Genomic DNA, 129,006 nt, shown 5'->3' with positions numbered 1-129,006 from the left:
GAAAGGAATGAGAGCCCGGTTAGGGGGAAGAAATGAAGAATATATACGGTCAACATCGAGGCGATGCTGCCGCTGTTGGAAGCTCTTCTGTTCCACTGGCACTGGCGAGTTTTGTCGAACAGACAGCATGTCTCTCTGTCCATGCCAGTATATACATCTGCACAACTGGACATCGCAGTGGCAGCACAGTCTCCAAGATGTGAGCCTAGTTCATCCAGCGCCGCGAATACAGGAGATCATCCTGTTCGCGCGCATTGAGCTCGAGTTCCTCTCTCAAAGTGCGAGTATTGTCGCTGTTCGGGAGATCACCATCGAGTTCATCATGATCGATGAACTCCCACTCTTCACCGGTCTCCGCATCTGTAATAGTTATGCTGGGGTTGCTGCATAGTTGGTACCTGGGCTTCTGCTCCTTGAGATGCTGCTTGGGAGTCTTGGAGAGGGTCGACAAGAGTGTACTTTTGAGGCTCGACATAACGCGCGAGACTTTCTTGCTGGCCTTGCGGCTGGCGCCGGAGGGAGATGTGAGATTGAACATGACTGCGATGATGTCTTGCTGTCGAAATACTGGAAGTTGGTGGTGTTGATGATGGTGCTGGGTTTGGCAATCGAGACACTTTTCGCAGGATGCTTGGGGAGCAAACAGAAGAGTAGGCAGCGGAAGAGGGCTGAAGAGAGAAAGAAGAGACTGCCTGAGAAGTGAATGAAAAGAGCTGTGCATTTATCCTAAGTTTTGAGAGTGAATCAGCGTCCAAGGCGATTGTTCTCGATCAAGTTCCCCGATTCAGGCTGCCCGTGCGTGGGCACTGGCAACCGTCACAGAGGTATCAACAAGCCAGAGAGCTCTATTATTAGATTTAAGAGAAACCATAAGCCAATTAGAATCTCCGAGACTATGATAGATGAGCTTTTGATCACAAAAGGCGGTTGAGGGCTGTTCAATTGAACACTGCTGCTGAGGGCGGCTGTTCCCTGAATATCAGTTTGTCGCAGCAGAACAGCTGAGATGAGCCGCGCGCTCGTGCACACACTCAAATGGACCCAGCGACACAGGTAATTGTAATTATCAGGTCAAAAGAGCTGTCGTTGGGCCTGCGCAATGGAGTGGCTCGATGGTGATGATTGACAATTGACCACCAGAACGAGAGCAGCGACATCACAACATGGCAATTTTTGGGACTAATTCACTTCAATAACACCCGGAAGTCATAGGGAGGCTCCGAGACTGTACAACAAACAGCCTATCTCCCTATCTTTGATGTTGAGTGGTAGTCTTGACCAGTTTCACGGCATCGGAGAACATCTTATGGCGGACCTCAGTTTGCTGCAACAGGACATCGGAGATGAGCAGTAGTCTGTTAGACAAGACCTAATGTACCGAGCGACAAAATTTTTGCTAAGTTCTGAGTCAAAAGAGCTTTCGTTCATCGTGAATGATAGAGTGTCTTGATGATGAAGGTGGACGATTGGCGATTGTGCAGCAGCATGGTGGGCGAGGACACCACAACAAGCGCTTCAATTGCACTGATTCATCTTCACAAACGGCGGGAGACATGAAAGAGAGTCCTCGAGTGAACATGGACAGGTGATCTCATTAGCTCTGTTGTTTGGGACAGCAGCGTTGACCAATCTCGCAGCATCAGTGAGAATGCTGTCGCGGGCCTCAGCCTGACACGACAGAACATTCAAGATGAGTTGAACATCCTCGAACATGCTCTAAAAACTTGAGCGACAAGTTTTAGATCAAAATTAAGTCAATCGAGCTTTGTTCGTACAAGCAATGTGTCTCGACGGTGATGGTTGACAAACCGAACGTTGCCTGTAGAAGGACCAGCGGCGACATCACAACAGACGTTCCAATTGACTAGTCTCCCGTAAGTGAGCAATAAAATGCATAAAAAGAGTCTATAAACTGGGGACATATGAATTCATCTCAATACATTTGATGTCGGGACCATGAGACGCGGTCATCCAGAGTCGTGATCAGTCTCGCGACCGCAGCGAGATGAGCACAGCAATCCCTGACAGAACGTTGAAGACGGGCTGGAGGACCCTTGTACACAATCCATTGGATCGAGCGATGACTTTTACGGTGGTAGTTAAGCAACAGAGCCTTTATTTGTTGTCGTTCGACATGGTGCTTTGACGATCACGATTGAGCATCATGTCGAGAACAACGAGCGAGGACATCACAACAAGGCGCACAATGAAATATACCCGTTTCAAAGAGTTACAAAAGACGTAAGCTAGTCTAGTCAATTAGATATTGAGCACTGTATCTCAATATATCTATTGTTGGGGTTCTCTGGCGCCGTAATGGCAATCTTGGGCCAAATGTCAACGAGAATGGCATCGCGGAACTCAGCGTGAAGATGGCAGAAGAACGATGTAGAAGGATAGAGGTCACTTGGACATACCCAAGAGGGTCTTGCGATACAGAATACTGTTAAATCTAGGTCAATGGAGCTATGGTTCGGTATGAAAAGACATGCTGCTTCAATGATCGATTGACGATTGTGTACACAACAGCGTCACCAGAAGACATGTGATTGACAAAACTCATCGCAATAGGCATGAATACAGATAAGACTTAATCTGTCAGTTAGAAGCTGAGTGTTATACACAGTTTTACTCATTTCTGAGCTTGTTCGACGCGACGACAGCCGTCTTGATCAGTCTTGCGGCGAACCTTGCGGACCTCGATTGGGAGACGGCCACAACACATGGCAACAGAACAATCTAGATGTTCAGACATGTGCTAACCTTCCTCTAGTAGGCCATGCGACAGAGGGTATCGCAGAAGCGAAGTCGATAGAGCGTTTGTTGGAGGCGGGCGATGCCTCGATGGTCAATTGACGAACGCGCAGCGAGAAGATGGGCCGCGACACCACAACAGGACATTCCAATCGTCAGACCTCTCTTTAGAGAGTATACAGTCTCTTTACATGGACTTATGGATTGGTGTACGTACAGTTTATCTCCCTATCTACCTTCCTATATGCATCAAGCAGTGAGTGACTCGTAATGAGAGAGCCACAGCAGAGACGCATCACATTGTATCACATCGCACGGCAGTAGACTTGCTTTTGCAGATCATGCGACACGTCCTCTATTGATCCAATCGAGATCTTAGCCTTGTCAAGCCGCATGCGGCTCTGCGACGGCGATGTGACGTTGTTCACGGCAGTGCTGTCGCAGTCGGCAACTCTTATTCGCCTCACGGCAAGGAACACTAACTCAGAATGAGTATCTCTATGGGCCTACATGAAGTTGTAATCAATTGAATATTCTCAAGATGCTTATTTTGGTCGCAAAGGCGACGTGCGGCTATGACGATGCCCTCGTCTACTCCGTGTCGCGATTGAACCAAACTCGTCAGTCCTTCCTCACGGGGCATCATGGACCAAAAATCGGTACAAACTCATATTGATAAACCTCAAGCGACTCTATCGAGGTTTTGAAATATTTAAATTGTAATCACGATGTCTATTTCTTCAAGAGTGCTCTTGTCCTGCGTGTCAGGTCACGAATAGCGCTGTGGTGGTGATAGAACCAACTCACCGACACTTTCATCTCACGATGTCGACTGCTGTGCTAGACAAAGCGTACTAAAAATCTTAGGTCAATTAGAATTAAATTAATGCTTCTAGAATTTCCACTTTGCAGGGTCATATCGGAGGTGTGCGGCTCTGCGATCATGTCCTCATGTTGAACGGCGATTCGCAATTGAACCAGGCCTCCGATGATCACCTCACTTCATCTCACTCCAACTCATTCGCCCCACGTCGAGTCCATATGATATGAGAATTTCTTGATTAAGGTTCAGCTTTTACTTTATTATCTCTCATTAAATATCAATTACCGACTCACGATCCGGCATCATTGCGTTTCGGCTCCTGTGTCGGCCGGGACGGAGCCGGACTTTAAGCTCAATCACCAACTGTCGACAGCCAACACGAGGGACGACAGTACTCCATAGTAGAACTCAATTCCTTCAACCTGAGACCGCTAAAAAAGAACCACCGCGTCTAAAACCCCTGCCTCTTCCGGCATCGCAGTATTCAGCCAGCAAGAGCACGAGTTTCGCGCATGCACGCAGCCAGAAGAGATAAGAATAGCCAGCCACCTCCACTCTGTCAGAATACTTAGCGCACAATGCCATGTGGAAAAAACGCCAAGATCTTCAACTCGAACCTTTAATGCCACCGGATCCGTTGATAGTGGATCAAAACTCATATCAATCTCACACAATCATTCAATGAGATTGTGCCTCGTGTGAATTAACTTCACCGGAGCGTCTCAGATCCCAGATCCCAGATCCCAGAGATGACAATCGCGGCTCCGACTTGTCCGGTTCACGGTGTCAAGACCGAAGAACAAAACAATCTTACACATGGCTTAGGCATCTTTGGACGTTTGCGTCTGGAACGGGCTACGACCGGGTTGAATCTTGGCTACGAATCAAGTGGATCTTAACTCATGGCTAGATTGGCGAGCTGAAGGCACCATGTAGCCCAAAGCAGAAGGGGAGAGTGTTGATCAGCGGGCGGTGCGGGATGCTACAGTGCAGTACAGTAGTTATCCGTACAGCGGGCGACTTGAGTGAGATTCGGCAAACAAAGCGAGAGGAGGGAGATCCTGCAGCGATGTCTTGGCTAAGATGAAGAGGGGGCAACTAAAGCAGTGAAGGATGCACTGGGCATATCATGTCGATGCACGTAAAGCAGGGAAACGACGAAAAGGATGTGATGAGAAAAGACCTTGTGTCGCAAACGCAAATGCAAGAAGGAATAGGGTGGCTGCTTGAATCACAGTCTTCGTTTGCATTTTATGAGACATCATGTTTTCTCGGTGTTGGTGTCACATTCTGAACCATCCGGGGTCGAACACGAATTGAGGGGGAAGCTAAAAAGAGGGCAGAGGCCTCAAGCAAACGGCCAACGCCAACACCAACATTTATGTCTCAGCGTCGCATTCACTCAATTAGAGACAGATAATAAAGAGAAAGGAATGTCTCGAGTTACAGCACATGAACGCCACAGCGGAACAACACAACACAACGTTTGACAAGGAAATGAACGAAAACGACACCCTCGTGAATTTGGGGATCAAAGCTTGGGTAGCTTAGCTCATGTGGAGACGACGAGACGAAACGAGACGAGAGAGAAGAGGACAGAGCTTCTCTCCCCGCCCGGCCGAGCGAGCACCAACTGAAGCATGAGCTTATGCAGGGGTCCATTCAGTACACAGCTTCAATTGAGAAGAGACGAAATAGCTTCAGGTCGTACAAGGAATAAAAAGAAGCTTGGGTGACATCACTCCCCCCCCGAACGATTGAGGGGAAACGACAAGGAGCAGATGAGGAAATGGAAAGAGTCGAGATGATCGTGTTGCGATTTACAGAGCACGGACACCGGACGCTGCCGCAATCGAACCAAGAAATGTGACAGACGAGATTAACTCAGATCGAGAGTCACTATACTACGTAGGTGAAAGGGACGGGTTGAGATGAGATGTCAGCGCTTGTGAAGCAATTGCCGTAAAAAGAAAATAAAAGAGAGCCTTTACCGGATACATCATGTATTTTGCGAAGAGAGTCAATTCGATTTGCGGAGAGACGAGAGCAGCATTCCATCATGGACACACACTGTTTTATGGAAATGGTTAGCCGACGCGGCCCGCTGCAGGGACGTTTGACGCCGCGCCATGAAAAACAAATCCCCCCAAAAAGGCAGAACCAACGACAGAATTCCTCCCTCTAAACTCAATGTAACTGTGACTGAACTGATTCAGCTGCAAGTCCCGTGAATTAAAATTTGTGGCTGATTTAGATAAAGCACGGGCAAAGGAAGAAGGAATGAGATTGAGTCAAGATGCTCTGCCTCGTGAAAGAAACCGAGTGCGGATCCGAACAAAGGCTGATTGATAGCTTGACACGCTAGGACAGGGCTGATTGGATTTCTGTGGGGATGATCAACGAGATTGACAGACGCTTCAAGGTCATCTCGAATCCTTCACCAAGATTCAGAAAACAAGAAAACTGGGGGAGGATACGATGGCGAAGAGAGAGAGGATCATATCAGAGTGAACATCAACATCTGCAATTGCCCATCACCATGGCGATGACCAAGTCCTTGTTGGTCAAACCCCTTCAACGTCACCGTGTCTCAGCCCTCTCCCTCTAAAGAATTAGATGCCACTAGCTTCGCCGCAAGATGCCGCAAAACTACGCCGCAAGCTGTCTCACCCCTCTCGGTGTTGCTCTCCCGCTCTCTGTAACTTTCTACGGTGAAGACCCGGTGAATCTCAGACCTCACTCATAAAACGCGCCGATAGACAGGCCCGCGTCTAAATGGCGATTCCCGAAACACCGTTGCTCGTGATACCGTAAAACACACCATCAAACGGACGACGACAGGCACGTTTCGACGAGTATTTCCCGCGATGCGAGCCAAGTCCCTTTTCGCGTTGGGGCTGGTGGGGGAGTACATCTAGTCTAACACGTGCCCTCCGTTCCGGCCCCCTCCGCTCACGCGGCCGATGGGCAGGTCAAGTCCAAAATGGGCTGTTGGCGAAATCAGGCCACTTCGAACCCCGGTTATTTTCACCACCACGGGTGAAGTATCAACGATGGGGGTTTCATTCAATGATGTGCAGCTCTTTCATTGCTTTTGTGTAGTCTTCCCGGGACAGCGGACGGGAGGCTGCTTTAGTGGTGAATCATCGACCCATTGCGACGTAATTGATCTGACGAGTGACGATTCTGTCTGTGTCTATTCAGAGATGATCATGGTAATTGAGGTAATTAAACGGACATGTCTCGGGAGAGAGGTGAGGATTGTTTGGTGGATGAATTTGAGCATCGCGGGTAGAGGCAGAAGAAGCGTTGGAGATGGGAGGTTTGAGTGAGAACAGACGTTGGCATGGGCTGCACCTCATGCACGGCATTCAAACAAGTGGAAACACGAAAACATGTACGGTAGGTATCTATCTGTATAGTGTAGTTTATACCGTCACATCGAACATCGCATTCTCGTTCCTGGATGCCATTTCCCTTTTAAATGTACCAGTATCCGCTTCATACTACGCGACGATAACACAATCCCTGACACCCGACCGGTCTCGACCATGCAGATTGATCATATCAGCATGTAAATCTGCACGTTTTTTTACAATACTGTATATTTCCCGATGAATTGTCTCAGTACGACTCCATCTTCGGTGTTCGCCAAAACATAGGACGTTTCTAGGCCTCGGGATGTTTTTTAATGTCCAACGGCGATTGACACATGCTGGGCTGGGCTGCGCCGCGCGCGGAACGGTGCCGGGGCCGGAAGAACGTGACGTGGGGTGGGGGTTCGATAGGCGAGGAGCGAGTTTTGTGTTTGTCTTCGGTGAATGCGGATTAACTTGTGAATGAATGAATGAATAAATGAATGAACGAGTGAAAGAGACGGGACGTGTTTAGTGCCGTTTTTTCTTTAATTTTTTTTTCTTTAATTCCATTCTAGCTCTGGTTTGACTGGGCTGAGGGAGGCTGATGGTGGATACGGTCTCACGAATTATTGAATCCTTTTGATGGATATGCTTAAGAAATGGCCGCGTAGCGCAGTGTCTGAGCACGGTACGCACGCATATTCAATGCGATGTGTTACATCCACCGTTGGAAAGCAATAAAGAGATGCATGTCTCGGAACAAATCTAAACGACAATGTCTTGAATTGATAACAACGTCGCTTATTGTTAGAGACAGCTGAATTCCTCGCCACGGGATAGCTCGTTTGACAAACGGCGAGCCAGAAATGATTGACTCGCGAGTCATGATTGGGCGGCACGGACGAGTCTGACAGCTCGTGAGACAGGGATCAGTGCTGTTCTGGACCTTCTGGAAATTCCGAGGTGCAGCGGGTAAGGAATTCTGACAGCTTCTCATCAACTGCATTAATCCAGAATTAATTCGATAGCACTACGTGTCAACATGACCTCCATTGAATTGGGTGTTGGTTGAAGAAATGCAGGTAATTGGCACTGCGGAAATCTTGAACAGCCTCGCTTGCTTGCTTGCTTGCTTGCATCCTCACGCACAGGACACTTGTTGGCTCTGCTGACAAGTCTAGAGCGACGTCGATCAACAAAACGGACGGACGGACGGGCGGCAGCATTTCAGCCGCTGGGAATAAACGGAATTTCGTTTGAGTGCATGCTGTCAGTAGCCGCCGTTTGAACTTGGCTCCTCAGAATTGAGAAAACAGGGTTAGTTATTTGAGATCTCGATGTGTAGCCAAGGTAGATACCTGCTATGGCAAACGTTGTGAAAATCGCATTCCCAGAATTACAGGGGGAGGTCACCGAGGTGAGGGAGACAGACAGTGAGCGGAAGACGGAGTGCGAGGGTCCCCGAGAAACGAGCGAGAAAACGACCCATGATGGTATCAAAAGTGGTCAATTGACTTGCCCATCCTCTGAATCCCATCCCACGGCCCCATGTGCTTGCAGTCTTTGTTTGACTCTGCCTGTTTGTCTCTGTCTCTGTCTATGTCTGTTCCCGGCTCAGTTATCCTTAGCTTAGCTTTAGTTTAGTGTCTACCCCCTGGACAGGGCCCTTGGTACTGTACTGCACACCCCCGCCAAGCTCGGCAGCCCCCGCCGCTCGACCAACGGGTCGTATGACGCGGAACAGACTCGTCGGGCGCTGTCGCTCTGGGTGCTTGGTTAGCAGCGATCGAGGGCAGCGGAGGGTTCTTTTTTATTTTTCATTTGTTCTTGGTTCCATGGTCTATATATCGCTTGCCCCGTCTGGCCATTCTCTGTTTCTGGAAGCCATCGATATCTGAATAACATCACAACATCACAGCCCATCCTCTCACACCACGACCTCTTCACCAACATCCATTACAGCAGTATCTCACACCCTAGTCCAAGAGACAATCCACACGCCCCGAGTCTTGCACAACTACAATATCACCACCTCAGCACCTTTCAAGCACCACCATCAGTCAACCATCGACTCTGCAAAACCTCACAATGGCCGACATATCATTCGACTACTTTGATCATCCCCAGAACAAACAGGTATGCTTTGTCGGTCCTTTTTACCCTACAGCACAATTGAACCTTACCTCACATTCAACCAACCCAACCCTGGCCCCAATTGAATCCTTGTCTGGGGCATTTTGCTTCGTTTATATGGCACATGTTTCCCCTCCCTCGTCTGCCCCCTCACCTCACCTCACCTCACCTCAGCCCACTCTGCCCAATTCGATCGAGCTACTCCACTCAACAACATCTACACTCTATCTTCAATCTCATCTTTATATCAAGACTCTCTCACCACAACTCACCCCATTTACTCTCTACTCTCAACCTCATCTCATCTCGTTGTCTTGACCACTCACTCTAACATCGCCTCAGCACCTTGTTCCTACATCCTTCTACGACCCTGCAGACTTCAGCGGTGATTCGGCCCATTCTCCAGACTCACCACTCTCGCCCGTCTTCAACAACTCTTATCAGCTCCCCATCTCCAACGACTGGGTCAACTGGGACGACAAGGCTACGCTATCACCTGACCTCGACGCCCTCCCCAAGCAAGAGCCCTTTGAAGGCATCAACCTCTCCACCATCCCATCACGGAACAGCATGGAGCTCAGCCCCGCCATCAACCCACACGACCTCTCAGGCACCATCCCCGATGCCGTCCCATTCGGCAGAGTTGGCCTCAATGACATCGACACTCAGCCTCTCTTCCAGACTCCCATCCCCTCCATCTCTTCTCAACCTCCTCATCTTCAGTCCAACATGATGCACTCTACCTCCAACCCTTCTCAGATGTCTTCTTCTCTTGACAGCATCAACTCCAAGGATGCCAACGGTCGATATCCCTCCCGCAAGCGCAAGTCCTCCGGCTCCGGAAGCTCTTCTTCCCGCTCATCCACCTCTCCTCCTCCCGCGACACGTCGCCACTGCTCTCCTCCCAAGAAGACAGCCCACAACATGATCGAGAAGCGATACCGCACCAACCTCAACGACAAGATCGCCGCCCTTCGCGACTCCGTCCCCGCTCTGCGCGTCATGGTCCACCGTCTCGAGCAGCCCTGCGCCGAGAACATGGAGGAGGACGCCGACGAGGATCTCGGCGGTCTCGCACCAGCGCACAAGCTCAACAAGGCCACCATCCTCAGCAAGGCGACCGAGTACATCGCTCATCTCGAGAAGAAGAACAAGAGCCTCGCCCGGGAGAACAGTCAGCTACGGAATCGCGTCGAGGGCTTCGAGATGATCGTCATGCGGGATCAGGGACCCCCAGCAGGAGTCTGGGCATAGAAAGCGAAGACATAGATTGTGTGCCTTGCTTTTTGCTTTGTTGCGATATTATTGCTTGGATCGGCACAACTGGAAACGCAACGCTTCAAGGTTGTGTTATGAATCATGTTATCAGGCGTTTACTTCTGGCGTTAAAGACATGGGTTGGGAAAGGCATTGTGTTATTTTCGGCGCATTGAGCGGACATTCTGCCATATGGGCTTCTACATAAAACGCAGGAATGGTTCCTGGATAGTATAAACAATCCCCAATACATCTAATGTCTCGTTTCAATCATCTTCTCTCAGTGACACTTTGGTGACTTAGGCCTCTGGTTGACTTTGACTCACGATTGTGCAATTCACATGCGCTTGAGCCTCACCTTGGCTTGCTGGCCTCGTGGGTCTGTCGATGCAGGGACTTTAACGAGGGACAGGGTGTATGTGAGATGAACACGTGCATATCAGGCGTGGCATCGGTAGATGGAGAGCGAGAAACTGACGTGGTGTGATGGGGGGTCAGACCACTATGGGTCGGTGGCTCAGACGGTTTGGTGGCTGATGAGGAATGGAAACAGGTGATGATGGTGAGAAGAGTAGCGGTGGATTATTGTTGAGAGTAGGTAGTGAGATAGAATGAGGTGGTACCCTCGACAAATGATCATCATGCGAGGTTTGGACCGTACTGCGTGCGGCCTTTGCGGCGGCTCCATGAAGGTGTCTGAACAATGTGAATTGCGCAAGTCACCCCAAGTCTTGGAACAATATCCTAACCCTCTTCTATGATATGGGCAACGCCAACTCGACCGCCTTTTCCCATCGACCCAGCCCATACAGTTACAGTTGCCCTGACTATGACCATGGAGTTCGAGATAACAACGGCGTGCTCCTGTGCTGCTTCGAAGCCAAGTTGGGATGCAAGTGATTATCTGGACTACCTTGTGCATAGTTGCTGCATGGCGAGCTCTGTGGCATCAAGCACCTTTCTTTCATCCAAGAGATACAGTCAAAAACGGGCGAATCAGTCTTCGAAACCTTGAACATCTCCAGCATGAGAAGACTCCCTGAAGAAATACTAAGCATAATTCGCGGCTATTCGGACGCAAGTATGATCTCGCAGTTTCGAACGGTGTCTGGGCTGGTCCAAAGATTCCTCATCACTTCAACCGACCACCTTTTGTCACTTCCACTACAGACAGTCTCAGCCTGGAAACGTGGTGGCCTAGTCATGACTGTAGAAACGGCAGATATGCTATCCTAATGCGCCTGACTATACCTTGGGCTCGTGTGGTATCTAAGAGAATTCGTCGTACTAAGCAACAGTCAGTGACTTGGATCTACGTCCCGCTGGAACGCGTCGATCGCGTAATAATATTCAAGGATGAAATTGGTGGCTTTTGTGGTGGTATCTTGTTCGAATACTAGAACGACGCTCAACAATCACTTGGGCAATGCCGAATAGGCGTTTACCTTTTCAAGCATTGTACGAAACCGACTCACATCTGTTTGCGTCGACGCACATATACATACTGCCGATCGCTTGCGAGCAACCATGTTAAAAACACCAGTGGAAATAAGCGTGATAACGATGAGCAACAGGATTGGATTCCGGTTCAGCTGTGAAGAGACTAACTTGGCAGTGATTCTAGATTGTTTAGACAGGATAGAGGTCGAAGCATAATAGTTTCGGAGATGTCAAGCGGTACATTCTGTCACGTGTCAATGCCTCTTCTTATTGGCCTTCTGCCCACGAGATCGACGCGTCGAAGATCATTTTCATCATCTATTGGTAGTTGCTGCGAGGGGATAGCCCTATTTTAAGATTCTGCGAAAAGAAACATGCAAATCCCCGAGATGAGCAGGGATCAATGCCGTAGGACTGATGTAGTTGCGAAAGGATGACGGCATCTTCTGTGTTGAGGCCTACCATGAATATTGCAAGATCCTTGACTTGTCCATCCTGAGCGGATAGAAGTACGTAGTGAGCTGTCTGACTTCAGGCATGCCGATTGGTGATATCATATCGGTAATGTATACAAGAGGGGCAGCTTATGCTCTGCCCCTCATTTAGCACAACAAGTTACGTGCATGCGGGGGGATCGAGTATATAACAGCAGCGCCCAACCTCTTGACTCTGTCTGGTATATTTAATCTCCTCACCCCCTTCGACGGCCTCAATAGCTCAAATCCTCTTCTCCTACCTTGTCCACATCTTCATCTTCATCCAAAGGGCTCCATAAGAAAGACTGCTGTAGAGAATGGAGGTAAGATACAGTGCCACCATCCCAAGTGTTGGAACGAATACTAATTTATTCTTCGGGGACACAGAACATCCCCTACGTCGAAATAGTCCTCATACGACACGCTGAGGCAGTATCGAACCTATGGACTGACAACAACGGAATTGGTGGCTGCGAACTCACTATTTCCCAGCTCCAAGCAGTATCCAAGCGTTTAAGCCAGAACATAGAACCAGACATAAAGTTTAAGTCTGGCAAATTCCTTCCGGATGGCCTCACACAATTCGGAATTTGCCAAGTCAGGGACTTTGTCCAACTCGCCATCGAAACTAACAATGGACGGATTCCTAATGTGTACTATGTCGCGTCCTCCCCGCTATCAAGAGCAATCCAGACGGCACAGCTCTTGATGGACGCCTTTGATATGGTGGATGAAGGGGGCATACTCTGCCACCCAGGTCTGGGCGAAGTTACCGGATGGCTTCAGGACCACGAAGCTTGCACTGACGACAAAGGGTACCGAAGGTATATCTTGATTTCTGGCGGCAACACGGATCCCGGAAAGATTATCAAAGAGGAGCTTATCAATACCGCTGGGTGTGCATTGTTCGACGGGTCCTCTTGGAGCCGGCCTCCAACTCCTCCCCTCGAAGCCCCTCCAAAGGAGTCTATCAAGAGACGCGTACAGGATGGCCGCCAGTGGCTGCAAGAGCTAGCGGCACAGGCCTTAAAGGAGCATCAAGAGGCCCAGCGACCAGGCCCAGCAAGAATCGTGGTCATCACGCATGGTGGCAATCAGCAGTTCTTGACTGAGAATAGGTACTGCGACTATACAATGAGTCCTGGCCACAGTGGACTAAAATGGGCCGGGGCAACTGCACAGCGGAACCTGGACGTCAATCTCTGTAGGTTTGACGAGCACCGACTCGTGGAGCTTCCTTACAATCTGGAGTTTGGCCGACTCTTTGGGAAACACTACCGCTGCATGGAGAGGGAGAAGATGACGCGCGAATGGCCCAAGTATGATGACCAAGAGGCCGACCATTTTGAATTCATCCGCAACTCCTTTGAGGAAACTTCGAAACTGGATAAAGAAGTGGCTGAGAGTGTTCTCTCCTGGGTTGGGGTTGATAATTTCCTAACTTCTATCGCGGGTACGCAGGATGAGTGATGAGTCCATAGGCCGGCGTCAGTATGAAGTCGGGAAGAAGCCCAAGGGGGTATGAATGAGGTGGTTAGGACTAGGAAATCTACAAATTGGAAAGATTATATTAGGAAAAACAACATCGTGCTCTCCTCAACCTTATAGCCTAGGCGGCAGTTAACCCCATAGTTGCGTACCAAAATCTGAGGTTTGATCCTCCGCAAACCACGGATCACGTAGAATATCCTTGATTGTAGGTCTTTTAGAAGGATCATATTGGAGAATTCGACGAATAAGCCTCTTGACCTTCTCTGCCTCGTCATAAGTCAAGTCCGGGGCTGTCAAGTCGAAGGCTTCCTCCATAGAAGTCTGTTCTAGCATAAGCGGCTCTTCTCCCTCACCGATGCCACCAAGCTGGCAATTATAAAGCTTTCTGTCCTTTGTATAGTACTGTGAAGAGGTTTCCCAGCGGCTGTAAAGCTCATCAGGGAGTGGACCAAGTTTCGCCTGGAGCTCAAGAATGTGGTTATCATCTTCTTCGGTCCTGTCGTTGTATGCAGGAATACAGAACAGAGGTTGTCCGGCGACGAGCTCAAAGACAAGACAACCAAAACTCCATATGTCGAGAGACTTGTCCACCTCTCCCATGAGAACAAGCTCCGGCGCTCGTAGGCCAAGCGGCGTGATGGGTTTCTTGGGGGGATTGCTCAGAAAGTAGGCTACTCGTCATAAGTCACAAGTAGAAACGAATCTGGAGGCGAAAAGAAGGGACTTACCAGCACCCATATCAGATAGCTTGACCTGGAGGTTCTCGGAAACGCTCGCGTAGGGTGCTAATGGTTGAGCAAGGCAGAGATAGTGCGGCGCCCATTTGTCTTGCTTGCCATCAAGTCTCTCTACAGGAGGCGAGATTGACTTTGCCTGGACGTTTTCTTCCTGGCGGAGGGACGTTTCATCTAGGAAATCGATAGACTGGACTGAGAATAGAATATTGCCGGGCTGGAAATCTCCATGTGCAACACCATTCTCATGAAGGAATGACAACCCCTGCAATCTTTGCAGGAGGATGCGTTTCGCTATCTGAGGGGGGTAGCGAATCTTCATTCCATACTTGCGTGGTTTGAACTGGGGCAATTCGTATACCATAGAGTTGACAGATGGGCCCATGGGTTCAAAGATAAGGCATTTGTGGATGCCGTTTGGACCTTTGTGCTCAAAGTCTGTAAGAAGTTGAGTAATATACCTAATCCCATCTTGCGGGGCAACCTTTGCAAGATGGTGCAGTACATGTAACTCGTGGCTGGTCTCCTCTGTATTCTCTGAGATAAGAATCTTGAGGGCAACATAGCGAGAGTTTCTAAGAATATTATAATCCAGTGACTAGAACGCGGGCCAGTTAGCTAACCTCAGGTCGTGTGCAAGCCAGACAGTTGAGTAAGCACCCTCTCCAAGCTTCCGGATCACCTTGAACTGGCCATCATTGAATAAATCACCGAGGTGTACGGGATGGAAGCCGCCTGGGCGGTAGTCCTCTATCCATTCGCAAGGCGACGTAATATCTCTGAAACGCCGCTCTTGGTCGCCTGCTGCCCTTGAAGGCGGGGTTGGTGGAGGTGAAGTGCTCATCGCTGCAACAAAGATGTGTTCTTTGTAGCGGTTAGGTTTCTGTGCAAGAGCAATAGAGAGTTGTGCAGAAAAGAAGAAGAGGTAGAATTCAAGGACCGTGGGAAGTTGGAAGTTGATAAACAAAGCGTAAGAACCTAGCACTGGGTGACGCAAGTAAAGCATTTTGATTTGATATTTGCATGACTAAGTAAGGTGCTGTTACGTTATTGGTCCTACCTTGTTTTGTCATTACGAGTCCTGTGTAGCGTATACTGAATGCGCCATACTATATCTGACTATATATGGGACCAATAGCTAGAGTTCTCTCCCTTGTGACATTGTAAGTGGACTGTATGCCATTGGCCTCATAATAGGAAGCCTGTTAGGTATTGCCTTTATTAAGAGCTCTGCTATAACCTGGCGCTGGGCTCTCTTTATTAATCTACTATTCCTAAGCCTTACTATTATCTATCTTCTAATCCTTATGCTAGGTAGACCCGAAAACAATACTTTCCCTCTATGAGATTATCTTAATAATCTTAATCTTTAAAGTATTATCTTTTCAGTAGCTATACCCTTACTCTTTGCTATTATAGCCACTCTTTCCAGATCTGTATTATGATAGAGTTCAGTATTATATATTGCTTTATAAACTATACTTACTATTAGTCTTTCTGTATTAATTTTCTAACAGGTTTGCAGTTACTAGAAGTAACCTGACTATTATTAGGTAGCTCTAGGTCGGCATTATGTAATACTCCTACAGGTAGTATCAGGTTGTGCTAGTGCTATGTACGCCACCATGCTCTACTATATCACACTCTGCTATGCTGTCTTCAAGGGTCTGGGTGCGCTGCAACTAACCGTACGCCTCTTACCTTGTCGCTGGCCGCAGCGATGGGTTTCGTCGCATCAACTGTCTCAATATCTTGGCATTCAGATGAGCCCATAGTCGGGTGTCCAGGACATCTGTAAGAAGTCACGGAGATAAAATTATAAGAGATGAGTTTCCAACAACACATCTTAGTCTATAGCGCTGGTCCAGGCCAGGTACCTACCTACCTTAGTAATCAATCAATCAACCAACAACTCGCTTCCTCCTGCAACGCTTTGTTTGCTCAACGGTGGCCCCCATTGAACCATCCGTCATATTCTGGCTTTCATTTTATCGCTCTCTATATACACAGAATGATCAGGGCCTGGCCTTTAATGGCGCTCTATCGACGACCACTGCCCATGTCCTCGGCCGTTGCGCCGCGACTCGATCCTTCAATCTTAGTGGAAGAAGAGAAGATACCAAACTATCATGCTGATCGATCCTATCCTGTTCAACTCGGTCAAGCCCTCAACGGACGATATCAGATTGCTACAAAGCTTGGTTACGGTGCCAACTCCACTGTGTGGTTGGCTAGAGATCTTAACAGTTTGGTTTGGCCGCGTCTTCATCAGCTCCAGAATGACATAATCTAACATGCTGCAGCTGGCGCTGGTCACCTGAGAAATATGTCGCCGTTAAGGTCAATGCAACTAACCAACGCTCACGGCGACCCAAGGGAAACGAACTTGACATTATGAGGCATATTTCTCAAGTGAACCCCAAACATAAAGGTTGGCATTTCATCAGGAAGCTCTCTGACTCCTTTGAAGTACAAGGTGCATTGGGGACCCACAGCTGTCTTGTCTTGGAGGCTTTGCGTGAACCTTTGTGGCTCTATCAGACAAGGTATATAGGCAGTGTGATACCTCCAGATGTTTTAAAGATCTTGATGCAAATGATCTTGCATGCACTCGACTATCTCCATTCCGAGTGTCAAATCGTTCATACAGGTAGATTATAGGCTACGTCGGCCCCTTGATCTGTTTCTGACCTCACATAGACCTCAAGCCTGACAACATAATGGTGAAAATTGAGGACCCTTCGATTTTTGAACGAGACGCTCAGGACGAGTTCGACGATTCCTTGCCACAAAAATACATTGATGAACATACAATCATCTACCTCTCTCGAAATAACTACGGGCCACTTTCTGTTTCGACAGGGATCATTCATATTGTAGACTTCGATCTGTCTGTTCGGGCAAAGCCAGGCCAAATGCATACCGGTGCCATTCAGGGAGAAATATACTGGGCACCAGAGGTTATACTTAATGCAGGCTACACATACTCTGCCGACATTTGGAGCCTAGGAGTCATGGTAACGCCAACCATTCCCATACATTCAATGCTAACTCTTCAGCAGTTATGGGACTTGCTCGAGGGAAGGAGCCTTTTCAATCCTACAGCCCCCGGCAACGCCGATAAATATGACAACCAATCGCACCTGGGTCAGATTTCTGCCTTGATCGGACCTCCACCGCAGAGTCTACTGTCTAGCGGCCAAAGAACTTCCATGTTCTACAAACCCGACGGTATGTGAGGCGGACCCTGAGCAACCAGATGCCACTAACCCGTGTGTGTGTGCCCAGGCGAGCTCAAGAATCCTGGACTTGTCCCGGCCCCTGGCGATTTCAGCTTGGAGAAAACCATTAGTTGCATGAGCGGCGAGGAGAAGCTGAGGTTTATTCGATTCATCAAGAGAATGGTGAAGTGGAGTCCAGAGGAGAGAAGTACTGCAAGAGAACTGCTTGATGACCCATGGTTATATGAAGACTTTGCCCAAGATTAGAACAGCAGCCCGGAAGGGTCGTCGTCTTTGGTGGGCGCAATATAACTGTTGGTGTCGGGACGTGAGAGCATTGCGTATAGCAGGAACAGCCTGGCCAAGTCGGCAGTATAGGAGAAGAATCTAAATATTGATAGGTATGGACTCTTACTAGTAATGATCGGTGTCGAATTGAAGCTGTCCTGTTTTGTCAATCGCGTCTGCCCAGCAACAGTCCGCAGAGCTGCATGCCTAGACATGAAGGTACCATCCCAAACCCGCACATCGGGAGCTATATAGGTGCTAATACCTTTATATCAATCTTAAATATCTTTTTTCGTAGCGACCGTATTTTGAAAGCCTCAGCTTGCTTGTTGCTCTGGTTATCGCCGAGTTACAGTCCAGTCTGCGACACTACATCGGTCCAAGACGCAAATGCCCAAAATCACAAAATCGCAAACCTCAGAAATACCATGCTAAGATAACATTTACTGGGTCGCTCAAGCCTCAAATTTCATAAAAGACTGTTATCAGATCGATAGAAGCATTATTGGCGTCAATATCGTCGAAAAGCAAACCGACTTTCTACGATTGCCTACCCTGTTGTTCGCTCTGTTGTTGATTGACCTGGCCAACAGAAGGATGCGTCGCAGCGCTCTAACTGAAGGGAATAGTGAGAAATAAGATTACTGCAAGGTTAGCAAACGCTTTCTACACCGGTAGTCCACCCTATTTCGATTGTATTTGCGTTGAAACTGTGATTATCGACGTATTTCGATTTGAGAGTTTGGTGTCCGATTCTCAAGACTCAAGGACGTGTCCCAAAGTCACAAATGACATAAACAATACAATATTAAAATACTGACGCAATCATGAGCACCCATAAAGATAGGAAATACATTAATCAGAGCCATACACGTGCTTTTGTAGTCGCAATTGCAGAGTTGCGATTGAGCAACTGACAACTAGTGTTCAGTCGCAAGACTAGGCGCGCATGTTGCAAAGCCACAAATGGCAGAATCTGCAATAGCTGATAGTCCCATCTCAATAAAAGGGTTTGATTATTGCCTATATCATCCTTGTTTTAGTTGGAAAAGCGTTAGCGCCGCCATTATCGCCGAGTTTCGTCCCGGCAGTCGGTGATCGCTGACCAGGACACGTCGTCGCAGAGCCTCAGAACTTGAGAATACATTGCTTGATAGCAATGGACCTAATAAGAAAGGCTCTGTCTCGCGCCGAGTGAGTTAATGCAAGGTATAAGTGCGTTGTTGCTGGCAGAAACACTGGGTTAGAACCCCAGAGTCTGCAACAGCTCATTCAAGAAAGCATGGTCACAGAGCAGCATATCACAGAAACAACGAGCCTTGCTGCGAGAAGTCAAGATTATAAGACAATATTTCATGTTTAATTTACTTGTCGAGGCCGAGAAGCATTATGGGAGCCATTAACGTGGAAATGCAAGCAAATAGTCTGCAACTGTGTACCTAAAAGGGCGGTACTGCACGACGTCATATTGCAGAAACTGTATCTGTTGTTGCCGATAGATTAATTTAGGAATATTAATTTATCGGGATTTATCCGAGAATGCTCTATAAAAGCCATGTTGCTGTCAGTATCGCGGACTTACAGTTGAGAATCTGCATGGATCTACCATGCTCGCGACGAAGCAGTCAACGCGAAAAGCCCTAAACAGAAAACGGCAGAAATTGTAATTCTTAGCAGCCAGATATCGGTCTTCTGAGTCTGAAATTTAATTATATGTCGTTGTCTGAACGAAAACAGCATTATTGCTGCTAATACGGCTGAGTGACAGCCCTGCGTTCCAAGCCCGTCTATGTATCGATGAAGAGTCGTCCAGCTTCCACAATAATGAATACGATGTGATTAAATGAGGGATAAATGGTTAAGGGATACTGGTCGAGTAGATCTATGCTCAGAAAAGCTCAGTTTCTCGTGGGGATGCCCTGTTGTGATGTCCTCGCTCCCGCTCTGTTCGCTTCACGCTACAGGCATGATAACAGCGCACGTCGAGCTGAAGGCCTAGTTCCTTGACTTTCTCATTTAAACAAGTCGGGTGGCCTGTCAGAGAATGTATCCGCAGTATTACCCCCAATCCAGAGCTGCGTTATCATTCCGTGTGTCAAATGCGCAGCGCCGAGTCATTGGTGATATCCTCAACGCTGATGGCTGCGAGGATGTCGATAATGAGATGCACTACAGAAGACTCAACGGACTTCTTAAAATAGAGGGCACTAGACCTCTGCGTAGTGATGCTTGACAACTGGATCGTCCTGCCGTGCTCTCGTCGCGCAACCAGCTGCTCAACCATCAATTGGCAATAAGGCACACTAACATCTGCAAACGACGAGCATAAGACCAATTCTCTTTGCGTGACATGGTACGGTACTTCGGATACCTTGTGTCTTCGCATCTGTATCATCAGTTCCGATTCATGAAGCCGTGTTGTTACTCGACAGCTCAATTGTACTCTCGATACGGAATTCCAATGAAGAGATTCACATCAAGGATACAAACAACGGCTGAGAGACTTAAATATAGGTTCTGAATCACTATCGTAGTTAGATCATGGGCGTCGGGCTACGGTGTTAGCAAACAGCCTCGATTGAACAGGCCATGCTTCAGCTGCACAAGATCAGCGAATGCCGACACTTCAACGGGTCAAATGTGCTATCAATCTCTGAATCCGCTCTCTTTTCACGATGAGGCGTTACCAGAACCAAGACCTGGCTCTTCCAAAACCAGCAATGATTTGTACGCTTTCCACCAACTCTTCAGAGTCAGGGACTACTCATCTGATGTCTCAACACCCGAAAGAGCTGAGGTATTTGCCTCTTTTACAAGACCTGAAAGAGCTTGTGAATACTTGTCTAGTTTTTTCAAGACTAAAGTATAGTATTGACAATGCATAGGCCTCAATACCATGCGATCTCCCGTACAGACAAATGGATGATGGAGATGCTGTATGTAGATGCGAATGAGATTCTGCATAGATCCTCCGCACTCTGTATATTGAATACAATTCTCTGTATATGAGACGTCCTCCCTTGTCTTGACCCAAATTCTCTATTACAAACAATCTGTTTCAGGGCCATGTGAACGCACCGTTGAAAGAGGTCGGTACAAAAGTCGCCATAGGATCCAGCCCACAAAGTTAGAATGAAGGAGCCAGAAGGGATACACAAGTCTCGCATTGAAAGAGCGTCAATGAGCCATGATTGTAGAGACAAGAGGAATTCGGGCCCGTACAGATATCTAGGCTTGTCCCGAGTCATCCATTCCTTCTCCAGTCCCGCCGAGCTATGTATGCAGCCAAAAACACTGACACGGCGCTCCACCTGTAGTCGTGGGTTTTCCTTGTATAAAGGGACCAAGCCCGGGGCGTGGAGTGACATGTTGACTGATGGTGCGTCTTCATGCAATGTGATCCTGCGGATCTGTGTTCGCTGCTCGGCAGGCAGCGTGTTGAAAAAACGTATTGCTGTAGCGGTAGCAGAGAATCTTATTTTATCACGATAGCGGTAATCAAAATGATCGATCATTCTCATGGGATTATCATATTCGGCACCGTATTGACACCTTTCGGCGTTTTCTGGACGTGGCTTGTAGGGAATATCGCCAAGCTCCTGGTAGAACTCGTCGGGGTATGTCCAAAGTTCGGGGAGCTTCCACACAAAGTCATGAATATTCAATAGATCCAATGCATGAGCGACATCCTCCCTCGAAGGGATGTCCCAAAGATTGAATTTGAGACCAAGAAACTCTTTCGGATGGTACTTGCCAGTCCAGTGGGGCAAGGTCTTATGTACCTGATCCTCGAATTCCATTGGGGCCTCTTCAGCGATGAGCCGCAGACAATACGAGAGTGCATCTCGGACATCCCCTGACTGCTGTTGCCATCTATCATGAGAGTCACCTGGCAATTTACCGTATGGGTCCATGAAGTCTTCTTCATGAATATCAGCCAAGCCGAGATAGGCAGAGGGTCCATAGACATCGACCCTGTCGACCTTCAGCCCGAAAAAGAATCCTACCCAGTGGCAGAGGGGAGGTCGCACCCTATCGACAAGGTCTTTCCTCGAGCGGGGCCTGCCATCTGCGGGGTTCCTGGTATTATGGTTTGTCAACTCTGATTCAAACATAGACCTGAATCTCGGAAATTTGGCGTCAATCTTGGCGAATATTGTTGAAGTAATGAACTCGGCGAGATGAAAGGCCAAGTCTTGCTCTATGATGTAGTACGCAGTGGCAACTAGGTTGAAGCAAGCGGTCAAGCTGCTCCAGTTATCGCTGGTTGAGAAGTGGATAGTGTTGACCTCCAGGGGAATCGCGGCCGTGTCTCTTGCGATGGAGCGACATGTGTATCGAAGGGAGAGGTCGTAAAGTTAGCTGCCTCAATCACAGCCTGAACCTAACTGCACTCAAGCCAGCTGGAGAGCCCTGGCATCAAGAGTCAGTTACCTGTATAATAGAATGATAAGGAAGCGAAGGACATACTTACTTGCTCTTCAGCTCGTCCAAATCTTCCTCTTGCAACCCACTTCAAACACTAAGACACTTCAAGTCAGCTATCAGTACAGGGGAACAAGGCCGTGATCGCATGCCTACTCTGTCGATCCCTGCAGCCTAACAGATCAGCATCGATGAAGACCATCAGGGACTACAGGCAAAGGCAGTAAAGAAGATACGACTTGGGAAAGGGTACACTTACGCTTCAATCACCCAGGGCACTTCGACTTCTAGGTCAGCCAAAGCCTGAGCACTAAATGCTGCATCGCAAACTCCCAGTAAGTCATCCAACCCGCCTTTCCTTATCATATTAGCCTAGCTTCATCATAAGAAAGCTTACATACATACATACCTTCTGATCGCAGCCGCTAACAACATTACAGCTGGGCCGTCACGATGCCTATTGCTGGGAGACCAAAGGTTAGAACTGATAGGATATGGGAACCAACCAAGGAACAGAGGAATACTTACTCAGACGAAGCTTGCAGAGACCCAGCCACGGCGAGCCTCATCTGACAGAAGACCTTAAAGTGATCCCCGCGATCAAGCAAGCTCCTGCAAACGCTAACCAGGGCGATTGCGATAGGCTTCGCGCTATGGCTGCTGAAATCGGACCACGTTGGGGGATCGAAGACGACGACGACCGCGTTACTATAGAATATTCAGTCTAACATTATAAAGTGAGGTATGCATAGATAAACTTACAGCTGGCCCTCTTTGGCTGTAAGATCCTCCAGCTTGTACGGCCATACCTTCACAAGCCTCAGATCAGCAGAGGCTTCCTTGAGGATGAGATACAGAGCCTTCGGACTTTCAGATGGGCTCTCAACAGAGGGCAGCTATGGTGGAGGCAGAAGATGTTCCTTGAAGCCCTTGATGTTTTAGATAAGGTAAGTAAGTGATATTATGATGGTAGCTGTTGCACTTACACCGACTTGCATAAGGCATGGCTCCAGGATATCAGGGAGCAGTCGATGGAGGTACTGCTGGCATTGAAGAAAATGGGCGACCCGTGACTATAGAGGAAGGCCAGGTTAGCCTAAGTACAAGAGAGGTAGGGACCTTGCTCTTTGACTGAGTACCACGTAGACCAGGTCGGTCATGGTCTTGGATAACGAGACCGCGACTGCTGAAGACAGCAAGGCCAGTGGAAACTCGGAAGAGCTTTGAAAAGAAGGGCAGTTGTGGGCTTACAGACGAGGGGACGGCGTACCGCGAAATCTGCTATCTGAGGTTGGTCAATGGAGGAGGAGACGAAGGACGAGGGCGAACTTACGGATGAAAGAGGGGTAATCGTGGTGTTCTGCTGAGATGTGTCAGAGTCGTGGCAAATGAGCTTACCGGAGTGAGGCAGAGGCAGAGGCAGAGGCAGGGGAGGAGGAGGAGGCGATGGCGGAGCGGCGGACGTACCCGGAGGAAAAATATATTAAGTCTAATATCAGTAAGCGATATGAATATATAGGTAGAGGAGGTAGGACTTACTTGGTGTAGGTTTTAGGAGCCTAAAGTCAAAGACCTGAAGTCGTAACGAATAAGTAAGTTAACTGGGAGGAGAGAGTAAAAGTAAAGGAGGACTTACCGTCAGCGTATGCGGCGACCGACGGCAGAATTGATCACGCTACACAGCACATGACCAATTCACAATCGTACAGATCCTGATACACAGCGTGAGCAACATTCCGTCGGAATGGAAGCGAGGGAAACGGTGAAGATACTTGCAGCTAAACATCAGTGCACCATCAGTATAAACAGGGGCCTTATAGTCAGATAAATGACCTAAGTGAGAAACCCTGAAGACTTAAAATAGAATACAGGATAGAGGTATAAACCAAAAAGGGCCATAAGGAATGCAAGGATTGAGTTATGGGTAAACCTGGTCAGGCAACCTCATCGTCTTCCAAGTCTCGTGTGTGGGGGGTTAAGAGCCCCCCGAGTCGACATAGAACATAGAGTCTAGTCGAGATAATGCAAACTGTTCAAGCACAAAATACATCATGGCCCAGTGAACAGCAACCTTCAGGTTAGTTGTTAGAAGTGTCTCCCATCTGAAATGCTTGACCTTCCGAATCAACAGTACCCTGGCATCATGGAGATCAGGACACTCCATGAACATGTGATAAACCGTCTGGTTACGGTGCCCACATGGACAAGTAGCTTCAACTCGTACCCTGACGACCGTGTCGGAGTCAGGAAGTTTGACATCCCTCAACACGTGGCACTTGTTCAAGTACCAATTGAGTCCAACACACTCAGTCCGCAATTGCATATCAAGTGTAGACTCGGGGCGCGTCATACCTCGGTAGTAAGCTAAACTCTTTCCGCCCCATTCCTCTTCGTATGCGGGAGGCTGATAAGTACTGGCCGCGCTGTCTTTTCGTTCCTTGCGTTTTTGGCATTCCAGATTCCATTACTTGAATCAGTCGCCTGCCGAATCGCCTGTCGTCGGATGGCTCTGTTGCGGTTGACCGGGTTCCTCCAAGCTTCAAGAACTGTTGTTTTCGGTGGACACTTCCAAGTATCTTGAAACCGTTTTCCGGCTTGTTGGGCAAGCACCCGCGCCCCGCGATTGAGGACATCGAAGGTGCTTTCGTTGTAGTCGTGAAACTTCTCATGAAATCGTCCATCTCGTCGTGTTCGGGTAGCTTGTTGAACCAGAAGTCGTGAGGGCGCACCTTCAAAGACTTGGCGCGACAAGCCATCGACATGCGGTAAAGGAAAACTTCGATGCTGTCAATAAAACATTCCTTCTGCAGGCCACAACGTGGGGTAGCACGCATTGCACCGGACAACAGCATGATGCGCTTGTACTGGAGCTTTTGCAGTCGCGCTATCTGGCCAGGAGGTAATGAGCGGTGCAGACCCGGCACACCCGGATTGTGTGGACGCCAGACAAACCATGCTGCGCAAGCATAGGAAATGACAGGCCGAATCTTGCAGATGTAACACTGCCTAGTCTTCTCGAGCGTCATCCCCCAGTTGGCCCCAGATATCCGTCTTTGATACCTCACTGCTGCCTCAACCTTTTCCTCGACATGGGTCAAGTGGTGTTCAAATGACAGCTTGGAATCCAGCATAAGCCCAAGAACCAGAAGCTTCTCCTGCTGAAGATATTCTGGGTTGTTCCTGAGCTCATCGATGTCGGGCAGTAGCGCGCACGGGGGTTCAACCTCTGGCGTGTCAGTCAACCCGAGGTCCTTGCGTTTCGGTTCGTCACTCTTCTGCTTGGCGTCACTCACTCCGCGTTGGAAGGGGACTTCTCCAGATTGAAGGACAGATGAGCGTCTTTGGCACACTCCATGATGAGATCGTGGAATACCTGTAAGATGGAACAGTTCCCCTCATAGGAGGGGGAGACAGCCATGATGTAAGTGTCATCTATATAGGCAAAGACGTGAACCATAACATTTGGCCAATCCAGCTTCTTGATTTCTTTAGCTAGCATTATAAGCAATGGCGCCGTGTAGAACAAGAAGAGTAGGGGGGATAGCGGGGATCCTTGGGGGATGCTAATGTTGATGAAGAAAGGGTCTGAGACGCTCTGGGGTAGTTTGGAAACGATGGAGCGGTTGGGCAAGAAACCGCTTAAATATCTTGCTGAGACATGATAAGAATGCTATAGGTCGCTAGCTATTTGGATGACTGTAGGCAGGCTTAGCAGCCTTAGGCATCATCACCGTAATGGCCTTCCTAAAGGCTGCCGCGTGGTAGCCAAGCCTGATGCATGCGTTGAAAGGCTTAGCGATGTGAAGTGATACCAACGTGCGACATAGCTTGAGGGCTTCGTTGGGGACCTTGTCCTCCCCGCAGGCCTTCTTTGACGGGAGCTTCTGGATCTTGGCAATGGTCAAAAGCTCCGTCAAGACCAAATCCATTGCGAGCTCCTCCCGATCAGGGCTGAGGTCTGGGAAGGGAACTTCCGAAGGGGCACAGTCGCTCGTCGCTGTCCAGGTGAAATGGCGGAGACACTTCTGCTTTTCTTCCTCTGAGCAAATGTATCTCGGTTATGGACAAGTGCAGGCATATTGATGACATTTCGAGGCTGGCATTGCGCCTTGCCTATCGAAGCCGCCACCCAGAGTGCCTTAGTGCCAATGCTTTTGCGATAAGACTTTTGGTCGTGGCGTTGCATATGTTTGGCGTGGTCATCCAGTCGAATATCGGGGCCCGCGGGAGTTGAGAGGCACTCAGTTGAAAGGATGTTCCGCAGGCGAGGATCTAGCAGGTGTTGTTGCGGAGGGGGACTTGCAAGACAGCTGTCGACATGCTTCTGTACAGCCTCATAAATAATCTGGATGAGTGTTGATACAAAGGCATCCACGTCTTGACAATAGACCAGTGGCATGTCATCGAGTTGACAAAGACCCATCGCGACAGCTTCGAGGAAAGCTCTGCTGTTGACACGGTTCCAGAGCTGGATCCTACTGTCATCTCGACTACACCTCAGGTCCAGGATTGTACTTATAGGGCGGCGACCGCTCGGCTTCCAAGGGTTGTCTTGAAAGACTCCCCAATGCTTGACTTGAGGAAGCAAGGCAGGGCTGATGAAGGTGAGGTCGATGCATGAGGCTGTGGAATGGTCATTGCCACTACCTCTAGTGCAAGTAACAGTGCCCGGCTTGGTCAAGAGCGCCATATTCGCCTTGATGATCATCTCATCCTTGAGGGCTTTGGCAGCTGGAGTATAATTGGTCGATTTGTATAAAGCCCCCCCCCCCCCCCATAAAGAGAGATGAAGATTGAAGTCGCCGACCACGATGTTGAGTGTATCACGCGTGGTGTCCTTGATGAGTTCCTTGACATTTATATGTCTCTTGGGTCGACCGTCCTTCGCGGGCCGATTCACATTGTAGACATTATGGATGGCAATCTGCCCCTGTTGAGTCTGGAGAAAAAGCGTCGCAGCCGTCTCTTCATTGACACCACTTGATACTCTAAATGCCAAAGGTCTCTGGGAATGGAGCGATGAATAAAAAGAAGATTCGGCCGTATTCGACGGTTGTGAATGCTCCAGGGTTCGCGACGACTTGTTCTTGTTGACTTTGCCGCTCCGTCGATTGTGATCATCAGGGTTGTCGGTTCGGTTGGGACAAGAGGCCTGGCAGGGTTCATTTCGAGGTAATAGTTCAGACTGGGTCGCCAAATGGTTCGAGCTGACGAATCACGGCCGCAATTGATGTCGGCAGAGCCAGCATTTGGGCCTGCCGACGTCCCATGTGGAGTGACCGAAAGCGTTACGAGACAGACAGTGATGCGGATGTAAGCAACAGTGCTGGTCTACAGTGTTTACCGGAGCAAGTTTAGAGGCTGTTGAAGACAAGAGTGAATGGACAAATGTATCAATTGACGACTTACTTAATTACCAATTTAATCTTTATCACTTCCATCAACAACTGGCCAGTATCCAACGGGAGCTTATGGGCACTCCATCTGAGCCGGGGCAAAATTCAGCATGCCAGGACACTGGACACTTCGTTCTTGTGTCGGAGACCTCGTCACCCAGATGAGGACAAATTGCTGAAACTCGAAGCCTAATTGTTCACCCCGAAAATGGCTACGTGATGGTCAAAATTCACAATGAATTGGATTCCCGTCAAAAGCTGAAGACGTATACCTCGATTGAGCTCGCGCAGGTCGTCCAACCCTAACACGGATTCTGGACAAAAGTCGACGCCACAAGAAGGTCAACCGAAACGAAAGTTACAGAATCACATCGTTTGCTGACTGGGACAATGAAGATCACATTCCCTAAGAAGCTGGAAAATATGATTCAACTTGCGAAGGGCTGTTCCACGCTCCCTTTCATCACATAGCCGACCTCGCCGCTCACTGAAATATGGGCTACGTCTATGACATGAAGAAATTTCTCCAAGATGAACCCCGTTGACCTGGCTTCAAGGGAAAGATTGCACACCCCAGCCACTTTGCCAACGACTGCAACGCGCTAAGACGCCGCGTTGCGGCATTTGCAGAACATCATCAGCCATTCAATTGCGACGTCCAAAAAAACTTCAAGAGCAGTAAATGTGGAGGAGCCACCAGGCGTGGGATCCATGTTTAACTCTGAGCCAGCTACTAAGTATGTCTATAATTATATAAGTGACTTACTGTGGCTACTTTCCTTGTCTAGAAGGGCTACCCGTTGGTGCGAGCCGGGGGGGAGACCAACGGGTAGTTATCCTCACAATCCCTTAAGTGCTTGGGTGATATACATGCTAAAGCCAGACTGTCCTCCTTATACCGAAAAGAGGCTTGGTGATATTGCGATAGCCGGGAAACTATGAAGGGGTCTTTCTTAATACAGTATGGTCGATAATGGCCTTAGACACGAGACACATAAAGAAGAGGTTTGTTGCGGAATGGAGGCGCTGATAGGGAACTGTTGGGTGTATATATGTTACATTAAGTTGTCTATAACCTACCTGTGATGTACTGTACTGCAGAAAGCCTCGCGCGGCAATATACAAAAGTTGTTATGAAAAACCTACCTATATTCCTCCGTCAAGTGTCTTGGTTACAGGATTGCAGATTGATTACAGCATTCCCCTTATCAGTCTGAAACTCGAAAATATCATCCAACCTGTCATAATTCTGCTCTGGGGGCATTTCTTCGGCGAGTGAGAGTGAGCCATCTCGTAGTCGTAGACGCCATCGCGAGATCCAGTTGGAGCCGTGGATGTGCTTGGTCTGTCTTGCCAAGGCCTGCGCATCTAACGCGACGCCAGTATTGAAGTCGGCAGACAAGACGCCAGAGGTCTGGTTCACTAGCTCATCAATAGCTTCCAGGTCTTCGCCATGCATTATCATCATGAGAATGTCGCTACTGCTCCTTTCGTCATGAATGAATGTCCCGCGCGCAAGCCTCAGGTTGTATGATCGACACCATGCGACATCTCGATGGACGATTCGCTGGAGGAGGTCTGTACAGAAGTCCTGGTGTGAGCCTGCCTCGAGATGAAGCGTGAGAGAGTTGACGGGGAATCCTACATCTTCCACGACGAGCGCGTCCTTAATCCAGTAGCTAATATCGCGAGAAAGGGAAAATAACGGTGCCACTGTTATTCTCTCACCACGTTGCAAAAGCTCTACCAGAAAGTTAGGCGAATGCGAGACTCCTATGATGCAATCCAGCATGCTGACACGACGGAGAATCTTTAGCGACGGGTTTTCTTTGACGAAAGCAGCGAGGCCGCGGGCGTGGGTGTGCGGATCGTTCACTGAATTAAAGTCTTTGTGCAATACGAGATGCTTTAACCTAATGCGCTGACCGGGAATGCGTTTTAGGAAACGGATGGCACTAGCGGCGGCTGAGAATCGAATCTTTTCTCGGCAATGAAGACCAGAGGGAACCTGCATGTCGCCTTTATCGCCTTCATCGCCTTCATCGTCTTTATCGTCTTCATCGTCTTCATCGTCTTCATCGTCCTGGTCATCCTGCTGGTCATCGTCACTGACATAATCGCTATCGAACTCGTCGCCAGGGTATTCCCCCAAGCCGTCTACAGCCGGGGGAGGGCGGGGGTAATGCCACTTGTCTGGAAACTCCCAAATCCCAGCAATATCCAAGAGTCTAATAGCATTCTTCACCTCCCTCTCGGATGGAATAGCCCAGTTATCGAACCGAAGATTTAAGAAGTCTTGGACTATGTCTGGTCCAGTCCAGCGCGGAAAGATGGCGCGAAGGTGAGTCGCGAACTGGGCCGGCCTTTTGTCTGCAATCAGCCGTAAGCAATAAGACAGAGCATCTTGAACCTCCGATTCTACGCCGAACCAGGTGTTCGATGGATGGCCCCTGTTATTCCGGTCACGATGAATGCTTGCGAAGCTACTATAACCGATATCTGACCACTTTAGAGCCGCATTGACGTGAGCAAGGATGTCTTGAACCACGACACAGCAGTGACGGCCCCTCCAGTGTTCGATGCGTGCTCGCTTAGCACCAGATGCAGATTCGATAGCCATCACTTGGCTGAGATTGGTACTATTCTCATCAAAATAACGAAGCCGATGATCTCTCGACAGGGCCTCGAGTTGGCTCGCAACTTCGGGATACTTCAGAGCGAACTGTCCATACATCTCGGTAGTCATGACCTCCGCTAAATGAAGGACCAAGTCAGCCTGCAAGTGGCGATAGTACGTGGTAACAACATTGAAGCAGCCAGCTAGACTTCGCCAATCCTCGCGATATATTGTCGAGAAGGTAACCGCGTTGAGGGATAACGGGAGATCCCTGGTCTCGTCGGCGATGGTACGGCAGGTGAGCATGAGGGCGAGGTCAATCGGCTCATCGTCATTTGCTACTTCTCACGTCTGATTGCTCACTGCAATGTTGTCATTTAAAAGGATTTTATTTTACCTGATTACTGACTTCTTTACCATCACTTATCTCCCTACCTATCTGTATATTGGCCGGCCAGACGACTTGACCTCAGCCGCCAGATGCCGTTTCCACCAACACATCTATGCCGGCTAATTGGCCCATCATCACCTATTCTAGCTTATTCCATTCCGAGGCATGATCAAGACTACACAAGCGATTTCGCCATGCCAAATTGATGCGATACTTTACCAGTCATCATTTCTTCGGCATAGATTAAGGGTACTATGGCGCGTGGCGTACTCCATGATCCATCCTACCTCTCAAAGGCAAGGCGAGGCAATATGTAGCACTGAACAGCTGGTAGGGTTGAGAGGTAGACTGCGCAAACCAGCACAAGTAGAGGATATGCAAACAAGTTCAATTCCAAGGTCAAGTTCAATAGGTCTAAGTATTGCAGTGATGTTTAACACTAGTCCTCGTTATTCTCTTCTGCCATGTCCAAGCTTGACCACCCTAAGAGGCTTCCTTCAACTCTAGATTCAGAATAAGACGGAGGAGTTCTCATTGCTCACTCCGAGGTCCAATGGGAGTGATGCGTACGGCGGCGTATCTGCGAAGGGTTTCAAGGAGATGCATCATGGCCATATTGCTGTCGCTGAAGACTGCGCCGTCATCCACCGGAGCATGGCTGATCTTTTCACTGTCCTCTATGCATGTGCGTGATCGCTTGGTTGGACGGGCATGGTCGGGGTTGGATTGGGCAGAGATGGCGGATGATGAGGGCACGGCAGACGAAGTTTTAAGAGCTGCGGACTCCACTGATGAAGACCCGGCCGTGGAAGACTCTGTAGGTGGAGACCCCGTAGGCGTGTACTCTGTCGACGAAGAGTCTCTAGGAGGGGGTGCATAAGCCCAACACCGAGCCCAGGGATCTGTACACTCCTTGCTGAGGAGCCATTCAGCCTCTTCCCTAGAATTGCAACCCTTATCTGGGTAGATATGTCAGACCTTCTAGTACGCGGAATGTGCTATCAATTTCTCACTGTTTGAGCCCTTCACCCCATGACAGAGTGCACTGACTTCCTTCCAAGATGTAACGATGGTGGTCCAATTGTAGATCCGGACGGCGTAGAATGGAGACTCTTTACTGCGAGCCATGTTGAGATTCCAAAAGAAGGATGTTAAAAGGACTGATTGCAGTCGGAGTTGGATGAAATAGATTCCCGAACCTGAGCTGTTGATTTATACATACTTTTGCATGCGAGCAAGGTATATGAGTCTACGGGCCTAGAAGCAATTGACGTGAAGACACCAAGTCTGCACAGCTGAAGCGTTCGCATCGGCATTTGCAATCTCCTGCACAGCCCCACCTTAGTCGAAGAAAGGATTCAGGGACATTTGCCTCGAGGGTCCACTACAGCCCAGTTTGCGAAGTCAATCTCTGACAGAAAAGGTATTCCGATATCTTGGGCAGTTCGGCTCTAAGCTCCTTCTGCTGCAGAGATCCGACTGTGATCAGCATCGGGTCCATACTTCAAATTGTAATTATGTAAGGTATAATACACCAAGGGCAATCAATCTGTGTCTGGTTGTTAGACGTATCCTGCAGACTCAAAATGCTACTGGGCTGGTTCCCAGGACGTTATGTGATGAGTCTTTGCCGGACAGACATCAGGTGAACGTCATCGTCAGTCAATCAACACAGTCCTATTAGTCCTCCATGACGTTCTAGAACTAAGATTACGTTAAATATGCATGGTATGTTTTATATCCGCTTGGAAGATCAAGTGTTGCTAAGTCCGGGCCCTTAACCCCGAAGTCGTCTCCATACAACCTCCGATTTCTCCTTTCGGCAACTCCCTATACTCCATTCGCATATGTTTTACTTATTGCAAATGCTTTAAGTCAAAATATAAAATAGCCATTATCTCGAATGGTGATGGATGTTCATTGACGATACTCACAATTTCAACCTCCCTACACTCAGCCTACCTACCACGAACCTAATGGAAACTCAGAGGATTCTCATCACAGGTGCAACCGGTTACGTGTAACTGTCCCCTCTTATCCTTTGAAGCGTTTTACTTACAAGTTCAGTGGTGGCAGCGTGTTAACAACGATACTCTCAAATCCATCCCTCGCGGAACTCCCCATAACAGCCCTGGTCCGCACTGAATCTCAAGCCTCGACTCTATCCTCCCTAGCCGTAACACCTCTTCTCTTCTCAAACCTCGACGATACAGCGTTTCTCACGGAAGTCGCTTCGACACACGATATCGTCATCCACGCAGCAAACGGTTATCATGTGCCTTCCGCCCAAGCCTTCATCCGCGGTCTCGCACAGCGGAAGCGCCAAACAGGGTGTGACGTTCACTACATTCACAACTCGGGAACCTCCAACTTTGGTGACAGACCTGTGTCCAAAGCTTACATTGAGAGGAAAGTATTTTCGGACAAAGATGGTGTTTATTATTATGAAAAGATGAGGGAAAGCATTGAGCCGTATCATCAACGGACTGCTGATGTTACGGTCTTTGAACTTGGTGAAGAGTTGGGTGTCAAGACGTATATCATCTGCTCCCCTTTGATCTATGGTAAAGGAACAGGTTTGTTTAATAAGTCGTCGATTCAGATCCCGACAATGGTTCGGGCTGCTCTTGAGAGGGGAAGGGCAATGTATGCTGGTGACGGGCTGGGAGTTTGGGATCACACGCATGTTGAAGACATTGCAGCGCTTTACACGCTCATATTAACAAAGATCGTTGAAGACGAAGATGTAGCATTTGGGAAAGAAGGTTTCTTCTTTGCAAACCATGGTAAACAGTCCTGGCTTGACATAGCGAAGGAGATTGCAAGAGTTGGCCATCAACGGGGCAGACTCGCCGCTGAACCAGAGAGCGGCGAGTTGAAGGAGGTTAGCAAAGCATGGTTCGACGGTGATGAGCATCTCACTGAGCTTGGACTGTGTTCAAGGTAAGTTGGATACTTATCGTTTATGACCGTTGCTGATAGGTTGTAGATCAGAGACCATAAGCGATCGCAGTCGCGAGTTGGGATGGGAGCCTGTGAAGGATGATTCGAAGTGGATTGAGACTGTGACTGAGGAATTTGACGTTGCTCTTGGAGCTATGGCCTGAATTCTGGACTTGGTGTAGACTACTTAACTTCAACTCAGTATAGGTGACTTTGACTTATTAGTGAAATTTTCACATTTTCTGATATTCCGGCTTAGTCGCGTTGCGAATAGTAAAAAAAAAAACAATAGACATGGTAGAAGAATTGGAGGATAGGAGGATAGGAAATTGCAAAAGCCAGAGCTAAAGGAAGTTTGGACAGTATTTTTCAGTAGTCTGTGCTAACAAGAAAGGAATAACTTTAAAGCTGTCGCATTGGATTAAGAGGCCTCAATTTAATAAAACGTTATTAAGATATCAAGCGCAAAATTTCGCTTCTATTACTATTATTTGATTTGATGCCTTCATTTTCTGATTACTCGTGATCGTCTGAGAGGATGTCGCTGAAGATCTTGTTGTCAAAAGGTAGGGTCTCCGCTAGTCAATGCACTGGAATAAAAAAAAACTATCTGTAGTCGCTGTTGATTTTCAAAGGTCGCGCGTGGATAGCGATCGTAAGTTCCTATCCTCCTATCCTCCTATCCCCCAACCGTCCTTTCGGCCAATTTCTGTTTTCCGACAAGCATTGCAGATTAAGTTTTTTTACGATGCTTCCACCCAACGCCTGCAATTAGACTCCTGTTCTGCAGAGCTTCTGCTAAAGCTAGCCAAAGCGATACCAGAAAATGGAGATAGACCGCGACAAATTAAAGCCTTGACTGTTGTTTCACCTAGATAAGCAGCGGCCCAGTAAGCAACCGGGTAGACATCATCCTCCAGACTGAAGTCCCGGGAAAGCGGTCTGTGATAATGACGCAGTGGTCGAGGATCATTCAACCTGTTGTTGAGTGTGGCAGGGAGTATCTATAACCCTTTCACTAGATGATGAGAAATCTAGCAATTGATTGCATGAGGATAAAAATAGATAAACAATAGATACCAGCGCAGATGTTGAGAGTTCACAGGGCTCAACCAAATCGATGGCTATTGGGCGCATGACGATCAGTCCTGGTTGGAACGGTTTGGCATGGAGGACGGGGACTATCGGGGAAGTGTTAATGGAGAACTTGGATGTCACTAGCTATTTGAAAGACGGCCAAGGTATCGATACTGTTCAAACAGATTTCGATAATGGAAGCACTTGACAGGGCGCAAAAGGGATCTACCTGGGCTTTCCTGGACTATGGCCAGCTAACTCAGCTTGAGTGCACTGGCACTGAGTTTTTGGCCTGCTAAAACTAGTTAGGCTAATCAACGTCGTTCACGCCGCCGTATAGGCACTTATCAGTTTGAGGCTTGCAAGCGAGTGTCTCCGGGGAGGGAATAGCTCCATCTCAACAAGTATCTTAGCATTGTAAGGCAGGCACTCCAGCTTTTAAGTGATAGACTGAGATTCCGAGGTAAGATGGGTAATCATGGCTCTAGCAGACATAAAAGACAGTACCTCTGCCATATGTTCATGGTTTACCAACCTGATGGTATGGAGCGATCCGGCAACGATGTTTCCGGGCTTAAGAAACAGCAAAGGTCTTGAAAAAATCTAGAATCAAGACAAAAACATAGCCGTGCAGTAACTTAGCGCGGCTTGTTCTTTAGTTCTCTAAATCTACAAGTAAATGCTATAAGACCAGCTTTGCCTTCACAATGAATTCGGGATGGTCAAAGATAGAGCGTATAGTAAGTTTACACTAAACCAACCTTCAGCCTGAAACTGAATTTCTGCCATTAAGCGTCCAGCTCTCCTTGATATGAAATATGGGTGTTTAGACATGGGCCCGGTGCTATGAGTTCTGAATTCTCGCTGCATGGGACTAACACTATAGTGCAGGGTACGAAGTCTGACTTGGACAACACACTGTTCACGCCGCAAAATAAGTATAAATAGAATTTTTATGAGGTTTTATAAGTAAGTGATACCTTATAAGTCATGTGGAAGCTTTAAATCAACCAGAATACTCGTGGTTGGGCTTTGAGAGCGATCCAGGTCTTCTACTGAAAGTTGCCTAACCTGAAGACTCCACTTGTTCCACGTTCGCTCCGAAGTTCATCGCAGCTCCACTAACACCTGGCACTTATGATATGGTCAATACCTGTTTAAACATCTTCAGAATGCTATACAAACTGTCGTCTACGTGTGCATGACGGGATTTTGCCTTGCCGATTGGTATTGGGAGTTTATGGGAGCTTCGAATATCAGTGGAAGGTGAACCTGGAAATGAGGAACGAAATACAAAGTTATGACGATCTGGAGCTGCTCGGGTCAGGTACAAGGTTGGCATGCTTCACTAAATGAGGCTAGTTTAATGTTAGTCAGTGACTTTAGAGCAATGTCTGTGCAGTATAGGCAAATATGGAGCTGGAAGGAAACATGTATGCTTGTATAACTAAATTGTGATTTCACTAACTAACTACATGAACATCTCTCCCAAGATATGCCCATGATGAAGCTATCTAGAACAACTTCTCGAGGGTACTGAATAGCTCAGAAACTCCGTCCTCGCCAACGTTGTCCTCCAACCATCCCTCTGCCTTCTCAACCAACATTTCCCAAGTATCCATCTCCTCCTGCAGCTTCTTCTTGAAGAACAAAACGGCACACACTGTAGCCAGAACATCATCCTTTTCGGGATGATCCTTGACTGAAGCCGGCAATGTCAACTTGGAAGCCTCGACAGACGTCACGCCGAGAACACGCTCCAGATCGGAACTCCAGGACCAGCTACCTGCAAAGGTCTGAAGAGTAGTCAAAGCTTGCAATGGCTCCATGTCGCTAATGGTCTTTGTCTTCGGAGCTGTAGCAAAAGTGGAGGCAGGCAAGGAAAAGAGAGTAGAGGAGGCAGCTGGCGCAGGAGCAGGAGATGCGCCGTCGAAAAGCCCGAATCCCATGTCTTCACCAGACTCTTCGGCTTCCAGTTCTTCCTCAAGTGGCATAGCAGCAGCCTCAGCCATCTCTTCTTGATACTGTGAAAGAAGGCCCTCATCAACTGCAGCCGCAGGAGGCGCGAGTGCTGCGGCTTGAACAGTTGGTGCTACAGGTGCAGCAGGAGGAGGTGGCGGAGGGATAGAAGCACTGCCAAACAGGCCTTCGGCGGTGCCAAACGACCTTGGCGGCGCGTTTCCGAAAAGACTACCAGATGATGCACCAGAGCCTGGGGCGAAACTGCGGGCTTGGGCGCTTGAGTTGCCGAACAGTCCTCCACGACTGTTGGAAGACCCAGAACTGCCGAAGAGGCCACCACCTCGACCCGCTGAAGAAAGGTCTCGGCTGAGAGTTCCAGATGAACTCAGGAATGCTCCACTAGAGCCCCCGAAGCTTGAGGAACTCCTGGTATCCGGCTGCTTTGATGAGCGAGCACGGCTGAGAAACGAGAGAAAAGGTTTGCCGCTGCTTGGTGCTGGTGCACCGAAGCGAGCAGTCATCATTTGTGGCATATTATGTTGTCGAGCCTCATCAGGTGCAGCCTCATGGACTTCTCCTCGCTCAACTTCATTTCCATTATCCTCAACAGCGACGAACGAGCACCACTTGCCTCCAACCTGATACTGGACACCAAGACGAATGGCCTCACGCTCGACCATGTCCGAGAAGTGGCCATCGTACTTGTCCGTGAGGAGTTTGCCGTCGGCGTCCTTGGCATGCTTGAGCCATCCCCGGCCTTCTTCAAGTTCCTTGACTTCCTTCCGCGCTGCAAGTTGATGAATCACAGAGTCCTTCTCGGCGACTACTGTGATTGGAATTTCAAGTTCGAGAGGGCCATGGCTTGAGGTGCCTCGGAGGATGACAGATTTGGGTTGCTGTGAAGGAGTGTCTTCGGAGAGGAGGACGTAGACGGTTGTACGGTTGAAGGGGAAGAGAGGAGGAATGGTGCCAGGCGTCTGAAGATAGCGAGGGGAAGAAACAACAGGAAGATGATCAAACTTGTTGTCAACGTCCGGGGCATCGGTCATCTCAGTATCGTCATCATCGTTTGCAGATGCGTCAAACAATGAGATAGGCTTCTTTGGTGCCTCTAGTTCCTTGGTCTTTTCCTCATCCTGGACAGTATCGATCTTCAACGCGTCAACGACCTTCTCAATGAACTCAAAGTCATCTTCGGTCGAAGTATTTTCTTTGTCATACTTGATCTCCAGAGAATAATCGGAAATATGAGGAAACAAAGCTCCTCGAAGCATACGAACCACCTTCTTGTCCATCTTCTCATCATCTGCAACCGTCTGAGCAAAGCCGTTACCAGCTCTGGCAATACCCTCGATCAAAGATGTACTGGCACCTGCTCCAATACCAAGTGAGAAGACTCGCACAGCGCCCTTATTATCAGCCACTTCCTTGTTGATAAGCTGGAAAAGACGATCTTGGTCCCAGATCTCGCCGTCTGTGAGCAGAAAGACTTCGAGGTTCATGTCCTTGTAGCGCTTCTGAAAAGTAGCCTCGAATGGCTGGTACATCTCAGTGCCGCCATAGTCGCTGGCAAAAGTCTCGACGTGTTGAACAGCCTTGTCGAGTGTCTCCTGGCTGTAGGATTGAGACCGATCCCAGAGGAAGCTGAAGTGGGAACCGAAACTGCAGATATTGAACTTAACGCCAACGGGAAGCGACTTGAGAAAGATCTGAAGAGCAGTTTTGAGGCCAGGGATCTGACCACCCATACTGCCACTTCTGTCGCAGATGAACACAATCTCGGGCTTTTCGGCAGGCAGTTTGAACTTGGGGACGAGCGTGGTCATGATGGCGCGCTGGTTCGGGATGGTGGGGTGAGTCTCCAAGATAGCTGATGGTTCTCCAAGCTTTGTGGCGACTACTTGAACAACAAAGTCTTGTTCCAGATGAGTAGTGCCCTGTTGGAGGGCAGCTGAAGCTCTCTGGAGGGAGGGGTCCTGAGACTTCGTGGTAGAAGTAGTCCCAATCTCAACTGAAAGAGGATGAGACGGAGACTGAATAGATTTGATTGCTGAGCCGTCAGGCATCTCTGCATCGATGGTGAAAGAGATTCCTTCTTTCTGTATGACATTAGACGAGGGTAGGGATTGTGAGTCTCCATATCGTGGAACAATCTGTGTTGGGATTGTGAAGCGGAGACCATCGACTTGAGCATCATGCTTGAGCTCTCCAAGGTACGTGATGTCGACCTGCACCTTCTCACCAGCGGGGACATTTCCAATGGTGGTAGTGAAAGTATCAGCTGCTTCAAGCGACTGCTTGAACAGACCAGCGGTTTGTCCTCTGGCTTTGGCTTCATTGTAGACTTGCTGAGCCTTCTGCCGCTCCTTGACTACGCCTTTGATGACGCGAGAGCCGACAGTGCAGGTGAAAGCGACAACGGAGACACCGTCGTAGAGAGGGAAGACATAGCGCAGTTCATCGATAGCTTCGCCGGTGGGGTTGACAAAGGTCTGAGTAAGGTTGGTGCGAGATGTTGTGGCGAGTATAGTGGTGTGAGCCTTGATCTGGACCTGAGGGAGGTACCTAGGCGTGTCTTGGATGAAGATGTAGCAGCCGCATGGGGTCGTGGTGACACGTCTGCCGATTCGAGAACCGCCAAAGAGTGACATGTTATTCTCGATGATAATGATGAAGCGGGGTAAAGGCGCTGTTAACTGGTGCCGTCAAAGGCAAGTCCACGGCGATATCAGCTGAGAGAGTGAAGTGTTGTAAATAAAGCAGGCGTTGGAGTTGGAGAACTGCAGGTCGGAGCGATAGCACAGTGAGGGTTAAGCAAGCTTGAGGCGCAGCAGTTTAGCCTGATCCTAAGATGATACGTGATGACAGCGATGATTGAAGAAGTGTTTTGAGGAGAATAGTGAGAAGTGCACGATGTTACAGTGCATCTTATATGCAGTAGAGATACTGAAGTGAGTCAGCCCGGGTTGTTTGTGCCTCAATTGACGTCGATGGCTGCCTTGCCTGCCTGTGATTCTGCCTAGCCGATTGATTGGCTGAAATCATTCGAGACTACCATCTGATTGGACCAACGAGCTACAATTCCGTTGCCTGCTACGCCGAGCTTCTTTTCCCCATGCGATTGTTAATATTCTGTGCCTAAAAGATGATTCTTCAACCATTATCATTAATGAGGGTATGCTTTATTTGCCAAATGGTGTCTGTCTTGCTTTTCGATTGGCAGCTCACGGATAATTTCCCGGCGGGAGGGAACCTGCGCTAAGGCAGTGCCACCGCTGCTAGCTCGACCTGTTAGGGTTTGGTGACAAAGCTGGGATTCTGCCTTGGCTGAAATCTTTGAGCATTTCGTGTTGAAGAAATGGACTGTGCGAAGTTGGTCGTGCGAATACAGCTACCAGCTTTTGATTAAGGTGCACTCAATGACTTTATGCCGAATTCGTTTTCGGTTTTTTCCTAAACTTGGGGCATCTAAGGACTAAGCGCTTAGCAACTCTACGCAGTCCCTTGACTTTCTAACCAGACCAACAAAACATCAAATCCAGTCCAGTCTTACGGAAACTGTCCGAGGGAATAGGACCCATCATTGCCGTCATACCATCTATGGAACCTCTACGAAGACTCTATCAAGATGCTTCACGGGACATCGAGCATCGGTCCCCAGATTACGGCAGGTTTGGCGCAACACGCATTCCCCAAAGACTCGTACTTGGTCTTGCGTGGGATGCCTCTCAAACAGTCCTTCAGACGAGTAGGTGCGCTAGTGATGAGACTTGACGCCAGCCATTTGACTGTATCCGCTATGCTTTGGATAGAGGCTAGACGACCATCTGGAAGTGCGTGGGAGGCAGAGAACCAAGGCCTTGACGCAGGTGGAAGGTCCACTAGAACTAATAATCTTGAGCCTGTATAGATCATGACTACCGTTGGTGTTCCGCTCCGCATCCGGAGTGCCTACGGATCGAATATGCAATCGGTTGTACTATTGCCGCTGGTCCGGCTGTTGAAGCCCTGTCTCAGTACGTCAACATGGACTCCTACGAGGCTGAGATACTTTCAAGATCAGCATAGTCTGAGTTTAAGTTCTTGCTTCTACATTGGTGAATTGTCCTGTTGTTGATGTGTAACACAGGATAGAATGCCGGAGTGAGGACCATCAGTTCAGTTTACCATGCCGAGAAACCCGTATCCAAGACGAGATACAACTTGCATCAGGTGAAGACATAGTGATCTCCGCAACGTAGAGATAGGATCTTATGGTCCTGAGGCTGCCGATATACAGGTCTGCGTCGTGATCCAGACGCAACTTCTCAAGTGTCCTATCAAATCGGAATTGACCCAAACACTCCCGGTGACCGCCATCGTACTCTATCAAAATCCCAATGATGGGCCGATGAGCAAGTGTCGTATCTCTGTAGAGAGTGATATTCATAAGCCCTGCCATACTGCAGGATGAGACAAACCATGACTCAGTACTCGTAGTCCAAAAGTACGGAGCGCTTGGCACCAAGGAGGCTGGGAAAGGGCGTTGAGAAGGCGGTTCAATCACGTCGCATGCAAGATATCTGACTGACTTTGATTTCACCGATGACGAGTCGTTGAACCAAACCTTTGTCCCACTTTGTGCAGGTGTAAGGATCCTTTCAAGCTCTAAGCAAGACTCTGGAGGACCACTCGTTCCGAAAAGGGTATTTCGCCCTTTATTGGTCGTGAACTTGGAGAGCGTCAGTTCCGCATGTCATCACTTGTTAGAAGGCAGCAGCTATCATCTTACCACGAAACAAGCCGAGGGCCGGTTCCCTGCGCCCAGTCCATGCCTTCAGCATATTTCAGTTACATATTCCCCATCATCTAGAGGCATATGGATAAAGAAGTCGCGGGGGAAAGCAGCATCCATGTCTGCATAGAAGCTAGTATCACCGTGCCCGTGAGCATGGATCATTGCAACAGATGTTCCACCTGTCACTGCCGTGTATCCTGTTGTACTACTGGCATTGCAGTCGAAGGACATCATCTTAAGTCCCTCGGGGAAGATATCAATTGGCTCAAGTGTCATGATATCAATGATGTTGTCTGGGTGCGAAGGATCTGCCCAACTAACATAGTTGCCGCTGGCATCCGGTCTAGTCTCATCAGAGATAGCGATGTTTCTCAACTTGATACCCTAACACAAGTTAAGATGAAGATGTTAATGGGCAGATCTTACTTACATCAGACTTTATTGCAATCTGTTTCGTATCGTTCGAGGTATTAAGAACCCTCCACCATGACTTCGTGATTGGTGTAGGCCCTTCTAGCAGGGAATCCACACCACAGAATATGACAGACCGAATCCCACGATAATCTTTAGCAATCCATATTTTATCAATTGACTTACCCTTTTTGCTCAATAGCGTGGGATGATCTTGATTGCCGGAATCCGACGCTGTATTGTAAAAGCTCTTGACATATCGCACTCCGTCGACAGCAGTATACTTGGCGTATACATCTTGCGTAATATCAACGGCGGTATCTGAGACCGCAGTGCCTAAGGACTGCTCCTCAGCTGTGATGGCGGCACATTCACGCACAAAATGCCCGGTAATCGTCATTAGAGTCTCGGGAGGAAGTCTGATCTTAAGTTGGTCTCTAAGCTTCGGGGCCAGCATGTTCTTGATACGATGAGAGCGTCGACTGTTCTCACTCGCGGGCGGTTCAAAACTCCATTCTCCAGCAGCGACCAGGGCGTCCGATACGTCATAAAGTCGAAAGCAGAAGCATTCATGATGAAAGAATGGCACACGGCGACCTTGCATCATGCATCGGCGTCTTGCACAAGTATGCAGATTGATCCATTCGTAACTATCGTGTACAGTTTCAGTCATACGGAGCTTCAAATCCATAGAAAACCGTTGACTTCCGATATCTGCTTCTGTGTAAGCTAGAGGTCAAATGATATGGATCGATGAACACACGCGAGATCACCAAGTCGCCTTCCTGTAACTCGAACCGACAGAGACGGCATCTTGCATCTGCCATACAATAGTATGGCGCATCGTGCGGTGAGTCCATGACTATCGTTTCGCAAGGCCGAGATGATGGAGCTTGAGCTAAGCGCCGAACAATTGTGGCTGCCCGCATCACTGAACGGTTGTGGGTTCATTTGAGCCGGGGACGCCGAAAGGTTGATCCGTGGCTTGACAGTAGCCCCAGGCTCTCAATCACCACCGAGTAGTCACGGGGAGATAATAAAACTTACGACCTCCATGTTGACTAATAAAAAATGTAAACTTAGTACGCGGAATAATGTTTAAATTTCCGTACTATTTGTCTTATTGTGGAAAGAAACTTTTACCTCTTTTTGGCAGGACATCCACCTTGGCGAGATAGTTCGTTTCGGGTCCTGAGCACGGCCTCATAGTCAATATACTTTTTGGTCCCCTCCAATCCAAAACTCAATAGGACTGGACCCGATATAATATTTGACTCATTGGCTAACATATAAGCCTTCGGTGGCTCAAGTCTTCGAACCTTCTATCTTACATCGTGCAAAAGAGGAGAACTCTACTCACCCACATATAAAAGACATCCATCAGCCATGGGACGTGGAGTGAAGTCTTTCCGTTCAATCTATTTCTATTTTCATTTTCTATTCAACAAATTTTCCGCAGGGATTTCAAAGACGAGGCCCAATCCATCATGAATATAGTACTCACAATACGAAGCTGGCTCCAAGCATTGTTTGGTCTCTGTCTTGCGGAGCCGAGGCCGTCAGGTGAGTACAAGATATTCCGCACTCTTATATCGTTAACCAATATCGCCCGTAGAAATTGATCTGACCGGCCTTACCACTACTCTAGCCCGAAGCCCTAGACCCGATCCAATTGAGCTGAACGGACTACCGGACGAGGTCATGATTCTTATTGTTCATCATATCTACCAAGGAACTGACCGAGCCTCCATATTCGCCTTCTTTGTCCTTCGTCAAGTCTCCAGACGTTTCAGACGACTCACGCAAGATCGTGAATTTCTTTCACACGTTTTCTCAAATAAGGACTGCTGCAGAAGATGTTCGCGACCCACTGCTCTGTGGCGAGTATGTGATGACAATCCACCCCCGCTCAATACATTCTGGTGGTCGAGCAATTACACCTACTACGACGAAAGGCATTGTTTTGACCACAAAATCAGCAGAGAAGACTCAAAAGGGCTCGGCGACCTTATTCGAAACGAGAATCTGTGTACCGCTTGCAAAGAAGGTCTCTACGCTCGCAAGAGACAGGGCATGTCACTAAGCTGTAAATTTGCAGCCCGAAATGGAGGAGACTGGGAATTCTGTGAGGCCTGTAAAGTCAAGCATCCGTCTTCATGTTTTTCAGCTGGTCAGAAAGTATGTATTGCAAGGACAGGTTATATCCGTCTCTGTGAGCACAAGGTAATCTACTGGAATGACTTTGAGAGCCTCCTTAGAGATCCCGTTCCGCATGGGGGAGCAACACACAGACACGTACTTACGGTCTGCCGTCATCCAAGTCACCGCACGCCTTGTTCCGTTGGACATTACGCCGCCCCTATAGCGACACTAGTCCGAAGTAAAGATCGGTACTACCTGAGTCTTAACTACGACACGTTTACAAATCCCAATCTAGCTCCAAAGCAGAGTCCCCATGGTTATAACAAAAAGACAGGGACGCTATACCTTCCGTTCTCCACCATCAAACAAGCCATTCAGCCTGTTCGACAAAAGTGCGCACAATACTTTGCGCCAGATCGTCTATCCGGGTTGCTACCTGAGATGGACTGCATCTACATGGATCAAAGTTCCTCTAGTTCTGGTCTAGTCAGGTTGTTAGACCCCTATCCGCCCTCGAATGAAGCAAAATACCATTGCACTCCTGGGTCGGTTTCTTCGTCAATTAAAAGTCGACCTTGCCCGCAGCGCAACCACAAAAGAAACAATTCGTGTATCAGTCTTCACTACAGTCGATTTATAATGCTCAACATGCATCCATCCCGGAAACTGCCTCGTCTAAATCTTCCAAGCCATGAGTGGTTTCATGAAATCAGACGGGTGTCATACTTATACAAAGGGTCGCCTTGTGTTGCTGAAACATGCCTTGACGCAAGCTGTCGAAACTATTACTCAATGACAAAAACCTCATCACATCCTGCAATTACCCTATCGAGACCACCAGAATGGTCGATTTCGGATTGGTTTTGATACCCAAGACCGAGCTCTCTGTTAGGCATGGACATTAGGTACTTGCTTCTTCTAGTGAAACATTACAGCGCTGTTGTAAGCTAACACGTTCGTTTGTTATGTCTTGTCTTTTACCTCCTACGTTTTATATCTGATCCTTATAAGATTCAAGACCTTCGACGGCGTAATTGACAAAGCTTAAGTCTAATTAGGTACCTTGAATCTCTTATTCTTCTCTGGTAAAGCGCAGCAAAACATATAGGGTAAAAGGCAAGACATTGTAGATGATTACCCCAGTAGCTTCAGCGCCCACATTCCGTCCTCCCTCATCCCCAAGCATTTCTTTCCGCAGCAACTAGCTAGAATCCCCTCATCAGACCGGCACACCACTGCAGTGAACCCGGCCCGACGGTACACCACTCAGCGTCGCGCCTGGCTCCCCCGCAAACTGCATCCTGACTTCAACGAAGTTATCGAACGTGGCGTTTATTACCTGTCTGATTGTGGTTTGCACTATTGGCTTCCTTATTTCGTCGGTCCGAGTAAAATCATCATGTGCATTGACGATGTTTCCTGTTTCGTGAAAGACTTGCCGTGTTATCCGGGACGGGATGTCGGCACTAGCACGGAACGAACGAAGTCTGGAACTAGCTGGGATGAGAGCTCCAAAATGGTAGAACGTCGAATGGAGATGATGTAGGAGATATTTCCCCGCGTTCATCATTGGGATCTGCGGAGAGATTTTAACTGTAGGTACGTCTTGGCTCGCGTGTCTCCATTGATTGTTTAAGATATGTTGATGTTAGTCGGAGTCGGAAGGTCTAAACCTTGCAAGAATGTAGAAGCCTACACCGCGAATGAACATCAAGGCCATAATAACTCGCCTTGGCCTCGTTCACATGCTGCATTCATTGAGAGAATATTAAATAAAGTTTTTACACTTTGATCTTACCCCGACTGAAGCAACATCGAATGTTCAATCGCGTGTTTCTGGCCACTGTCATAGCGCCACCTCCAACAAAGATCTTGCATTTTAACGCGTTCCCTGCTCTCCCTATTCCCTTACATACCTACGCCATTGTCCAGACTGGGTATGGCCTGTTTAAGAGGCGCTTTCTCAGCGGCAGGTGAAGCACGATCAATTAAACCGCCAGCCGATATGTCGGACCGACGAGTTTTCCCAGCTTTAGAGTTTGTAGCCGCGTAGCCAAGCAATTTGACGTTTGGGGTCCCCGCGACTCCACAGACAGAACTTGGGGTAGTCTAGACACTCCAGACTGCGAACCGATTGGCCAATGCTTCTAGTCCGCTTGCTCGTATCGAGTTAATCCTCTCCCTGAACTTCTCAACTTGGCCTGAGCTGGAATCTCGTGTGCGCACGGGATTGCATCTATAAAGCCATGCCTCCTCCTCCTCCCCCAAACCATGAACAGATCATCATCAAGACTACAATTGTCTATCATCCCATCTCACCCTTACCACCCTGATACTCTCACAATCACCCACTGCCATACATCATGGCGTTGAACAACGGGCCTGATGAGAAGGGCGTCGCTCACATGGACGATCGCCGTGAGAGCATCGCGGCTCAGCACATCCACGAGGTCAACGACAGCGCAGAGCTCCGTGGCATCCTCACCGCAGCCGAAAATGCCGCCGCCGCAGAACACAACATGACTTTCATGGAGGGTCTCCGTGCCTATCCCAAAGCCATGGGCTGGTCAATTGCCCTCTCCACCTGCATCATCATGGAGGGCTACGACACCATCCTCATCGGCAACCTCTACGCCATGAAGCCCTTCAACGAGTACTACGGCCACCCAGACGGGAAGGGGGGATACTCCATCTCCGCCGCTTGGCAGTCCGGCCTTACCAACGGTGCCAGTGTCGGCGAGATTCTAGGCCTGTACGCTAGCGGCTGGCTTGCCGACCGTTATGGATACAAGAAGGTTCTCGCGGCGGCGCTTGTCATGATGACTGCCTTTATCTTCATCCAGTTCTTCTCTGTCAGCCTGTCGATGCTGCTTGCCGGCGAGATCCTCTGCGGTCTTCCATGGGGCGTCTTTCAGACCCTTACTACGACCTACGCCGCTGAAGTTTGCCCTATTCACCTTCGTTGCTACCTCACAACCTACGTCAACCTCTGCTGGGTCATTGGACAACTCATCGCCTCGGGCGTGCTGCGTGGATGCATCAGTCTGGAGAGCAAATGGTCGTACAAGATCCCCTTTGCTGTCCAGTGGGTATGGCCCATCCCCATTCTCATCGCTGTGCTGCTTGCCCCAGAGTCTCCTTGGTGGTACATCCGCAAGGGCCGTGTCGAGGACGCTAAGCGATCACTGGAGCGTCTGCAGAGCAAGGGCACAAGTGTCAATGCTGACGATACCGTCGCCATGATGGTCCACACCGACAAGGTTGAGAGGAAGATCAGCGAGGGAACTGGATACTTGGACTGCTTCCGAGGAAAGGTCAACCTCCGCCGAACTGAGATTGCTTGCCTCACCTGGATCTGCCAGACCATCTGCGGTTCCTCCTTCATGGGCAACTCAACATACTTCTACGAACAAGCTGGTCTCGCCGAATCATCTGCCTTCACCATGACAATCGGTCAATTCGCCCTAGGATTCATCGGCACCGTGCTTTCCTGGCCGTTGATGGCCCGCGTCGGCCGTCGCAAGATCTACGTCTGGGGTCTCTTCTTCCTCACCGTCATCCTCTTCGTCACCGGCTGCCTAGGCATTCCTGCAAAGGCACCTGGTTACTCCTGGGCAATCGGATCGCTTCTCCTCGTCTACACCTTCACCTACGACATCACCGTCGGTCCGGTCTGTTACTCCCTCGTCGCCGAGCTGCCATCCTCTCGACTTCGCCAGAGAACCATCGTGTTGGCCCGAAACGCCTACAACATCGTCGGTGTCGCATACACCAACATCATCGGCTTGTATTCGCTCAACCCGACGGCTTGGAACTGGGGAGCCAAGTCGGCGTTCTTCTGGGCTGGTAACTGCGCTTTGTGTTTCCTGTGGGCTTACTTCCGACTTCCTGAGCCCAAGGACCGCTCTTATGCTGAGCTTGACATGCTGTTCGACCAGGGTGTCTCGGCGAGGAAGTTTGCTACGACCTATGTCAACCCTTATGAGGTGACCGAGCGACGAGGTGACCATGATTCCGACATCAAGGAGAAGAGTATGAGCCATGTCGAGTGATCGGTTGGTGTTTGTACATGACAGACACATGGCTTTTGTATGGAGATTCGGGCTGGAAGGAGAAGATTGCTTGGACCTTCTGGATAGTTTGGGGTTTGAAGCATTCGGATATTTACAATAGCTTTATTCATGAGTTTCGAGTCAATTTACTTTGTTGAAAACTACAATGTTCGCCTGACTCGCCCATATCGTGCCTACCATTGCCGCCCTTCTCGAAGAGATATTTGCTACTATATATCTGGACTCGTGTATCGTTCGCTCCCTAGAATGTCCATTCCGGTCTCCAAGTTCCATCCGGAGTCGACACCATTTCGACGAGTTACCATTTGTCGCCAACGTCCATATCCAGCGATATCTAGAAGCGAAGCCAGCCTGGAGCTGCTGCGTATCTTGTGTTTGGCATCGTCCATTGGTCAAGGGCAATGGGTGGGACGAATCTTGCGCTCCCATGAGCATGTCGCAGTGACTCGGGCGTTATTAGGATGCTAGAAAGTATGGAGATAATAGAAAAGATGGCTGCGATGTTTAAATTAGCTTAGTTGGACATGCTCGTGGCTGAGTATTGTCGTTTCAATGGACGATGCGTCATGCAATTCTCTGCGCGATATGGCGTTTTCCCTCATCGCACTACCCAACTGTTGATGTCGCTAAAATGTTCGCATGCTTATTCATTTGTACTTTTTGTCTAGACCTTTGCCTCAACATGCAATCCATACGGATTCATCCATTTCTGATTGTATCACGAGCCCATAATTTCTCTAGCATTCGTATCATTTTAATTTATAAATAGGGTCAGAACAAAAGCGTCCATAGAATGCGCGATATTAAATTACATTCATCAATCGAGAAGAATTGAAGGAAGTTCCGGGGGGATGAAGATACCGCTCGGTGTCTAAGAATGATGAACCTGGGAATAGCTTCAATTTGTCCAAACTGGGAATTCGTCCTGGTCAAAATGACGAATCATCACCCGGATTGGCCATTCGCAGAAATTCCACTTAGCTCATATTTTTATCTTGGCTCCGACCCAGCTGACAACCCCTGCTGATGAATTACCGCGATGCCTAGAGATAAAACACGAGCCACTAACAATTACAGAGTGCGCATCGTGGAGATCCGGCGGGGAGAACGTCTTGAGGAGCAAAAAAGCGCAAGACCTTGGGAGAGGATGTTAAAATAAATTACTCAAGGTGCTGCTAAGCTTAGGCTAGACTTGCCTAAATATTTTTGCTGCTTACGGACCCAGTCTTGAGCTTTCTTACCTCCCCTCGAATGGGCCTTTAGCGCATTGCGACATTCAACTCCCCGCATCTGCTTGTGACACCCTTCATCACGAGTTGACCCAGCCTCAATAGCACCCACCAACAGAGTCGGAAGGGTCTAGACGCGAAGCGGTGAGACACCAAAAAAGGCGCGTGAGCAACAGGGGACCCAATTGGGATGAAAGAGCAGAGCATCACATGCAAGCAGACTGCGACAAAGAAAATGGAATGAACTAAACAATTTGAGATGAGACATTTTGCGAGATCTACAGTGTCAATTCAATCAAGCTTATTTCTCCACTGTAACATCACATTGACCACCGTCTTTGATCTCGTGCACCAGACTCGAAATGCATCCAAAGTCTCCGTTGTACTCCGTAACACCCGTATCAATTGAAAGAGTGTTTGCGAAACTGAATGCGCCCGCAATTGACGTGCTTATCGTGACACAGTCACAGTCACAGTCACAGTCACAAGCCTTGTAGTTGTAGCTGTCGCTGTTGCACCCGCCAAGACCGTTCTGGAGGGTTCCCCAACTTCTCCACCGAATAACCTCTAGCTAGCTCTGTAGTTTATCGGGCCACGAAGCAAAAGAACAGAACAGAATAGAACGTCTGACACAACAAAATAGTGGTGTTGGACCAAAATGTAACTATATAACAGGAAATAAACCTTGTATGAAGTACGAGTACGCGCTACGAAGGTTGGAGAGCGTAACGTGAGAAGGGCAATCCAGGTTTAGCGTCGGCACCCTCCATTACGACAGCCTAGACCCTTGGGCCTTGGCTTCAGATTTGCCCCGCCCAGACCGCCCGCCCTTTGGGAACAGTCACTAACCTCCAGCTCCGCCTCCATTTCATTTCGCTTCATTCTCGTCGTCTCCCCAGACACAAGATAAGGGCTGACAGTCCCCTCTTCTGTCCTCCTCTGTCAACATCTTCGCCGTCTGCGACTCGACCATCGCTTACCCTCCGACACGAGCGTACCCTCCGAATCGCCATGTCCTCTACCGCAACAGCTGCAGTGGCCACTGCCACGGGCGCCCATCCCCAGGGCGGCATCATCGAAGGCCTCAACCCGATCCACTACAATCCCAAAGACCCCATCGCGCTCTTCATCGTACAAGCCTTCATTATCATAATCTTCTGCCGCCTGCTCCAATGGCCGCTCTCCAAGTTCGGCCAGCCGCGAGTCATCGCAGAAGTCATCGGCGGCATCGTCCTCGGCCCCTCCGTAATGATGCGCATCCCCGGCTTCAAGGAGAACATCTTCCCCACCGAGTCCATGCCCGTCCTCAGCAACGTCGCCACCATCGGTCTCCTGCTCTTCCTCTTCCTCGTCGGTCTCGAAGTCGATACGCGCATGTTCAAGTCCAATTGGCGCGTCGCTGTCAGCGTTGGCCTGGCTAGTATGATGCTGCCCTTTGGTCTTGGTGTTGCTGTTGCTTGGGGCTTGTATGAGGAATATGGCGATGAGGGGACCATGAAGGATATGGAGTTTGGCACTTTTGCTCTTTTCATTGGAACTGCGCTTGCCATTACCGCTTTTCCAGTTCTTTGCCGTATTCTTTCTGAGCTTCAACTTCTTTCGACTTCGGTCGGTGTCACTGTTCTTGCTGCGGGCATTGGCAACGACGTTGTTGGCTGGGTTCTTCTCGCCCTGAGTGTCGCTCTCGTCAACAACGCCAATGGCCTCACAGCGCTCTATGTCTTCTTGACCGCAGCAGCTTGGGTTCTCTTTCTGGTTTATGCTGTTCGGCCAGTCTTTCTCTGGGTTTTGCGACGCACCGACAGCATCCAGAATGGCCCATCCCAGGGCATCACTACCTTGACTCTTCTCCTCGTCTTGGCCTCATCCTGGTTCACCGGTAAGATCACTGTTCCCATTCGCTGTCATATCTAACGTTATATAGCTGCCATTGGTGTACACGCCATTTTCGGTGCGTTTCTTATAGGTCTCATCTGTCCGCACGACGGTGGTTTTGCCATCAAGTTGACCGAAAAGATTGAAGATCTCGTCGGCTCTATACTTCTGCCACTTTATTTTGCCCTCTCTGGTCTCAATACTGATCTTGGTCTGCTCAACGATGGCACTACATGGGGCTATGTCATTGCCATCATTGCATGCGCCTTCTTTGGCAAGATCATCGCCGGTACATTGGCCGCCCGTCTCACCAAATGTCTCTGGCGAGAAAGCTTGACAATCGGTGCCTTGATGAGTTGCAAGGGTCTTGTAGAGCTCATTGTGCTGGTAAGTTACTCGTCCCTGGTGGATTATACCGCGCTAACAGTTCTAGAACATTGGTCTTCAAGCCGGCATTCTCTCCAGTCGAACCTTCACCATGTTTGTTGTCATGGCAGTCGTAAGTATTCTCCTTTTTATTCGCCCAATTCTCCGCTGATTGAGTTAGGTTACCACCGTGACAACATCCCCGCTCACTAAATGGCTTTACCCTGTCTGGTATCGCCAGAAGGTCGACAAGTGGCGACGAGGAGAGATTGACTGGGATGGAAACCCTCTCCAGACTGAAGCTCAAACTTCTGAGCACAAGATGGAAGAGGCTCTCGACAAGTCTCAAACTCATCGCCTCATTCTTCATCTCCGCCTCGACGCTCTTCCCGGACTTTTCAACCTCGTGTCGCTTCTCGGAGGATCTCGAAAGCCCACTCATGCTCTTCCAGACTCAACCGTTGAGGCCGCCGACTCCACTTCTGAGGAAAAGACCCAGCCGATTCCCAATCGCCCCCTTGAAGTTCGTGGCGTACGTCTCATGGAGTTGACAGACCGTACATCCTCAGTCATGCAGTCTGCCGAGCTTGATGAGTTCGCTTCCCGTGATGCTGTCTTCTCCGCGTTCCAGACCTTCTCTCGCCTCAACGGTGTAGCTGTTGCTGGTCAGGTCTCCATCATTCCTACCAATGCTTACGCAGAGACCATTGTCAAGTATGCCGAGGAAGCCAGATCCGACTTTATGCTCATTCCATGGAGTACCTACGGAGGTTTGGCCGAGGAGACTTCTGCTGCTGTTGCATTGACCGAGACCGGTAACCCTAACGATCGCTTCTTCAGCAGAACGTACATCGACTACGTTGCCGCCGCTGTTCAGCGCTCGACTTGCACGACGGGTATCTTCATCAACCGCAATCCTAACAGCGATGCTTTGTCCAGAAAGCCAACTCTCACCCGAACCCGCACCGGTCTATCAGTTCACAGCGCCCACGATGGCGCCATCATCCATAGACCCGTAGACCAGCGCCAAAGCATATTTGTGCCCTTCATCGGCGGTAAAGACGACCGCGCCGCTCTCCTCTTCGCCCTTCAGCTCGCTCACAACCCTCACGTCTCAATCCATGTCATTCATCTTCACTTCAACGAAGACGATCACATCGCTCCCGACGACAAGAACATCGAGAGTGTCCCATCGGCCAGCGACTTGGACCTCCTCAACACCGCCAAGAGCAACGCCTCTGGCAAGCTCGAGGGCCGGGTGAACTTTGTCGAGATCTCTGTTGATTCAGTCCGCAACCTTCCTGACCTCGCTGTCGCTCACGCTCGCGAGACCGTTGGCAAGTCTCGTCTGAGCGTTGGTGATTTGATCGTCGTTGGTCGTGAGCACGCGCTCTTTGACAATGCTCTCGCTGAGGACTTTGGTGTTGAGAGGGACTTTCAGCGGACTGTTGGTGTGTTGGGTGATAGGTTTGCTAGAGCTGGGATTGATGCTGGGTTGTTGGTCATTGATGATAAGCAGGGTAAGGTCTAGGCTTTGGATAGACTTGGATTGGGTTTCAGTTGGCATTTGAGATTGGATCTTGGATTTGTTATTGAGATATACCATATATGACGGTGTTGAATACGATTTATGAATACATATTTGATCTTCTTGAGCTGTTGTTTGAGTATATGCCGTAGAGTTTTGTATGGTCTCTTGATCCTTATGGACAGAACTTAGGGCCTTTAAGCTAAGTACCAGAAAGACTTAGGTAAATTTAGTATAACTTGGTATATATTTACTATAACCCAGGTAAATCTAGTATACCTTAGTCTAGGTTTAGTGAACTACGGACTAGGCGTTTTCTTCAAGAAATCTCATCCATCTTTCGCTTCTGACCTCCAGGAGTTGACAGGACGCTCAGAACCAAAGCCCCTGTCTCCACTGCCTTTTCCGCTTTCTCAGCTGATTGAGCTACTTTTCTGCGTAGGGCGTTCATCTCTTGCTCGACTTTCTTCTCCCCAAAGAGTACCCTGGCGTCCAAACCAGCGACTGTCTCCCGGAGTGCTTCGACAACCCTCTTGAAGCTGTTGGTCGAATTTTGTGCGGCTTTGAGCTGCTTGATCTCTTTTCGGAGGGTTTCCATGTCGCTCTTATTCTTCTGTAGTTCGCTGTTGGTCGTCTCTTGTGCGCGGGCTTGCGATGCTTTAGACTCAGCGAGTTGTTTCTCAAGATTGGTGACTTGTTTTCTTGCGTCTTCGAGTTCGCGGTTTGTCGAGGCGAGGCTCTTTTCCGATGCGTACACGCTGTCTGCGTCGCCGAAATGCTTGAGGGCATCAGGGAGATGGTCTTTGATAGCAGCGCTGAGACCATTGACTGTTGAGTCGTTGATCTTTTTCTTGATTGTCTTTGCTCGCTCCTCGATGGAGTCTTCATTAGGTGTAGGGGCAATTTCTCCGTTGAAAAGCCTCACTTCGGTTTCGCGGTTCATAATCATGGGATAAATGATCTCGTCGGTCGGAAACTCTACGCCCCAGACATCTGACATGTCTTTGCGAATGTCTTCGAGAAATGGATGCCCTGGGCCCAGCCAGGCAGCCATGAAAAACCAGTCTGGATAGCCAACTTGCTTTTCGATGCCATGCTCTCCGGCCAATCTCTGGTATGGCATCATGCTGCTAACTTTGGTTTTGCTGATACTTCCCATATTCGGTGTGGTTTTCATTGTCTGCATGACAGCCTGCTTGAGCCTTAGTGCAAGGTCAAGCGGCATTGTCTGCTGCACCTCCTTGAAGGCAGCAATGATGCTCTTGGACAAACACACGGTCGTGGGTTCATATGGAAGGTCACTCAGATGCATTGGAACCTTCGTCGGCGCATTCAAGAGCTTTACGAAGTCTCTGTCCTGTAACATATCTGTCAGAATCGCGGGCGCGAAGCGTGGGATGATGTACATACTTGGGCTCTTGTAGAGCCATCGTGAGGACGAAATCGAACCCCGAGTCGAAACGGAGAGTTGACTTGCCCATTGGTGGGTGTTGCAGAGACCGGCGCATTCTGTTCCTTAGTTGAGGAAGCGTTCCTGAGGCGAAGTTTAACCATTGAAGTGATACGCAAGCAGGAGGGTGGCTGATGCTAATGGTGTGTTTGTTGTATGTCGTTGGGTGGTTGTTGTTTGTGGAGGAAGAATGCAAGGCACGTTGAATGAAATAAGTTTGTGTGAGGATGGAGATAGATCAGCAGGCAGAAGTACCTAGTCTAGACGAAAATATTGACACCGCATCATCCCCTTCAACGCACCCAAATTGCCTACTTCTCCCATGTTGGAACGTCAGCTGCGCTTCTGATTCAGCGACATGAAACCCAATCTCTGGACCTTCGAGATCCTCCTATTTATATCCCACTTCCTTCTCCGTTCCTCTTCTTTCAACCTCATCATCTTCAAACACTTTACTTCTAAGCTTCCATTCACCTTACTCTACTTCACTTCTTCAGCAACTACACTAAACACAATGTCATCCCAAAGTCCCAGCAGCTCCTCAAACAATCCTCCCGACAATAGACCCTCCGAACTGAGGAAGCTCAGCTTCGTCGCTTCATTCGAGCACCAGAAGTTTCTCGAAGATGTCAGCAGCCAGGCCTACGATCTCGGCCTCAAAGCCGGTCAAAAGCAAACCAACCTCCATCCAGATGACGAAACCCAGGCTCTCATCCTCAGCCTGACCGACCGCAATGACGAGCTGCAGAAGCAGATCAATGACCGCCCAGCTGATTCTCTACTCGATCTCGCCAGGGAGATTCGTAAGTACAGTTGTCCTACTACATATTGTAATGGCCTAATCATGACCTCAGGCAACAATGTCAGCGCGGCCCATCGCGCCGTGAGTGCTGCGAGTCTTGCTGGTTCTCTCAAGCGGAACGACGTTCGAATTCTTAGAGAGACGTGCAGTGTGCTCTCGGAGCTGGAGTATAAGTGCAAGGAGCGCGTTGAGGAGATGTCACGCGGTGCGCTGAAGAGAGATGGAGACGGATTGGAGCGTGAGCTCAGCAACAAGCGTCCGTTTCTGGGATAGGTACAGAAGGGTTGATGCGATGGGGGCCTTGGGGAGTGGGTAAACATCAGGCCTTGATACAAGGCGTTAGCATAAACTCAGAAAAAGGGACCCTAAACTTAGGCTAGCTTTAATGAGGATTGAGGTCCCAAGTTTTGGCTCCTCCTTTAGGGGTTGTAATGGGCTATGGCATGGCTATGGGCAGGCAGATACTCTTGGGCAGGGTATGGGAACTAGACAAATACGTTCAAAAGACATTTAGCCTCTAAGACATTTGCGTTCGCTTTGAAGTTCTCTGTTTCTTGCAATCTCATGGTGGAGGAGTGCAAGACTCCTGTGGCACTTAGTGGTTTACTTCGTCTGATCTTGATGCTGCAGCTGAGTCTACTTCGTCTTATTTCCGTAGCATTATACCCTTATTCGAGCCATTTTGACCCAGCACTTGTCAACAGTGGCACGGTCACTTTTTCATATCATCCATAAATATTACTTGAGCATCATTCTTGTCGGCCCGCTTCGAATTCTTCCTTTTCCTTTTTCCCTTTTCCGTAAACCTCCTCAGAACTCTTTATACTTTCCCCCAACATCTCTGAACTCGCCTGAACTCTTCATCTTCACGTTCACAAAGGCTCATCATAATGACTCTCAACACCAGACTCAAGCGCAAATCTCTCCCCTCCTCCCCTCCCAAGCCCTCATCTCCGGTCTCCAAGTCCCTCGCCTCCTCCTCACCTCCCAAAGCCCGATCTGCCAACTCATTCCGCGGCTCCTCCAAGATCTGCCCCGTCTGCAAAGCCGTGCTCGTCAACCGCAACGGCAGCCTCGCGCGTCACATTGAACGCCATGCAAAACTCGCCAAGATCGAGGTCTGAACCCTTCTCCTCTTCTCCTCTCCCAAGTCTGACTTTCGTCCAGGCTATGAACTTTGAGATCAATCTTCCCCGACTGGACACTCCTGACTTCGACGTCAAGCTCGCTCAGAAAATGTGGCAGTCCGTCCCTGCACGACGTCGCGCAACCGGTGGAGTCTTTCTCGATGGACCGCTCGCTGGAGAGGGTTTCTTTGAGGGAATGCCAAATTGTTTTCTCCCCAATGGACGAGTCAAGCCGAAGTGGGCGTGGATCAAGAAGGATCTTGATGCGAGGGTTGGACGCGGTCCTTTGAGGGCTCTCAAGAACGCGAATGCCAACGCTGGATCTGCCCTTGACAGCAACGATTTCATGGAGATCTAGGGGCACATTCAATGGTTTTTTTTTGTATGGAATTAGCAGTCAAGAGAGGCAGAATGGTGTTGGCTACGAGGGCAAACAAGGACAATCGCGTTTCCGTGTTATTTCCGGATTTCAAGCTGCGTTTCATATTCACATTTCGGCTGCCCCCATCTTCAGCAAACCTCATATTTTGGAACAATCACTCAACACACAGCGATTCAACAGCTTAGTAAGGTCCAATAACCTAAATTGTATCATAAATTGCAGACCATGCCTTTTTATAGCATTATGATACTTGAGAAGAGACAAACATGAAACGTTTGAGACAAAACAGCTGGTGAGATCTGTGTGTATAAATTGTGACCCCCTCACACTCAGTGATACGCTTCATGCTATCAAGGCCACGATGTTTCTTGTGTTAAAATGAATGTTACGCTGAGATTGAGCTCTGTCTCTATTTCGAAGTGATGGTGTCGTTGGCGAACCCCGCTATGTACATATCTGCGCGTATCTGTTATCGCAATCTACTGAGCTTATCGGCTCCGTTTAGTAACTGTCCTCGGGGAGCGAAAACATCAGCCCTTGGGACTAAGTACGAAAATAAACTTGATAGAGTGTATCCTAAGTTTAGCCTCAGACTAGTTAAGTCTTCTCAGTATTTAAGATCATGATCCTGGATTCTCTTTCCTCCACTAGCTGTCCACGGCATCCAAAGCACCAACTCTGCTCAGTACATGACAACATGAAGAGATCTTCAGCCTATGTATTACTGCTGAAGTCTCGGACAGTTTGTCTAGTCACCTGTCTCATCCATGAGTTGACTAATCGACCCAAAGTCAATTGACCTTTGACAGCGTTTGCTTAACATATGAAGGTAGAACTAGGTTCTCTCTGCTGGAATAAGCTCACAGCCACAAATCTCAACTGCAAATAACACTTCTAGCCCACAACTTGTGAAGGTAGAACAAAGGATCAATTCCTGCTACCTGTACAAGTCATCTCAAATGCAAACAGAATCAACCAAGACAATTCAAAAGCCAAATAGCTTATTCACGTCAAGACACTCAAACGGTAAATTCATGTAATATGTATTTACATTGCTCAAAAAGGCAATCTATTCATAGAATATGGTGGTATCTCAACAACTAAATTTATAGCAACTCTTGCAAGTGGGAGGTAGTCACATCTTCTCAATGTCCCTAGGAGCAGCGGGCTCCTCATGCTCCTCAGAGATCTTGTTCTCCAGAGCGTTGGGCTGGTAAGTGCCCTTGTACTCAGACGCCTTGAGCATGTTCCACTTGTCCTCCTCAGCGTCGAGATGCTTGAAGTTGAACCAGAAGGCAACACCACCGACGAAAGCGATGACGGCAACAACGACGTAGTTCCAGACGAGGAGAGGGTCGCCGGAGAGAGGGGTGAAAGCCTGGCCGATGGCGGAGGCAAAAGCGGACATGAAGAGATTAACAGACATGACGAGAGACTTCATGTTGTCGGGAGCCTTGGAGTAGGCATACTCGTAGGATGTGACATTGGCGAAGATCTCACCGAGACCGATCAGGATGTAAGGTAGGCACTGAGCCCAAACGTTGATGTCGGCGGGTTTACAACCTTCTGTATTGGCATACTTGCCGCAGGGGCTCTTTTCATAAATGAAATGTTGCATGACAGCCGATGCAACCATGGCGAGGGCCGAGATGATGAAACCGGTTGTCATACGCTTGATGGGGGTGAAAGCGATGCCCATCTTGCGGAGGCCAGGGTAAAGAAGGTGATCAATGAGAGGGACCATGATGACAATAGAAATGGGGTTCAGGTTCTGAATGACATCATTGGGAACACCATTGAGAACCATGGTAGAGGCCTGAGTGGTGAGGTTACCAGTCATCTGGTTGTAAGCCAGATGGAAGACGGGCAAGTAAAGGAAGACCTTGCAGGCCATCAAACCACGGCGGACCTCGTCGACCCAGGCATCATCGTAGGTCATCCAAGCAGGGCGCTGATCAACAGGAATCTGAGAGGGTTTGGCGTGCTCCCAGTTGAAGCTGAAGAAAGAGCTGCGCTTGCGGACGTAGAAGAACATGCGCAAGAACTTGGATAGGACGGAACCAGTGGCGGGCTTGAGCTTGTACTTCTTCTTGTTGAGAGCGAGGACAATTGGGGCGACGAGGAAGAAGATGGTAGGGATGAAGAAGGCGAGCCAGAAAGAGTGATACTTCTCAACGTAGACCATTGCGATCTGGCCGCAGACGGAGCCGATGTTGATAGCCAGGTAGAAGTAGAGGAAGACACGGGTGTTGGTCACAGCGGGATCGACAATGACACGCTCACCATTGCGTACCTCGACGCGCATCTTTGTGTCCTCATTCTGGTCAGCGAGGAGGGGCGAGACGTTGGCCTTGAAGAAACCGGTTCCGACGCAGAGAACGAGGAGACCGACGATGAAGGCGCCGAAAGCGGGATCCTTGCGGACAATGACAGTGGGAGAAGAAGCAGCGACGAGGATGACGTGAGCGCATGTAGAGATGGCAATGGCGATGTGAAGAGTGAGGAAACGACCGAGCTTGGCATCTGCAATCCAGGCACTTTTGAGGGTATTAGCACAAGACGCACAACGACATGTTAAAAGAGTAAGGCGACTCACCCAACAAGGGGCATGAGATAGGCAAAGAACTGGTTGAACAGGGAAATACCCTGCGCGGCCTTGGGTCCCATACCAAGCGCACCAGCCTGAGCCTGGGGATCGTTGGGGTCAAGCGGCGCACCCGTGGTCGAACCATTAGGCAGCGGCTTCGCGACGAAGTTGGTGTACAGGACCGCGGAGCCGTAGTAGGAGAAGCGCTCGCAGGCCTCTACGAAGGCGATGGTGTACATAGCCCACTTGATCTTTCCGGAGACGCGGCGCAGCGTCTGCAGCTCCTCCTCGGTGGGGAGCTCATCGTCCGAGTCGGAGACGGAGCGCTGGCGTGTCACGTCGATGGAGCCCTTGCCGGCGATCTGGGGGATGCCGTGCGTCTCTGGATCGGCGAGGCCAGAGCGGGCGATGGCGTCTGTGTCGAGGTGACCTGCGGTGGTCATTTTGACGAGATCAAACTGTCAAAAGAGAGAGAGAGGAGAGGGTTGAGAGGGATGAGAGAAGCCTGGGTCTGGCTGGGGATGTGAAGGATAATTATACATGAGACGATTTTATCTACGGGGTTCAAGCAATCACTCCATTATGGATCCCCTTGATTGCCACCTTCTCAAAAAGCGAACAAGGTGACGGACGATCCCAGCTTGATACAGACGCAGCGAAGAAACCCCAGAGTCGCAGGTCAAAGTAACCTTAGACAACAGAGTTGTTTAGTGGAGAACGACCTTATCTGCCAAGGGAGCCAATAGGAACGAGATGTTTTTGACGACAAAAGTTCCTGGATGGAGGTTAGGCCACATGCGGGGATTGGCCCGAGCACTAGTTTGTACGGGATCGGTCCTTTTGCCATGATACCCAACGGGGAAGGTCGACATTCTCGTAACGTCGGCCGAAGGAGTGGATTCTGTTTTTTGTTCGAGAACATTTTAATCGGTAGGACCATATCTGTTTGACCCAGTGAAGTGGTTTAGTATCAGGGGAGAACCTGGTAAGAGATGTCTAGAATTGCAACAGTGACATTAAATAATGCAAATGATCCATTCAATATATCTTCTAGACTTGAAGTGCCTCGGCTTGGACGTCGGATCTGGGCGCCCTCCGGCTCCGAATATTATTATATCACGTCTTGGCTGCCATTGGGGCCAAGCCACCAGCTCGTGGCGTGGCGTCTTCAGCTGCCAATGCGCCAAGAGTGGTGAAGCCAATTCGCCTGGCTTGGCCTTACAATTGGATGTTGGTAGCAAGATCAACGTCGCCTCTCCGTTTTGCAAAGGGATGGAGCATTGAGTGGCTTGAACGTGTCATTGGGGTCTTGGCGGTGACATTTGAGGGGCGAGGGTAGTGTGCTTGGTTATGAGTTTCATTCCCATCATCAAGTTGAGTTGTGATATGAGCGTAATTCGCATGTCTCATAAGCCATATCTAGATCAGTAATCTCATATCATCAATATCCTTCGCGAGTACTTCAAAATTGCCTGATCTCAGCACGTCATCCCAACATCTTCTTCTTCAACCTCGTTTTTACCCTAAAGCTCATGTAACGGTAACCTTCCTAAAGCGGTTAAACTGGTTACAGCTTCGGGAATATCTCTGTCCACTATTCCCGGCCAAGCTAAACGAATTTTCACTGCCGTCGGTTGAGATCAATGGAAGAAAGATAGTGGCAATCTGTTAATTAAATGTTGAACATGCAGTGCACGATGCTACCTTGCTCAAGAAACTGCATATTGCCTGTCATGTCCCCAGTCCCCACTGAATTAACATTAACATTTTAACATCAGACGCACGCGTCAACCTCGTAAAACGGATCTCGTTACCTCACAGATTCACCACCCAGCTTCCCCTTTTGGCACTTCTCCAGATAAGCTTGCAAACAAGGTTCTTTTTCTTTTCGCGGGGGAACTCTATTTATTATGTAAGAGTTGATCCGTCAAATCTGACAATTACCCAACTGTTTCTTTACTAACCTTTCTCTCGTCTGCTTCGCGCGTTTAACAACTGCCAAGAAAAGACCTACACGCGCGTGGCGTCGGAACTTTTGACGCGCCCCACGGCCTTTTGGAACCTGCCAAGATAACCTCCCCCCTGTAGTTTACGGACCCAGGCAGAAATTCCCAGTGCAGAGGACCCTTTGCTTAGCGCCTCGGACTCCCTTGAGTTTCTCCACTTGCGTTTTCCCCAATCGAGTTTTCTCCAAATTTCTCAAGTAATGAAAACGTTTTCCCCCAGATTCTTTTTTGGGGTTTGGGTACGGAGTCGTGGTCCAAGATACAGTTGAGATATCGTGCCTGACACCTTGTTATTATCTCGTAATTGAGATGAGAAATGCGGGTTAACTTCTGCAGAGGTCAGGTCAATGCAGAGCCGCATGTTGACAGGCTGGGCCAAGACGGGTACGATAGGCCATTTTCTCGGCGCCGAGTGGTAAATTCTCCGCTGAATCGCACGCAATGCCACTTGGCGTTCGGATTTCGGATTTAAATATCATGATGCACTTCTTGGCTGTCATCTTGGCGCTATTAATTGCGAGTGCTACTGAATAGGCAGGTCTATCGCAACTCTTAGGCATGCTTATGATCGAGAATGGAATCCTCATTACACATGTCAGCATCGTGTCCCCATCCAGGAACTGCTCAACCCCTGGTCCACCTTTATCCCAAACGGTGGAATGACCCGCTCAAGGCCCTGCCAACGAACTTGCAACGGTCGGCCGCGATTTGCTCGGACTGAGCGCGTGATAAGCGGGCTCTAGAATGGGAGATCGACGAGGTATGCCTTATCGCGGATGTCAGGTTGCATTTCCTAGCCCTACCGCATGGTCTGATTCTGGCCATCACTGAGCTTTGCTTTTCTCGATCTGGCTCTGGAGATCTGGATTAGCCTATTGCAGATTGCCACTTATCTGTTACATGCGATCGGTGCATGGTGATGGATTTTATGGGTGCGTCTGGACTCGCATGGAGGAGGATCCTGCGAGCACGGAATTCCGATGCTTTATCACGGACTATACGGCGTCTGACCGTAGGGGGTTGAGTGCTGGTGAGCGGGTCTCTGTTGGTAAAAAAACGAACCAGAGTGCTTGTCATGTTTGTGTATTTACCCATAGATCGAAACACCGTAGATACTTTCCTAGTCTTGCCGTTGCTGATAGGTAGCCGTTGGTCAAACCTTAGCAAGCCCATCGACTTCCGTGTCGTTAAACACTGTCGATACAACGGCGGAAGCAAGGTTGCTGACGGATGAAGGCGCTCTGACTGGTGCGTCTAAGCCCTGGAGCTTATAGATACAGACAGTCGTTATCCCCACGTGATGGCAGGCGAATTGCCAACTCTGGACGATTTCCCCAGAAAGACTAAGTGTTCTAAAATTAGGACATGCATTTCATGGTCTTCCGGCCGAGGTAGTGAAATGGCTTACCGAATGAATCCCAATGACGGGCCCGGGAATAACTTCAGCGTTCATGGCCGATAAATGCCGAGATGCAGGATATGAACCATCCAGGGATTTAAATGCCAATAAACGGAGTCGGGGCCGAGGAAGGGACATTAAAAGACTCGAGTTCCTGATGTACTTGCTACTGAAGATCGAATCATATCATCAAGTTATAGAGGACTTCATGCAGGGCTGATTCGACCCAACGAGCACATACTTCCAACCTGCGACAATGGAGACATGCTGATTTCAAGAGGCTAGATCCAGCGTTGCGGTGTATACAGCGAGATCAAAAAAAGGCTACAGCATAAAAAAGACGTTCTTTATCAATGACTATATGCGCGGAAATTCTCTCTGTATCCGAAGGCAATATCTGTCTACGGGCGAAACGATCTTAACAGAATCTCTTATGCCAGGATAGTGAAAAGCACCTGACCTCAGAGCATGATGCATCTAGAGGAGATCAATGTCAAAGAGAGAGAGAGACTTTGTTTGAGCTTTCGGATAGCCGCCTCGTCACCAGGCTCATGAACAATCAAGTTATCCGAATCAATGCCTGTAGTCATTTGTCCGATAAGTTCTGCATGAGAGGTATCATGCTGAGATTAAGCGTCGACACCTTGTTTCTAGCAGAGCCAGGTTCGCGAAGGAGGGAACAAGACGCAAGGGTCTTCCTTTAAATCAAAACCGGGTGACCATATGGAGCATGTCGAGATATTGGCGGCGATTGGGAGATATACCAGCAATAGTGCCAGCCTCATGCCATCTTCGCGCACCTCGATGGGATAGTAGGTACCTATTCCCAAAGCTGGACCAGAAGTGACTTCGCAAAGTCCGCGGTAGAGGAACTGGACAGCGAGTGGCGAGAACAGCCCGACTTCACCATCCTCGCTCCATCGTCATCGTCCTACACAACATCATTTATATAGATCCTTCAAGAATGCACATCTCAAATCAATTAAACTCAAGATCAAATCCCGCTGTCCATACCCCACTTGTACAGCTCTAGCGTGGATCATCAGCCGGCGTAGCGCGGAGCATCTCATCCAAGGTTTCTATTGTCGCCAACGCCACATTCGTCTCGGCCCAGACAATAAAGGAATGTACACCGTTTTCGTCACACCCGAAAACAAAGATCAATCAAATCGACATCATAGGGATGGAAATTTCACTGGGTAATGGAGTTGCAGATTGCAACGTCGTCTCGACGTCGTCGCGATGGCTTATCACTTGGAGCTAAGTCCCTTCTAGCTTCGTTGAAGATGTACAGATCTCAGATCAGATCAGATCATCTCAACAAGCGCCCGCACTGAAACCCCCATAAGGCTATTGTCAAATGCTTATTCCAATTCCTCCACGAAATAGCGCGATATGAACAAACTGGCTGAGGTCTACCCAATCGCATCCACCATGCACCAAACCACGCCCACGAAAAGTCGGTTAACGCCGTACGAGGTTTTTACCCATAAGCATCGCCTGTGCCGAATCCGAATATCAGGATTGCTACCCGATCTCCTGGGACTGCCTGGAATGCTAGATATCTGTATCAATAGCATTGGCATTTCGCCATCTCGAGTCCAGAATAGCCGCTTTGGGAATGAACCCGTACGCTGTGTTTGTATTTATTCTGCGTGGCTTGGAAGGAAATCTGTTGGTTCTACCTGTTTCTGTTCATCGCGAAAATCATCTCACTGGTTACCTTTTTCCCTCTGTCTCCTTCGCTGACTGGGACTGAACTGTCAGGTTTATAAGTTGCAGTGCAGAGATACTCATCATGGCGATCGAAGGGGAAGGGCCTTGGGTCATTGGGGCGATGTGGTCTTTGACGGCTGTTGCGCTTGTCTTTGTTGTGCTGAGGGCGTATACGAGGATCTTTGTCGTCAAGTCTTTCGGCATCGATGACCATGTGTACAATCTAGCCTGGGTACGCCGCGACACAAACCGACCTGGACTTCACTGATTTGTGTAGATATTCCTCCTCCTCGATACCGTCTTTACAACCGTCGCAGTTAACTACGGTGTAGGCCAAGATATGGACGATGTGATGCATAACAACCCTTCCGGCCTAGCCCCCGCGCTCATCTTCGAAGCCGTCAGCACAAGCTTCGCGATAGTAGGAATGAGTCTAGCGAAGTGGTCACTGGGCTTGTTTCTGCTTCGTCTTGTGAAACAGCAATGGCACAAGGTGGCTATTTGGATATCCATGGCTAGTCTGATGTGCGCTTCCATCACTGTCTGCTTTGTGTACTGGCTTCAGTGTATGCCGCCGAATTATCTTTGGGATAGAACTATTCCTGGTGGGCGATGTACGGTGGACACGGCGCCTGCGTCTATGTTGCTCTGCAGTGAGTACTCAGTGTGAGCGTAGTGGGTAGAGCTAACGAGAGTAGTTCTTTGTGTTGTGGTGGACTTTTTTCTTGCTGGATTCCCTTGGTTGTTTATCTGGGGGTTGCAGATGAAGATGAAGGAGAAGATTGTCATTCTCAGCAGCCTCAGTCTCGGGGTCATGTAAGAATAGGTCTTATCGTGGTCTTCAAACCCAGCTAACAATACTTTAGTGCCGGAGCATTTGGCATCAAGAGAACCCTCGAAGTACCAAAGCTTAAGAGCCCCAATCACACCAGTGCGTCTTCCTTGAAGTTTACAGTCCATGACTAACGTCAATCAGAGGACCCAGTCGGCCTAATAGTCTGGTCCGCCGCCGAAATGACCGTGACAATGATCTGCATTGGCATCCCCGTCTGCAGACCTCTTTACAAGAAGTATCTCAGCAAATGGAGTTCTCGCAACAGCAGCAAGTATCAGCAAAACTCTGGCGCCTCATTTCCTCTGCAGACCATCGGTGGAAGTGCAAAGTATCCAGCTCAGGTGCACAAGAAGGACAGCACGTCTGAAACTTCCGTGCAAGAGTATGAGCGGAGGGGTATCGGGAGTCCGTATGGCAAGAACAAAGTGTTCGCAAAAGGCGCCGAGAGATATAGTGAGAATCAGAGTGAGGAGGAGATTCTGGGGCCTGACTTCCGGAGGAGTCAACAGCAGGACATGGAAGCGCGATATTATTGAGATTACAATAATAGTAGTACATAATTGATACACGAATTGATCACAAAAATGTCAAAAAGAAACTCCGGTACAGGGAATCGAACCCTGGGCTCCGCGGTACCGATCCCTCAGAATATGAGAGCGCGAAATGTTAGCCACTACACCATACCGGATGTTGTTAAAGTTTCAGGTTCTTATTTGTAGATATGAACCATTCACTAAGTACAGCATACTGGTTATCGCTAAACCCAAGGCCATCGCTCTACGGGTCTTAACGACGTAGACGCTGCGTTACGATTCCCGACAATGATGGTGGATTTTGGCCGGATTTGGCAAATGAAAGTGTCTTGCATTGCCGTTTCTTTATTTGAACCAGTTGGTAGTCAGCTTTAACTGCGCGTGGCTTGAAGTTGTGGGAACAGAGGACGTTGCCGGCCAGATGACTTTTGGTTGTCATACCCGAATGAGCCTAACCCCGATTTTGTCTCTGTTCACATGCCAATCAGGCTATATCGCAACATGAATGTTTGACATGGTGTCCCTCTGTCTTGTTTAAATCATTTCAGAACAGGCAGAGGTTAATTACTTCTAGTATTGCATGTCTGGATAAGTGCAGTGCTGGCTCAATTGATGGATCCTCAAAAGCTTACCTCCAGGGTACGCGACGTCATTCATTAGCATCTACGCAAGCATCTTCAATCGGGCAAGGTGCACGTCGCCGAGTGGAGAGTCAATGGAAATAAATCCGCTACGGCCCGTGATCCTGGGGAAATCTTCAAGTCCGTCAACTATCTCGTATGACTCGAATTGTTTTGAAGGGAGGACTCATTCCAGCGACATTAAAACAATGTCAGCCTGAAACTGCGCAGCCTGTTTCACTACGCCGCTGATCACGATCCTCGGGCCTCTCAATTAAAATGCCCGGATCAAAACACATTGAATCAACCCGGAAACAATTAATACCAAACTCCCCGCAAAAGTCATGCGATAAAAGTTTTCGCACGAGAATCAGCGTCGTGATTGCCCGAGAAATATTCGAGATATTGAGTAAAAAGGAATAGAATCAGGGACTGAAAAAAGAAAACCCTGGCTTCGAGGCTCGTGTCAGCAGCACTGCCCTCAGCTCAGGTCAATGCAGTATAAAATTTAATTTCGCGGCACACTCATTCCAACAATCGAGATCCTTTCATTCCCCCAAGAGCCTGGCTCTCTCAAGTCAACAAAACAGATCGTCAAGGCTATCGCTGTCAATTCAACTTGCCCGAGAACCTTTCATTCCAGGCAAGACACAAAATCCCCCTTGGGCATTGAAACCCAACGCGCGGAAGCCATGGCAATTCACTGGGATACCCTGAGATTTTAAGATTGGCAGGCCAGGTACACAGACCATCCCATTGGCAGAATCCTTGGAACCCCCTGTAGAAATGGCCAAGTTGGGCACTGTTTGGGTTGTGCCGTAGACGCAGGGACCAAAAGGGCGGGAGAAGAAAAAAAAAACACACACAGCAGCCAATTCATATTATATCTAGGGGACGGACTGCGCAATTGAAAGGGTTGTTCTTGTTGCATCTCATTCCTTTTGAATACGCAGCGGGCGAAGTCTCTAGTCGCTTTTCGTGTGAGAAAGCAAGACTGTGCAGACCATGGCGCAACGACTAAGCTTCGCCCAGCTTGAACAAGCTGCACTTCACATCATCCGCCTCATCGCCGACATTCCTGGCCTGGACAACACCAAACTCGCCATCATTGGCGATTTGGCTGTCGCAAAGTATCTCTCGCGCCAGAACCGCATAGCAGTACGTCTCCCTCAGTTACGGCCCCTCTTGCGCATCACCAGCTAACACTGACGTTCTAGAGCATCGACCTTGTCATCAGCAAATCCTCCTCGCCCGGCCGCGTCAAGAAAGAAATCGTCGGCCACCCGATCAGCCCCCTCGTCGAAAAGTCCGGCACCGTTCTGTACCGCCACACAAGCGGCTGGGAGATCGAAGTCAAGCTCATCCCCGACTGGCTGAGCCCATACCTCCCCGACTCAGCGAAGCGCGTCCGCGACGTCACCAACGAAGCGACGCTGCCCTACACCTCCCTCGAGGACCTCATCATCTTCAAGATGGACGCCTGCGGTCTGCACGAGAACGACAATAGCAAGCGACGCGATGCGTGCGACGCAGCAGCCCTGCTGGAGCTGGCCTCTGAGCACGGCGCCCTGCGCCTCGACGAGGATAAGACGGAGCGTGCGGAGGAGGCGCTGGGTGATATGGTTGAGTTCTCTGATGAGAAGGACAAGGGCTGGTGGCAGCGCTGTCTGGGGATGGTGAACGATAAGCCGCGCACGCCGCAGGAGATCCTCTCCGATATTGCAGAGCGTCCCCAGACTGCGTCGTCACGCTCGTCAATCCACTCTTCCATCTCGCGCGCCTCATCCTACGCTAGCACGACATCCACGCACTCTTCTACATCCTCCATCTCCTCGACCGCTACGTGCGACGACAAGTGTCCCAAGTCACCGGCCGAGAAGAACGGACGCCCTCGCAAGATGAGCGTCACCAAGAAGACGTCGCGTCACAAGCGACACACATCCATCGGCGCGTCTACATCCGTCAGCGCTCTCGACGCGCACATGCACCGTCTTGAGCTGGACCGTCCTGCATCGCCTGGCATCGCTCTCACAAACCGTCTCTAATTTCCCTTTTTGTTTGTCACTGTGTTTGGAGTTATTGACCTGTAAACTTGGCTACTTGTACATCATAGGATACCCTCGATTCATTGTGGTTTAGCGTGTATTTTATTATGTACGAAATGGCGGGACATGTAAATGTAAAAGTTTGGCCTTGGGTTTAAAAAGTTTTGGAGTTGTGATGGCAAAAATGATGGGGGATTCAATTCGTGTATACGTTTGGTGGGTTAATTGGATGTTTTAGACCTTCTTTACTCTAGATTTTCTTTATCAATTAATTGCAAGCGATTTGTATTAGTTTTGATGTCTTCTATGCTTTGTGAGGGTGATGCGACCGTGGTGAATTTAATGTCTTGTTCTGGTGATTGATGATTTTGGAGATTGACCACGTGCTTGCATCGATGTTGCTGCGACGTCGCACAGCAACCACTTTCGCTGGATATTTGTTGATCAAATGAATGCTATTATTTATTTATTTTCATTGACTCTAATGCATTTCCCTCTCAACTGTCTTTGTCATTGCTATCTGTTGTGCAAAGTTGACTCATCGTCGAGTCATAGGGCAGCGACCATTCTAAGACAAAACATCACCAGCCAACAACCATGGGGCTGCAAGAGGCAGCATAACACGTGTCTTTTCTAAATAATGCAGCGGAAACAACATAATCACCTCTATCCATAGATCAATGCTCAATGAACTCCCATAGGTTCCCAATATCTCACTCAATGCCATTGCCTCGTCCTCGTGCTTTTCTCGTTGCCGCGAGGCGTTACCAGCCACCGCGGCACGACACGACACGCCTATGCCTTCAAGGAGGCAGCCGTAGCCAAAACCTTGACACACGCACGGGCTTTACCCGCTGTCGCATCCTATCGCTAGAAACTTGGATCTTGTTTTAATTAAAAACATGCCGAAATCCACTCCCGAAAAGCTTGTGACTTGGGGATCCTTGCCTGGGAATAACAGGGCGTCCTCAAGCGAAGCCGAGGTCGCGTCGATGACCTTTGGGCTGGTCGGGCCGTAGGTAAATGTCGCCTGAAATATGGAGGTCCGGCTCTAATGCTTCTTTCGTGGGTTATTCCCGACTTAGATGACGAGGCGATTCTGAACTTATCCTGATAAAATCGTAAAAAGCCAAGATAGCGCTAGAAAGCATTACTAGAAGTTCAATCAAGCGGCCAATTCCACCATATCACACGGGCATAATATGCAGACTCACTTCAATTAGTGCAAGGCGACATGTAACTCATCATCAGTCTGTTCCGTCGACGAATTCGGGAATAAGCCGGAGACATTCTGTCCGGCGGCGGATTAACCTAAACCGCTTCGCTTCTCAAAAATTTCGACAAAGTCCACAAGTCGAAAAATTTCGATCCAGTTGAGTATCCCGGGTAAGCAGAAAATAGCACTACGCTCAATTGGGAACACTCACAGAACGCCAAATCGACGCGATCGGTGAGAATAAAGAGAAGACATATATGCGTAACTTGCCTGGCTTTACAACGCGAGCATGTTAACAAGATAAGAGATATCTGATAGAAGGGGTTGTATTGGTGTCTTCAATTGAGTACGCTAAGAAGCCCTCCCATTCATTCCCAGCAACCTCTATGATCTTTGAAGATAACGACGATGAGACAGTCATTGATCACCCTTTCCCTCCCCCCATTCCACGACCATTGACCCGATCTCCCAGACCAGCGGCCCTTCAACAGCGTGAAGAGTACAATGTATGTGCCGTGTCTGCTCATCGTCGCCGCTAATCTGTTCGTCGACGCTTGTGGCCGTCTGCAGCTCCATACGGCCGGCTGATAGGTCCATAATCTCTCGTCATATCGATTTCATCGACTAGTAGGTGTTGGAGGACGGGGCCTTCGGGTAGTGGACCGATTTCTTCGTCTGGAGATATGCTGGCCATGTCGTTCACACCGCTTCCATCGCTTGGTTGATCCCGGTCGATGAAAAGGGGGCTTTCCTCTCTTTTGATACTTGCGCTGTCGCTGGTGTCTGAGTTGCTGGGAGAGAACGGTTCCTCGAGTTGAGCACTCGGCTCTCTGGTATTCACAGACGAGTTGACGTCGGCCGCGGATCCAGCACTCTCATTTACGGCATGGGCGTTAGTTGAGGCGCGATCTTTGCCTAACCTTTCAAAAAACTGGGCGAGTGAGAACAACCGACTAGCGCCAGATCGGATATGTAGCTTGAGGTGAGCGATCTGAAAATCGACCGCGCGTTCGGCTCGAGCAGCCCGAGCCTCAGCTTTAGCAGCGCGATGCTCCGAGGCCTTGAGGCTTTCCTTGAGATCAGCCACGTGCTTGTTCGCAGCTTGGAGACGGGCTTCGACATCAGCCAAATGCGCCCTGGCTCCCTCTTCTCGACCTTGCTCACGCTCCTTGATTAGTCTTTCGATGACATCGGTGATATCCTTCGCATCCTGCCTGTACGGAGACACGGGATCTCCAATAAAGGGGTCCATGTTGGAAGCCATGGTGATGATGGGCTGTTGAGGAACGGGATGTGACTCTGCGCGGTCGCACGATGTGGCTACAACAATCGTCAGTGAGCCAACAATGGAGAAGGAATGACGAGGGCTTGCGGAATTAACGAACCTGGTTATCTTCCTCGATCGCTTGTGAAGCGCGATGCGAGAGGTGACAGGATGAGGTCCTGTGATGTGAGGTGAAGATGGAGGTGGAGGTGGTGAGTTGAAAATCCAAAGGCGGGAGGAGTAGGAATTTGCTGCACCGAGATAGCTATGCGGTGTAATATGAGGGGCGTCTGCTCAGATGAAAATCCTCATACATTTGGCTATAGATATTTCTTGAATCAAGACACCAGCCTCACCGGTCTGCCTCACACCCACTTGACCTACAAGCGACAAAAGGTGGAACCCCAAAGCACAGACATATTCAAAGCCAGCGCTCTTCATCGCAATTGAGCCTCGAAGCTGGACTCAATCCCTTGACTCGGAATTAACGGAAGATTTCTCAAGCCGGTGCCGACCTCGAGATACGTTGATGGTTTGCCAACATCTTTACAACAACATTCTCGACAGGTCTCCTCCGATATTGGACGAGCCCAGTCCTAGTCGTTCCAGAACAGAGCTCCAGGTCAAGTGGCTGCGGATGACACTCAGAGCCAACCCCAAATTGACTCAGTGAGATAGTCGCGCGACAGAGGCGACTCAGTTCATGGCGAGTCACTTGCAATGCCGCTAATGATGCTGCTATCAATGGTCACCTTGGGACATTGCAGATGTCAGGCTGTAGATTGACTTCTGAGAGAAGAAGGCACTGTCAACAAACAAAAGAAGAACCCTGACTTTCGCTGAAAAGAAGACAGAGTCTTACATGACAGACCGCCACCACCTCCAATGCTAATCTCACAATTGTCACAGTCAAAGGATTCAGATGCCGGCGAATGCAGCATCCAATAAGGCGAGTCTCAATGCGACTTGTCCCATCTTCAATTGCCCAATCAAACACACGCCGAAGCGGATGGTCCCGCTCGTAGCCCCAAAATCTGACTGCGACCAAGCATGGGGGAGGCACGGGGATAATCTCGTAGGCGCTGATGCTAAGATCAATACTAGTGATCCATGTCAGAAGGGTGTCTCTAGTCGGAACAGTAGCGCAAAGGTAGGCTAGCTCATTAAACTTAAAAGGCTATTCTATACCTGGGGGCAATAAGTACCATCTGATTCCTTCTACGAAATCACTCTATCATACGATTTCTTACTCCTTCCTTCAACATGTCTACCTCCATTGTCATAGTCACAGCCATTTTGGCATCACTATCCTTTCTTCTCGTCAAGCACACACTACGACCTAAGAAACCTCCCTTGCCGCCTGGACCCAAAGGCCTACCGCTCTTGAGAAACATCCGCGATCTTCCACCACCAGGAACACTAGAATGGCCTCATTGGCAAAGTCACAAAGAGAAGTACGGTCCAATCACATCAGTTTCTGTGCTCGGACAGAACTTTGTCATTCTGCACGACAGACAGGTCATCATGGATCTTCTCGAAACGCGAGCGATGAAGAGTGCTTCACGTCCTAAACTGGTCTTTGCTGGGGATATGTAAGCTCCAGATATCAGGTTGATTGTGATGTATGCTAACGAGCTATTGTAGCGTTGGGTACGACGGTGTTATGGGCTTGATGCCGTACAATCGGACCTTTCGAATGCATCGCAAACTCACAGCCACGCAAGTCAGCCCCAAATCTATCACCCGATTCGAACCTATTCAAGAACTAGAGATCCTCCGACTGTTGAAGAGACTCCACCAAGATCCCAACAGTCAAAAACTTCCAGATCATCTGAACCAGTATGTGTTCCTCACAACTCCTGAAGTAGATACTCACTAGGTTACAGGGTATCGGGCTCAATCATGCTCCGAATTCTGTACAATTACGAGACAGACTCTGACAAAAACGATCATATCGTCACCATGGCTAATCTCGTGATGGGGGAGTTCTCTGAGGCTACCACTCCAGGTGCTTGGATGGTAGACTTCATCCCGTGGCTTCGACATATTCCAGAATGGATGCCCGGCGCTGGGTTCAAGAAGACTGCTAAACTCTTCAGACATCATCTCCTGAAAAACGTCCAAGATCCTTACCAATATGTCAGAGATCAAATGACCAACGGTAAGGGTGATGTTTCCTATGTTGCTGGTCTCATCAAATATATTCACCGCAAGATTGATCCTGAGGAAGAGAGTATTATTGCATGGACTGCAGCTTCGATGATGAACGCAGGTACCGACACCACCGGCGCAACCCTCCTCGCCTTCTTTGCAGCCATGGTTATCTACCCCAAAGTCCAAAAGAAAGCCCAAGAAGAAATCTCTCGTGCCACCGGAGACTCTCGCCTCCCTTCATTCACCGACAAGCCAAACCTTCCATACACCACCGCCATAGCCCAAGAAGTACTCCGGTGGCATACTCTTGCCCCAATGGGTTTTCCTCACATGACGACTGAAGACGATACATACCGCGGCTACTTCATCCCCAAGAACACTCTCCTCTTCCCAGCTGTAGCATCTCTCACGCACGATCCTGAGGTCTACCATGATCCGATGGAGTTTAAGCCAGAGCGGTATTTTGAACCTTATAATGAACCTTCACCGTCGGATCTTGTGTTTGGGTTTGGGAGAAGATCATGTCCGGGTCGATGGATCGCTGAGCAGACTTTGTTTTTGAGTATTGCACAGACGTTGGCGGTTTTTAGGATTGAGCGGGAGGTGGATGCGGAGGGGAGGGAGATTGAGGTAGGGTATGAGCAGTTGCCGGGTGTTATTTCTCGTGTGAAACCGTTTCCGTGTAGGATTGTACTGAGGGATGAGACTTATAGGATGTATGTAGAGTAGATTGACTAAGACTCCTTGAGATCTATGGTCAAGATATCTTTGAGGTGCTCATGGTAGTCTAATCCTCATGTGCCAACCTTGGCTTCAGCACCTGCATATGCTGACATTTGAAGAGCATGAAATCCGATTGACATGAAGAACGCAGAAAGTCTAACTGATTCGATCTTGATCTTCATGTATATTTTCTATGTTATTGCTACGAGATGGGCTAGCCCTGTACATGGTGCAGTCCAACTCTCATATGCCCACTCCCCCCTCTATTGGCCCTAATGTAATATGGCACAAAAACGCCCTCCTTCTCATCATCGAACCCAGAACCATTTCCCTCAACAACAAAACCAGGCGTAGACACCGCGTCATCCAACTTCCCACTGCGTCTCCAACATGAAGTCTTCAATGCAATATACTCTTCATCCGTCCCACTAAAACACAACCTCTCCTCCTTAACCGCGCTGCTAGCCTTGAGCCCAACGTCCTTGAAGTGATTATCTTCCCATGTATTATCTGCATCCTCGATGCAGTACACCAGTGGCCCTCGAGCAAGTGTAAGAGTATGCTGGTTCGTGTAAGGATGCGGAGCGATGTATCGAGGTGTAAAGTTGCCGATGGCCAGCGAGAAGGCGGGATTCGCTGCCGTGTAAGCTGGGTCGAGCGTGAGATAGCCTTTGTGCAAGTGCGCACTGCCTTCGCTGGGCTTTGGGTCAAGGGAATACTGATTTTGAGACCAGCCTGGGATCCTGAGTCGTATCGTGGTCTTCACCGCCCCAGGACTCGTAAGTCGAAACTTGACGAGTCCATCCCAAGGCCAATCCGTCTCTTGCCGAAGAATAACCTCTCCCTCCCCAACCATAAACTTCAACTCAGCATTCGTATACAAATGCACGTTCACAAACGCCTCTTTCTCCTTCTCCTCCCCAAAGTCCCATAGATACCCCCCCAACGACCCGTACAAACGCGTCACATTGGGCGGACAGCACGCGCACCAAAACCACTCCTCCCTCACACTCTTATCACTCTCCGAGCTCCCCAGCTGGTTAACATACGTAAACGCCTTTCCATCAAGACTCATAGCCGTCATGACATTGTTATATAGGCAAAGTTCCATGACATCACCAAACTTGGCGTCTAGCTCGATATGCAGCAGTCGCTCGGCGAGCATCATGACTGCAATGGACGCACAGGTTTCAGCGTAGCATCCACCTTCGTCAGTGGATTGGGGGAGGAAATAGTCGCGTCCGAAACCTTCCCATTGCTTGATGGCGCCGATGCCCCCGGTGAGGTACATTTTCTTGGTGACCATGTTGTCCCAGAGGCGGTAGACGGCGTCTTTCCAACTTGGTGCGGAGGAGAGCTGTTGAGAGCTGGATTTTTCGATGCAGAGCATGTCGGCTACGGCGGTGAGGAGATACATGGCACGTACGGAATGACCCTCCACGGTTGGTTGTTCCAGAATGGGTTGGTGAGCCTGGCAGTACCAGTGAGATGCATGCTCAGGATACGAATCAGGTCGATGATAGAGGCTCTGGCCACGTTGCTTGGACTCCCATTCAAAGTAATGCTGTCCATGCTGACCTTTGTGGTTCCCTCGTTCTTCGATGAAGTAGCGGGATAGGTCGTAAGCGTTCTTGTTGCCGGTGACTTCGTATAAGCGGAACAGGGCCAACTCGATCTCTGGATGCCCAGGGTATCCGTGCAGTTGGCCCTCGCCCGGTCCAAAAGTGCTGTGAATCAAGGCGACGTATTTCTCGATAGGCTCCAACAGAAGGTTGTTCTTGTAGTACTGGTGGTGAGCCAGGGCTGCTTCGATAAGATGACCAGCATTGTATCTAAAAAAAAATAAGTATAAAAACACAAGAATGCGCTTGTTTGACTTACAATTCATGCATGTCCTGCAAATTCGTCCACCGCTTCCCCGGCTCAACGACAGTATAATGAACATTCAAGTATCCATCCTCCTGCTGCGCCCCTCGAATCATCTCAACCAACTCTCTCACCGCAGCGTCAATCTCAGCATCAACCTCATCATGGAGAAAGTAACAAGCGCCCTCGATCCACTTCGCTATATCACTGTCCCAGAAGAGATGGAAGGGAACAGGCCACATGGATTTATCCGCGTAAATCTCGTGCCATTGCAGCTTGAAGCAATCGTAGCGGCCTGTCTCGCGAAGGCGCTTGAGCTGTGTATGCAGTGTTGTCTTTGAGACTGTGGCTCTTCGACGGTGGAGGAGGGAGCCTGGTGTTATTGTGGTATGGGGGAAGATGGACTGGGGATGAGACATGTTGGCGATATAGTAAGGTGAAGATTGCAGGTTTGACTCTGAGAAGCAACTCTCTCTGGTTTGAGGTAATATACTACCATGAAAAATGATATGCGACTCATCGTGACGATTGTTGATCAATTGGTGCATGTCATTGGTTCGTGGTGGGAGGTCCGGACATCCCACCGGAGCTCCCACCGGGGATCACCTCAAAGAGGGGAAACGGTCAACTGCTCATAAGAGTGGATTGAACAGTCGCTGAATGTCCAAAATAGGTCTGGTTAGATAAATTTAAAGCGGCGAAAAGCCATTTTTTACTCCGTACTTCTCTCGTGATGATTCTTCATCTCTCGGGGGGATGTTATCCGAAGTGTTGCGATTCATGCCGAAAATGAACCACTTGATGGGATCAATTTGAACTACAGACAGGATACATGGGCTCCCAAATAGTAAACAGAATAATACTGCTGCCACTGCGTTTCAAACTTCTTTAGCCCAATGTGTTGACAAACCTGACGTCAATTCAATTCAATTCAATGAAGCGGATGAGTCCTTGGTTTCATAGGATTGATGCGCCTAGTTCGATCGTCCAATGTGACTTTTACCCCAGACTCTAGACCAACTCTAGCCCGATATGTCCATTCGCGAGTGGGGAAGTCCCCGACCTCGCTCTGCATCAAATCATCTTCACAAAACAACAACAATCACGCTTCAACAAGCTTAAAAACGCCCGAAACCTCCTTCGTAATGGAGAAGTACCAATGCTCGCAATGCCCCAGAAGCTTCAAGCGACCAGAGCATCTGAAGCGACACCAAAAAGGGCACGATAGCTTGAGGGGCTTTGAATGTGATGTTTGTCACAAGAGCTTTACGCGCAGGTAAGCAGCGCCGATTCCCAATGGTGGGAAAGGTACTGATTTGATGGAAGCGATATCTTGACCAAGCATGTAGCTATCCACGATCATCCGTCTGCCATGTCGAGACGCGATGTTGGGCGGCGCAGAGCGTGTTTGGAGTGCGCTAGGGCACGCGAGAAATGTTCGCGAAACCTCCCGTGCCTGCGGTGCTCAACCAAGGCATTGGACTGCGCTTATCCCCAGAACAGACATAAAACAGTCGAAGCATCCCCGGCTTCACAAACTGGTGCCACCGCGCAAACTCCGAACCAAACGCTCATCAGCCCAGTCGAGACAGTAGATCACGCGTCGCAGCCTCAGAACGTGCAATCAGATTTGCAGCTCGCGCTACCTTCACATCAAACACCGCATTCGCAAGACAGTCCTTTCATCGACAGCGCTGGTAACGCACAGCAACCCGGCTTTGAATATGATTTGTCCACCTATGACATCGACTGGGACTTCCCCATCAATTGGTTACCGTACGACAATGAGGTTGAGACGAACTACTACTCGATTCTCGGCCTTGACATGAATCAGTCGCTTGATGCCGGCAATGCAACCATGATAGATCAACCAGTTCCCAATTTTCCCATGATCGACGCTCCACCACGCCGTTTATCAGCCGTAACATCACTGTCTCCCGGCAGCGGCCTAGGTGTTTCTCCCCAGTTGAGTATGAGCTCAGGACGCACCATACCCGGGGATCTATACGCCACGAGCTCGAACGGTGCTCGACGTCCTTGTACTGCCAAGTCAAAGCAGCTGTTCCCTCCGCCAGGCCTTCAAGGATACACGCAGCTACCCACCATATCCCAAGACCCGGGCCTCGGAGCCAACACGCTTGCGTTCCCTGATTTGAGCCATATTATCCTGGAAGACGAAGCGTATAGAGAGTCCTTCATGACAGAGTTGACATACAGCAAGATCTGCGACGCTTTTAGACAGACGTGTCTCGAATCATTCATGTTTCAGCCGCACTACACCTCTGCCGACTTTCCGTCATTGAAGCTACTCGAATACTTCGTCAAGCTCTTTTTTGAGCACTTTGACCCAATCGTTCCTCTTGTCCACCCTCATACAACAGATTTAAACGGAAGTTGGGTTCTTGCTCTGGCGATCTGTGCCATTGGAAGTCAGTATACAGCTACAGCAGATATCCACGCCTGCGTTATGCCATTCCACGAGTTCCTCAGAAGGACTTTGGTTACTCAACTCGAAGGATCGGAGCTTAACCTGCCGCTGGCTCAGGCTCTTGTGCTGAGTCAGGTTGGTCTGCTATACTCTAATGGTGGTGAACTTCAAAAGGCTGCTTACGAGCGGATGGGAAGTCTGCAGAGGGTCATCACGTTCTATCGATGTCAAGCTGGACGGAGAGCGGATTTGTCGGGTCATGGTGAGGGAGATGAAGATAGATGGCAAGGCTGGGTTGAGGATGAGACTTGGCGTCGACTGTGCTATTTCATTTGGGTGAGTTTATGCTGGTGCGTCTTTTCAGTATTGAAACTGACACACAGAAGCTGTTAGATCGCATGGGACGCTACTTCTTTGATGACCACCAGACAGGTACCTTCAACATCACGGACTTGACGTTGCCTCACGATGGCCTCTGGTCACAAGCAACCTCATCAGATTGGATACAACTCCATCGCCGTGTCGACAGTAATCTCCATGCCCCCCTGTCCAAAGAGTCATGCTAACGTGCTACAAGCAAACCCGACAATCGAAGTCGCCATCAGCTCACTCTTCCGCGAACGAACCGCCAAACCCGACCTCGGAGAATTCTCCCGCATCCTCCTCCTGCACGCAGTATACCAAGAATACACCACCGTCAGCACATACTGCAAGCGACCTCTCTCATCCTGGATCCCCCAAAACAACCCTGAGCCTCGCAGCGACGAAACTCAGCACCTTCAGCTCTCGGACTCGAACTGGCGAAACGCTGCTCTCGATTGCGTTGATACCCTTCACTGGGCTGCTAATGCCACCATCGCGTCGTTACTTGGCGCTGAGCATCCTACTGTTCTGCATCTGCACTTTTCGCGGGTTGTGTTGCTCGTTCCGAAGAGGGCGATAATTACGCTGGCGAAGTATCTCAGGGCGCCGGAGGAGTTGAGGAAAGAGGCTGCGAGTCAGAAGGAGGCGCTGCAGGCGGAGCGGGAGATATCTGAATGGGCTCAACAAGATGGCGTAAGTCGTCCATACTCACAATTAACAGGATACTAACAAAACTTCAGTCCAAAGCCCGTCTCGCAGCGCTCCACTGCGGCTGTTTCCTCTGGCACGTCCGGCGCTACGCAAAAATGACCTTCTACGAACCCCCCTGCGTATTCTGGGCGACCCTGACACTCTGGGCCTACAGTGTGTTCTGCAGTAAATCCCGTCGACCCGAACCACGCAGCGTATCGCCTGACCGCTCAGACGACGAGAACCCCACGTTCATAAGGCTGGATCGACCTAATGATGATGAGATGGTGCAGCTGTTTGTCAGGACGGGCGTGTTGAAGGCGTATATTAGTGGTGTGGGGGATATTTACTCGGGGAATGCGCCGAGGAGGATATTGAAGGAGGGGAGGAGGGTTTTGGAGGGTGTGGCGGGGGCGTGGGGGAGGAATGGGGAGTATTTGGAGTTGTTGCAGGCTTTGGCATGAGTTGGAGCCTGTTTTGTAACATGACGTATGGCAATAGTTTGTCTGGAAGGGAAGAAAAAGCTTGTTTGACCGAATTATTGCTTGTCCATTATGTGTCCCATGTTTGTTGTACTTGCCAGACGCAATCGTATATTAGACAATTTCAGAAGTCTTTCAACATTCAGGTTTCTGAAACAGCCCCAATCAGTTGTTCATGTAAAGGGAGGCGGGTATTTGAACAACACCGTCATGCTGCTAGGGTAGGCAAATCATAACCATTCTTAGCTTGATCTTGGGGTCTTGCACTCTTGCCTCTGCATGCTGTGTCTCTGATCGCAAGTGTATACGGATTTGATCCTTATGCTCCCTCAGATCAGGCCCGGAGTCACTTTGCCCCAAAGGTCGCATGGGTGCCTTTGAGAGCTCCCTTAGCAGAAGTCAACTCAACCCATCGACTATGATTCAAGGAGGACTTCCCTCAAGGTCATGGGTGTACTCTTATTCCAAGACAATAGTAGATAAGCATGACGTTCAGTCCTCGGAACAGTTGTGAAGATGAAACCCGTTAGAGCCATTCATATCTATCATACAGGGACGTTGCTGTCCAGAGTGGACAATAGATCATATCAAGGAGAACATTGACCGTTTGGCGCTGCAGAGGTATGGCCATGTTTCGCAACAACCAGAAAAAAGGTGATATTGGAGATATTTGTGCTCGATGATACGGTAGCTGGATATGGCCTGACACGTATGGCTTTTGACTAATCTTACAATGATTCCGTACCCCATCCTACTCATTAAATAGCTCAAACTCTATAGGGGGTACCACTTTCGCCCCCATGCTATTCAGAGCGCAGAGAGAATCGTGGCTGAGATTGTATTCCAAAGGAAGAACTTAGTTCATAAAAGCCCATCCATCAACATCTCGAGCCCCATGAAGCGAACATTTTCCCAGCTCTGGCCACAATTATCCGCAGTCGAGGCGCCATTTGACACGATTCCGGACAAGCCATTGTCAAAAGGCTCCAGAGCCATGCCCAGCTTCTCGTGATCAGGATACAGACTTGATGAGAAAGCCACGTTCGAGGGTGCAGATACGCCGTAGTTAGATTTGACTTGCATTCTTGTAGATGACCTGAACTGGCCGCGCCCATTTCTCTTTGCTCAGAGTTTGCTGTGTCTATGTCGAAGCGGTGTTTTATTTTATCCACGAAGCGTTTTATTTCTTAAAAAGGTCGAGCACCTCTTGTTTTAGCGAATCGAGTACTCTCCGGGCTAGATGTGTTGTTTGCAGTTGAGACTTGTGGCTGAGAGCTTATTCCGGCAGAGAGAACTTCGTACTCATCTTGAGACAATCTGTCCCTGATAAGTGGTGAGATAGTCCCAATTCGTTGGGTACGCATGACCTCTTCACAGGTTTCATCGTACCAAGTCTTGCAGGTATTGAATTGCTGACCTCTCTGCGCGTTGGCATTGATACATTTTCCGATGATATGTTCGCTATTGATTGCATTGTACAGCCAAGTTAACCTCGCCTTGCGAGTTCCGAAGTCCTTGATTCTTATCCCATGAAGCCACGAGCTGAGCAGTGGAAGAATGGTAGGTATATGTTTCCGCTTTGTCATGTTGAAATTGACCATCACGACTGCCACATTTGGCATGACGTGGTATCCGATTTGCCCGGTTGTAGATGCGAAGAGACAGATTGCCTCCATGGATGCGTTTCGGTGGCCAGCTGTCCATGAGAGTTCATAACCGGTACAATCGCAAAGGTACTTCCTGGAACCGCTTTTATCTGGTATGAACCATCGGTTAAGGGCCATATTGAGAGAAATTATGTTCCCGATAGACAGTCCTTGTCTGGTGATGGGAGCCGTCGGTCAATTGTTCTGTATTGGAAGCGCACTGTCGGCTTCACCCATGTCCTGGTCATTTCGTTGGGGAGAGACCGTATATCGATTTCATGCGACTTTGCAAGTTGGATACCAACTCAAAACCCACCGTTCTCGTCAAATGTTGATGATCCTGTTGAAATAAGTGTAGTTGCATCATCATCGTCGAACGCCACATATTGAGCCTCGTCATGACTCTGAATGGGATGAGACTCCTCCTCCTGTTTCTGTATCAAGTATTCAAAATAAAACCCATCTGCTGTGGGGATGTCGAATTTAGATGTGTCGATTTCTGCAATCTGTTCTGTATACAGTAGCACTGTCTGGCGTTCTATATTGCTCTCATCCCCATGTGAGGTCGGGGGCAGATGGTGAAGCGGCAGATCTAGAAGTCGACGGAACAAAGGACGAAGTCACAGATGATGAAGTCGATGGGGGCGTGATGCGACTTAAGCTGCCATGCCTGCGTTGCTTTCGGCGTCGGGATTCAGAGCTACCACCCGAAACAACAATGGAGGTGTCGGACGAAGCTATAGGAAGTAAAAAGTCAGCTGCGCTCGAAGAAAGATGAATGACAAAACATACAGCTCACCGAGGAGGCGCCAGACTGAATTTCAGAAGCAGGGGTCAACTCATCGTCACAGATACGAGGGGTCTCGCGCTCCCATGGGCCTTTGACGGCCCGAAACGAGTCGGCATTGGGCAAGGCACGTAAGGCTCTCTTGGCCCACGCCTGGTCCGTCCCTTTGTGTTGCTGCAAGGTAATAGCATTGACAGAATCCGGATTCGTCATCACGACCAATCAATCTCTCGCTGCTTTTTACACAGCCAGTGGCTGTTGATTGTGTTGGTTGATTTTGTTATAGTGAGTCTGCTGGTGTCCTCGACCCATAAAGCTCTCTGACTCCGATTCCTGTGCCGCCTCCAAGTCTTCCACGCTCGGGTGTAGGCATTGCATTGTACCAGGAAACTGAAACAGCTCTGCCGACACGAGCTGCATGTTGGAAATCCGGGAGGCGGTATCTTGTTGGATTTATCTGGTGAAACATGCTGATCGTGGAAAATCCAGTATGCGGAGGGTGAAGCGGGAGATAAAAAATAAAAAGAGTAAAGAAATACAAGGGGCATGATAGAATGATAACAAATGCGTCACATGCCTCACCTCGCAAGAGGTTGAGGCTGCGCGCTCCAATTTGAGCGGAAATGGAGTTTCCGAGGAAAAGGAAAAAACAGAAAAAAGAGAGGCGGCCAGCAGGGAAACTAGCCAAAAGGAATTGGGGCGCTCCAGCTCCAATTTCCTCCATTCACCTTTCTCCACTTCTGCTGAGCTCCCATCCTCACATTCACCCCTGCCTTTTAAAGTCTTCATAAAGTCTATCCTAAACTTTTCCTAAACTTTTCCTAAACTTTTCCTAAACTTTTCCTAAACTTTTCCTAAACTTACTAACGTTTTTAAAATTTAGACTACATTCATTTGTCGCTCGTCTTATCATCGTAGGTCTAAGATGTTTCTCAAGTTTTTATCAGGCCCAAAGAGGCATAAGTGAAGGGGCTACCGGCTCGGCTTCTTATTATTGGCAAGGCGATAAAGAGATGCGAGTTCTTGATAAGAAGAAAGAAAGACTATACGAGGCTATGATGATGTTAAACGTGAAATTGGAAAGATGATGAAGGATGAAATGGCCAAGTATCAGTTAAAGCGGGCCTGAAAGAATATGCGAAGCTAGTGCAATGATGTCCTGGGTTAAGTTTCGAGGAGGGAAATGCAGTTTTGGCAACATTGTCGGACGCGATGGCGCCAAGAGTTCTCTTCGGTGCTGGTGGCCAACCCCGGCACACGACTCCTGTGACTATGTGCATATTGCCTCCCAAAAGCTAAAGTTAAATGGGATTTTCCAGTGTGGTGGCTTGATATGTCTCGCTGAGGCGTCATAAGCCTTAAGTATCAATCAACGACTCCTGTGCTACGCTATCATGAGTCAAATTATTCGAGCGCTCGACGCATATCTATTTGGTAGATGTGCCTTTGCTGAATCAACACCGCATCTGCAAGCTGCGCGTGATTCTTAGATTCACGCTCAGGAGGCGTCGCAGCCATCATCAGTAGCAGACCCAAGAGGGCCTGGTGGTTCCGACTAGTTTTCATGGCGGCACGAGTGGCAAGTGTGATTAAGAACATGCTCAGGGCGCTGGATCATAGATGAGAGATGATACCGTTGAAGGCAGGAAGTGCACTGAGAGGTGTCTCCGCGGTGGTTCTTAATCCCCAAAGATCTCGTTCACATTCTGGGTATCTTTTCTCAGTACTCCCCTGAACCACTATAGGCCTTCACCTGTACTCCATGTGGATCCGTTGGTAGCGTGGATGTCTGTGTATTAAACGAAGAGTGTCCCTAAGGACGTCCTGTGGTTGAGACTTGTGTTGCCCGTGGTCAAGTCCTGTGGCTGCTTGCGAGTTCTATGGCCTTTGCCTGCTACAGCTACTCTTTGCGACCGCTATAACCTAGGCTATGATGTATTGGTAGGCCCTACAGACGCCAGTGTCCAATGTGTCTCCGATAGGCATCACAGGAAGATGGATGCAACCGTCTCATAGGTGATGGTTCCACTCCCGGCACTGGCAGACAGTGCTACGTATCGCGATAGAAGAGATTGTTTCGCGCCCGTGTTCGTCCGTGTACTCAAACGCCCAAGTCTTCTCGAGCCCAGGCAGTTCTCAAAGCTGATGAGGTAATGAGTTCCAGTCAGAATACTTACGCACCCCGCCTACCTGTTCAAATTTTCAACTCTTCACTCTGCGCCTCTTCTCACCCACCACAATCAACATCACAAACAGGAAGCATTGATTTCAACAACAATCATGAAGGCAGGCGGATCATCATCCCCTGGCTGTCAACAAGGCAAGCCTCGAAGTTCAATATGAAAACTATTTACCACCTCATACTGACAGGCCTTTTAGTACGATTTGAACCAAAGCAGATCCTTAAACCATGAACGCCTTTGGTGAGAGGACCAGTGAAGAAGCCCCGCGTAATTCCACTGCATTTCAAGGCGTTTCTGGGCCGCTTAATGAAGCAACTCTTGATTAGCGACAAGGGCAAGGCTCTGTGCAACCTCATCAAAGCAGAATATGCAAGGATTGGCCAACAGATGCCTACAGATTTGGCTTCCAATCTGGCCTACGATCTCAGCAAGTTCACCCGAGAATCTGTGATGACCGACTACGATGCTCCCGACCATGATACAGTTTTCCAAGAGGTCACTGCGGATACCAACAAACGCAGGAACTCCAAAACGCTCCTCGCGGTCACCTTCCCTCAGTGGTTCTTCCTGGCAGTTACACTAGGAGCCAACAACCCTTCGCTTGCGCCAGTCAAGGAGATTATGGAAACTCACTGCGGATGTGAGTTTTCGTCCAAGGACATCGATTTCAACTCCCTCCCGGTGGAAAAATATGACGAGCTTTTCACGGATATCAACATCGGAGTTGAGAACACTGAGGGGCCTTTGGAGAAGGTTCTCTCCGCGGACAGCCTTGCGGGAGCAATCGACGAGGAGGGAGTTGACCAAGTGAGCCTTTGCGAAGTTCTGGGTGACATTCGACATGACATCGCCAATCTAGAAGAGAAGGTGAATGACGTTGTGGACATTGCCGACTCTTTGGCCACAGACATCCCCGAGATCAAGAAGAACACTGATTGAGTCCCCGTTCTTGAGAAGTCTATTGCAGAGCTGGCCACATTTCTGCACACTGTCCATGGCACTGGCAACCGTGCCAAAAACGATGATGGCAACACAAGCGCCGGTCGACCTGCTGATGCAAGTAATGGGAAGCGTCAATGAACCGACCAAGACTATCTGTTGCTGTCGATAGGTAGTACAATAAAGAGCTTATGTGCATTCTACTCTTTCCAGCTGAAACGTATGATGCTGTTGCGAGGCTCAAACTGCTTGGCTGAATCTAGAGTTGCGCTTCACATGACTGCAGCTGAAACGATTGCGTGGGGGAGGAATGGGGAGTATCTGGAGTTGTTGCGAGCTTTGGCCTGATGCTGGGAGTACATTTTTGTCTCGTGGCGGAGGGCAATCGATGGTATTTGTGAGCAGGCTCGACATGCAGGGGCACGGTTTACAGGCCACAATAGAACATCCTGAACGGGCGTATCCTCAGGTCTGAGTAAGCACATGGGATCGGACTGGGTTTGGTAGGTAACTTGTGATGAATCATTGGCGGGCTCCGTCTCATGGCATTGCCTGCCCCGGTCTTGATGTTTGTCGTAATGACGCGATCGCATAGCCTATTTTGTAGGTACAGTCTTACTGTATTGAGCAAGGGACAACATTGAGTGATCAGAACGTCTTTATGCCAGCTTTTATTTTGCTTCTTTGTATTTGTATATTTGCTGAGAAATATTTAATCAGGTACCAGGCAAATTGAGTAAATTCCTCGAGCTTCATTCTGACCAACATGTGTCTACCATCCTTCTAAGAGGCAACAGAGTTAGCGATATCAATACGTGAAACCACATGCAAAGGGTCCAGTCCCCCCTAAATGTCAGTCGCAATGCCTTTGCGGATTGGAACAAGACAGCCTTCAGATGGTCAGCAAGTTCCACCTGGTCGATCAAAGAAGAGAACGACATTTCTCCGACAGCTTTTCTATTGACCCTTCGGTAACTACGGTAAATCGACCCTCCTACCGTTCCCGAAATGTTTTATGGCAGCTTCGTTCGGCGCATCTCACTCATTGCTTGTGCTCTTGCAATGATCCATCACCTTTCAATGGAATTAGAAGATCTCGGCAAAAGAGGTTCCGTATCATGTCGGTGTTCAAAGCTCTTCATCCTTCCGAGGTCACAAGATGTTGAGAATGTCTCAGGGATAAACTGCCGTGACAAGCGCAGTACCGGCTAGACTAGATTACGTTGAACCAGGCGACGGAGATACATCAGACAGCAAGATAAACTCAAAAATAAGCGACGCATTTCTCGATCAGGGCACTAGAAATGAAACGAATAGATCTTCGTATGATCAATAACCCCGCAAAGGTTCAGTACTTCATTGCTGGCGCTTCCGGCCACGCCGTCTCAACTCCTTTTGATGCGGCTTCACCCCCAATTCCCTGTCGTGCGTAAGAAAAACGACACCGCCCTCTGTCAACACTCCTGCTGAGCGCGGCAGCGATAACTATTTATCTTTCGCTTCTATGTAATTGGAATCGTGGACCGCGCATGAACCACTCGAATCACATCATCGCTTCCGCAATTGCCGTTGTTGTATCCCTTCATGAAGTGCACCATACGGCTATCATTGCGTTTGATACTCACGCCGAAGTAAGATCGACGGAGCTTGAAGGTACAATTTACGGCTGCCTCCTTCTGCATAACGAGCGAACAAATAAGGGCACGGCTCTTCGTGAATACGTGAGTTCCCAGTTGGAACGCGATCACGCAACTTCCGAAAAGAGGCGTCAACGCTCAGGCTCAGGCTCAGGGCTCAGATGTACTGAAGCACACAGATTCAATCCGCAATCAATCGGAACAGAGGACAATATCAATTGTCGTCGGAGAGTAGCTCCAATCTGTATTGGGAACAGTTGGTGGTTTTGGCAGATGTTTCGGAGGCCAAGGAGCTCTTGTGTTGAGCCTCACGAAGATGTTATTAAACATCGCAACACTTGTTCAAGTTTGATGAGCCAGTCATAACCAGCCGTAGGCCTGTACAGCTGAGATCCCATTAAACAAGGCCATGATAATTACCTGACAGCTGCTGCCACTGCAGGTGCGTATCTACGATACGCCGAGGTTCATTATGTGCAAAAAGATGGGATGAATTGGGCGGCTAAGGAGAGGGCAAGTTAACACAAAGGGAGCTGCTTTTTTCTTACCCCCTCTTCCTTTTTTTTTTCTTTTGCATCATCAACACCACCATCGCCTGCTGCGTACGTATGATTTGTGGCTCAGATATGATCAATACTAATATTCCTTCTTCGCACAGACTATCAAGATGAATACGTACGAGATCCCCTATTCTGAGACACTCCTTTCGGCATGCGCTCACTATTCGATAGCAGCTACAACAACATCCTCGAGAAGCACCTGAACCAGGCGGTATGTGTTACACCTGCCCGTCCACAGAACACGAAGCTGACTTCTCAACAGCCTGGACCTCTTCTAGTACTCCCTCAAGGTTCCGGCCTTTCCAGGGTTGTTGTTTCACAACAAGAGCTTGCTCGGTACGCCCCAAATTCACTTCAGCGTGCTGTCCTTGCCTTGCCTAGCAACCCTGTGACCGTTATGGACGGCCAGGTACGCTGGAAGCAAATCTTGGGCATGCGGAACTCGTACATAAATGCCTTTCTCATCCAGAGTCGAGGCACTCGGGAGTTGGTTCCTTGCACTTTGTGCGCCAAGAAAATGGAAAAGGACCGCTCCCAGTACGCACGTCCCTTCCCCTACTGCATTCGTCTCCCGGGTCACTTTGGTGGCTGCTGCGGCAATTGCAAGTGGCCGGATCACGCTGCTAAGTGCCACGGACAAGAAGAGGCCGGTGCTGGAGATGGTTCCCGAGGGGAGCCCAACGACCTTGCTGATGGGGAGGATGATCCAGTCGTCGTCTCAGGCGATGATAACCTTGACGTTAATGCGCTCGAGGACGCTGGTGATTTCCTTCCCGGAGAGGAAGATGAGATGGACATGTCTGTGAGCTTAGTCCCACTCCCTGATGACGGATCCGCTGGTGCTGCTACCGAAGACGATCCTATTCGGATCGACTAGGTGAGTCATACTTTCCATTATTTTCTTGAACGATCCTTAGATAGCTTTTCGCCGAAGAAGCCCTGGTCTATAACCTTGTGTGGAGGCACCAGGACAATGGCTGGCACCTTCGCGTGGTGTTCTGGGTCAGTAATTAAGGGTTGATTGGCATATATGTATATGTGCAATGTCCTTGAGTGAAGCAAAGACCAGCCGAGTGAGTCATCTTGCATGAGTTATTATTTTCTTTGCATCTTGGTTATCGAGGCACCTTACCGATCTGGGGTCCGTTGTGGGTTCTGGAATGAAGACTTGGTCAATTATCGGCTTGTGCTATAGCATATGAGGTTTTGCTTAGCATACCATCTTATGGGGCCTTGATTTTCTTCAATGGGAGTATGTCTTATTCTCTGTATTTGATCTCCAATTTGTGAATCTCGATCCTGCGTTGCGTGGCCGCCCCTGGGATTATTTACGGGGTTCACTGCTGCCTACAAGGGCGAGATACCTTGTGTATACCTGCAAACAGAAATAGCGTTCCTAGACACCACTTAAAAACTAAAGCACTGGCACGGCCGTCCCCAACATCCCGCCACCATGAGCTCAGCAACACCAGGCATCAGACATCCGTCTCCTTGATGATTCGACCCTCGGAGTCATCGGCATAAGCATCAACCTTGGTGTCAGCGAACTTTCGAGCTGCGGTCTTGTTGGCGAAAAGGATGTCGATTTCCTCAAAGGTTCGGTCCTTATACATGTCAGCAATAAGCCACCATCGACCGAACGAAGTGCATACCTTTGTTTCGGGGAGACGGAAGTAGGCCCAAGTGAAGGTTAACAGAGAAAGTCCAGCCTGGGCAATGTCAGAAAAGAAACGAACATGAGCATTCTGGCACTCACCCAGAAATAGCCGACTTTACCCTTCCAGTTACCCTCAGTAGGATTGATCATGTAAGGTCCATACGTGCCATTGAGGATCTGAGAGATGTAGTACGCAATTCGAGCAAGACAGATACTCTTACTGCGAACACTAACGGCAGGAATCTCGCCGATGATGGCGTAGCAAACAGGTCCGATAGTAGCGTAGAATACGATTTCCCAGATCAGTACAACGCCAGCTTGGCCGAAGCTAACAGCTTGTGTTTGGGGAACGCTGGCGAGGATGCCGATGATGAGCATAAGGACTGTACAGATTCCACAGGCCCAGACGTATAACGCTCTTCTGCCGATGCGGTAGATGAGAAACCAGGATATGATGACGCCGACGGAAGCGAGGCCGAGTGCCCCGGTTGCGAATTTGAAGGAGTTGCTTGGATCGACACCGGCTTGGACGAAGAAGTAGGTAGGTGTACCGCCGATACCAACACCAGTTGTGTTCTGCGCGACAAAGACAAGACAAACGATTTCGGTGCGTCGAAGGTTGATGCCCTTGAAACAGTCGAGGTAGCTGGAGCCCTTGGTATGTTCGCTTTCGATCTTGTTGGTGTGCACAATCATAGCAAGCTGCTTGTCAAGATCCTCATCGGTTTTGCTGCTCTTCGCCGAGATACGTCTCAGAACACCCTTCGCTTCGTCAAGACGATTCTTCTTGGCAAGCCAATACGGAGACTCAGGCGTGAACCAGAGAATGATGATGAGGGGAATAGGCCAGATCCACTGTATCGCGAAAGGTAAACGGTATGCCCATTGGGTTGCGTTGTCGGAAAAGCTGAACAAGACGCCAGCGGCGAGGAGTTGGCCAAGAGCCCAGCAGAGACAAACGTAGTTGGCGAGATAGCCTCTAAGAGCCATAGGGCAGATCTCTGAGGCATAAGCTGGAGCCATAGTTGCGAAAACGCCCCAAGGCAAACCGCAGAGAATAGATCCAGCAAGAAGCATCGGAAGATTGTGCGCAAAGAAGGTAATAAAGATGAATCCCGTAACAGCGACAAGAGACGCAACAAGCGTACGACGATATCCAAACCGCTCTGTGAGCCAACCATTAGCAAAAGCACCAATGATAGTCCCAACAGCAGTTCCATTCCCAAGACCAGCTTGCCATGGACCTGAAATCTGGTATCCGAGTTTGTCGCCGTACCAATCACCATAAGCCTTCTGAAAAGCCGGCTGAGCCATGAGATTGCCGATAAGGACAATGTCATAGCCTTCCATGATGATAGACGACGAGAGGAGGAACGACCATGCTATGGCACCCGGGTAGGCTTTTATGGCCTCCCAGAGAGACATGTTGCGGTCGATGGAGGCGCCTTGCTCGCCTTGGACGTGGCTCCATTCTTTCTGGGAGGTAACATCTTGTTCAACGTGGTCGGTGTTTTGTTTCTCGTTGAGAGACATTGTGAAGAAAGGTGATGAGGATGATGTGATGCAAAGAATGTAAGGATCGTCGCGTGTTTAAGTAACATCGTGCCGGGATTTCACCCCCATGGGGATAGAGTAAGAAGATTAGGTTTGATGATCTTTGCGGGGGATGGATGCTACTTTCTTGTCCAATTGGAGATGGTCTCCCACCGGAGAATGAGTGGAGGGTTGTTCACTAATCGCGGCATCACGAGTCAGGACGCTCCGGTGGAAGGGATACGACACTTGGATGTGAACTAGCATTCCGATTCTGGACTCATCGATCAGAATAATCGGGTTCATCTCTCAAAATCGTCTAAATATAACTCTATTTTTGCCCTTTCATCGCATCGTGACAATTTTCGTATCCCACCGGAGTTCCCATTAAAACGGCTTGGTCTCCACCGCTTTATGAGTATATACCTCAGCACCCAATACTTCAACTCACACGACCAAGCAAATAAGCAGAAAACATCGCCAAAATGCCCGAAGAGTACATGTCCATGCTGAAAAGCCTACCATCAGAGGTAGACAAGGTCAAAGAAGCGGTCGTCGGAGTAGCAACTGTCGACGTGTCCATTCAAATAGGACCGCCTCGTCATCTCGCCTCTGGTATTCTGTATGGAATACCAGATAGACCTAATCAGATACCAGATCACTTCTACAAAGACATTGGCTTCAACTATGGTCGCGGTGGTGGATCTCAGTTGCCTGGGACCAAAGGCTACGCCGTCTGCCTTGAAGACTACGAGGTAAACAACGTCCAAGAATCCTTTGTATATGTATTAACATTATTAGGCTCGCTTTGCATCGGCCCTAAGTAACTACAGAACTACTCGTAAACACGGCGGCGAGTTCATCTACTTACTCCCTGCTGCCTGGGGTGCTGATGGTGGACAATCGGACGGCTTTGTGTACCCTGGAGATGACAATGATTGGACAAGCTGGGATGCGTTTCTTGAACGGACGCTTGATGATGTTAAGAAGTCTGATATGATTGATGGCCTTGTGGTGGATATTTGGAATGAACCGGACTTGACCTTCTTTTGGAACCGCTCGATGGAGCAGTGGCTGGAGCTCTGGACTCGTTCGTTCAAGAAGATTCGGTATGTTAATCCTTAGCTAGTTGAGCCCCTTCTAATAAATTCGCAGAGAAGTACTTCCATCTGTCCGGATCACTGGTCCAAGCATATCGGCCATTCCTTCAGCATCCCATGAATGGTGGTCAGCTTTCCTGTCTCGCTGTAAAGATACCCTACCCGATCAATGGTCCTGGCACATGGAGGGCGGCGAAGAAACAGTCACCATGGCGAGCTCAATGGCTTCATTTCACGATCTGTTATCCAAGCACGGTATACCTCTCGAAAAAGCCAAGGATGTCAACATCAACGAATATGCTGTCTATGGAGAACAAGTTCCTTCCGCGGGCGCGTGGTGGATCGCTGGTCTTGAGCGAGAAAATGCACATGGTCTTCGAGGGAATTGGGCTATCGCTGGAGCGTTGCATGACTTTATGGCTGGTAAGTCCATCGAACATCGTCGCGGTTCAGATACTAATGATACCAGGTCTTTTGAGTAAGCCGAACAGCAGTGACGGGAGCTACGCCATCGAGGGCGAGGGATACTGGCCAACAGCCGAGTTTCAGGTGTACAAGTACTACGCCTCTAGCATGAACGGTCAACGACTAAAGACCAGTGCTAGTTCGGATGGACTACTGGATGTATATGCCACCGTTGAGGCAGATGTTGTGCGGATATTGGCTGGTACTCGTTCAAGACCTGGCAATTGGTCTGTTGATGTAATTGGCTTGACCGATGATACACGAGTCACAGTCAAGACTTTGGCGTTTCGTGTTGTTGACGGGGATAAGTTCAGGCGCGTTGATGGCCCGCATGATCTTGGGGAGAGGGAAGAGGTCGTGAAGGAAGGGAGGGTAAGGTTGAGGATGAAGCATCAGGATCCTACGACGGCCTTTGCTTTTGAGGTGTTGATTGCAGAGGGAAGGTAGGGAGAGCCAGGCCAGGGACTATACGTATGAGTCTAGACTCAAGCTCTTCCTTAACTGGGATCTTTCTGGCCCGTAAGTAGAATTGAGATATGTGTATTAAACACACTATCGAAGCATACTCCTTTAGAACGCCTCACCTACTCTCACCTACCTGTCCTTTGATACTCCCTTTTTATAACGGCCGTCAAGTGTCTTCTGGGCCTTATGCCGGCGCTGGTCGCATAAAGCTGTGTGATCAAGTAATTTTGCGGGCTTGGGTCTGATGAGCAACAAGGATGGGAAAACACATAATGGCCTGATAAAACTGGTAGGGAACACTTCAGTTGCAGTTGAAAGTCAAGTCCAGGATCGAGAGAATGGTTTTCACCTCGCTGAAGCAGGACCGGGACCATCTTAGTGACGATAGAATGCCGGCCATCTTGTTGTATGAAGACACAACGAACGAGCCTCGATGATGATGTCACGACTCACGAACAGTATAGTTACCCATCGGCTCTGATGACGTAGTTTGAAGCGTCAGGGTAGGAACAGGGTAAGGTTCTACGAGTTCAGCATGCTGAAACAACTTGTCAAGTCGAAGCTCAACCTTATGTGTGGTCTTTCGCATCTATACACTCGACGGGTCTCACGGCTGTGACCTGCGTGTCGATTTTGGAGAGCCGTCGCGGAGTTATCATACTTCCCATCAGCAACTATGTAAAAGCGCTTCCATTTCATCCTGCTTCAATATTACTGACAAGCACGCCCAGTCTGTCAAGTAGAGGGAGTGTCTTTGATCAACACATCTTGATGCAAATCACGATTCCTTCCAATTACTAAGTGCCCAGATATACTACAAATATGCCATTATCCACGGATCTTCAGCAAGCTCTTTCGCCGATGCTCTGTTAGCAGGATCCCACTGAAGCATCCTGTTCATCATGGCTAGAAACATCTCCTTTCGCTCCCCTTCAAGACTGACTTCTTGCTCTGCAAGTGAAGTTCTGTCAGGAAGCTCTATATCCTTACGGAAGTCACCTAGAGTAGTCGCTGATTAGCAAAGGGAAGTGTTTATGATGGTCGGCAAGAGCATTTTACCGGTGTCTGTGAAGAACTTGTGGCTAGCTTTGCCGGCTTGAAGGACTTTGGTTGGAGGCTGACCGAGGAGCGCGATGATTTCGGCGAGATGTGCTCTGCTGCGGTATTTCTGGAACTCGGGGTCATGTCCTGTAAACATATGCCGGCCCTCAAAGATATCCCAAATCTGGTGCCGAAAGGAATCAGTTTCAGTGCACCAAACGATGTTCCGAGAGGCTTACCATGCATCCTGCGTTCCATATGTCCACCTTGTATGACCACGGGGCTTCAAGGATGACCTCCGGAGCTCTGTAAATGTCTGGTTGGATATCTTCGCAATGCTCTACATTACCTGTAACAGCTGAACCAAAGTCGCATAGAACTGGCGCGCCATAGTCCTTGGGCTTTCGAAGTTCTCGTGATATGTATATGGTTCTGCCGTCTACCTCCTTTCGTGGAGTTGGATCACTGATCTCCTCCTCCTCGAAAGTTGTGAATACTGAGTCGTCATAAATACCGAACATGATATTGTCTCCTTTGATATCTGTGCGTCAATGGGTAAGCAAGTATTCTAGGCCTGCTGATGACTATGTAACATACCTGTATGTATTACGTTGCACTCTGTATGGAGATAATCGAGTGCCAAAAAAAGCCGACGCAGGGTGACAGCGAGGACCACAGGAGGAAGCCTTCTTACTGGATTGCGGTTCAGGAATGTCCACATGCTCTCCCAAAGGGGAGGATGAACAAGGCATCGGTGAGATCCATCAGGCCCAACAACGTCGAACGAGTCAAGCAGTTCTCTGACCGCGCTGCGACCAGGGTGCTTTGATGAAGAGGCAGAGATGCGCTTGTACATTTCGAGCTCATTATCCAGCTGTTGTCTCATAGACTGATTATTGATGAAGAGCTTTAGCGCGACATGTCGACGTCCACTACTTGACATTAGCAGGGAACCATTTTGACCGAGTGACTCAGATCTATCCAGCGGGATATTGAACTCGACCAAATGAAATGAACTCCATACCCCGTTGTTCATCAAAGGCTCGGGTAGACTTACTCCAGGTCACGCCCCAGCCAAACGGTCGAGCTAGCTCCGAAGCCTAACTTCCCGACCACCTGGTAGCGGTCGTACAGGACTTCCCCAATCTTGACGGGATAGTAGCGAGACGCGACGTAGTCATGGAAACGCTCTTCTTCTATCCTTTCCTCGAGAGAAATTCTTTGGAAACTGGGATTCGAGAAGACGAGGGGTCTCCATGCCCGGCCAGTCCAAGATATTTTCCGTAGAAACGAAGACATTCCTACGCGTTGCAGGAGTAAGTAAAGAGAAACAGTTACGGAGATGTATCAGTTACATGGATTGACAAACTTTTCCTTTGGCTACCTATATGGTGAATAAAAGTGTCGCGCAATTTGATGGGCGATGCGCGGTTTTGCTGATGAGTCAGACGCGAATTCGACGAATCAAAGCAAAGATCACCATCCGTACGCGTACACTTGAGAGTCTACAGAGGGTGCATCAGAGCAGACAATGTAACTTGAGTATTATCTCGGTATCGCGTAGCCTCTAAGCGAACTGATTATGCTTGTGCTGGCTACCATTACGCGGCGGGAACTTGGCATGCCCCGAGTTCGAAGAATCGCGGTACGTCGTTTCACTTCATGATCCTGGTCCGTATGCGAATTGCACAAGAAAGAGCCTGCAGAAGCTTGTAGCTATTGTGAGAAGTGTAGCGGTGAAGAGGGGACAGCCAGGATGGAATTGTGTTGAACGGGTCAAGGAGGCACTTGCAGCCCTGCAGAATGACAATGAGGTGCTGGGAGCTGCGGTACTGCATTGGACAATTGCCCGCATCATGGATGTGTGTTATGTTGAGCAGAAAAGTCTTGCAGCATCCAGTTGATGACCAGACTGCCCCAGGACAGTTCGACACTAGCAGGGTATCGACATATAGTCTGCTTGAAGGAAAGGAGCTGGTACCATGAGGGTTCGGCATGATAAACGATTCCGTGTAGGAGGCTTGTATATTGAGACCCAGCTAGAATTCGCCAAGGGATTGCCGACGTATTCTTTCCATCTCCAATTCATGGGGCAAAGGCATGAGGAACCCGTTAACCGTATTGTGCCAGAATGTATTTCGTGGATTGACATGCCGTACCGATGCATACTCCCAGTATAGAGGCATCCATCCAGCAGACTCCCGGTCAACAATGCCCGTCACCGTATCATTATCAGCCATCATATATACGCTGCTTAGGTTACTCTGGGTAAAAATCAGCCCCTCCCATGGGCCGTTATGAAACTCGACAAGTTCCCTCAGACCCAGAGACGCCTCTCCCCCATCCCGAAGCCCAAGACAACGACGCAACTCTCGATGAAACTCCCGTATTGTTCTAAAAGGACCCGAGAAGGATTTGTCAGGAAGAAGCTAGTCAAATATGGGTCCCCCATTGACATTGACGACACCAACACCATCCAGCGGATGAATGCTGCGTAGCTCTGTCATAAAAGTCTTGAATGGCGCGAGAATATGCACCTTGGAGTCTTTTGATCGTTGCCTTCAACCCTGGGAGAGATCCCGATCTCGGGACCTTTCCACAAGTATATAGACGCGAACCTTATGCTTGAAGCTGCAGTAAGCTTTGGGGACAGATTTTCATTTGTTCTTAGCAGCGAATTACATGGTATTTGCCTTAGTCAATGTTGTGAAGACGGTTGCTTTGATGCAGAGCTCTAATGAGACTAAAAGGATGCGCCCTGGAGGTCTTCGCAGGCGGCGGACATATGATTAGGCAAAGCCGGCCAAGGTTAATCTGAGAACGAAGTGTTAAGAGGATCTTCTAGGTTTGCATCTTTAAAATATAGCTGGTTATAAATATACTAGTAGAAATACTCTTTAGCTATTAATTAGAGGGTAAATACCTTTTAGTTATTAAATAATCTTACGTTTTCTAGATCTATAGGGTCCTTCCTTTTTGAAAGTAAAGCTATTACAAATTAGCCTAAGTCACTGATTAACTATAACTGACTGCGCTCTAGACCTTAGGCGATTGTGAGGGTGATGAGTATATTGCCCGTATGTGTTTATTGGTGTCCTTTACCTTTGTGGCCTGGGGGCTGAAGCCTCTTCTAAAACCCGAACCTTAACGCAGACTGCGCTCTAGTGAGGTTAATAGTAGCTAATTAGACTGACTGGAAGAAGGTCTTTCTAGAGCTATAGGCGACGGATTGGGTTGCTCTCTGCTTAAGAGGCCCTGCAGCAGGGTCCCTAAAGGGTCACTGAAGTTAAGCCAGCTGCAGGCCTCCCCGGAGGGTAGTTATAGAATCCCCTCTATAAAGATCAAAGAAAACCTTCTCTTTTAGCAGAAAATTCCCTCTTTTAGTACTAAATAGCTTTAAAAAGAGGCTAAGTAAGAAGATACTAAGCAAGAGGTATAGCAAGAAGAGTGTGAGGTCAAGCTAGGCAGAGGCATTTGCCTCGCCTAGGATGACAGCAGGCTGTCAGCATCAGGGTCTTGAATTTTATCAAGGTTGTAGAGAAATAGAGTGAGAAGCCGCCTGAGGAGACCAGAATAAATTTCCCTTGGTTACATGATTGCAAGGACCGCATCTCTGATCATGTTGATGCTCGTCACGTTGCGGCTTCAGAGACAGTGGGATTCAGTTAGACCGATGCTGTAAGACCGGAGTAAAGTACAACCGACGCAGTTTGGATCACAAGCCTGATGAGGAAACTATAAGTTCCTGTTAAATATCGCAACCGAATTTTGTTGAGACTTCTCAATGAGTCAATTAGGAGTTATACTGGATTGAAGTTCAATTGCCATTTGCGAATTTACTTACATCAAGCTGTGCAAGAATGGCTTATGAACATGAAGACGGTCTCATAGCCGAGGATATCAGATGGCGCTAAACTCGAAATATCCTCTGCAGAGGTCAAAGCTGGGGAGATCTCCAATCACTTCATGCGTCACGCCCTTCTATATACATTCTCCTCTCATTAATAATAAGTAAAACATAAACAGCCTATCGGTTATAACGGGCTCCTGATCCGATCCAGCCGGTCCCGGATACAAAAGGACGTTTGAACGGACTACTCTTCCTCATTGCTTCATCACTTACAACAACGCTCTCGTCCAAACAAACATGCCTGATACCGAGCCTCAAGCGGTTCAAGTCTCCCAGACCTCTGATGGAATCACAACCATCACTCTTTCACGGCCTCATCGCAAAAATGCCATAGACGGACCTACAGCCAGAAAGCTCACCGACGCTGTTCTGGCATTTGAGAACGACGCCACGCAAAAGGTCTGCATCATCTACGGTGCACACGGTACTTTCTGCGCAGGCTTCGATCTCCATGAAGTCGCCAAATGGAATCCCGCGCAGGGAACAGATAACTATCTCGGACCAATCATCGACCCAAATCACAGGGTTGAAGACCGCAATATCGGCCCCATCGGACCATCGAGAATGCAGGTAAATAAGCCTGTGATCAGCGCCGTGGCTGGCTACGCTGTCGCCGGAGGCTTGGAGCTCTCGCTCATAGGCGACATGCGGATTGCCGAGGAAGACGCCGTCTTTGGTGTGTTTTGCCGAAGATTTGGCGTTCCCCTCATCGATGGCGGTACAGTTCGGCTACAGGCCATCATCGGCCTTGGCCGAGCGATGGATATGATTCTCACTGGAAGGCCAGTCTCGGCACAGGAGGCGTTGCAGTTTGGACTCGCGAACCGCGTTGTGCCCAAGGGACAGGCGTTGGTGGAGGCGACCAAGATTGCGAAGCAGCTTCTCACGTTTCCGCAGGAATGCATGAATGTGGACAGGGCTAGTTGTTACTACTCCGTTTATAGCGCATCGTCGTTTCAGGATGCGTTGAGGAATGAGTTTGAGAATGGAGTCAAGGTCATTAATACTGAGAGTGTGAAGGGCGCGGCGAATTTCAGTAGTGGAGCTGGACGACATGGCGTTTTTGAGACAGCCAAGTTTTAGGATTAGTTGATATAAAGTAGCCAATGAAGTGAATTCGCTTACAAGTCTTCCATGCTCAGTAGCAATGCTGGGGTCCTCTTAGCAAGGCAAATTACTAGGTACATTCTTTTCTTCCTTGGCTTTTATCTTGATGGGCCGTCCACTATTGTGGTAGTAGGTGAAGCCAGCGGTAAGCTGCAATCTATCATTCTCTCTTTTCTGAGCTTTCTCATTGACATTTTCATCGGGCATAATATAGAGTATCTTTTGCGATATCAGAAGGGTTAGACTGGGTTAATCACGCCTTCTTCTTAAGTAAAACTCACCTAATTTAGAGCTTTAAAATATATATAATAAAGGAATATAACTTAAGAAAGGCTTAAATATAAAATATTAACTATTATATTAATGTGATAGTTAGGGTTTCTAAACAAGTAAACTAGTCTATACTAGGTTTATATTTACAGAATATATAGGGCATTATACTAAGTATATTAAGGTATTATATCTTTTAATAGTTAATAATATAGGTTAGGCTTATTAAGGTAAAGAAGTATTATTAATAGCTAATAAGCTAAGTTCTATCTAGTACTAAATAAATATATATATATATTAGGTAGCTTATAGTAAAGTAAGCTAGGCTTATAGTAAGTTATAAGTCTATATTATAAGTCAGTTTAATAAGGCTTATAATATATACTAGGGTAAAGCGTGAGTTATTTAGTAATTAGTAAAAAATAAGTGGGGTGCACGTGACATAAGCGCTTTTACCCGTTAAGTCATAGTAATTAAACTTAAAGTTTATTATTTAACTTTATAATTAACTTATAAATTTAATACTATTATTACCTTTTAATTATCTTAAACCTTCTTTTTAATAATATTAATATATATATTACTATAAAACTTTTTATAAATTAAGCTTTTTAATATATTAGTATTTTTTAATAATTTAAATAATAGTTTTTTTTATTAAATAATTAAAATAATTTTAATAAAAAGTTTATTATAAATTATTAAAAGAATAATAATTTTATAATATTATTTAAAGTTATTAAAATTATTAATATTTAATATTTAATATTTAATAAACTTAATATTGATAAAAAGGAAATTTTATTAATATAAAAGCTATTATTATAAAAATTTAAAGTATTTTTAATATTAAATTAACTTTTTATAATTAAAAAATTAAAGCTTTATATACTTTTAAAGCTAATTAAAAAATTATTATTTAAGTTTATATTATATAACTTTATATTATAATTATTAATTAAATATTATAATATTAATATTGAACTTATAAGCTAAAAGTATTATTTATAGTTAAGGCTTATAGCTAATAACTTATTCTAGTAAAGAGAACCTAGTATAATATCGATTTCAACTTTAACTGTTTTTAATTTACTAAGCCCCATAATGCCAATCTATAGTATTCCAAGATCACCTTCCAGTTACAGTACCTTCCTACCCAGTCTATCTATCCAAGTCCCTTACGATTCTTCCGCGCCTGTATTCGGTCACTTTGACTCAATATACTCCTGTCGGGTCTGAAACTCCCAGTTGGGAGCCACCATTACATCATGGTACAGATCATGTGGCAATGGAATCGTCTCAAAAAGCCACTTGCTCACCCACTTATCGAAAATATTCTCACCGTGCCGTAACTTGGCATCCTCAACCAATTCGTCTACATCTAATGATACCCCGGGGTTGAAGTCGCACCGGAAGATCGATGTTTGGTGCACCAATTGATCAACAAGTTGCTCAAACCTCGGATCCTTTGCATATCTTGTCGTGTTATCCTCCCGTGTACTTGGTCTCACAGATGACAAAAGCTCGGTGTCCAAGCAGATCTTCCAAGCCTTCGACTTGGAGATCTCTGTCTGGATGACCTTTTGGAAAAGTTCAGAGCAGTAATCGCTGTGTTGCCCAGCTTCCAGAACAAAAGTGAAGCAGTTGGTGTTAATGCCTGAATCCACCACCGCGAAAGCATCAAGGAGCCAGTGGTATATACTAGACTCAAACTCTCGGTCCACAATCACTGGCGGTGAGAGCATCCTCCCCTCCCCCTCACTGTCCATATGAGCGATAATGTTGTAGGGACGCTGACTTGCGATGCAGCCAAAAACGTTGGCACGGCGCTCGACTCGAAGCAAGGGGTTCTCTTTCAAAAAAGGAATGAACCCTTGGGAATGGCGAGAAGGCAGATTCACCGATGGCAAGTCCTCATGCAATACAATCCGTCTCATCTGCTTCCGCTGGCTAGTCGGAATTCGTTGAAGAAAGCGAATTGCACCAGCGGTGGCAGAAAACCTTAGCTTCTCCCGACATCGAGTGGTGAAGTGCTCCAATAAATTGTCCGGTTTCTCGAACTCAGGAGAACGTCGATCTTGCGGAACGTCTTTGCCGACTTGATCGTAGAAGCTACGCGGTGTGTAGTACCAGGTAGCTGGAAGATCCCAAACAAACGGCCCAATCTCAAACAACTCCAGCATCTGGGCCACTCGCTTTTGAGAAGGGATGTCCCACAGGTTGAATCTCAAGTTGATAAAGTCTTCGGCAGGGCGACTTCCAATCCAATGGGGGAGTGAATTGTATACGTATGTCGCAAACTCAGCCGGTTGCGCCTCGGAGATGAGTTTTAGACAATGCCTTGTTGCCTCCCGCAGTTCGCCTTGGGCCCATTCCGTTCGCCATCGATTCCCTAAGCTACCTCTGACGTTTGCATCGGCTTCAGTGTGCAGAAGACGAAACTCAAGGCAGCCCACCGACGGCGCATTCACGTTGAGCAAGTCGACCCTTTTCATAAATTGTCGTACCATGCTGCACATGGCGGGTCGCAACCTGTCAGTCGGGAAAATGTATTCAGGGTTCTCGTTGTCATGTATCCATGCGTTGTGCTTGGCGACCTCAATCTTGAGTTGTTCCTGAAAGCCCGGGCATATTAACTCGACCTCGGCGAACATCTCAGGAGTGATGAATTGGGCTAAATGAAACACAAAGTCTTGCTCCAGAACGTAGTGAGTGGTAGCAGCAAGAGTGAAGCAGCCAGCCAAGTTACACCAGTCTTGGCGAAATACAGTCGAGAACCGGATAGTATTGACTGCCAGCGGCATCGCTCTAGTGTCGTTCGCGATCGAGCGACAAGTATAAAGAAGGGATAGATCAATCGCGGTGCCGTCGGCATTCGTCAGTTTATCAGTCTGAACATCGTAGACATAGCCCCCATCTACCTTCAGACTCTCTCTGAAGATTTGCTGACGAATCTCAGAAGGCAGGCTTGTGAGTGTTTTCGAAGCCATGATGGTGTAGGCGACGATGTTTAAGGGTTAAGTCGAAGATGATGGCATTGAAAGCTTGAAGATTTGGAGGGGCAGGCGAGCGGGGTTTTATAGCTGAGGGGTGGAGATCATGAGTCACTAATCCGTTGAGCGGAATGCGCTCGGTGCGCAGCTGTAGTGCAAGTGTGGATTGCGGACGAGTCAAGCCCTTGTAGTAGCTCAAGCTTATCCGACCTCGCCTCTCCTCGATAGCTGCAGGACGGTGTGTAGTGCGAACTCGAGCAGTTCTCTTGCGACGGTAGGTGATCCAGGCTGAAGCGCACTTCGCTTCTGCTTCCCACTTCGTCTGGCTCTTGACGGCGGCGTTACGTTTGGCCGGAATCTTCCAACCTTTTAATGCCGCTTCGTCGGTGCCTTTTTGGCGTTTGCGGAAATACTTGGCCGATCTACCGGTCAACTGGTATGCTTCTTCGTCAAGGATCTGATACGCGGTGACGTGATAGTTCTTGTCCTTGGGCGTTTTCATTGACTTCTCAAACCACACATCATTCTTGCGAACCTTGAGATCCCTAGCTCGTGAAGACATGGACATGCGGCACAGAAACTCGCGAATGCCCTCCATGTTCATGTCCTTGAGAACCGTAGTACCAGAGCTACCACGAATAGCCCCTGAGATCAGCAGCAGACACTTGTACTGTAGTTTCTCAAGTCTCCCAATTTGCTTCGGCTTGAGGGACCATGGTATCCGTCGACCTGGGCAGTGGAGAAACCAGGCAGCGCACGCGTGCGATATGATGGGTCGTATCTTGGACATGTAGAACCTCCTCGCCTGGTTCAGTCGGATACCCCAAGTCGGTCCCGAAAGTGCGCGGAAATGCCGTAATGTGTTGTTGACCTTCTTCTCAAGGTTGGAGACGTGATGAGCAAAGGTGAGAGCCGGATCCAGGACCACTCCAAGGACCTTCAGCTTTTCTTCCTGGAGTGCTTCAGGGTTGTCCTTGAGTCCATCAATATCCGGAAGAAGCTTGCAAGGAGGGTCGGGGTCGTTGGGAGCCCGGAAATGCATGACGGTATACTTTTGCGGTGAGAATGTCAGGCCGACGGATGAAGCCCATTTGAAGATTTCATCATGGAATATCTTAAGTCCCATACAGTTCTTCTCGTAAGAGTTCGAGACGGCGAGGAGATAGGTGCCATCAACGTAGGAGAAGGAAAAGACTGTAATGCGGTCCTTGCCAAGCTTTTCTCTATCTTCGTTGATTTTCTGGAGAAGAGGTGCGGTAAAGATGAGAAACAGTAGCGGAGAGAGAGGTGAGCCTTGCGGAATGCCAATAAGCATATAGAATGCCTCTGATGTGCTCTGGGGTAGCCTGAGGTAAACGATCCGAAAGGACAGATATGAGTGCATTATCTCAAGGAAAGATTTGGGTACTCCAAGGTCTGCAAGCATCTGTAGGAGCAGTGCAGGGTCGACGCAGTTGTAGGCACCAGATACATCAAGCCCCATCATAGTCACCTTCTCCCTGATGAATCTCCAGCGTTTCTTAAACTTTTTGCTGAGTTTCCGAGACCAGGCTTTATGGATAACGCCTATAATGCTCTGAATAGCATGTGTAGTGGACTTCCCCGGCGCCCCATACTGGGTCTCAGGAAGTAAGTCATAGTCCATGATGAACTTCTTAAGACGCTCAGTGAGAATCTTCTCATAAAGCTTCCCCAAAACGGAGAGAAGTGCAATGGGGCGCCAGCTGTTAACCGTGTCATAGCTATCCTTCCCTGACTTCGGAAGCATTGCGGTAATGGCTGTTTTGAATGCTTCAGGGAATATTTTGAGTCCGAGACATGCATTGAACACAAGTTCGATGAGAGGAGCAAGGTCTTTGCAGCCCATCTTGAGTTGCTCGATGCAAATCAGGTCGTGGCCTGGAGCCTTCCGAGTAGGCTGCTTCCTGATGAGAATCTCGATATCCTTGTTTTTGAGTTTTTTCTCGACGAAGCGACGCATCCTTCGATTCATCTTCACCTTGTCGTTGAGCGTGGGGAATGGAATCTCAGTTGGGTGATCGATATCACTGGTTCTTGTCCATGTCATGCATCGTATCCTGTCCTGCTTTTGTTCCTCACTGACGAGAGTGGGAACGCCGTCATCATCGAGCAGCGCCGGCATGCACTTCACAATCCGGTCCTGTGTAATTTTGCGTGCCACCCTGGCCTGATACCATAAGGCCTCCATTGACTCGCCTGTTTGCTGAAGGTACTCACGCCAAGGAGTTGGCTTCTTGGGCGGCGGCTTGAAGTCGAGTTCGGAAGCAGATATGGTGAGCCCAACGCCGCCACCAAGCAGTATCTGTCTCAGATGAGAGTCCATCGGTTTACGTGCTGGTGGTGGGTTTACGAGGCGGGTTGGGGTAGTGCGGGTTGAGGCGGCTGAGATGAGAGCGACAAGCGCTCGTATGTACTCCTCCACTTCCTTCTCATCGTTGAGCGGCATTTCGCTAACATGCGACAAATGCTCCTTAATTGCGGCGGCAAATACTGAAGGTTTGACCTTGTTGTGCAGAAACTTCTCTGTGTCGTCTCTGTATGGCGTGATATCAAACACTGTCCTGATAGGACGATGGTCACTTCCATCCCAGGGATTATCTGAGAGGACACCCCAGTGAGTAACTTGAGAGCGCAGACAGTCACTAACGAAGGTGAGGTCGATGCATGAACGATGCTCGTCGTCATCTCCTTTGCCCCTGGTATATGTGATGGTGCCTTCCTTCGTCAAGAGTACCATGTTGCGCTTCGTAATCATCTCGTGTGCTAATAGCCTGCCAGCTGGAGTGTCCCGAGATGGATTGAGTAACGAAGGACCACTCCATAATATGTTGTGTAGGTTGAAGTCTCCCATAACAATATTCCGTCGTTCGCGGGTTGTCTGCTCACCCAAGAGTTCGATGTCAATTTTCATGTCGTCCTGATTGACGTTATACACGGAGTGTATCGCAAGCGGGCCGTCTGCCGTAGTTAAATGAAGGGTTGCCACCATGTCTTTATTGCGTCCTTCATGATACTCAACATTCCATCGACTTCTCGGGATTGACTTGTGGATGTAGAAGAAGACACGACTGAACCGCACTGGCTCTTTGTCATCGTTGTCATCGTCATTGCTTTTCTTGCTATTTTTCTTGTTGTTGTTCTTGGTGGTCTTCTTATCAGGCGGTTTCCGTTCGCGGTTCGGATCATCAGGGTTATCACTCTCAAGCAGGGCCCTAGATGGGCTCATGCTGAGGTAGTAGTCGTCAGTACTCCGAAATGGGGTCCGGGGAGACGGGTCGCATCCGCATATGATGTCAGCTGTCCCGCCGTTACGCCCATCACGCTGGTACGCGAGACAGTCTCTTGTGCGTTGCAGAGAGCCTTTGAAGTTTGCTTGATCGATGATCAGCTGACGGCGGGCCAGAAACTCCTCGTCCTTCAAACGCCTCTGACGCCGCTGAGACTTTCTCATCGTTCCTGGTGAGCTTGCGCAATGTCAAGGCTGACCACCAGGACCGATAATTACAGGCTGTGAGTTGGCCCTGCGCTAGAATGAGAATGAGGACGAATTGATAGAGTAAAGATAGGTGCTGTAGTTGAATGAGATGTGAAAGAATGCTTCAAATTGAAAAGGGTATGATTGGATTGGTGGTTTCACAGAGAGAGAAACGCCGAAGGTAAGGAATGAGATGTGGGATCGGCAAGCCCGGGATAGCATGTTGTATGTTGATTTTTAACCGTTATCTTGCATAAAGTAGCGTAATTCTGATAGTTTTACCTAACTCAGCTCTGTTTATCTAAAAATCAGGATGCTAACCTCTTTAGGCTTAGCTGGCCTTTTTCTCTAATGTATCAAGCTAGTAGGGGCCACTTAAGCTACCTAGATAGATAAGGTTGTCAAGAAGTTCTGCCAACATACAACATACTATCCCGGGCTTGCCGATGATGGCCTTTACCTGGAAAAGCCCTGTCTTGCAAGATTGTGATCGTTGAATCAGGCATCAATTGGGCATGAAAAAGAAACTCTGCGTTGAGCATGCCAATCTATTGCTCAGCTACACAAATGTCGGTGACGGACTTGATGAAATAGGGGGCTTATGAGTTGAGATATGACAGCCTGAGAGATTAAGGGGTTACAAATTGTTGAGAGTGATAGATCATAATGGAACTAGGAGAGTAGGATTACGAAGCTGCTCAACTTGGAGCGTTGAGTGAGAGGAGATCGTATTTGGGGTTGGTAATCTGGTGGTTAGAAGATGTATTGCTGGTTTCATGTATTCGTTCCTCTGTGTGCTAGATAGTACTTTCCTTAGTAGTTTTCTTACCAAACTCATAGTTCCTTTCCTGTCTTTAACCTCTGAGTTCGTACGCTTCGCCCTGGGCTGCTTGAGCTTTGACTTCGGAGCTTGCGATTGATCACCTGGCTCCCCCTGGCATCCACATGCCAGAACTCTCGCTCCTTCAGTAACTAGCCTGTCCGCTGGCTACACGATTCGGAGTCTCACGCAGGTAACATACTCACCATAATCAGGGTTCGCTCAAGAGTTGAGACACCTCTTGCTCTTGGTGGTCTGCTTACCATAACCGTACAGCGTAGCCGTATCTCATGTCCAAGCGGTGTCATACCATATCCGTTCGTGGAGTGACTTGGGTCATGGATCTACGCGAATATGGCCTTCCAAAACCTGAACTTGATTCAGACTTTCCATTGTGTTGGCTTGACTTTTCTCGTTGAGACGTCATAAGCTTCATCAACCATCGAGACGACTTGCCTCCTTGCTAGCTTACCTAACTGCATGAATCACTAGGTTGTCAGAAACCAACGAAGTGTCCTCGTCTTCCTTTTTCTGGTGTCTGATAATGTATTTTGGTCACCTTGGGTTGATCCATACGTGCTCAAAGCTTCAAACCGTCGCATCGTGAGCTAGGTTTTCTTAGAAAGGAGGGCATCCGATGCGGTAGCACTGATTCAGCGTAAGACGGTAACCGTAGGCGCGGGCTTGATCCGGTTTCATGTTAAGGTCGCAACCGATGCCAGTAATATGAAATGTCACAGGACCAACGTGTTTATTATCTCTGTGGTTTGCAGTTCCTATTCCTACCATAGCCTGACTCGAACAGTTGAGCTTCACACTACAACCCTATATTGATCGAAAAGCTCGTTTTTGCATGTCTTCCAAGACGGTAATGTTGTCCCTTTGACTATTCTGAATTGTGAGCGCATGCTCGATACGTTGTGATGCAGGTCCGACTGTAACTGAAGGTTCGTTGTCATAAGTCACTGCGACCAATTGGGTAGCCTTTTCATACATTGTGATGGTGACTAATTGGCCGTTTGAATTCCTCGACGAGATATGGGGTTATGATGAAAGTTCTGATCCTATAGCCATATGATTGAGAGTTGAATAAAGACTTGGGGCCCGGCATGAACAGGCAAAGAACACCAAGTAAAACATATTGGAACGATACTCATTGCCGTGTATTGCATAATACTATTTCTACGACAGCAACCAATTAAATATGAACCTATCTGTCCATTCTATGTTACAGGTTGAGAGGATCTGGGCTCTGAGTGCGACATGACCATGGTCATCATTCTGACGTTGATATGACCGCCAAGACATGTCAACGTCACAGTGTTTACATTTCAGCTTTAATGATGCGCAGTAGGACCAAATGCTCCGCATATTGCTACCGAATCGCATGCATGGGAATTGTAATGGAAATAGTGACGACTTCGTGATGCGAAAACTGAGGCGGTGTAATACAAGCTGCGACAATTATTGGAACGAGGTGCATACTTGCAGCTGAATCAATCTCGATTGCCAATCAAGTCTATTTAATTCGTCCATGACTTGTATACGATTCATCTATTCTGATTCCTGCATTGCAATGATATACACCTGAGCTCGCTCTAGCCGTCTCGCAACCTCGCTTCACCCATACCTCCAAGGATGCTCTTCTCACTAGCCTCAGCATCACTCCGAGTCTCTCGCATCTCACGCCGCTGCACAATCCAGCTATCCTTCAAAGCATATCAATCCACCATGGCATCCACCAAGTCGCAGCAGTTCTTCCATACCTCGGGCGCGACGGACTCAGTCTGGGTTCATCAAGACCCCGTTTCCAACCGTCCATCTTTCTCCAAGTTAACGCAGGACATTGAGACTGACGTCTGCGTCATTGGTGCTGGCATCGGCGGTATTTCTACTGCTTACGAGCTCGTCACTCGTGGGCGCGAAGTTGTCCTTCTAGAAGCTCGTCAGGTACTTTCTGGGGAGACAGGCCGGACCAGTGGCCATTTGACCAATGATCTTGATGATGGATATACTGAAATTGCGAAGAAGCACGGCGATGAAGGCGCCAGAAATGCTGCTGAAAGCCATGCCTGGGGAAGAGATCGCGTAGGAGAGATCTCTAAGGTGCTTGGTATTGAGTGCGAGTATCGAAAGCTTCCGGCTTATGAAGTTTCTCAGTACTCTACAAAGGAAGCGAAGGAGCATGAGGATGAGATGAATGAGCTTCGCAAAGAAGAGGCAGCTCAGCGAAAGTTTGGCATAGACGCTAGGTTCGATGTAAGTCTCCCCAATACTCTCATCCCGATTGTTTGGCTAATGCTGTAAAGGAATCGTTGACAGTTCGTGGTTGGGATGGAGCAATCGACCAGCGCGGCGGTCTCATCGTCAAAGACCAAGCAACATTCCATCCAACAAAGTATCTCAACGGTATTCTCAAATGGCTCAAAACCCAGCCCAACTTCCGTTGCTTCGACGAAACACGCGTCATGTCCGTTGAAGAAAAAGGCATTGAGATCTTCGGCATCGGCAACAAATCCGTCACCGTCTCAACAGCGGATGGCTACACCGTCAAGTGCAGCAACGCCGTCGAAGCAACATGCGTTCCCCTCCAGAAGCTCAGCGTCATCGCTCAGATGGAGTTTATGCGGTCGTACTGCATCGCTGCGCGTGTACCCAAGGGGGCTATTGAGGATTGTCTTTTGTATGATCAGGCGGAAGAGTATAAGTATATTCGACTGACGGCCTGTGATGATGAGCATGATTATCTTGTTGTTGGGGGCTGTGATCACAAGGTTGGACAGGAAGATACGACTACTGAGTTTGGAGAGCTTGAGAAGTGGACGCGTGAGAGGTTTTCACAGGTCAAGTCTGTTGACTATCGATGGAGTGGACAGATCTTTGAGCCTGTTGATTTCATGCAGTTTGTTGGTAAGAACCAGGGCAACGATCACATTTACATCATCACAGGTGATTCAGGCGATGGTTTGACGCATGGAGTGTTGGCTGGGCGATTGATCGCAGATGAAATCGACGGCATCAAGAACCCATGGGCGGATGTCTACTCTCCCAAGCGCATCGCATCAATGGTCAAGTCGCTCCCTAGCATGATCGCCCACGATGTACAGATCAATGCGCAGTACAAGCGCTTCCTACAATCGGACATCACAGACATTGAAGATCTCGGTCGCGGAATGGGCGGAGTATTGAACAAGGTAACGTCTCTTTGTTATTGTTGTACGTGCACAAGCTAATGTGTTTTAGGCCGGATCAAAGCCCATCGCGGTGTACAAAGACGAAGATGGCAACGTCAAGCAGTACAGCGCTTTGTGTCCCCATATGAAAGGCGTCGTGTGCTGGAACACTACCGAGAAGAGCTTCGACTGTCCTGTTCACGGGAGTCGATTCTCACGAGAGGGTATTTGTGTGATGGGGCCGTCAAAGGGAAACTTGGATCCTGTTGATGAAGCTGGCAAGGCTGATCAGGAGAATGTCGCCGGTAGTTAAATGCAGTCAACAATTGAGGATATTTTTATGTAATTTAGATGCCTCAAGTTTCCGCGTATACGATGAAACGTGCTCAGGTAATACGTGCTAAACGGCTACGACGTTGTACGCGTACACATCATCAATCCACCAAAAGGCAACATGCTCAACGCGTCATCTCACCAATGAAATAGCTACGTTTACGATTAGCCCAATTATTTGCGTTTCGCAACACCCTTGCCTCACGTCAGACCACAAACACCGAAGAAGCCGAGTGTAGACGGTGACAAAAAGGATGAGACATATTTAGCCTGAAAGCTCACGTCATCTTTTCTTACATCCCATGCGGGGTAAAATTGCTGATGACGCCAACATTAGTCCCGTCATAGACGTGAGCTCGATATAAAGTCTGAGCATCATTGACCGTTTCTCATCTTGATAAGGACGTTGAAGTGGCTTGACATTGTCATTTCTGCTTTTCATTGATATCGATTCGTCATGAGGTCTCTTTTGACTCTTACTTTGGCTACGGCCACTTCAGCTTTTGTCATCCCTGAGGGTTTGGATGCGTTCAACACCTGGAAGGATGATCTGAAGCAGACGCTTGAAGACATTCCTACTCGCTTCCGCAAGACTCTCGATGAAGCGACTGAGCAGCTCTCTACTGAGTTCACAGCCGCCATCCACAACAGACTCCAAGATGAAGACGCTTTCTTCCCTGAGGATGATGTAGACGACGAGTCTGCGGATATCTTTGGCCGAACAGGCGGTGACTTTACGGATCATACGACGTACGAACTCATCGCTAAGAGCAACTACACCAAGAAGTTCTTCAAGCTCGTGCAGAAGCATGAGAAGTTTGGAAAGCTGCTTAACAGCACTGATGCGAACTACACGCTTTTCGTTCCTACTGATGAGGCATTTGAGCATATTCCTCATCATCATAAGGATAAGCCTAGTGATGAGTTTGTCGAGGCTGTTCTCAACTACCACCTTGGTATTGGGGAGTATCCTGCGTCGCGAATCTTGTTCACGCATACTATTCCTACGACGCTGAAGGAGCCTCTGCTTGGTGATAAGCCTCAGCGTCTTCGAACCAGTGTTGGATTCTCTGGGGTGAGGGTTAATCTGTACAGCAAGGTCATTGCAGTCAACTTTGTAAGTAAATCCCACTAGATTGATTGATCTCCACTGACCGTCGTAGAAAACCAAGAATGGCATCATCCACGCCGTCAACAGGATCCTCGTCCCTCCTCCCTTCATCGGCAAGGAAATCAGCCTCTTCCCCGCCCAATTCTCAACTCTTCTCCTCGCTTTCGAAAAGACCGACTTCGTCAAGTACATCCACAACATCCCCATGGTCGGCAGCACCGTCTTTGCCCCCTCCAACGACGCATGGCGCCGTCTCGGTCCCCGTGCAAACGCCTTCCTCTTCAACACCGAGACCGGCAAGAAGTATCTCAAGGCCCTTCTCAAGTATCAAATCGTCCCCAACATCACTCTCTACAGTGATGAGGTGTACTACGGCGACGAGAAGGTGTCGAAGAAGCTTTATGGTCATGGCGATGATTTCCATATTGAGCTTCCAACGCTTCTTGAGAGGAGTGTTGGTGTTGATGTTCATACTTTTAAGAGTTGGACTACTATTGTGCTGAATGGGCATAATGTTATTGGGTTTAACGATGCTGTTGGTAAGAATGGTGTTATTCAGGTTCCCAAGACTATTCCTATTCCGCCTCATAGAAAGGGTGAGCATCCCTCTGAGATGGAAGGTGAGATTAGTGTTGAGGAGTTGAAGGAGAGATTGGAGGAGTATGTCGAGGAGGAGGATGAGGACGGCTTTGAGAATGGCGAGCTGTAAGAATGTTAGTTCACAGATTTTGAAGGGATGAAAGATCTCAAGGTAGAAAGAGGAGTCGGCAGTATAGTGTAGGATAGTAGAGGGAATAAGTTAGACTACACAGAAACAAAGACTTGTCTCCCATCTGAGCTGCGTTTATGCGTACTAAGGCGATGGCACAACACTCAAGTCAGTATCAACATCACTTAACTAAGCAATATGAGCGGTACCAAGCAACACGACAGTATTAACATCACTTTAAAAATGCAAAAGAGTTGACAGAAGACCAATGAATTCCTAATCTAGATGTCTAGTCTATTCCGTCCTGTGTATCGCAATTCCCAGGATCTCTGTCACTGGTAGTCCGGCATCTTAGCTCAGACATTCTCTTCCCAAGACTGTATCAAGTCAAGAGGTAAACAACAACAAAAGCAAAAACAACCATGAGTGGGGGACTTTTCCGTCTACTCGCGCACTCAGTCTGGCATTCCCAGCTCAGACAGCTTTTACCCAACTCCGAAAAAGCCAAAGACATAGGGAAGATGGTGAGAAGCCAGTTGTGTATTGGACTTAGTTCTCAGCAGCCTTGATGAGATACTGACGCATTCCGGAATTGTCAGCCTTGCCGAGAGTCTCAATCTTGAGACCGACCTCGTTGGTCAGCTGGTGAATCTCTCCCTCGTACCGCTTCCAAGATTTAAACATCTTGAAAGTTGTACCCGCGGCGACCTCGATTCCAAACTTAGTACAAGTCATGTTGTGAGTCGCAGTGACGTCAAAATAATGCATCGATTTGTTGAGCTTGCTTTCAACGACCCAAGCGGTCTTGGGGTTAGCACCGACAATGCCAGCGTGGTCCTGAAGGCCCTGGAGATAAGTCGTGAAAAAAGCGTTATACTCGACAGTGTTGTATGCGGCATGAGTTCGGCTCGCTTCGGCGCCAGTAGGTCCATCTTGGCCGACGATGAGACGGTCGACGGGGGTCATGTGGCCCTTGAACTCGATGCAACGATCCTTGGCCATGTAGTCAGGAGCGTTGTAGAAGATACTTCCGAGAGACAGGAAGAGACGAGCAGTAGGACGGGTCTGCTTGAAATAAACGTCTCCCTGTTCAAAAGAACCATAGAGACCAATGCACTTGACACCAGGGAAGGTTGCCTTTGCCTTAGCAATGTGTTCAACAAGCGAGGCATGGGACAGGTCGAGAGCGACATAGACACACTCCTTGCCCTGGGCGATGAATTCGTGAACGTAGGGCTCAAACTTCTTTGAGTTGGCGGCACCGAGATCGATGATGTGAGTACCGGACTTGAGTTCCTGAACAACCTGCTTGGCGGTGGCCTTGATGATAGTCATCTCATCGGAAGTCTGGTAAGACTTATCAGCAATGCAGTTCCACTTCTCCATTCCGGAAGTGTAGGCGATCTCCTTGGGGAAGTCACCCTTGCCAAGGAAGGCTTTTGGAAGTTGATCGTCAACAAAAGTGAGGTTGATGGAAGAGCCACCGATGTCGATGACCTCGCCGTCGGTTGGGTAAGCAGTAGAGAGAGAAGACATATTGTCTTTAGTGAGAGGGATGATTGTGAGGTTTGTTTGGGGTATGAGTGAAGGCTGATAGTTCTTGCGAAGTGTGGTGAGTTGATGTGAAGACCAAGGTCGAGATGTTGTGAGGTTGGTGAGGAGGAAAGAAGAGAACTGGATCAACAGCAGAAGGGAACTATTTATTGGGATACTGGAGAGGAATAGCATTTGACAGTGGTAGAAAACAATGCCATTGCCAGTGGGAACAACAGTCATTTTCTGGCTTTTCCATTGTGACTCGCAGTCCTGTTCATTGGGGAGTTGCCAGCTGAAAGGGACTGCCAGAACAGATTGAACGAGGTGACAATCCAGTTGAACAAAGGCCTTGCAGTGGCAGAGATGATAAACAAGAAAGGGTGTTCATGATTCATGCGCTGTGAGTTGTTTGAGAGCATTGGAGAGTTGATTGGTGGCAGGGATTGATGGCAAGTCTTGACACTGTTCATATGGACAACCTTATAGGCGACAGTCAAACATACAGTTCGTATGGACAGACGATGCTGACAATACTACTCGGTGGGGGGGAAACACGGAACTCGACCCTTTGTGAAATATTGAAAGGTTCGGTTCATGTTACTGTCTAGGCAATTGAGCTGGTTTACATTAATTCATGGGCATACCGTAGACTACAGTCTGCATCTACAGAACAGTATTCGTACTAAGCCACCTTTAGAAGCTTTGACATACTTCACGACATATAATTCTTTGAGAAGCATGAAAAAAAAGATGGAAAGACACGATCAAAGATTGTTCAATACTAGCCAATCAAGTCTTACGTCCTGAAGTCCTAGCCCCCTGGCGTCCATCCGCTCGCACTCCAACTCTCAGGACTAATATCAGGCCAATACAGCCCCTGCGCCCCATCATGATACATCGACGCATCAATAAACTGCAAATCCAAAACCGGCTGCGACAGCAACTCCTGCAACGACGGCTCCGACAACGCCATACCCGCCGTAGGGTTCAACACATCCAACCCCAACAACCCCGTGTCCTGCACTACATATTGTCCCCGTCTCGCCTCAAGCGCCCTCATACAAACCTTCATAGCATCAACATGTCGACAAAACTCCTCCGCTGCAAAATTACCATTCTCTTTCAACTGGTGCAGAAATTGCGCTGCTGACTCGAATTGCTCTTTATCACTGCGACATTCCTTTCCGTCGATTAGGCTTGAGATGGCGAGGACTGTGGCGGATGAGAAGAGGTATTGTGTGTAGAAGTAATCGAATGTTGCAAAAGAACCATCGATCCAGCAGTCGATTAGGAGGCGGCACGAGTGACGTGCACAGCGTATACACGCTTCGGAGAGCGTCATGGCTGATACGGGGATTTGAGGCTCCGTGCGAGGCTGAGTGTCCCATGCTGAGACGTGAGTCCTAAGAACATGCAGAAGAATAGGACGCGTTGCGGTTATGGCGACTTGGTTAAAGTACAAGTGCAGTGACAAAGGCTTCGGACTCGGTTCAGGTGCATCAGTCGGTTCAATGTGAAGATGCGGCGGCAACTCCTCCACAAAAGCCCTCAGATCCCTCAACGCCTCCTGGACCCTCTGCGAGAGTGTTTTCTGCTGTGGTCTCCTCGTGTAAATCGCATTAATCACCTTTGCCGCCAATCTCGCGAGTCTCAGACCCGCGATGAAATAAGATGAGTCGGCAAAGTCATCTGAAGGAGTGTCTAGGACTGGATCAGTGGGGAGATCGACTTCGATGTCGTCGTCTTGAATGGCGACGGGATGACCGAGACGAGAAGCCCACATGCGATCAAAACTGTAAGCAGTCCACCATACGCGGTTTCTGTGTTCGCGGGCGCCAGCGTCGCGGAGTTGGGATTCGGGGACGTTGAGGTGAAGACCCATTACGACGGAGAGACGGACTGATGAGCCGGCTAGGGCGTACGCTGTATATCGACGGTTAAGAGCGAGGGAGTAGAAAGACTATATTGTCAGATGATCCTCATAAATATGTGAGAGACTTACCAGAAGAAGACGAATCTCAATGGCATCAATGCGAGGTCTCTCGCTAATTATGCGAAGAATACGAGTCGCCCTCGCAAAATACGCCATACCCGGAAAGTTCCTATCCTTGGCCGCCGTCCTCGTAGAGTACATCTCCCCAATCGCAAACAAAACCCAAAGCTTACTCCTCAAAAGCGAGTCCGCCGAATGCGGATTAAGTATCGTCTGCTCCAGCCCCTCCAGGATCTGACTCTTCCTCACGATATAATAAGTCCTACTAACATACTTCAACGCAACGTTCACAAGCAGCCTTGCCCTAGAGGGTATAGGCCACGGACAATCCTGATCCGAAAGCGCAAGCAACCTCTCATCCGGTGCATAGTTCACACGGGGTATGTGACTATGCCCTGGTTCGGAAATGGCCTGGCGAAAGCGTGTTGCGAACGCAGCGTCGGAGGCTTCACCGATGAGGACAGGGGTGTGAAGAACGTTCATGTCGAAGAACCAGGGCCGTTCTTCGAGGAGGGTTCCTTGGAGGGATGAGGTCTCGGTGCTTGAGACTTCGGGGATGGAGGGCTCAGGCCGAGGTTTGGCGTCATCTTGACGAAGACGCTGGTTCTCGGCGATGAGATCGTCAATGTATCTGGGCAATTGTTGAACAGGGGGAATAGATGGTAAAGGGAGGGGAAACGTACTGTTGGCTCACTTTGACGAGACGGTTCTTTCGGGGGTATGAACATTCGGCGCCTTTACTTGCTTGACGGCAGTTTTCGCAGGGTTGACCGCCTGAGCATTTTACTTTTCTGGCATGACATCGCCGACATCTGAATCAATTGGTCAGATCTGAAATCCATTCTACAGAAGTGAAAGGGTCTTACGCTGTAGATTTGGTCTTGCGCTGTCGCTTTCCGGGGCTCAATGGCGTAACAGTCGAAGACCCAACATCCTCCTTATCAGAGTCACTCTGATTCTCAGCCATTGTCTCAAACCTAGCTTCTAAACAGGTGATCTTGCAGGCCGAGCAACACAGTCTTAACCAATTACCCACCCGATATATTCCTGATTGGATAACCGAAGTACCGGCAAGATCTGCAATACCGAACTGTGTCGTGTGACTCCCCAAAAATACAGAAGTAGGTTCGGTTCAATGACACCGACTAAAATCGGCGAGAATTTTACCTTTCCCGTGCTGACTCATCACTAACCTCGGCAGAAAAGTATGCTTTTCGGTGGTTTTTGTAGTTCCCGCCGAAAGAGGTGAGTGGAAATAAGACGGGCAGAGATAAAATGCGTCCGACACCGCTGGGAGAAAGTCATAGGTCCACTATTGTGAGCCAAGATGCAAGGAATTGGGATGTTTTAAATACCTGATTAAGAAGGTGAAGAAAACTCTTTCTAGTAACTATTTGTACTACAGTTTCAATGGATTAGCTGGACATCCGTTTTCCAATTTTTCTGTATTTCTTACCTCGTTATAATCCATTCGTTTACACCATGGCAGAACCAAAGCCAGCCCTCACATCTTCTCCAGAATCACCACTACCCCCAATATCTGCAATAGACGACGACGTCGCTCAAATCCCCTCCTGGCGAAAATGGGTCATCCTCTTCGTAGTATGCTGGATGCCCCTCCCCATGACATTCTGGAGCACGGCCATAATGCCCGCGACCATCGAAGTAGCATCCGACCTCAACATACCCGTAACAACCATAACGACCATCAACGCTGGTGTTTTTGTAGCGCAGGCGTTATCGGGGCTGATATGGCTACCTGTTAGTACGATTATTGGACGCAGGTCTGCGTACCTTGCTGCGAATGCGGTGCTGTGCGTTTGTGCGATTGGATGTGCGACTGTACCGAATTTAGCTGGTTTTGCGGCGCTTTGGATTTTGGGAGGGAATACGGGGCCGTTCTTTTTGGTGGCTGGGCAAACTATTCTGGCGGACATTTTTGATCCTGTAAGTATTCTTGGTCAGTTTTGGGTTTGTTGCTAACATGTATTAGACTTCTCGAGGGACTGCTGTTGGGTTCTTTCTGGGGAGTTGCGTATCCTTCAATTCAATCGGTAAGTCTTTCGAGCCTCTGTCATGAGATGGTACTAAGATCACAGCACCTCTTCTCGGCAGTATCATCGCGACATTCACCAGCTGGCGAGTTATATATGGCGTTGAAGCTGGAATGTGTCTCTTTGGTCTCATTCTCTCTTTGTTATTCATCCCGAAAGCGAGTGAAGTTGAGAATCCCAAGTTGGCTGAGACGACACGACCCCGAACAGCTAAGGAAATTCTTCGGACCTTCAATCCGATGCACGTATTCTGCCAATTCAAATATCCCAAGGTCATCCTCGCTGTATGTATTCCTCCCAATTAAACAAGTCCAACACCAACATATCAGAACATCGCCTGTGGTCTCCTCGGCTTCAACCAATACGCCATCCTCTCCTCCATCCGCCGCGTCATAAACCCTCGCTTCACCCTCACATCCCCTCTCTCCAGTGGTCTCTTCTACCTGGCTCCTGGCGCTGGATTTCTCGTTGGAAGTACTGTCGGCGGTAAAGTCTCCGATGTAGTCGTCAAGCGATATATGCGGAAGCGGAACGGGCAGAGAATCCCTGAAGATCGCTTGAACAGCAGTCTAGTCAGTGTTCTCATTATTCTTCCTCTTGGAACACTGCTTTATGGGTGGAGTGTCTATCATAGACTGGGTGGTATGGCGTTGCCGATTATCAGCGCGTTTATTGAAGGTTTTGGACTCATGGCGTCGTTTAGTGGGCTGAATACATACGCAGCTGGTACGTCAATCAACTTGACAAAGAGACTCAACTAATACTTTTTAGAGGTTCGACCAGCACATAGAACAGCAGTCATAACAGGAAAATACGTTGTACAGTATAGTTTCGGCGCAATGAGCGTTGGCGGCGTTGTCCCAATGATTGACAGCATCGGCGTAGGCTGGGCCTTCACCGTTAGTAAGTACATCTCTCCACGTCCTTTACTCTCCACTAACTAGTCAAAGTCACCGGCTTCTCAATGCTCGCAGGTGTCTTGGTCCTCCTCATCGCGCGGTTCAGCAAAAATTGGAAGGCATAGGTTAAGACATGGCTTAGATAAGATTCCAGCCGGGAATGATGATTGTTACGAAAAACGGGCGCGAGATCTAGATGCGGGGAAATCTAGATCTAAGCGGCGCTTAGAATGAATTACCATAGAGGGAATAGATAAAAGTTATCATTTGAGTGTTGGGCTTTTCTAGCTACAGTAGTCGAAACTCACTCCTCATTTTCGCACGGAAACCGAACTACTTCGGCTTGCATTCCTTCGCCAAGCCTCGTTCGCATTCGGTCCCGAGGGGCGAGTAATTAAATAGTCGTGGAATCTGGGGATGGGGTTGGCTGGAATAAGCCATTGAGTTTGGTGGTGGAAATTTGCGCTGACATGAGCTAAGATGACTTGGTCGGGTATCGGCATGGGAATGTCCATCCTGGGGATGTTAAGACAGACAGTTGCCGTTGCCCATCCTTCATGTTGTTTCTCTTATTATCGCAGATCTTCAACAGTTGAAAAGGGTTGCAAGATGTATCGCGATTTATTACTTCTCACTGCATTCTTGGGTTTCACCCTCGCGCAAAGCGGCGCTGATCCGTACGCCCCAGTCTACACGACATGTCCCTCGTCCCTCAAGATCCGCAGCGCCAAAGACGTACACATGCCTCCCTACCCCTGATTCCACCATATCTAACTATCCCAGGGCCTATCAGATGAAGAATCATTTTGGCGTGAACAGCGTGCAAAGCAAATGATCCCCAATCTCGAAGACTACCTCAAACTCGCCAACATTTCGAACTTCAACGTCACAAACTATATAAACAAGCTCAAGACTGACGATGTTCCCATCGTTGGGCTTTCTGTCTCCGGTGGAGGCACGCAGTCTGGTCTTGGTGGCTTAGGTGTCTGGCAAGCCTTTGATGCCAGATCTTCTATCGCAAGAGCCGCTAGAACAGGCGGCTTGACGCAGCTCTTCTCATACATCACCGGTCTATCCGGCGGAGGCGCCGTCACCGTATCCCTTCTGTAAGTCCCCTCCACCACCATCCCAATCACCATTAACATCCCAGTGCCGCAAACAATTTCACCACAACAGACGGTGTCAAAAAAAGCCTCCAACTTCTCCCTCGACTACACAGCCGGTCCAGACGGCAACCAAACAGCCTTCTTCACCAGCATATTCGAAAACATGGGCGCAAAAGACGAATCCGGCTTCCCCGTCTCCGTCGCCGACACGTTCGGTCAATTCTGGCGAACTTGGCTCCCTGAGGATAAAGTATACAGCAACTACTCCGAAATCGCCTCCAAAAACACTGCCTTTTCTCTCGGCGACGCTCCAATGCCAATTGTGTGCTTTGCAGAAGTAATCCCCGGAAAATCCCCCGAGATTGGAAAACTCATGTATCCGGGCTTCAACAAATCCACACGCTTCAATCTCACAGCATATGAAGTTACACCCTTTGAGTTTGGAAGTTGGGTCGGCGGCCGCGTGCAGGCGTTCATCCAGACCAAGTTCTTGGGTACTTCCATGACGCAGGGCAAACCGCAGAATAAGAGTGAATGCGTGCAGGGGTTCGATAAACTTACGCTCATGCAGGGGACGACTGCTAATGCGTTTACTGCATGGTTTATTGATTCGTTTTATGGAATTCCGGTGTTTGCGAAGAGATGGTTGGAGAAGAGGCAGAAGGTCAATCCGGATATTAACGACGTTCCTATTCCGAGGGATCAGTATGATAATCCGCTTGTTCAGCTTGTGAATGAGACGGCGATGTACTTTGATTTGACGTTCAATGAGTCGTTGTGGGCGACGTATCCGAATCCGTTTGAGGATTATAATGAGGATATGAAAGGTGTTTCGGAGCTTCTTTTGGTGAGTAATTCTGACGAGGTTTTGGATGATGCTGATTGTTTAGGTCGACGGAAGTCTTACGCTTGAGAGTAATCCTCTTCGTCCGCTGATCATTCCTGAGCGTAAGCTTGATTTGATCATTGTTTACGAAGCTTCATCTGATGCGCCCAACTCTTGGGTCAACGGAACAAACCTCATCAGTAAGTCCCCTCTTCTCCTAGCATGATCTTAGCTGACATCTCAGACACCGCCGTCACCGCTTCCCAAGGCAACATCCCCTTCCCCAAAATCCCTGACGTAAACACCATCGTCGCCCAAAACCTCTCCTTCCAACCAACATTCTTCGGCTGCAACGCCTCATCTTCCACGCCCCTCCTCCTCTGGCTGCCCAACGCCCCATGGACAGGGTACACCAACTACTCCTACACACAAACCCAATTCACACCCAATCAAGTCGACATTGCGCTTGAGAACGCCTTCCAGGTCGCTACGTACGGTAACGGCAGTGTTGATGAGAATTGGCCTGCTTGCTTGGCTTGTGCGGCGATTAAGGGCTCGTTGAGAAGATTGGATATTGAGATGCCGAGGCAGTGTGAGCAGTGCTTTGAGAGGCATTGCTGGAATGGGACCGTTAGTGAGAGGAAGGCTACGGCGGGGGATTTTGATCTTAGGCCGAGATTGGATCCGGAGTTGAGCTTTGCGAAGTGGAATGAGAGTGATTGGGAGAAGGAGGAGAGTGCGGGTGGTGGAAACGCCAATGGAGGGGATAATTCGGCTGGTGTCAAGCTTGGTCATAGTTTGGTTGGACTGGTTCTGTCGCTGATGGCGATGGCTTCACTGCTGTAGTCAGACCCGTCGGGGTATCGGCTGTAGGTAGTCAATTGGCATGGGTAAAGACAGAATATCGGATTCATGCTTTTAGTCCAAGATGTCAGGCGAAAGAATCAATGTGATGATAAATCTCATCGCACTCTGTCCACTGTAGGGTGAGTGAACTTTAGTGGACACGCTACAGAGGATCAGCATCGAGTCCACTGAACTAGAGTGGCTACACGCGATGCAGTGCACCCATATCATGACTCAATGCACTACCACCGTCAATCAATCTACAGCTAAGGTATCTAAACATCCTAGTTCTTCACCTGCACGCTCTCCCTCATAACAGCTGGTTCAATCTCCCCATCAGTAGACTTATTCTCCTCAATCTTGGCCTCATCAACCCTTTGTCAAATCAACAGCCTTGAGCGCAAACATAACAATCAACATCGGCGCAAGAGAGCACGTCGCAGCGATAGCGAGAAGGCGCTGTGTCTCACGATACGCTTGATCAATAGCAGCGCGAACAGGTGTGCCCTTTGCGAATTTCTGCGCGACGACGATGGACTTGTAGATCTTGAAGGCATTGGGCTTGGCTTGCTCGGGGAGATATGTCGTGAGTTTCTGGGGGAGGATGTTGTTCCAGATAGCGCCGCCGACGCTGTAACTGTTAGTAAGAATTGATTGAGGGGGGGATGGACTAACCTGGTACCGACGGCTCCGCCAAAGTTCATGGCTGCGTAGTATACACCCGTCACGACGGGGACGTCTTCCTTGGCGACGAGAGCCTGGATAGAGACTTGAGCAGCGGTTTGGTAGAATGCACGACCAACGCCGACAAGAGTCTTTGCTGTGATGAAAGAAGCTTCATTGGCGTGGCCTCCGTTCATGTTGACAAAGTGAATCATGAGGCCTTGACCAAGAACACAAAGCGGAACACCGATAAAGACAAAGATCTGGCTGCGCTTAGTGTACTTCATCAAAACACCAACGAGCACCGAAGCGATCTGGAACGCGACACGAAGAGCGTTACTAGAAAAGTCAGCATTGCATTACCTATATGTAAGACGTACTTACTCAATGCGAGTAGCGTGTCCAGGACTGAAACCCCCAGCGACTTGGAGATAACTCGGAAAGAAGAGCGTAAAGCAAGAATAATGGAAAAAGTCCAGCATGGATAAAACACAAGCTGCAACGACAGTTCTCTCCTTGATCATTCGGAATGGAACGAATGGAACCTTGGCAAACTTTGTATCCCAGACGAAAAACACGCCGATGACGACAACGCCAATGACTAGCATGGCGATGTAGCTCCCCTGGTCCCAGCGATCACTATTCCTCGCACCCGTAAGCGAAAGCGGAATGAGGGTGAGACCAAGACCGAGGACAAGAAGCACAGCACCAAGAATGTCGAGATCAACCCAGACAAGATTCACGATCCTCTTGCTCAAAGGCTGTGTTTTATCAGCTGCGTCCCAAGCGCCCTTTCGTCTATATCCCGCCTTTCTCGCGCGTCGCTGAAGGACATATAAAGTAATAATGAGAGGTGCCGCGCAGAAGGGTAGGATGAGAGCCCACATTCCGTAACCCCAGCGCCAGGTCGAGTGCTTGAGAACACTGTCAGCGACAATGGACCCGAGGTATAATGTTGGGATGGAAGCGAAGGATTCGGGGAGGGATGTCCAGAGACCACGGTTGATGAGGCTTGTCGTGTCGGCGATGAAGACCTGTTGCATGATGACGTAGCCGGTATCGCCGATTGATTCAAAGATTCCGCCGGCCTGTGACGTTAGAGAGATATGAGATGGGAATGGGCGGGCTTACGATATAGGTTGCGATGTTTTGACATGCTGCGTACATCACTTGCGAGAGGACGAGGAAGAGGATTGAAAATGTTAGACCTTCAGCTCTACCAAACACCTGGGATAGTTAGTTTGCGTTGGAATTGGTTGGGAGGTATGCATACGTTGGAGAACTTTGCCATGATGGGATATGTAACGAGACCGATGATTGTACTAACGACATTGGCTGTCGCAAGCGCTGAATGGCGCTGGAACGCAGAGGTAGCGTATGCATCGTAGACCTTTGTCGCGTACTTGAGGAATTGGCATACAAAAGTCGTTGCAAACAAGCTAAATTGTTAGATGAAACATATGCCCAATTAGATGAACGTACCCAGTAAACGCGACGATCAAAGCCTTCTTAGACCAAGACTCCCTCAGAATATCCGTATTCGAAGCTTTCTCACGCTCCTTCGGCACAGCTTCCACGTCGGAGCTCCGATGAGAATTATGATCTGCCATTGCAATAAGCTTAATCGACAATGATTATTCACTGCAAAGTTGAATGCAACGCTGTCTGTTTATATTATTCGAGTGACGGATGAATTCCGCGCCCACAATCCGGTGATCCATCTAATCTTATCAGATTTTCATGCATCGCGTGATATCATTGGTCTGCCAAGACTGGCGTGGCATGACTTAGCCGTGATCTGATAAAAAAAAGCCTCATGTTTTACAGGGATTGATGGAGCCGCGTTCTTATTCTGGGAATAGTGGTGGAGAGGTTTAGGTAAACGTGGATCACATGAAGATAAGTTACGCTGGTGGGTTTGGCGTTCCGAGAACAGGCGATCTCCAATGACACGTTTTCTAATCCCTGCGAAGAGTTTTCGCATCTGATTGATGATGAGATTTCAAGTTGGGACGACTTGCTGGTGTTGCTACGAGCTGGAGTGATCTGCCGTATGATCGATGATAACCTTGTTGTTATCAATCTGATCAGTAACGTGGGGGCCATGTAAATCCACTGAATGGTAATCGTTGACCATGCGAGAATGAGACGCATGTCGACTTACGACCTTGTCGAACTCCGAGTATTCGGAACCGACCGTTGGAACGTCTGTGCGAATAACATCCGTGAAAACTTGATGCGCAATAGTTCATGCAGTGCATTGAGGTTATTACCCACGCGATGGTCCTCGGAATGATCCGCTGGTCATCTACAAAAGCTCCACTTGGGGAGCAAAAGCGCCGAGTTCTGGTCTGCAGACGAGTTACCGCTTTTGGAACAGACATCCACCGTCTCTCACGATGAATTTCCGTGCCCCATGTAACAAGAGATTCACGTCACAGATGTTCCTGGGTGAGTTAAGCGAATGGCATTCTATGAGCGAGGATATTGACACCCCTAAATTACAAATTCTATACTAAATACCAGTTGTTCACCAGACAACTGCTTCTATACCTCTCCCCATCTCAGGCCTCTAATGGAAGACTGTCGAGCTCTGTCGCATCTAGCCAAGGTTGTTTGGACTCTTGGCTCGAATCTTGGGTCCATACAAGAAGAATATGACTGGAACAGGTACAAGAGCCAACGCCAAGAAAGCAAGGATGCTGTTTCCCCAGCCAAGACCGAGATCATCGTACATGGATAGTCCAGCGAGGGGAAGCATGGCGCCAGCGAGAGATCGAAGGACTGTCATTGCTGCGACGGCGGATGCTGCGTAGGTGATGTAGGCGTCGACGAGATAAGTTTGAAGACACATCTATCTTGTTAGTAATGCATGGTGAAAGCGAGAGGGAGTGTACTCACCATGATACCCATAAGACCAAAGCAAAACAACGCAACGCCAATCATGGGCACAATCCAATGCACATTCTGATCCGCCGCCCAACCATACCAAAACAACGCCCCCACAATGAGCAACCCCGAAGGCAACGTCATCCAAATCGGCAACCGATCCTCCGGCACCGTCTTCCCATTCTGCGCAATCTTCTTCTTGATAACAACATCCGTCATGACCCCAAACGTTATCGTACCAAACAGCATTCCAATACCAGTAGGCAGATACGCCAGACCGATGGTACCAGTGCCGAAACCGTACTGCTGTGCGAAGACGAATGTGAAGGTGCTGAACATGAGGTATAGCACGCCATAGACGATGGCGACGTAGAGGGAGAGGATGAAGACGGGGAGATGGGTGAAGAGCATTCGCATTGGGCGGATGGAGGCGTTGCTTAGGCGTTGTTTGGGCGTGAGACCGTCTTTGTCGAGGATGGAGTAGAGGTCTTGATTGCCGGTTTCTTTCTTGAGTTTGGCGGCTTTGGCCCGGAGGAGGGTTGGCGCGTATGTTTCTGGGGCGGCGAAGTAGCACAGCGCAGCGATGAAGCCGGTCTAATGGTCAGTCACAACATCACACACTCAACGCAATGACTTACAAGAATAGCAATCAGCCAGAATACCCATCGCCATCCAATAGCCTCAACCATATACCCCCCCGCCAACGGTCCAATACACGGTCCAAGTAAAGGCCCCATAGCCCAAACAGCCATAGCCTTGCCCCTCTCCTGCACGGGAAAGATATCCGATATAGTTCCACTACCATTAGTAACAGGCGTCGAGCCCGTGAAGCCCATCAAGAAGCGAAAGACAATAAGCATGGGCATGTTTTTGCTCAGCGCCGTAGCGACGGTCATTATAAGAAAGAGGACGTTGGCGATGTTGAAGACGATAGCGCGACCGTAGATTTCGCTGAGGGGCGCGGCGAGGAGGGGGCCGAATGCGAAGCCGAGGACGTACACGGAGACGACGAAGGTAGCGATGTTGCGGTTGGATGTTTCGAATTCGCGCATAATGTCTGGGACGCCGGGGGCGAACATCGAAGAGCCCTGTGTTGTTAGAGGTGTAGTTTGTGGTGAGGGAGGGACGTACGAGAGGTCTGAGGTGTTAGTGATGGTAAGGGGAGAAGCATAGGGGACTTACGTTAGGAGAGTCATGACGGATAGGGCACCGATGCACGACCATTTCTTCTTGGCTGGCCAATTCATGGGATTGTTAGGATCATCTGGTCCATCCCAGCCAACAGCATTCGGATCTTCATCCTCAACAACGTCTTCTCTGGTAGCGCTCTCTTCATCCTTCTTCGCAGTGCTACTGGTATAAGAAGGCGTGAGGGTCCTCTGACTCGCGGGCCGTTCAATATCGAGGGAAGCTTTGTTTTCCGCCATCGTGAAGGCTGAAGCTCGTGTAGCTCATGAAGACAAAGAATACTGCAGAAAGAGAGAATAAAGGGGTAGTGAACAGTTATTTAACACAAGCCACGACTCACGAAGCGTAACGAACGAGCCAATCAAGTGCCGATTCGAAAGCGAAACCGAGGGTGAACCAATCGCGTCGCATTTTCGGGTCCGTTTTAGAGCCCGCGCCGGGTTGGTTATGCGGGAGCCCCACACGGATCTGGCGAGTTCCGTACCGTTAGTTATGCAGATACACGGGATTTGTGCAGATTTGTGCAGAAGACGGCCGGATGGCCCCTTTTAATTTTCCCGGGCACGGAGTTGTGAATACATTCATTCGCACGGCGAGGCGGTGAGGCGATGAGTTGTTCCGTATGTGTCACGTCTGGAGATGAATGATTCTTGGCGAGGGATTTATTATTATTTTGAATGTACTTGTTCAGGCGTGATGCATTTGTTGTTTGTTCAATCGAGAATACGGCGTACGTTATGCGCGTATTGGCTCCCCGCAGTTCCTGATCATGTGAGGTTGATCGTATTTTTATCCTCAACCTTATCCTTATCCTTATCGGCGGCTTATCGCATCACAAACACTGCGAAACACGAAATACCGGTTCAATGCGCAACACGATCAATTTATTCTATGCATGTAAACAATCTAGGCCACCTACTTCCATATTACAACAAACTCAACCAAGTCATCACCATACTAACTCCTGCCATCTCAACTAAGCCTTCCTCTTCTGCAACAATCCCTTGAACGGATTCTTCCCTCTGAACCGCATCCATGTAGCAAAGTAAACCACCGCATAGTTAAACGCGATAAAAGCGCAGAAAATGCCAAAATCCCTCCAGATGTTCCTGTAGTACACACTGAACCCCGCTCCAAACTCATCGCCAGTCGCATACTGGCAAAACTCACAGTACCCATCTGATCCAGTAGTAACATACCCTCCCGCGCGCTTGATAAACGGCTCAACGTACTCATCGCACGATTGCCCGCTCGGCGGTTCAAAGCGCGCGAATTCACCCTCCTCGCAGCGAACAGGCTGGTCGTGAATCGCAGCGCCTAGGAACGCTTCGAGGAGGTAGTGGAAGGGAGTGAGCCAGTACATCCATTCGCGCCAGAAAGTGGGGAGACCTTGAGGCGGGACGACGACACCGCAGAAGGAAACGACGAAGAGGAAGAAGATGGGGACGAGGAGAGATGCGAGGAGTTCGTTGGGTGCAAAAGCAGCGATGGCTTGGCCGAAGGAGACGTAGTACAGCTCAAAGAGCAGAACGAGCAGGAATGCGAAACCAGATGTAAAGGCTGACGCGCGCCAGCCAAAGACTCCCCACCACCAGCAGTTGAAGTAAATACCGCCCGCGATGATACGATACGGGATTTCAACGACGACAACGGCGGTGGTCCAAGCTACCCAGCTGTAGATCTTGGCGTTGTTTTCTCTCCACTGGAATATCTGGCGCGATTTGAGAAAGGCGGGCTGGAGCTGCTGAATGAGGGGTGGACTGATCGTAAGCGTCATGAAGATGGAGAATAGTCTATTCTGATAGTCAATCGATGCGAAGCCGATCTTGTAGAAGGTAAAACAGTTGAAGAGCCCCGTTGCGATGTGAAGCATAAAGTTACCAAAGATGTAATCAGGTGACCGCCAGAACGAAACGAAACTTCGACGAACGACGGCGTATGTCTGTGTAGATAGCGGCATGGCATACTCGCGATCATCTTTAAGACTCTTTGACGGTTCAACATTACGTCGACGCTCAATCATCTCCTCAATCTCTTGAGATCGCTTCTGTCGCTCTGAAGACTCCGCCCAGACATCACCCCAGTCTTGACCATCGTAGTCAGGATTTCCAGCACCAATCGCATCGAGCATGTACTCCGCTGGGTTAGCGTGCGGGGGACACTTGGGGCCGCCATTAGACTCAAAGTACTTGATCAAGTTCTCTGAATCATGGCCTAAAGGTCCGTGGTAAACAACGCGACCGCCTGATTTTAGGAGTAGAAGCTCATCAAAGTTTTCGAAGAGGACGGCGGAGGGTTGATGGATTGTACAGAGAACAGCTTGGCCTGCATCTGCGAGTTTACGCAGAAAACGCACGATGTTGAATGCAGCGCCGGAGTCAAGACCAGAAGTCGGTTCATCCAAGAACATAAGCAGTTCCGGCTTACTCGCTAATTCAACACCAATCGTCAAGCGCTTCCTCTGCTCCGCGTTAAGACCTTGTCCAACAGTGCCGATAATCGCACCAGCGATATCGCGCATCTCAAGAAGATCAATGATAGTCTCGCAGTACTCCATCTTTTCTTGCTTGGATACTTCCTTCGGTTGACGGAGCAGAGCAGAGAATTGGAGGGCTTCGCGCACGGTGGCGGTGGGTTCGTGGATATCCATCTGTTCAGCGAAACCAGTTGCGCGCTGGAAGGATTTAGGCAGGGGACGCCCGTCGACGAGAAAATCGCCTGTGATGGTGCCGAAGTTGAGACGTTGGGCGAGGCCGTTGAGAAGGGTTGTTTTACCAGCGCCTGAAAATGTTAGTGTTGGCTGTTGATTGAGAAGAGTGGACTTACCGGATGCGCCCATGAGAGCGGTCAATTTACCAGGGCGAACGTAGCCTTGAACATCGTTGAGGAGTTTTCGCTCGCCTTTTTCGTAGGGGATAGTGTAGTTGATGTTCTGGAACGTAAACACGGTTTCATTCTTTGCGACTTCTTGGGTGATCTGTTCATCGCTCTTTGTCCGTTCAGCATCACCATTTGCGACAGGATCACGTCGACCAGTCTCTTCATCTTGCTTATCGCCCTTGGCTCTACCACCAGTCGCGATAGACTCCTCAACCTTCTTAGGGACTTGTCCTCGCTTAAAGACTGTGATCGCCCCGCCTCCGACGTTGGGCTTCATGAGTTCCATACCCAACGCAGTGAGGAACACGAAAAAGA

At 48.8% G+C, this 129,006-nt stretch overlaps 45 protein-coding genes and 1 non-coding gene across 47 annotated transcripts in view; 21 read left to right on the top strand and 25 right to left on the bottom strand.

Moving 5' to 3' along the window:
- Nucleotides 1–205: 205 nt before the first annotated feature.
- Nucleotides 206–538, bottom strand: FVEG_13126 (hypothetical protein; the record flags this gene model as incomplete). The annotated part of the gene is made up of 1 exon (XM_018902506.1): nucleotides 206–538. The coding sequence occupies one exon, from the start codon at nucleotides 536–538 to the stop codon at nucleotides 206–208; it is 333 nt and encodes a 110-aa protein (XP_018761266.1).
- Nucleotides 539–9,024: 8,486 nt separating this feature from the next.
- Nucleotides 9,025–10,323, top strand: FVEG_13127 (hypothetical protein; the record flags this gene model as incomplete). Its single annotated transcript, XM_018902507.1, has 2 exons — nucleotides 9,025–9,072; nucleotides 9,412–10,323. The coding sequence occupies 2 exons, from the start codon at nucleotides 9,025–9,027 to the stop codon at nucleotides 10,321–10,323; spliced, it is 960 nt and encodes a 319-aa protein (XP_018761267.1).
- Nucleotides 10,324–12,559: 2,236 nt separating this feature from the next.
- Nucleotides 12,560–13,712, top strand: FVEG_13128 (hypothetical protein; the record flags this gene model as incomplete). The annotated part of the gene is made up of 2 exons (XM_018902508.1): nucleotides 12,560–12,565; nucleotides 12,630–13,712. 2 exons carry the CDS (start codon nucleotides 12,560–12,562, stop codon nucleotides 13,710–13,712), a joined length of 1,089 nt encoding a protein of 362 aa, XP_018761268.1.
- Nucleotides 13,713–13,862: 150 nt separating this feature from the next.
- On the bottom strand, nucleotides 13,863–15,311 carry FVEG_13129 (CMGC/SRPK protein kinase; the record flags this gene model as incomplete). Its single annotated transcript, XM_018902509.1, has 3 exons — nucleotides 13,863–14,404; nucleotides 14,462–15,042; nucleotides 15,091–15,311. The coding sequence occupies 3 exons, from the start codon at nucleotides 15,309–15,311 to the stop codon at nucleotides 13,863–13,865; spliced, it is 1,344 nt and encodes a 447-aa protein (XP_018761269.1).
- A 1,167-nt stretch (nucleotides 15,312–16,478) lies between these two features.
- FVEG_13130 (CMGC/SRPK protein kinase) lies at nucleotides 16,479–18,137 on the top strand (the record flags this gene model as incomplete). The annotated part of the gene is made up of 5 exons (XM_018902510.1): nucleotides 16,479–16,693; nucleotides 16,771–17,117; nucleotides 17,168–17,484; nucleotides 17,530–17,698; nucleotides 17,756–18,137. The coding sequence occupies 5 exons, from the start codon at nucleotides 16,479–16,481 to the stop codon at nucleotides 17,953–17,955; spliced, it is 1,248 nt and encodes a 415-aa protein (XP_018761270.1). The 3' UTR covers nucleotides 17,956–18,137.
- A 1,934-nt stretch (nucleotides 18,138–20,071) lies between these two features.
- Nucleotides 20,072–20,260, bottom strand: FVEG_17454 (hypothetical protein; the record flags this gene model as incomplete). Its single annotated transcript, XM_018906709.1, has 1 exon — nucleotides 20,072–20,260. One exon carries the CDS (start codon nucleotides 20,258–20,260, stop codon nucleotides 20,072–20,074), a length of 189 nt encoding a protein of 62 aa, XP_018761271.1.
- Nucleotides 20,261–21,204: 944 nt separating this feature from the next.
- On the bottom strand, nucleotides 21,205–23,399 carry FVEG_17455 (hypothetical protein; the record flags this gene model as incomplete). Its single annotated transcript, XM_018906710.1, has 8 exons — nucleotides 21,205–21,249; nucleotides 21,276–22,290; nucleotides 22,451–22,489; nucleotides 22,661–22,759; nucleotides 22,811–22,864; nucleotides 22,930–23,109; nucleotides 23,164–23,297; nucleotides 23,388–23,399. 8 exons carry the CDS (start codon nucleotides 23,397–23,399, stop codon nucleotides 21,205–21,207), a joined length of 1,578 nt encoding a protein of 525 aa, XP_018761272.1.
- A 297-nt stretch (nucleotides 23,400–23,696) lies between these two features.
- On the bottom strand, nucleotides 23,697–24,724 carry FVEG_17456 (hypothetical protein; the record flags this gene model as incomplete). The annotated part of the gene is made up of 4 exons (XM_018906711.1): nucleotides 23,697–23,764; nucleotides 23,941–23,960; nucleotides 24,109–24,179; nucleotides 24,626–24,724. 4 exons carry the CDS (start codon nucleotides 24,722–24,724, stop codon nucleotides 23,697–23,699), a joined length of 258 nt encoding a protein of 85 aa, XP_018761273.1.
- Nucleotides 24,725–28,956: 4,232 nt separating this feature from the next.
- FVEG_13133 (hypothetical protein) lies at nucleotides 28,957–30,720 on the bottom strand (the record flags this gene model as incomplete). Its single annotated transcript, XM_018902511.1, has 1 exon — nucleotides 28,957–30,720. One exon carries the CDS (start codon nucleotides 30,718–30,720, stop codon nucleotides 28,957–28,959), a length of 1,764 nt encoding a protein of 587 aa, XP_018761274.1.
- A 616-nt stretch (nucleotides 30,721–31,336) lies between these two features.
- On the bottom strand, nucleotides 31,337–31,933 carry FVEG_13134 (hypothetical protein; the record flags this gene model as incomplete). Its single annotated transcript, XM_018902512.1, has 2 exons — nucleotides 31,337–31,764; nucleotides 31,819–31,933. 2 exons carry the CDS (start codon nucleotides 31,931–31,933, stop codon nucleotides 31,337–31,339), a joined length of 543 nt encoding a protein of 180 aa, XP_018761275.1.
- Nucleotides 31,934–32,781: 848 nt separating this feature from the next.
- FVEG_13135 (hypothetical protein) lies at nucleotides 32,782–33,912 on the top strand (the record flags this gene model as incomplete). Its single annotated transcript, XM_018902513.1, has 3 exons — nucleotides 32,782–32,825; nucleotides 32,873–33,748; nucleotides 33,795–33,912. 3 exons carry the CDS (start codon nucleotides 32,782–32,784, stop codon nucleotides 33,910–33,912), a joined length of 1,038 nt encoding a protein of 345 aa, XP_018761276.1.
- Nucleotides 33,913–36,243: 2,331 nt separating this feature from the next.
- Nucleotides 36,244–39,738, bottom strand: FVEG_13136 (hypothetical protein). The gene has a single exon (XM_018902514.1). It carries the CDS (start codon nucleotides 39,436–39,438, stop codon nucleotides 36,340–36,342), a length of 3,099 nt encoding a protein of 1,032 aa, XP_018761277.1. The 5' UTR covers nucleotides 39,439–39,738; the 3' UTR covers nucleotides 36,244–36,339.
- A 1,243-nt stretch (nucleotides 39,739–40,981) lies between these two features.
- Nucleotides 40,982–42,858, bottom strand: FVEG_13137 (hypothetical protein). The gene is made up of 4 exons (XM_018902515.1): nucleotides 42,739–42,858; nucleotides 41,995–42,689; nucleotides 41,559–41,948; nucleotides 40,982–41,498 (listed from the first exon to the last, which is right to left on the bottom strand). The coding sequence occupies exons 1-3, from the start codon at nucleotides 42,833–42,835 to the stop codon at nucleotides 41,604–41,606; spliced, it is 1,137 nt and encodes a 378-aa protein (XP_018761278.1). The 5' UTR covers nucleotides 42,836–42,858; the 3' UTR covers nucleotides 40,982–41,498; nucleotides 41,559–41,603.
- A 3,622-nt stretch (nucleotides 42,859–46,480) lies between these two features.
- FVEG_13138 (MFS transporter, SP family, general alpha glucoside:H+ symporter) lies at nucleotides 46,481–48,169 on the top strand (the record flags this gene model as incomplete). The annotated part of the gene is made up of 1 exon (XM_018902516.1): nucleotides 46,481–48,169. The coding sequence occupies one exon, from the start codon at nucleotides 46,481–46,483 to the stop codon at nucleotides 48,167–48,169; it is 1,689 nt and encodes a 562-aa protein (XP_018761279.1).
- Nucleotides 48,170–50,313: 2,144 nt separating this feature from the next.
- On the top strand, nucleotides 50,314–53,299 carry FVEG_13139 (hypothetical protein). The gene is made up of 4 exons (XM_018902517.1): nucleotides 50,314–51,298; nucleotides 51,344–51,681; nucleotides 51,728–51,793; nucleotides 51,842–53,299. The coding sequence occupies exons 1-4, from the start codon at nucleotides 50,431–50,433 to the stop codon at nucleotides 53,189–53,191; spliced, it is 2,622 nt and encodes an 873-aa protein (XP_018761280.1). The 5' UTR covers nucleotides 50,314–50,430; the 3' UTR covers nucleotides 53,192–53,299.
- A 208-nt stretch (nucleotides 53,300–53,507) lies between these two features.
- FVEG_13140 (hypothetical protein) lies at nucleotides 53,508–54,669 on the bottom strand (the record flags this gene model as incomplete). Its single annotated transcript, XM_018902518.1, has 2 exons — nucleotides 53,508–54,545; nucleotides 54,595–54,669. 2 exons carry the CDS (start codon nucleotides 54,667–54,669, stop codon nucleotides 53,508–53,510), a joined length of 1,113 nt encoding a protein of 370 aa, XP_018761281.1.
- Nucleotides 54,670–55,152: 483 nt separating this feature from the next.
- Nucleotides 55,153–55,713, top strand: FVEG_13141 (hypothetical protein; the record flags this gene model as incomplete). Its single annotated transcript, XM_018902519.1, has 2 exons — nucleotides 55,153–55,441; nucleotides 55,493–55,713. The coding sequence occupies 2 exons, from the start codon at nucleotides 55,153–55,155 to the stop codon at nucleotides 55,711–55,713; spliced, it is 510 nt and encodes a 169-aa protein (XP_018761282.1).
- A 617-nt stretch (nucleotides 55,714–56,330) lies between these two features.
- On the top strand, nucleotides 56,331–56,925 carry FVEG_13142 (hypothetical protein; the record flags this gene model as incomplete). Its single annotated transcript, XM_018902520.1, has 2 exons — nucleotides 56,331–56,558; nucleotides 56,608–56,925. 2 exons carry the CDS (start codon nucleotides 56,331–56,333, stop codon nucleotides 56,923–56,925), a joined length of 546 nt encoding a protein of 181 aa, XP_018761283.1.
- A 1,055-nt stretch (nucleotides 56,926–57,980) lies between these two features.
- On the bottom strand, nucleotides 57,981–60,008 carry FVEG_13143 (POT family proton-dependent oligopeptide transporter). Its single transcript, XM_018902521.1, has 2 exons — nucleotides 59,546–60,008; nucleotides 57,981–59,486 (listed from the first exon to the last, which is right to left on the bottom strand). Exons 1-2 carry the CDS (start codon nucleotides 59,977–59,979, stop codon nucleotides 58,085–58,087), a joined length of 1,836 nt encoding a protein of 611 aa, XP_018761284.1. The 5' UTR covers nucleotides 59,980–60,008; the 3' UTR covers nucleotides 57,981–58,084.
- Nucleotides 60,009–61,886: 1,878 nt separating this feature from the next.
- FVEG_13144 (hypothetical protein) lies at nucleotides 61,887–62,367 on the bottom strand (the record flags this gene model as incomplete). Its single annotated transcript, XM_018902522.1, has 2 exons — nucleotides 61,887–62,124; nucleotides 62,231–62,367. The coding sequence occupies 2 exons, from the start codon at nucleotides 62,365–62,367 to the stop codon at nucleotides 61,887–61,889; spliced, it is 375 nt and encodes a 124-aa protein (XP_018761285.1).
- Nucleotides 62,368–64,739: 2,372 nt separating this feature from the next.
- On the top strand, nucleotides 64,740–66,028 carry FVEG_13145 (hypothetical protein; the record flags this gene model as incomplete). The annotated part of the gene is made up of 5 exons (XM_018902523.1): nucleotides 64,740–64,889; nucleotides 64,935–65,310; nucleotides 65,356–65,473; nucleotides 65,524–65,588; nucleotides 65,634–66,028. 5 exons carry the CDS (start codon nucleotides 64,740–64,742, stop codon nucleotides 66,026–66,028), a joined length of 1,104 nt encoding a protein of 367 aa, XP_018761286.1.
- Nucleotides 66,029–66,090: 62 nt separating this feature from the next.
- Nucleotides 66,091–66,180, bottom strand: FVEG_17457. Its single transcript has one exon. It is a non-coding gene; the product is annotated as a tRNA-Glu (tRNA).
- Nucleotides 66,181–67,544: 1,364 nt separating this feature from the next.
- FVEG_13146 (hypothetical protein) lies at nucleotides 67,545–68,982 on the top strand. Its single transcript, XM_018902524.1, has 2 exons — nucleotides 67,545–67,803; nucleotides 67,863–68,982. The coding sequence occupies exons 1-2, from the start codon at nucleotides 67,651–67,653 to the stop codon at nucleotides 68,688–68,690; spliced, it is 981 nt and encodes a 326-aa protein (XP_018761287.1). The 5' UTR covers nucleotides 67,545–67,650; the 3' UTR covers nucleotides 68,691–68,982.
- Nucleotides 68,983–70,441: 1,459 nt separating this feature from the next.
- Nucleotides 70,442–71,170, bottom strand: FVEG_13147 (hypothetical protein; the record flags this gene model as incomplete). Its single annotated transcript, XM_018902525.1, has 1 exon — nucleotides 70,442–71,170. The coding sequence occupies one exon, from the start codon at nucleotides 71,168–71,170 to the stop codon at nucleotides 70,442–70,444; it is 729 nt and encodes a 242-aa protein (XP_018761288.1).
- A 1,263-nt stretch (nucleotides 71,171–72,433) lies between these two features.
- FVEG_13148 (hypothetical protein) lies at nucleotides 72,434–74,053 on the top strand (the record flags this gene model as incomplete). Its single annotated transcript, XM_018902526.1, has 3 exons — nucleotides 72,434–72,762; nucleotides 72,815–73,009; nucleotides 73,057–74,053. The coding sequence occupies 3 exons, from the start codon at nucleotides 72,434–72,436 to the stop codon at nucleotides 74,051–74,053; spliced, it is 1,521 nt and encodes a 506-aa protein (XP_018761289.1).
- A 208-nt stretch (nucleotides 74,054–74,261) lies between these two features.
- On the bottom strand, nucleotides 74,262–76,332 carry FVEG_13149 (hypothetical protein; the record flags this gene model as incomplete). Its single annotated transcript, XM_018902527.1, has 2 exons — nucleotides 74,262–75,879; nucleotides 75,929–76,332. The coding sequence occupies 2 exons, from the start codon at nucleotides 76,330–76,332 to the stop codon at nucleotides 74,262–74,264; spliced, it is 2,022 nt and encodes a 673-aa protein (XP_018761290.1).
- A 726-nt stretch (nucleotides 76,333–77,058) lies between these two features.
- Nucleotides 77,059–79,858, top strand: FVEG_13150 (hypothetical protein; the record flags this gene model as incomplete). The annotated part of the gene is made up of 5 exons (XM_018902528.1): nucleotides 77,059–77,189; nucleotides 77,240–78,677; nucleotides 78,728–78,869; nucleotides 78,919–79,397; nucleotides 79,445–79,858. 5 exons carry the CDS (start codon nucleotides 77,059–77,061, stop codon nucleotides 79,856–79,858), a joined length of 2,604 nt encoding a protein of 867 aa, XP_018761291.1.
- Nucleotides 79,859–81,063: 1,205 nt separating this feature from the next.
- FVEG_17458 (hypothetical protein) lies at nucleotides 81,064–81,660 on the bottom strand (the record flags this gene model as incomplete). Its single annotated transcript, XM_018906712.1, has 1 exon — nucleotides 81,064–81,660. One exon carries the CDS (start codon nucleotides 81,658–81,660, stop codon nucleotides 81,064–81,066), a length of 597 nt encoding a protein of 198 aa, XP_018761292.1.
- A 411-nt stretch (nucleotides 81,661–82,071) lies between these two features.
- Nucleotides 82,072–82,522, bottom strand: FVEG_13151 (hypothetical protein; the record flags this gene model as incomplete). Its single annotated transcript, XM_018902529.1, has 2 exons — nucleotides 82,072–82,259; nucleotides 82,315–82,522. The coding sequence occupies 2 exons, from the start codon at nucleotides 82,520–82,522 to the stop codon at nucleotides 82,072–82,074; spliced, it is 396 nt and encodes a 131-aa protein (XP_018761293.1).
- Nucleotides 82,523–84,798: 2,276 nt separating this feature from the next.
- On the top strand, nucleotides 84,799–85,431 carry FVEG_13152 (hypothetical protein; the record flags this gene model as incomplete). Its single annotated transcript, XM_018902530.1, has 1 exon — nucleotides 84,799–85,431. One exon carries the CDS (start codon nucleotides 84,799–84,801, stop codon nucleotides 85,429–85,431), a length of 633 nt encoding a protein of 210 aa, XP_018761294.1.
- Nucleotides 85,432–87,779: 2,348 nt separating this feature from the next.
- Nucleotides 87,780–88,505, top strand: FVEG_13153 (hypothetical protein; the record flags this gene model as incomplete). The annotated part of the gene is made up of 2 exons (XM_018902531.1): nucleotides 87,780–87,839; nucleotides 87,891–88,505. The coding sequence occupies 2 exons, from the start codon at nucleotides 87,780–87,782 to the stop codon at nucleotides 88,503–88,505; spliced, it is 675 nt and encodes a 224-aa protein (XP_018761295.1).
- Nucleotides 88,506–89,103: 598 nt separating this feature from the next.
- FVEG_13154 (hypothetical protein) lies at nucleotides 89,104–90,818 on the bottom strand (the record flags this gene model as incomplete). The annotated part of the gene is made up of 3 exons (XM_018902532.1): nucleotides 89,104–89,232; nucleotides 89,281–89,337; nucleotides 89,385–90,818. The coding sequence occupies 3 exons, from the start codon at nucleotides 90,816–90,818 to the stop codon at nucleotides 89,104–89,106; spliced, it is 1,620 nt and encodes a 539-aa protein (XP_018761296.1).
- Nucleotides 90,819–91,303: 485 nt separating this feature from the next.
- Nucleotides 91,304–92,830, top strand: FVEG_13155 (hypothetical protein; the record flags this gene model as incomplete). Its single annotated transcript, XM_018902533.1, has 4 exons — nucleotides 91,304–91,573; nucleotides 91,620–91,927; nucleotides 91,974–92,341; nucleotides 92,388–92,830. 4 exons carry the CDS (start codon nucleotides 91,304–91,306, stop codon nucleotides 92,828–92,830), a joined length of 1,389 nt encoding a protein of 462 aa, XP_018761297.1.
- A 763-nt stretch (nucleotides 92,831–93,593) lies between these two features.
- FVEG_13156 (CMGC/SRPK protein kinase) lies at nucleotides 93,594–95,266 on the bottom strand. Its single transcript, XM_018902534.1, has 5 exons — nucleotides 94,947–95,266; nucleotides 94,487–94,821; nucleotides 94,129–94,430; nucleotides 93,908–94,073; nucleotides 93,594–93,847 (listed from the first exon to the last, which is right to left on the bottom strand). Exons 1-5 carry the CDS (start codon nucleotides 95,186–95,188, stop codon nucleotides 93,663–93,665), a joined length of 1,230 nt encoding a protein of 409 aa, XP_018761298.1. The 5' UTR covers nucleotides 95,189–95,266; the 3' UTR covers nucleotides 93,594–93,662.
- Nucleotides 95,267–98,036: 2,770 nt separating this feature from the next.
- Nucleotides 98,037–98,882, top strand: FVEG_13157 (enoyl-CoA hydratase; the record flags this gene model as incomplete). The annotated part of the gene is made up of 1 exon (XM_018902535.1): nucleotides 98,037–98,882. One exon carries the CDS (start codon nucleotides 98,037–98,039, stop codon nucleotides 98,880–98,882), a length of 846 nt encoding a protein of 281 aa, XP_018761299.1.
- A 1,333-nt stretch (nucleotides 98,883–100,215) lies between these two features.
- Nucleotides 100,216–103,662, bottom strand: FVEG_13158 (hypothetical protein). The gene has a single exon (XM_018902536.1). It carries the CDS (start codon nucleotides 102,164–102,166, stop codon nucleotides 100,382–100,384), a length of 1,785 nt encoding a protein of 594 aa, XP_018761300.1. The 5' UTR covers nucleotides 102,167–103,662; the 3' UTR covers nucleotides 100,216–100,381.
- Nucleotides 103,663–108,041: 4,379 nt separating this feature from the next.
- FVEG_13159 (hypothetical protein) lies at nucleotides 108,042–110,043 on the top strand. Its single transcript, XM_018902537.1, has 3 exons — nucleotides 108,042–108,744; nucleotides 108,795–109,679; nucleotides 109,729–110,043. Exons 1-3 carry the CDS (start codon nucleotides 108,124–108,126, stop codon nucleotides 109,969–109,971), a joined length of 1,749 nt encoding a protein of 582 aa, XP_018761301.1. The 5' UTR covers nucleotides 108,042–108,123; the 3' UTR covers nucleotides 109,972–110,043.
- Nucleotides 110,044–110,267: 224 nt separating this feature from the next.
- On the top strand, nucleotides 110,268–112,075 carry FVEG_13160 (hypothetical protein). The gene is made up of 2 exons (XM_018902538.1): nucleotides 110,268–111,108; nucleotides 111,155–112,075. The coding sequence occupies exons 1-2, from the start codon at nucleotides 110,449–110,451 to the stop codon at nucleotides 111,809–111,811; spliced, it is 1,317 nt and encodes a 438-aa protein (XP_018761302.1). The 5' UTR covers nucleotides 110,268–110,448; the 3' UTR covers nucleotides 111,812–112,075.
- A 285-nt stretch (nucleotides 112,076–112,360) lies between these two features.
- On the bottom strand, nucleotides 112,361–113,347 carry FVEG_13161 (hypothetical protein; the record flags this gene model as incomplete). The annotated part of the gene is made up of 1 exon (XM_018902539.1): nucleotides 112,361–113,347. One exon carries the CDS (start codon nucleotides 113,345–113,347, stop codon nucleotides 112,361–112,363), a length of 987 nt encoding a protein of 328 aa, XP_018761303.1.
- Nucleotides 113,348–114,083: 736 nt separating this feature from the next.
- FVEG_13162 (hypothetical protein) lies at nucleotides 114,084–116,532 on the bottom strand. Its single transcript, XM_018902540.1, has 4 exons — nucleotides 116,207–116,532; nucleotides 116,024–116,152; nucleotides 115,350–115,971; nucleotides 114,084–115,307 (listed from the first exon to the last, which is right to left on the bottom strand). The coding sequence occupies exons 1-4, from the start codon at nucleotides 116,305–116,307 to the stop codon at nucleotides 114,159–114,161; spliced, it is 2,001 nt and encodes a 666-aa protein (XP_018761304.1). The 5' UTR covers nucleotides 116,308–116,532; the 3' UTR covers nucleotides 114,084–114,158.
- A 290-nt stretch (nucleotides 116,533–116,822) lies between these two features.
- Nucleotides 116,823–118,418, top strand: FVEG_13163 (hypothetical protein; the record flags this gene model as incomplete). The annotated part of the gene is made up of 6 exons (XM_018902541.1): nucleotides 116,823–117,287; nucleotides 117,334–117,394; nucleotides 117,440–117,678; nucleotides 117,724–118,120; nucleotides 118,166–118,297; nucleotides 118,345–118,418. The coding sequence occupies 6 exons, from the start codon at nucleotides 116,823–116,825 to the stop codon at nucleotides 118,416–118,418; spliced, it is 1,368 nt and encodes a 455-aa protein (XP_018761305.1).
- Nucleotides 118,419–118,902: 484 nt separating this feature from the next.
- On the top strand, nucleotides 118,903–119,403 carry FVEG_17459 (hypothetical protein; the record flags this gene model as incomplete). The annotated part of the gene is made up of 2 exons (XM_018906713.1): nucleotides 118,903–119,028; nucleotides 119,077–119,403. 2 exons carry the CDS (start codon nucleotides 118,903–118,905, stop codon nucleotides 119,401–119,403), a joined length of 453 nt encoding a protein of 150 aa, XP_018761306.1.
- A 159-nt stretch (nucleotides 119,404–119,562) lies between these two features.
- Nucleotides 119,563–121,071, top strand: FVEG_13164 (hypothetical protein; the record flags this gene model as incomplete). The annotated part of the gene is made up of 3 exons (XM_018902542.1): nucleotides 119,563–120,246; nucleotides 120,290–120,425; nucleotides 120,470–121,071. The coding sequence occupies 3 exons, from the start codon at nucleotides 119,563–119,565 to the stop codon at nucleotides 121,069–121,071; spliced, it is 1,422 nt and encodes a 473-aa protein (XP_018761307.1).
- On the bottom strand, nucleotides 120,947–123,402 carry FVEG_13165 (hypothetical protein). 2 transcript variants are annotated; one of them, XM_018902543.1, is made up of 6 exons: nucleotides 123,217–123,402; nucleotides 123,008–123,173; nucleotides 122,866–122,961; nucleotides 122,119–122,822; nucleotides 121,747–122,073; nucleotides 120,947–121,702 (listed from the first exon to the last, which is right to left on the bottom strand). In XM_018902543.1, the coding sequence occupies exons 1-6, from the start codon at nucleotides 123,342–123,344 to the stop codon at nucleotides 121,441–121,443; spliced, it is 1,683 nt and encodes a 560-aa protein (XP_018761308.1). In that variant the 5' UTR covers nucleotides 123,345–123,402; the 3' UTR covers nucleotides 120,947–121,440. The 2 variants fall into 2 exon arrangements, with proteins under 2 accessions (XP_018761308.1, XP_018761309.1); XM_018902544.1 differs by having other exon boundaries at nucleotides 123,008–123,402.
- A 784-nt stretch (nucleotides 123,403–124,186) lies between these two features.
- Nucleotides 124,187–126,076, bottom strand: FVEG_13166 (hypothetical protein). The gene is made up of 5 exons (XM_018902545.1): nucleotides 125,806–126,076; nucleotides 125,755–125,761; nucleotides 125,262–125,711; nucleotides 124,636–125,217; nucleotides 124,187–124,588 (listed from the first exon to the last, which is right to left on the bottom strand). Exons 1-5 carry the CDS (start codon nucleotides 126,048–126,050, stop codon nucleotides 124,337–124,339), a joined length of 1,536 nt encoding a protein of 511 aa, XP_018761310.1. The 5' UTR covers nucleotides 126,051–126,076; the 3' UTR covers nucleotides 124,187–124,336.
- Nucleotides 126,077–126,667: 591 nt separating this feature from the next.
- The window catches only part of FVEG_13167 (hypothetical protein), a 4,976-nt gene continuing 2,637 nt past the window's right edge, over nucleotides 126,668–129,006 (bottom strand). Inside the window, exons 1-2 of the mRNA XM_018902546.1 lie at nucleotides 128,638–129,006; nucleotides 126,668–128,592 (exon numbers count right to left, since the gene is read on the bottom strand). The exon at nucleotides 128,638–129,006 is cut by the window's right edge and continues 2,637 nt beyond it. Of these exons, the coding sequence (XP_018761311.1) occupies nucleotides 126,788–128,592; nucleotides 128,638–129,006 (2,174 nt within the window). The 3' untranslated portion in view covers nucleotides 126,668–126,787. The remainder of the gene's footprint in view (nucleotides 128,593–128,637) is intronic.

Source organism: Fusarium verticillioides, chromosome 6 (assembly GCF_000149555.1).
Source record: "Fusarium verticillioides 7600 chromosome 6, whole genome shotgun sequence".
NCBI classification, from domain to species: Eukaryota; Fungi; Ascomycota; class Sordariomycetes; order Hypocreales; family Nectriaceae; genus Fusarium; species Fusarium verticillioides.
This window is presented reverse-complemented; position numbering and strand designations above follow the sequence as displayed.

What these genes read in the sequence shown, in the direction of transcription:
- FVEG_13136 (XM_018902514.1), bottom strand. Translation starts at nt 39,438, where the DNA reads ATGTCACTCTTTGGCGGTTCTCGAATCGGCAGACGTGTCACCACGACC.
- FVEG_13137 (XM_018902515.1), bottom strand. Translation starts at nt 42,835, where the DNA reads ATGGACTCACCGCACGATGCGCCATACTATTGTATGGCAGATGCAAGA. An exon ending in AGGCGACTTGGTGATCTCGC is followed by an intron (nt 42,690 to 42,738) that starts GTGTGTTCATCG and finishes ACACAGAAGCAG; the next exon opens with ATATCGGAAGTCAACGGTTT. An exon ending in AGATTGCAATAAAGTCTGAT is followed by an intron (nt 41,949 to 41,994) that starts GTAAGTAAGATC and finishes AACTTGTGTTAG; the next exon opens with GGTATCAAGTTGAGAAACAT.
- FVEG_13139 (XM_018902517.1), top strand. Translation starts at nt 50,431, where the DNA reads ATGTCCTCTACCGCAACAGCTGCAGTGGCCACTGCCACGGGCGCCCAT. An exon ending in GGCCTCATCCTGGTTCACCG is followed by an intron (nt 51,299 to 51,343) that starts GTAAGATCACTG and finishes AACGTTATATAG; the next exon opens with CTGCCATTGGTGTACACGCC. An exon ending in TTGTAGAGCTCATTGTGCTG is followed by an intron (nt 51,682 to 51,727) that starts GTAAGTTACTCG and finishes TAACAGTTCTAG; the next exon opens with AACATTGGTCTTCAAGCCGG.
- FVEG_13143 (XM_018902521.1), bottom strand. Translation starts at nt 59,979, where the DNA reads ATGACCACCGCAGGTCACCTCGACACAGACGCCATCGCCCGCTCTGGC. An exon ending in TATCTCATGCCCCTTGTTGG is followed by an intron (nt 59,487 to 59,545) that starts GTGAGTCGCCTT and finishes TACCCTCAAAAG; the next exon opens with TGCCTGGATTGCAGATGCCA.
- FVEG_13146 (XM_018902524.1), top strand. Translation starts at nt 67,651, where the DNA reads ATGGCGCAACGACTAAGCTTCGCCCAGCTTGAACAAGCTGCACTTCAC. An exon ending in CGCGCCAGAACCGCATAGCA is followed by an intron (nt 67,804 to 67,862) that starts GTACGTCTCCCT and finishes CTGACGTTCTAG; the next exon opens with AGCATCGACCTTGTCATCAG.
- FVEG_13156 (XM_018902534.1), bottom strand. Translation starts at nt 95,188, where the DNA reads ATGTCTTCGTTTCTACGGAAAATATCTTGGACTGGCCGGGCATGGAGA. An exon ending in TATGGAACGCAGGATGCATG is followed by an intron (nt 94,074 to 94,128) that starts GTAAGCCTCTCG and finishes TTTCGGCACCAG; the next exon opens with ATTTGGGATATCTTTGAGGG. An exon ending in CAAGTTCTTCACAGACACCG is followed by an intron (nt 93,848 to 93,907) that starts GTAAAATGCTCT and finishes CGACTACTCTAG; the next exon opens with GTGACTTCCGTAAGGATATA.
- FVEG_13158 (XM_018902536.1), bottom strand. Translation starts at nt 102,166, where the DNA reads ATGGCTTCGAAAACACTCACAAGCCTGCCTTCTGAGATTCGTCAGCAA.
- FVEG_13159 (XM_018902537.1), top strand. Translation starts at nt 108,124, where the DNA reads ATGCTCTTCTCACTAGCCTCAGCATCACTCCGAGTCTCTCGCATCTCA. An exon ending in GCATAGACGCTAGGTTCGAT is followed by an intron (nt 108,745 to 108,794) that starts GTAAGTCTCCCC and finishes AATGCTGTAAAG; the next exon opens with GAATCGTTGACAGTTCGTGG. An exon ending in TGGGCGGAGTATTGAACAAG is followed by an intron (nt 109,680 to 109,728) that starts GTAACGTCTCTT and finishes AATGTGTTTTAG; the next exon opens with GCCGGATCAAAGCCCATCGC.
- FVEG_13160 (XM_018902538.1), top strand. Translation starts at nt 110,449, where the DNA reads ATGAGGTCTCTTTTGACTCTTACTTTGGCTACGGCCACTTCAGCTTTT. An exon ending in AGGTCATTGCAGTCAACTTT is followed by an intron (nt 111,109 to 111,154) that starts GTAAGTAAATCC and finishes TGACCGTCGTAG; the next exon opens with AAAACCAAGAATGGCATCAT.
- FVEG_13162 (XM_018902540.1), bottom strand. Translation starts at nt 116,307, where the DNA reads ATGGCTGAGAATCAGAGTGACTCTGATAAGGAGGATGTTGGGTCTTCG. An exon ending in CGCAAGACCAAATCTACAGC is followed by an intron (nt 116,153 to 116,206) that starts GTAAGACCCTTT and finishes CAATTGATTCAG; the next exon opens with ATGTCGGCGATGTCATGCCA. An exon ending in CTCGTCAAAGTGAGCCAACA is followed by an intron (nt 115,972 to 116,023) that starts GTACGTTTCCCC and finishes ACAATTGCCCAG; the next exon opens with ATACATTGACGATCTCATCG.
- FVEG_13165 (XM_018902543.1), bottom strand. Translation starts at nt 123,344, where the DNA reads ATGGCAGATCATAATTCTCATCGGAGCTCCGACGTGGAAGCTGTGCCG. An exon ending in TTGATCGTCGCGTTTACTGG is followed by an intron (nt 123,174 to 123,216) that starts GTACGTTCATCT and finishes CTAACAATTTAG; the next exon opens with CTTGTTTGCAACGACTTTTG. An exon ending in GGACACGCTACTCGCATTGA is followed by an intron (nt 122,074 to 122,118) that starts GTAAGTACGTCT and finishes TGACTTTTCTAG; the next exon opens with TAACGCTCTTCGTGTCGCGT.
- FVEG_13166 (XM_018902545.1), bottom strand. Translation starts at nt 126,050, where the DNA reads ATGGCGGAAAACAAAGCTTCCCTCGATATTGAACGGCCCGCGAGTCAG. An exon ending in TCTGGCTGATTGCTATTCTT is followed by an intron (nt 125,218 to 125,261) that starts GTAAGTCATTGC and finishes ACTGACCATTAG; the next exon opens with ACCGGCTTCATCGCTGCGCT. An exon ending in TTGGTCTTATGGGTATCATG is followed by an intron (nt 124,589 to 124,635) that starts GTGAGTACACTC and finishes CTAACAAGATAG; the next exon opens with ATGTGTCTTCAAACTTATCT.